Source organism: Vanessa tameamea, chromosome 3 (assembly GCF_037043105.1).
Source record: "Vanessa tameamea isolate UH-Manoa-2023 chromosome 3, ilVanTame1 primary haplotype, whole genome shotgun sequence".
NCBI classification, from domain to species: domain Eukaryota; kingdom Metazoa; phylum Arthropoda; class Insecta; order Lepidoptera; family Nymphalidae; genus Vanessa; species Vanessa tameamea.
In genome coordinates, this window is record NC_087311.1 from 13,724,390 (window position 1) to 13,840,467 (window position 116,078).

Here is a 116,078-nt window from a genome sequence, read left to right on the forward strand (position 1 = left end):
CCTCTTACTGTATCATCACGAGATCTCCATTGTTACGAACAGACAATACAATCGTTTCATATCAGATCATATGTTTTATATTTTTGTATATTGACACTAATATTAGTGGTAGTTGAAAGTCAATATATGAATCCTAACTAATGTAACTCTGTCTGTTACTTCTTCAAGCTTAAACCGCTGAACTGGTTTAGATTAAATTTGGTGTGGAGATAGTTCGAGTCCCGGGGAAGGATATAGGATAGTTGTCGTCGCGTAGTTAACTTAAATTTTTTTTTTTGCATTTTTAACCAATTAAGGTAATGTACTATAAAGTTTTATAAATTTCGCGCGGGTAAAGCCGCGAGTTTAGTTAGTTCATTATATAAATATATATATTTCCCAATCCCGAGTCCAATCTAAACCTTCCATACAAACACGCACAAAAAATGTAATTAAAAATAGTCCAGCAGCTTAGGAGAAGTTCAGTGACACACACACACATACACAAGAGATATACGTATATTAAGATCTATGAATAGATACAAATTAGAACAACACAATGTAGTAACAAATATAATACAAGCTTTTTTCCCAAATCTTCATTCGCTAAAAACGACGTTAACACACCGTCTCCCCCGTCGCTTGCCATTTTCATCTAAATGCACAATCTCATGGCACTATAACGTCCTTAGCACTTGCTGGGCTACTATCTAATAATGGCAGAAGGTTTTTATAACGCCAGAGTACAATAGAGCGCATCCATTAATCGGCTACGTAAAAGCTTCAGACATTTTGTTTCGTGGCAGAGATCAATTTAATCCACAGAGCGTCTCAAAAACTTGAGTTACAGTCGGGAAAGCTGCCGGTCGTAAAAGCTTACCAAATGCATTTCTGATACAGTTTATACACGTCGCCGATCCAAAATAAATAGAGTAACACCAATTGAATGAATATTATAATGTAATGCATCTATTTTTTTATAAAAAAAAGGTTTTGGTTAATGTTAGAATACTATATGAAATACAAAACAAGAAACGAATTGTTTGAATATCTTTATATTAAAATTTCTAAACTACTGAACGGATTTAATAATTATATCTACATTATCGTAAAGTAAGACTATGTAAGCTGCGGCCACTTACTTCGTGGTAGGGCACTGTGCAAGCCCGTCTGGGTTAGTGGGGTTAGGTTACCCCCTCGTCAGATGTCCTACCGTCAAACATCAGTCCTCAGTGTTGTCGTATTCCAGTTGAAGAGTGAGTGAGCCGGTGTAACTACAGACACAAGGGATATAACATCTTAGTGCATGGAATGGATAATATGTATTACAGCGCCATTGTCTATGGGCGGTGGTGACCACTTATCAGGTGTCTCATTTGTTCGCCCGCCTACCTATATCATAAAGAACAGATACTATCAAATACTTTCTTAAATACAACTATTAGTTTGTATCAATGCGATTGTATGTAAATATAATCGTATTCTAATAATAATGTAGTTCTATCTATTTATGTGTATCTAAGTGTGTATAAACGTCTCACTCTCCGAGTTGATCACTTTCGTGACAATTTCAACATTTGGCATCCGCTATCCGCAACGTATACGTTACTGTACTTCAGTTTCTAATGAATTCGTTAGTTATTCACGTACATAGTGTCGACAAATTGAAAGAGTTTAGTGTTAAAGCGTAATAATAATCGTATTTCTATTAAAGTGTATTGTGTGTCAAGAATAAAATCATCCAGGAGTATTTAAGGCCGTCGATAAGACAGGCGGTCGGTCGCTGTCAAGTTAAGGTTTAAGTTCGTATTGAGGGCTTTTTCTTTTGTAATTTATGTTTCGTGTTGAAGTGCCTAACTACGTGAACTTCGAAACGGTCTAGACGTGGCTATATTTTTTTATTTATACTTTAAAGCTGGACCTTAAACTTTCTAATAGTTCTTGTGTTCTTTTATTTTTTTTACTTTGCAAGTAAAATAATAATAGCTTAATTTGAAAGGATTGATTAAGTAAAAACATTTACTATTTACCTCCCTGGGGGTGATCTGTGTCTGTCAAGTATACATATTTTATTTATGAATGAATAAACACATGTTCAAATTTGCTTCCTCGTTTATTGTATTCCTCGAGTTTGTTTTTTATAACTTTTATTTAACTTTATTTTAAACTGTTTATTTAAGTGTTTTTTCTAGTTGTAATGAATATTTGCGTGTTCTCGGTGTACCAATAAATATTTTATTTTACTTAAGTTTGTGTATTTTAAAGTGCTGCGTATTTGCTTATTGTTATTACTTGTATTCATTTCATTACGTTTATATGTTCTGTTCAAATTTGGGTTGACCCGCAGAATTAATTTTGCCATCATGCCATCAGAGCCTCTCCATTATTATCTTCCTCTGATTGAAAAGCTTCTAGCAATGTGTGAAATATTTGTAATGTAATACTCGTAGCCCGTAAATGACTTCCAACTAGACAAAGGACTCTCCTAAACGAAAAACTTTGTTGCTCATCACACCACGCTTCTTCGTTGTGATACGGTGGATGTTTTATAATAATATATGACCTTACATCCGATACATAGGTATGTGTCGTGTTACTCACGATATTTTGCTTAAGGGCTAGAATTATTAAAGACACGTACAGGTATTGCCTGTAAGAGTTGGAACCCGCGATATTCGATTAAGATCCGCGTGTCCTATTTACTAGGTCGTCTAGCTTGTTTTGGGTTTAATGAAGTAGGAAAAAGTTAGGTATGGGTTATTATTACGCGCCTTATATCAATTATCAGGTGATGTGGTATGACTAGTTGTCGCCCGCGGCTTAGCTCGAATTTTAGGGGACGGTCGTCAGGTGTAAGGCATAAAGAGCCTATGTCCTCACTCGGAGTTCAAGGTTGCTTAATACCAAATTACATCAAATTCGATTTAGTGGCGGGGCCGTGGTAGAGCAATAGACAGACGGGCAGAAAGAGTTACTTTCGCGTTTATATTAGTAAAGATTAATAAAGTCGATTGTGTCTATAATTCGCAAAAGACAATTTTACCACAATTCTGTCTATCGATTTCAAGCGTTGCACGTAAAATATATTCGGAAGATAATTCAATATTTTAATACCACCGATCTGATGATGGAACCCCGATGTTTTTAGTGGAACTCTTCAATAGCTACCAGTAGTAGTAACAAGGGTTTTAGCTAACAGTGATACGAGGAGCTTTTATATAATTTTTTACCTATAATTACTTGTAACTCTGCACATGCAAATCATGAGGTTTTAATTAATAACCATAAGGTTTTAATTGGATTCTGCGTGCGCGAGATAAACAGTATTTTCATTAAAAATGTTTTTTGGTGCACGTTCACGTTATAGTATGTGGTTGTAGACGGTGCGTATTATACTTAAGTAGGTTATTATGATTGTGGTCATATGTTTGTATATAATGTCTAACTAACGCCTGTAAATGTCCCACCGTTGGTCAATGGTTGGTTCCAAAACGCTGATTGGTAGAAACACATGTAGGTATAGAATTTCAGTTCTCATGATGTTTTTATCCACCGCTGGTCACGAGATGAATTATAAACATTAATTGAGCACATGACAAACCCACAATTATTGTTAAGATTCTGATTCCGTATTCCGATCGCTGGGCACTGGACATATCGGTTAATAAAAGTCACCATACTTTGACTCACCTCTGATCATACTTATATATAGAAAGTGAGTTTTTTCGTTTATTTAGTGTTTTAAATAATATAAATAGTGTCAAGATGATTTACATACTCATAGTATTAAGATACACAACGTAGTTGTTAAATTACATTTGATAGTTATTGTTTAATTCAAAGTAGTCTAAGACATAACTTCTGTGTCCATTTACAATGGTAATTTCACTCTGTTGGCGAAATTAAACTCTGTTTGATTTACATTTAGATATTATAAATATTGTCTGAAGTGTACATCTCATGCTAAAACCTAAATCATATTCACGTTTTCACGTTTGCGATGAAGTCATGTGTTATATTTGTTGATGATTAAACTCTAGTATTTTACAAACGCGAACGGAAGTAGATATAACATAATTAATGTTTTACCGAAGCCGAAGTCGAAACCGAAGCCGACCAATGATCAATGAGCTCGTTCAATTTATTTTAACAAAGTAAATTTCATTTAAGAGCTTCGGAGCCGCCGTTCAATTTATACCCAGGGCTGGGCTCGCTTTCATGAGAAATACTCGGGACTGGTTCGATCGCAGCGCGCTCGAGTGTTTTTATTAAGTTCGCTTACTCAATTTTTTATTCCAACCAGAGTGTCTGCTCCAGTGATAACTGCTGCTAAATTAATTTATCATAATATGTACGTTCTGATAATTTACAATATATGTGTATGTATATTAACGATACTATAGTATAACATTACGTATATATTAGTCATCAACAAAACAGTTACTCTACTTCTCGCCTTATGTTATAAAAATAAAGGGGAATAGGACGAGCTAAAACTTACAGTGAAGCAATAAAAGCGAATACAATCAGACTGACAAACATACAAATGAACTATCCAACTTGTATATATGATGATAGGATTGTGTAGGATTGTCTCCCCTCGACATCTGTCAACGGAGGAAGCTACGACAGTCTTCAAATTCTTAACTATATTTAAAAGATAGAAATTCTTGCAGTGAAATAAATAAAAATATGTTTTTTTCCTATTAAACTTACTTCACAAATGTTGTACATTTAATTTATATATTTTCTAAATATAATTGATGTGTAATGTTGATGAAGAAAGTAAAATAAAAAAATACGCTCATAGTTTAGTTCACTGGTAGTTTTGTATTATGAATTATTTATATAATGCACATCTCTCTTAACATTCTTGAAAATATTAAACGCACGAAACAATCAGTGCTAGAAAACGTTTTATTTTTAAATAAATTATCATTAGTTTACGTACTCGATACTTAATATAATAACACGTTGTCAAGAGTCGGGTATGATCCAGTGGAAAACTTAGATCATATGGATAGCGAGTTCAAATCACGTTAATATTTACTGAGTTTACCTGTGTTAAGCAAATTATGAGGTTATATACATGTGTCCAATGAAATTCTGCAGCTTGGTGGAATAATCTCCGTGTCTCACTTTCGAGGAACTTTCGAGGAGGCCTTTTTCATATTTTACTTACTTCACAGCAAATATTATTACGTGTTTACTAATTGTATGTAACGTTACTTATTGCTTTATTCTTCTATAAGCACGTGAACAACCTGTGGGCGCTCCCATTTATTTATAAATAGAATCACATATTTATCGAAAATTCTGTCGGGACAGCTGTCGTTCTATTTCCGAAACGAGGGGATGTTTTTATTGCTGGCTTAAGACTTCGATATATTATGCGGCACCTAATAAATGTACGTAGTACTACAACACGGAACATATTCTCGAGTATATAAACACTTTTGAGTCAATTCGTTCTGTTTTTGTGTTTAGAATAAAGTGAAGATATTGTACATCGTATTACCTGTATGTATACACAGATCGTTCGAGTAAACCATGAATTGCTTAACAGCCCGAAGTGGAAGACGTAAAAAAATAGATGAAGCAAATGCCGCGTCCTATTACCCGCAACAACCACCTTACAATCCAGAGTTCGTCCTTGGAAACGTCGAAAATAAATCAAATTATGTCTCGACTTGGGGCGTCTGTTATTCTGTACAATACACTGTAACGTCTCGCGGAGACGAAGACAATAGTGGCGGACGGGGGCGCCGTTCGTTGTACGAGGGCGTCAACTGGATGCCGGTGAGTACGCAAGTGTGTCTACTTGTGTGCATTGCGGCGCACGCTCTCACTGCGCTTACGCATTTATCGTGCTGTCGTTTGTATAAATGTAGTTCTTGCCTGAAGCGTGATCGATTTTGAATGCTCGTAATCGTAGTTGTAATAAAAAATGTGCTTGTTCAAAGAAAAAATATACATGCTTGTTTTGTCTAATAACAGAAGGATCAAAGTGTAAGGGTGTTGAAACTGCATCAGACGCAAGTACCGAGATCTATTTCCGAGCACGAACGATGGCCGTATTCGTATAGGCGTAGCTCATTTTGTACGAAAACATGCGCGAGCTCGGCCGCGGGGGCTCACTCGTGGCGGCCACCATAGCCGCATTGCACAGCCGATCGGCCGTCGATGTGAAACTTCGTTCAATCACCTCTCGATCGACCATCGAAGAGGACTTAGACGTGTCTCGACCTTCGAGAGAATTGAAGACGGAGGAATTTTGTTTACGCCGGGTATCCGAAGTGAGCGAGCGTCCCTTGTCTACTGCATCGGAAACATCAGAACGTGACTCGGCCTCCGTTAATTCTAGCGAGGAGCCACCCCCACAAGAGAGTACGTAGCTGACGCTCTGTGAGCGAATCACTGACGTAGTATAATTATACTGGAACTTAGCCAAATTTTAAAATAGAGGCAAATCGGTGACTCGTACTTAGAGTTTGTCGCTCAGTGTCGTTTAAAAGGGGCCTCATGTCCGACCAGGAGTATCTAACCGAACCCTTTGATGAGGAACAGGAGCGTGCGGTGGTGGGCTACGTGCACCCCGCCGTGCGCTCCTACATGTACTCACCAATGGGTAGGCATCGCAAGTGCGTTGTTCATGAGGCTCTGTCTTTAAACAATTTCATACAACAATTCTTATTTCGTGACAGGCGGTGACTCGGATAGTCCTGATGAGACGACCGTAAAATGTTCTACTTGGACGGAACGCGCGGGAATCCCGGCGAGAGCAGAGTCTTCGGACTCCGATAGTTCTACCTCAGGAGATGATTCCGATGAACATGAATATGAAACCGGTGGTTGTGACGCTGATTACCGGACTCTGACACCGAACAGAGGATTTGATAACACGACACTTCGTGACAACGATTTTACATGGATGCCGAACGCTGATACAATGCATAATCCAGACGGGCCACCTTTAGCGGGCTCAAATGTTGTGGATTTTTCCGCGGCCAGCTTAGACCGGAGACGGAGAACGCCGGGTGATCGTAGTGACCGTGACAGGAAGACAAGGTCATCGATGACAGCTAAGCCCCCACAACATCCGACAAGTGTACGCGCCTCGCCGCGATCTCGCCGCTCTCCTCGAAATGAAGAAACTCCACCCGATTTTCAGCGGCGATGGAATTCATATGAACATTTTCGTTATCCTGAAGGGGGATGGTGGCCACCACCGATGTGCTGGTGCCACGGACCACCTGTTCCCCCGCCTTGCTGTATGCATGAGCGCACTTGGCCCTCACACCCATCTCTCTCAGTAACCTCGCGTTCGTACAAGGTATGCATAATTGCTATTTGGGCTGGACTCGGAGGGAAAGTGTCTACTTTATTTAATAGTGTACTGTTTAGTGATGTTCAGCTTTTACAATATAACCGTTTTAATACAATTACTGTTTTTAATATATTTTAAATAATTTTCTTCCTATGATTATATAATATATTGTGTATTACTAATACAAATTCTAATTTAAAGTGATCTTTGTGAAATTAATTTTAATTTGTTCTAATCATCGTGTTTGACTCACATGGTGACATTTTTTAATAATAGTAAAATAATAAAAATATTTTTTTAATATATATTTTTTTATCAAATGTTTTATTTAAAGTGCGCGTAACGTAGATAGTTTCTTTACAAACTATCATCGACTTAATAAAACGAGGCCAGTAAATATACATTGTGACGTGTTATCTTTTCAGAATGACGCCGAGGATCGCGTGCGTCGCCTCGAAGCAGATAAGGAGAGCTTACAGCTTCAAGTACAAGTATTATCTGAGCAAGTCGCCGCACAGACCGAGAAGATGGCAGACTTGGAACGATCTCTCCACGACACGAGACAACGACTGGACGATACCGAGCAACGACTACAGAAGGTCAGTATTGTGTCTCATAGTTCAAACACTAAATATAGGCATTTTAATGTGTATGTAACACTTATGAAGCCCTTACAATTCAATTCAAAAGTAAAACCTATTCGTGTCTACAACCTAGATGGCTTCGTGCTCGCCTGTGTATTGTATTGTTGTGTTCCGGTTTTAAGGGTTCCAGTTCCAGAGTAACTACATGCACAAGGGACATAACATCTTAGTTCCCAAAGTTGGTGGCGCATTGACAATGTAAGGAATGGTTAATATTTCTTATAGCGCCATTGTCTACGGGCGGTGGTGTCCACTTAACGTCAGGTGGTGCTCGTCTGCCTACCTATATCATTAAAAAAATAACCTCTACACTAAAAACAAATCTTGAAATTTTACTCTAGATTATTATTAGTAAACAAATGACTAACAGAAACAATCTCGCAAGTTCGAAGTGGACACCTTAAGCATTTGTGCTACACACAAGTATTACTGCTAAGCGTAGACAAAAATATAAATAGTAATTGTATGAAAACTGAATCTAATATTCTTTGAACATAATAAAAAAGGCTTGAGAAATATCATAAAAGTACGATTCGTTCTTTAATGTACGACTCCTTAGAATTCAGAACACATCGTACCAGCGGAGTCGTTATTGAATAAACATGATCGGTAGGGCCGCGTAATTTCTAGCAGTAGGTTTATTTACGTTTTCTCTTAGTTGTTAGTTTATAACGGGCTACAGCTCCCGAGATCCTCGGTTCAAATCCTCGTCGGACTTATTCAAGGGTATTTTTGCTTAAAGACAATATATATCATACAAATTGACTTAACGTAAGCTCTAAATATATTCCTCGTGAAAACCTTGTTTCAGTTCCTTTGACGTTTTAGTAACGTTTAAATTTAGTATATCTATAAATTGTATAAAACAAAGTCGCGTTCTGTTTCTGGTTGTAACCGTTGAGTGGTTTAGAAGAAGAAAGCGGATTTTGATACGGATTTCAACAATAGAAAGAGCGATGAAACGAGGAAGGTTCCTAAATATTTTGTACTAATTGGCTTAACTTTAGCGGTGTTTTATCAAAACTCTGTGCGTAAGCTTACATGCCTAACGAACCTTATTATAATGTATTAGAATTATAGACCTTAAAAATTCTACAGAAATGTCCGTGACAGCATTTAAGGTAGACTAATAATAACTATTTTGATCTTTTACAAATCAGTAAAAAACTATACTTTTTGCGAAGCCATTTTGTCCAATTCATTATTAATCCTCATTCAGATAACTAAAGTAGTTTCTTAAGGCCTTTAGTATAGATTAAAATTGTCTTATACAATACATTTAAATAGTATTTATTCAATCTTTAAAAGATATCATCGTTTACAAATGACGAAATAAATAGTTCGCTGTTCGTCGGACAATTCGTCGGCAATTAAAATTATCCAAATTTGAATCTACATGTAAGCCGTGGTCACAATTAATGCTTAAAAATATATTTGTACTAAATATTTTCTTGTCAATTTTCTCTCTCTTTCTTAATAAACGCTGCCTCATCTACCCTTTTGAATTCCATAAATGATAGACGTGATATTCTATGACGTCACGATGTGATTGATTTTCTATTATAAAACGGTTTGTTTAGAGAAAGTGACGCCTAATTAGCAACGTAATGAAACGTAAATGAGTTCTCAATTGAAATATGTACATTAACATACTTTAACACGTTTTATTCACATTTAGGAAGTTACGTAGGTATTACTTTTATAAACTTAACATTACTATAATCAAAGATCACTTTGCGAATCGATGAGTCTCGTGACGTAAGCATTGATAACGTCATATCGTAGGTGCTGAGAGTTCTTAAAGAATAGTATCTACTTGATGTAAGATTTGATATTTGTTGTTGAAAATGAAATTCTAATCAAAATATTTTAACAAATATGTATAATATTTACATGTAAATATTTATGGTGTACAGATCAATATTATCTGTAAATCATTTAAAAAATCATATGATATTTAGAAGTGTGTTACAGAGTTTTTTCATAATATCTGGTTTCCATCAAGAATTGGATTTATCATTACTGATATTCGGAACAGGCCACGTGTAACTGATGCGTAAAAATGTATAGTGAGTCATACCTCGTCTGGTTGATTAATAAAACGGTGGGCCTGTGTTAGATTTATACAATTTCATCATAGATTTAATAACTAGATAAAGCCGCGGCTTTACCTGCGCAAAATTTAACTAAATTTTATAGGACACATACCTTCATCCCCATTTTACCTCCTCGAAGATTGAAATAAAAAAAAATACATAAGCCTATGTCCTCCCCCGGAAGTCCAACTATCAACATACCAAATTTCATCGAAATCGGTTCAGGATTTAAGCATGAAGAGGCAACAGGGCTATTTTCGCATTTATAGTAGTGGAGATATGAAATCCAATTTTATTTAAAATATAATCACAAACTATAGAGGGAATTTTTATTTCCACAAAATAAATCGTAGATTCTAGTCGTTTTTCTGGAATTAAAAGCAAAATTATAAATATAGGTATACTGTACATCAATAAATATATATAACAATATGTATTTATAGAAACAGAAATATGGTTTATTTATCAAACTCTTTGGTTTCTGATCCCTGAAATATATAAAAGCCCGCGGGGCCAGTGACTTCTCAATCATTTAATCTTTCTAGAAACGAATATAATGCAATATACAATACTTTATTTGTGTATTTAAAAAGTATCGAATAAATTTAAAAGAGTAACCTTTTTAGTGCGAATACAGCATAGGTACTACTACGATACGGTCTTCGGCACGGAATGCGCGGCGATACGGACGAAAATCTTCTATATACATATTATACAATATCTGTGTACTCCGATGTACTTTTACATCGAATTTGTACGTTTTATTAATTACACATACATAGTTTTCAAAAATCATTTTCTAATTCAAGAAGTTAAATTTTCATTACGTCTATGACCTATTTCGTAACACGATTTACGCGCATAGAGACGCGAATGGATGAAAAAAAAACTAAAGCTCCGCCTTTGATACGTCTCGTGTGTAATATTTAAAAACGGACGTAAAAGCTCGCTTGCGAAATATTTTGTAGTATTAAATGTTTATAGTTTTAAATGTGTTTCTCGCGCTCGGAACGCGGACGGTCTGATAAAACAAATAGTTCTAATTATGTATTCCATTTACGTCTTACGTGTACGGCTCCTCGCCTTCTCTAACCAGACGTGGGATTTTATTTCAGATAAGAGTAAATGCAGCTATAAAATGTTTGATTGATAAAGTTTCTCTCTCGGGCCGACGCCTGTTTATGCTCCGTACTGCTTTGAGTCAAAACTTTTTATTCCTGCCCTCCTTACAACGCTTCATGCATGCTTCGTTTATAATAATTTTAACTGTATTTCGGTAATTCATATTTGAAATATACGTAAACTAGTTGTCGCTCGCGGCTTTGCTTTCAGATGCTAGGCATAAAGCGTATACTATGACCTTCCTTGGAGTTCAAGCTTGATTCATAACAAATTTTATCAAATTCGGTTCAGTGTTTTGGCCGTGTAAAAGCAACAGACAGACAGCTGCGTAACTTTCGCTTTTATAATATTAGTATAGATAAGCCGAGATAGCAGTAGCTAGCGGTGACTGGAACACGTGGATCTTAACTAAAGTTTGCGGGTTCAAACCAGAGTTTTCATGAGTACATGTTTATAATGCATCTAGTGCTTGGCTGTGATCGAAAACATGGTGAGGAACGTGTACATCCACTAACCCGAATTGGAGCAGCGTGGTGAAATATACTCGAAACATTCTTCATAAAAAAAAAAAATATTCTCCATAAGTAATAACCCATATATTTACTGGCTATTTAATATTTTATATATATAAATCAAACATGTTTCTAGATCTGAAGATGATGTATGTTCCAATTCTATTCTATAACAAGGTTTGAACAATAAAATGATAGAAGTGTCTCGTTGTGTCAGATCTCAATAGCCAGGCCAGTTATTCTTACTTTATTGGAGTAATCCGTTCATCTGTCGCAGTAGGATGTCCTTTACAATGGATACCTCAATTATTTTTATTTATATACCCAGTGGCTGACCTGTTTTATGTCTGATAACTTTTGCAGTGGAATAATAATACGTATATATCATTGTTAACTAATGTTACATTGGAAATTAATCATCGAGATAAAAGATTATATAGACGATAAAAAGCGGGCAGGTAGTATTCGGTTAACAGACAGGATAAACAATAATTCAATTGTGTTTAAATTGTCAGATAAGAGAGATTTTTTGGCGATTTTATGTCTATATTACGAATCGCCCAATTAATATGGGTATGTAATTGTAGTCCGCTAGGTGATGCTGCGATCGGGAAGTAAATAAAATTCTTATTTCACCTAGACGAAGTCGGGTCGGGTACTACGTTTCTAAATCTTAGTGATACTGTACGTGGGTGTCGCTGGAAAGAGTTTTGCATTTGCTTGTACATGATGTACAGAGGAATGTGGGTCAGGTGTAATTATACGCATTTCTGTGTAATGTGTTTACTTGCGTGTTTCATGTGTATATATATATATATATATATATGTTACGTATTGCATATATAATTAATAAACGACGTGTAATGAGATTTCAGGTAGAGTTATATAGCTAACTCGAACTCGAAACTAACCACAAAACACAATCGTTAGAGTCGAAAATGGCTTCGAGACGTTGACTGTTATAATAATAACTTTAAAAGGATATCGATCGAAATAGCATATCACCGTAAGACGGCTTTAAACGGTTCACGAGTGAGATACAAAGTTAGTTCTTACACGTTGAAAGGCAGATAGAGTGCGGAACGGCATTCATATAAATGAGTATAAAGTGACACTTTCAATTGTTATCATTTGTTTTAATCACCAACAAAGTACACATGTATTAGACATGAAATTGACATGTACAGAGCATGCTTGCACATTTGTGTGGTGTCTCATTTACTGGTGGAACGAGATTTAATTACAATTCAAGTGACAACAACACCTAAAAAGAGTAAATATGAAACTATATAAAAACCAGATTGGCATAAATGCTACATACATAAATGTACGTATGTAAAATTGCAAATTTAATTTGAATTAATTATATGTGACATGAGTGAAAAAAATATTATAGATCAATGAATAAAAATACGCTTCGTGTAAATCTGTATTCGCATTATATTTTGATTTCGCTTTTAATGCTGCACTGTAAGGTTTCGCGCGCTCCATCTGTGTTTTTTATAATCTGACTGTTACAGAATAGCATTATTAAATTATTTAAAGTAACATCCTGTAATTGTCACATTGCTGGGTTGTTGGAATGCTTAAAAATTCTTACGGCACTAATGGGTAGCGGTGACCACTTACCATCAGTTCGTTTGCCAGTCCGCCTAACGATTTAAAAAAATCCCAAAAAAATGGGCGAATTTGGAACTCGCGCGATACTTAGTACTAAAAGTCAAACGGTGTATGTTCTGTTAGACCATATTGGAAATCGTAACTTCGAAGAGAATCGATTTATGTAGACACGCTGCGTTGTTGCCTGCACTATTTAACTGTTAACATTGTATTTTTTGTTTCCATTGGCTGACATAGCTATCAAGAATTACACAATCTGTTGATAGCTTTCTGAATAATTTAAATAAGTTTCAATTACAGACATTGCCAACTATTTAGTTTTTAATTTGACTTCGTGGGCGAGTAGTGTGTACATCGGTTTTCATGGGTACGCCACTCTGAGGTCCCGAGTCCGATTCCCGGCCGAGTCGATGTAGAAAAAGTTCATTAGTTTTCTATGTTATTTTGGGTCTGGGAGTTTGTGGTACCGTCGTTACTTCTGATTTTCCATAACACAAGTGCTTTAGCTACTTACATTGGGATCAGAGTAATGTATGTGATGTCGTCCAATATTTATTATAATTATTATAATGAATCACATTACATTTTTTAATCAACTTACAAGGGACATAACATATTAGCTCCCAAGGTTGGTGGCGCATTGGCGATGTAGGGAATGGTTGATATTTATTGTCTATGCGCGATGGTGACCACTTACCAATGATTACCACTAAAAATATCTAATTTCAGTGATAGTTTTTTAATGATACACAAACATGACATACAACAAACATATCTAGCTTGCAAATAACATTTCTACTTTCGAGTCTGCATATTTTTTAATTCTTAAAAATATCTGTTTTTTTATTATTAAGATATGTCACAATTCAACTTCTCTGTGTTTATACCCAGACTGTGAATATGAATTCTTTATATAAATAAAATAATGTTTGAGGGTTTGAGATTATACAAATAGAGGCAGAAAGCTTTATATTTATATATAAAGGTACATAATTAATTGGTTCTGACTTTGACTAAAATAGTAATTCATTGCGAATGTTATTTCGGTTGCAGGAAATGCTGCAACGTTCGTCGCTAGAGACCCAGAAATTAGAACTGTTGTCGAAGTTAAGCGAAGTTCGGCTGCGGGCCGCCGAGCGAGGCCTCGTGGAGCGATCGCCCCCGCCGGAGACTACGCCTGTCGTGCGGCCAGCTCCACCCAGGGTAAGAAATATTTCAATGTTGTTTTCCATCGAATTATTATCAAGGTGTTCATAATATTAGATTTAAATACTAAGATTCTCACTCAATTGTTTACTCTCATCCAGTTAACTCGGTGTCGCCACAGCGTGTTTTATATTTATAACATTGTTAATAAAGAATTTTGTTTTGTTTTCCGCCGTCGTACGGGGTGCTAAGACTCCAAGTAATCCTGGTATACATACGGTCACTCAAAGGTCGTCATGGTTTAACTCATTTCTAATCTGCAAACAACGCTATAACTAAAATATCCGTAATTTAATAGTACAAGATTCTAATACTCTTTATGATACGTTATTGATAGAATAATACATACATTAAATGTTTTGCTTAGTAACCTAGTTGCTCTGTTAGTTCATTCGATTCAATCACATGTTCAGCGAGAAAGGATAACATCGTCGGGATACCTTTAAAGAGTGCTTCATTCTTATAAGGAATGAGGTCTAAAATTTAAGTTAAAAGAACGACTTTAGCCCAGTCGTGGGCTACTGATGAGCACTATACTATTTTGTTACTGTCTTAAATATACATTTAGTATTAAGGTCGTTAAGTATATAGCAATTATTATTTTTAGAGGTAAGTCACGGAGCAATATAAACACATTTAAAAAAATTAATTACTACATTGAAATCACTTTCACACGTTAGCCGTGCAGAATACACCTTCATCACATAAAACTTCTCCTTATCCCCATACACATAGCGATCAATTTCCCCCGAGAAGCGCTAACTTACGAAATAGGACGTCGCAAGGGACGGTAAAGACAAGCGGGACTCATTAGTCGCACTCTGCGGGGTTTAACGAATGCTTAGTGATCCATATAGACCGGTACAGACGGAACTACATATATCATTTACACGGATAATGCACAGCTTAGATAAGGCTAAATGATAACCGATACTGTTAAACTCCTTGTGTCTACCCTTAATACAACCTGGCAAAAATATATTTCATTATAGTAATTAGAACTATAATATCTTTATATACGACTGCATTCATGAAAAAATTACTATGTATTTCATTTAAAAAAAACTTTAAATGTGTATGTTTTTTTACATATAAAAAATATATTCATATAACATATACTTATCAAATATATTTTTATAGTTGTGTTCAACTTTGAAAGGTCAGTAACCCGGTGTAATTTCAGGCACAAGATATTTGTATGTATAAAATCTCAGGTTCGTGGCGCATTGGTTAAAATTTGGCAATAAAGTTTTAAACTAAAAATATCAAAACTAGTAAATTTCCTTATTGATTAAAAAAATAATAAAACAAAATAATTTTATTTGAATAACATTCGTTTCTTTTCTTTATAAAATTTGCGCGGGAACTAACTAATTATTAACAGCCAAGGCTTCACAGAGAGTTAGATTGTAATTATATTCAATTATTTTGTTTGTAGTTTGTACTACACTTGTTACAATATATAAACATATATATATATATGTGAATTAATTCACATACCTAATAATTAAATAAGTATATTAATATATTTTATGTAATAAATTCGTATAGGGGCCGAAATAAGAATAATGGTATATGAATTAATTTACAAATAATTGATATTTTTCAAATAATAAATTTGGCGTTATTTTATATTTTTACTGAACATCAGCAATCTTCGCTGGACTCCAAGCTTGTCGTCTTCTTGGAAGACGTGGCCCACACTGACACTTTTTTTTTTTAATTTAAAGTAATATATAAATAATCCATAATAAATAATATATGATACACCTGAGCACTATTCTTCTCACTCCTGGGCGAAGCCCCGCTTGGAAACTGGTATATGTCTGTCACCATAAAAAATTTAATATGTGATGTAAAAAATGGAGTATTTTATTACATGTATGAATCTGTGCCATCAACTTTTAACCGGTCGCTATGAACACATATACTGTTTTATACCCATAGCTTAAATCTAAGCGAATGACTCATAATGTTTCGTATGAAACACAGACGTCACATGAATCACGATGAATAAGAATAAATTTTCCTACAGCAAAAAAAAAACAAATATGGTGGAGGGAAGCGTTTCCCAAACTCTTTTTGTCCTGACCTGGTTATTTGTATGCCTACATTTCGTTACCCACTATAAGATTTTATCCTTTCGGTGTAAATGAGACGAAATAAAACACGCTGTCGATATTAAAGTACAAAATGTATTGTTTACACGTTATTAGTTTTAATGTCTGGCGAGCCACCATATGGGCCACCATATGGGCTCACTGGGCTGCGGCGTACACGGGCGCGACCTCGAATGTTGCAGACGCCGCCGGCGAACTACGGGCGGCAGATCGAGCGCAACACGCACGTGTACTCGTCGCTGCCGCGCTCGTCGGCGCTGAGCGCGGAGGCGCGCGTGGCGTTCGGTAAACACAACATGGTGGTGGCGCGCGGACGCGGACACTCGGTGCCGAACCTAGGTCTCTCCGACCCCGGACACGTACGCCTCATTCGTATCGCGATGAGGTCGCTTTTCGCTTTCCCGCCGCTAGTTCGTGTTCCGCTTTGTGTCTCCTACATCGCACTAGCTGCCTGTTTATTGTGTTGACTTTAGCGAAATTTACTCATTTTAAGTTTCAAACTTTGTAATTATGCTTTGACCTTCATTTTCGTAATATAGTCCCTCTGCTGGCGCTCACATTAATGTTAAATGTATGTACGAACGAATTAAAATCATTTTAGTCAAATCGATTTTAATCTGGGATTGCATTTAGTAATTATACCAATAAATCATCTCCTTGTTTACCCCAGAGTCACTAACCAGCATCATATATGTATATATCTGGGTACATACATTAAATGTATTATTATTAATACGTAATGGACTCATGTCATGAAACAAATGATGAGCGCGCGATGATCCGCGCTGAGCTAATGGAGTTCACTTTACCTAATATGTATAGACGCGCTTACGGTGTGAAGTGTTAATTCCATTGGGGTTAGAGCTTTTTTACAATGCCGCAACAATATTACACTTTACTAATAAAAATTAACATTTAAAACCTATTGCAGGATTTCATTAAATTTTATGCTAAAATAACGTCAGAAGGAATAGAAATAAACAAAAATTAGAATTACATAATATCCTATGCGCTGTTTTGTTATGCACTACAAAAATCTCTAGATTATTTATAATACAAAACTATTCCAATTAACTACGTATATGCTATATATATTTATATATTAGCTAAAGGGACTGGAAAGGCAAAAACATTGTTAATTCCCAGGGCTCCTTAATCTCGCGTGCTCTAGGGCCCCGGAGTGGGCTGAAACGGCCTCGAATAATTTAAGGTCCAAGTTGTCTTAATCTGTACTCTTATTGTCATTGGAATAGGAAAAAAGTAAAATAATGTAATTAATTGTGCGTCGCCTCAAATTTTGAACTGACTTTGCAAATGGGGAGGTTCGATTGTTTTCACTTTTTTTTTGACGGTTTTTAATATAATATTAATATTTATAATAATTATTGTCTATATATAATTTAACAAATAATTTTAATAGAATTCCGCTTGTATTGATTAGCTTTTCCAAAATTTTAAAATATAAATGTGTATATTTTTAGTTTTATGATTTATATTTAAAAATATTACGTGCGTCACTCCTGGCATGATACCGCTTAAGCACTTTAGCCTTTTATTAATATGTACCGTAGTTACTGTCAATAATCAAGGTCTGTCGCAAAGAAAATACCAGAATAAAAGTAATCAATAATATACTATGACGAGAGAATCTTCTAATTCTTAATTTAAAATACATTATTTCATGAAATAATATCTCACCACCGTGATGGTGGTATGCGATCGAGATGCTCGTCAACCTTACGCGATTCTGACAGATTAAGATAAAAAGATCACAGGCAGTCGCACTCATCGTCGATTTGCATCCGTCGGCAGCCGAGAAGGAGGACGCCGTCCCGCGCGGCAGCCCGTCGCCGTCCCTGCGCGAGGTGCGCAGCCGCCTGGGCAGCGCCAGCGTGCGCCTGGAGGGCGACGAGCTGGCGCGCTCGGCGCTGCGCGCGTCCGTGCCGCGCCCGCGCGCCGCCGCGCTGCCCTGGTGAGCGCTCGCGCCGGCCTATAAACGCACTAGGCCACTCGAAGCTCGATGGGAACATTTTTAAAAATATAAAATTATGTACATTTTATAGTCATCCTTCGAACATCCCATCGCGGAATTAAGTCAAAATCGCAAATCCCGCCGTACAAACACACGTTTCTCGTTTTACGTTTCCCAGGCAAACGACGGACGTGCGCGAGTGGGACTGCGACACGACGTGCGGCTGGCTGGAGAGCGCGGGGCTCGAGGCCTACGTGCCCGCGGCGCGCGCGTGGCTGGCGGGCGCCGCCCCCGGCGCGCTGCACGCCGCCGCGCCCGCCGCCCTCGAGCGCCACCTCGCGCTGCGCCACCCGCTGCACAAGAAGAAGATCCTGCTGGCGCTCGCCGACCTCGCCGTGAGTATTGGGTACTGCGGGGCGCGAGTGGAGCATCCCTGCACTCGCGGGAGTCCCCCGGTGACGTGGTGCGCGTCGGCAGGGCGGGCACGGCGACCCGCTGCTGGCGGCGGCGGGGCGGCTGGACGCGGCGTGGGCGCTGCGCTGGCTGGAGGACGTGGGCGTGTGCGGGCTGCGCGCCGCGGCCGCCGAGGCGGCGCTGGACGCGCGCGTGCTGCACCGCCTCACGCACGCCGAGCTGCACGCGCACCTGCGCGTGTCGCTGGCGCTGCACGCGCTGTCCGTGCGCCGCGGCATCCAGGTGCTGCGCGAGCACCGCTTCCACCCGGAGACCATGATCCGGCGCGCGGCGGAGGGCGCGGCGGGGCCGGCGGCGGCGCCCGAGGGGGAGGGCGACGGGGAGGGCGCGGGCGAGGCGCAGCTGGCGCGCTGGTCGTCGCACCGCGTCATGCAGTGGCTCAAGGAGATCGACCTGGCGGAGTACGCGCCCAACCTGCGCGGCGCGGGTGAGCCTCGTGCGTCCCCGGTGGGATGCCCCATTGGAGACGTTCGCTTAAACTTTCATCCCATATTTCATGCATGGAATCTTATGGGATGGATATTTAATATTTTAACTTCAAGAATGAGGAATTTCCATAAAAATTATCATCCCCAATTTCACCCTCTTAGGCGATTCATTTTCACATATCATCATTATCCTAAAGCCCAAAAATAAATTACCATATTTTTCGTCATCAATCATCAACCTCTACTTAAGCGATGATGAAAGTTTGCATATTCAAAAAAAGGAAACTTCATCCTGCTTCCATCCTTTTTAAATTTTATTAAGTAGATACATAGTACAAGTGTATATATTATTTCATTTTATAATTATCATCAGGCGTCCATGGTGGGTTAATGTTACTGGAGCCCCGATTTACGGCAGAGCTGCTGGCTGCGTTGCTCAACATCCCCGCGAACAAAACCTTGCTCCGACGACATCTTACACAAAGGTTAATTGTGACCGCATATTATTTAATTATTCTACCCTTTTTTCAACATATAATCTCGTCTGGTTGTGTGGAATTCCTACCCATTAAAACCACTGCGATGGCAGTCCTCGGCACGGATTGGAGAGGCTGCGGGATCGTGACTCGACGGAGCTCTCCTGAGGGGTCGACGGTGATTTCGCCTAGTTTACTTGACACATGTATGGGTGGAAGCAGTTGAGTCCAAGAGGGAGGTATTAGCAGTAGTATTAGCGCTGAAAAGTCACCATTTGTCGTATCACTACGATTTGAGAACATTCCCATTGCTGCCGCAGCTAGTACTTATATACTTGGCGTTGATGTTTCGAATCTCATTCATTTCCGCAGTCACTTGGAAGGAAAAGGCAAAATGGAATCTTTAAGGCTTGGTCTGTTCAGCAAGGCATGACGATACTTCAGGTCGGTCCATCTCCTAAAACTATACAAGACGCAAATTCGGCCTCACATGGAGTACTGCTCTCATCTCTGGGCGAGTGCTCCCCGGTACCAACTTCTTCTATTTGACCGTATTCAAAGCAGAGCGGTTCGATTTGTCGACAATTAAGCTCTTTCCACTTGATCCTTTAACTTTGCATATGTTGGATCACTCTGCATCTTCTACCGCATTTTTCACGGGGAATGTTCCGAGGAACTGTTTGGATTGATCCCGGCTGCTGAATGTCACCTTCGGACATCACGTCAAATTTGAAAGTTCATCTGCACCACCTAGATGTCCGAATATCCACAACAGCGCGATTTTTAAGATATTTTCTGCCTCGCTGAATTGCCATAATAATTAATAACTTGTTTCTAATTATTTTTCTATGGTGCGCTTACTATCGAGATGTAATCTTTGCATTTTCAGGTTTAACGACTTGCTCGGGCGAGATGTTATACAGCAAAAGCGGAACGCGGAACAGACACTGGGATATCAACCACTTACAGCTACTACCAAATATAAGGTACCGTTACCCCAAATCTTATTCACACCAATGAAAAATATTTTTAAGAGACCTCACCGATGGTCTCGGACTTGGACCTCGAATCAGTTAAAACGGGCCTGATTCACATTAAAAACTTTTTAGGACCCCATAAAATGAAGTAGTTATTTGTAAATGATAATCCTTATTTATTCATAGCTCTAATTCTCAGTAGACATTGAAAAACAGATAATCAGTATACGTATGAAAAAATCATAGTGCACTCACGTCATTTCTATTTAAAATTTCAAGTAACTATCAACCACTCATTGTAGGGATTTACCATTTGCTTGGTGGTAGGGCTTTGTGCAAGCCCGCCTGGGTAGGTACCACCCACTCATCATATATTCTATCGATGTAAGGAATGATTAATATTTCTTACAGTGCCATTGTCTATGGGCGATGGTGATCATTACCATAAAGTGGTCCATGTGCTCATCCGCCTACCTATTTTATACTTCAGATATATCGGATAGTAGGCTTGAAATATCTAGCCTAGTTTTGTTTAGTTCGAGGAATCATTGGAACGAAGGTCTCTTACGCGGCTTCTAAGAAATGGGGTGAGAATAGAATGATAGAGCCAAACTTAAACGACTACTCAATTAATAAAAAATACATTTAAAAGGTACCAAAGAAGAGCCAGTTCTCGTTAAAGCGAAAGAAGAGCAAAGACGACCTCGACCTCGGCGACCTCGTGTGCCCTCTGCACGACGACTGCTCAGGTGACCTTATGGCCTCGCCCGTAAGTCGCCCACTAACAATACTAATCGCTACACAGCAGCCTTGTGCAATTCATTGTTTAAACTGTATCTATAACGTCTCCCATGAAGAATATCGCCGCTGCGATCGTGCAGGTGGACTTCATTTGTTCACGCGTAACGTTAACAACCATTGGGTGTATGTCATTTGTTTTTATGAATCAGGAGTCACGTTTTATCTAACATTGAATGCACAAGCAGTAATGTCTATACTAATAGTGGAGATCCGTTTTTGTTGTATGCCTGACTCAAAAAACTACTAAACCCATGTACCAGAAGAGGAGGTGCGCTTAGGCCTCAGTGCATAACGTTATAATATCTGCGACCAACGACAATGGTTCATGAATTTACATCAACTCTACCCGGGCCAAGGAGTTATTCACTTTTTGACATATTATGGAACTAGTGATTGCGGCGACGTCACACTTCGATTTTATTGATTCGATTATTGGCATCGGTTGATATTTATCGATTTTTGTCCTTCAATAAATATTGTCATTTTTCAATATATTTTTTTTTTGGTTTGTTGGCGGTTTCTTTGCTATGTTTTTTTATTATTAAAGAAAAAAAAATACTACATTAATTTTAAATCCAATTTTATGACAATAACATCGTAAAAATAATAATCAACTCGTTTGTAGTATCAATTACTTAATAGAATATATTTAGTATTAAAACAACGTTATGTGCGTAATATTTCATTTATTAAAGTTAAAACATCGAAATTAAAAGGCGATCTGTTGGGAGACTAAGAAAAATTACTTATTTTAATTAAAATAAAGTACATAATATTTTTAACAAAACCTGTGAATATTTGTTATATTGTTCAATTTTCGATGCACAAAAACTACAATGAATACCTAAATATATTCATTAATATTTGAGTAGATCTAAAATATTATCCTATTGTGATTATTTTAGATTAATTTATTTGCAGCGAATACATTCGACGACGTCACTAGCCATAGAGTGTATTATGACATAAGTCTTTTTAATAAAAAAAAAAAAACATTTGCTGTATTACAGATGTCATAAATGGCAGTTTGAATTTTTTTTACACGCTTTTTAAAATTAACTTTTACATAATCTTCAACAGTTACGTTCTAAGGCTACTGTCAAAATTAAATAACTGGTTGGACAGAGTATATCTGTATTCGATCGCCACTCTTAACTCAAACTCGATCGAAGTGCTCCCACGATTTTACTCGTAATGCATAATTAAGGGTCGATGTAATGTATGTATGTTTATTTTTATCACTAGTGTAGGAACCACTTTATAGGGTCGCTGCCCACGGGGTAATAAAACGTTAACGCATAAGTAAACGCGTGTTCGAAGCGACGATTATCGAAACACACAATTTGTTCTCGGAGAGGCACAAAAATCCGTTTGAAAATTACAATATAGGTTTTAATAAAATGATTTAGTAAGATTTTATATTTTTTTATTTATCGCTATATTTATTTCGTTTTTGGTACTATTTCCGTCTCGTAAAGTACAGCGGTAGGCGCGTAGAGACACGCGGGAAAGATGGCGATTCATCACCCCCCGGGCAGCGAGTCCTCGGTCCTACTGTAGCGTGCTCACTTAACCGATCTAACCGGGATATGGTGTGGTCTACTAACTCAGTTTGTTGTGGTGGTTATTAACGACATCCCTGGGTATTGAACATTCCTGCCTTCCTACCGCGCTAACCCCCGCCTGCCCGACAGACGATGAAAGTAAAGTCAGCAACAGCGGGCGTCGCGTCGGCTGTCTGTCCCCCGCGTGACGCGGCGCGCGCCCACTAGTGGGCCACCAGGGCCGCGCCCACCACGCCGCGGCGCCGCGCACGGCAGCTCTGTACCTTGGACCCACTTGTGAGTTGTAGTCTGTTCGCTTCACTCCTATCGTTTTGATATTTTACTTGAACATGTTAAAGTATTTTTGTAATGTTTTCGATGTACGACAGAGGCGGGAGTGATCTCGGAACGCGAGCTTTTTGTGCGAAATCTTTGAATTCAACTTATCGATTATGTTTGAGTAATGTTTTATTTAATTTGGCGTCGCGGACACGACGGGCGCTGCGTTCGTAACGATGTAAACGTATATTATATTTGAGATTTGTATAAAAAGTAGTCGGTGAGCGCCGAGTTATTATTTTTGATTATGTACCAAAAATCATTGTTTCATCATGTGTTCTATTGGATTTTAGGTTTAAGGAGAAATTAATTTAAATTTATTTAATACGACAGTAATTAATGATTACGTTCTGACAAGGTACGTGTCCACCAAAACGGAGTTGGCAAATTTTGTGTCAAAATTTAACACCTAGATATCTCCATCGAGATTTACTTGGTAAATAAATATTTTTATTTCATTCGGCTTTGGCTCGGTTTCGAGGGGGGGAAACCTCAAAATATTTTTGATAGTTTTGTATGATTTCTTTTTAACAAACATCGCTTTAATTAATATTATAATACATTAAAAATAATTAATTATATTTATATAATAATAGTAAATATAATTTCTAACACACACAAAAATTGCCAACTTTTATAAGGCAGCTTAACGATAAATGTAAACTATCACAATATTATAATAATTCGCGATCCAGTTATAATTTCGGACATATTTATTAAGACATTCCAATGAATCTAGATATGAAAATTAAACAATAGTTTACTTTTAATTGTCAAAAGTGTATTCCAACCTCAGGGGAGTAAAGATAAATCAACGGCTTGTATTAAATCATTGGTCGAGGTTTTGAATAACCCGTGATACTCATTCGTGAAAAAATGGCGTTTTGAATGTCTGCGAAGTTATTATTGAAACTTTGAGAGTATAATCAAAGTGGATATAAGCAGTTAAGTGGCATAGTGTTCTATTAAAAGTAAAGATATATTCATCGAGGACTGTTTGAAGTGATATATGGGAGAGCTTTTAGCAAATCCAAGGCTTGTTTACCTTTAGTCCCCTTTCGATTGGAGTACGTTACACATTTCCTCACGGTTTTCATATTTTACTTCCGACTATTTTAAAACGACTGAGAAATGACAATACATACCTGGTATCATTTCTGCTGCTAATGTTTCGAAAGTAAATTATTATAATAAATTCTAAGGATTATATATTAAAGTCTGTTACTGTAGCTCAGTTTAGTATAGTTGAGGAAATACACGTTGAGTTTTCTAAGAGTTTTCATTGTTAGTGTTTAAATGTGTACCTATTTATATATCGCAGTGAATTAGTACATTGTAAAACATCATTTAATAATATTTCCGACTCAGCCCCACATCGCACAATATAGTGTTCAAAGTACAGCATTTACCGAGGGTTCCGTACAAAATGTTTGGACCATAACAATTGTGGAAGGACTTTTAGCTTTTATAATAAATAATCGTATTGAAGTAGAAAAGTTTTAAACTTTACGAAGGTCCAATATTTTATTTTTAAGCAATGTCGAAACTTCACGTTTGATACTTGGCGAGAAAATTGTAAAATGTTTAGTCTTATACCAAATTTTGGATACGATTTACTTAAGACTGTATTATGATCCGTGATCCTGTTCCTACCAAGCTGTGCCAAATCTTATATGAATGTTGTAATGCGCCTCCTCGGGGGCAGTCTGCGCCCTTTTAGAATTAAACCTCTTTCCGGTAGAGGAGCGTACTATCTTTGGTTTCAGTTATGTGTTACAAATATAATGCTCGAAGTATTATTCGATGTTCAATTCCAAAAGGGCGCGGCATATAATTTGACCTTTATAATGGACCCTTGTCTTCCATAGCTTTGTAATTGATAAGAGTGCTAAGTATTAAATGGCGGGAACGTGTCCCCGCCAAAAATCATATAAGCAGCTCGTTTATACAAAAATGTATTAAAATAATTTTTACAATAACTTAAATAAATATAAAATGTAAGAGTTAATAAATACTGAATGAATGAATACATTTGCTGTTTTTCACTCCGCATCTTCGAATAAAGGTTGTGATTTACCGAAATTTGAATCGGCTGTTTTAAGTACTTTTAATCCCTCTGAAAGCAAATACAAACCGATTTAATTACATTACAGGCACACACAACACATTACACTGTTTAAGACTTAAAGCGACCACTAAAAGATTGTAAAATATTATGTACATAAAATTTCTATGCGTATACAAGAGATTCGACCGAGCAAGAGTTGCAATACACTTGACTGCTGGCGTCCTTGGGCACGGACTAACTAGCATTCTTTGACAAAACGCATACACATGCTTGTATTAAGCACGTGTCTCTAGCAGCAGCATGCGAGTGGCTAGCAACTAGTATAATACATACAATTAATACCGAAATAATTCTTACATATGCCAAAAAAGTTTCCACTGTTGCAATTAAAACATGGAGTGAACTAAAAGACGCGTATAAATGATAAAAACGCGTAGAGCTAGTATCTTTTATATATTGGATTATTTCGTCGTAAAATATTTGCCATTTTTTTAACGCGAGCAACAGATATGTGTATCAGGACCTTACCTAAACAGTATCTTATATAAGATAAAGATCATACTGATTACCTTTTCCTCTGCCTTTACGCCTCAGTTCCGCGAGCCTCTCCACTTCAGTCTCTTCTTCAACGTGTTCCCTTTCTTTTCTATAAGATTCTTCTTGAGCTTGCTTTAACAATGATTCTTCTAAAAATGTTAGTTCTGTGAGCAAATAATTTTATGTTATAATATATGTAAATCATGTTTTAGTATATTTGACCGTTATCTCGGTAATTAAACTGAAGAAATTTTAATCTGTGGGACGATTGGGAAAATATTTACAAGTTTCAAAATATGAAATCTATACAGAATAAAAATTTAAGAAACCTTCTGTGTCTTAAATTGTTATTAGATTTACAAGGCTACCTTAAGTGAAACTAAAACAATTAAAAACTGCCTGTACATTTTTAACCGACTTCTAAAAATGGAGGTTATCAGTTCGACATGTATGAATGTAACATTGTTAGAATTGAGTTATGTTTGAGTATGAGAAAGCACGTGTACTTAATTTTGTGAGTATATGTATTTTTGTATATTTGTCCACGAATTTCTCGAAAATTAAAAGTTATATCTAGTTGATCATTATTAATTTAAGTTAGATACACTTCAACTTAGGGAACAATGTAAGTTTCATTAAAATCGGTCCAGTTTTTTCAGGGATATAAGTAAATTACGTAATTAGAAAATATAGAAGTCGGTTTAATTTTTTTATGAATTATAATTATGCATGTTTATTCGAAACACATTTTGAAAAATCTATATAATCAAATTTTAACATCCCTCTTTAAATGTCAGTTTCATATATAATTGACAAAACTTGTTCTATATATTTTAAATATTTAACATTAAAATATAATAAGCTACAATTATAGATATTGATTAATTTAAAAATAAATAAACATCAATTTCCTGGTGCTGAATTGCTTATGGTAGGATAGCTCATTGCTACTCAGCATTCAATGTAAAATTAATTCCTCACTGGTAAGTCTCGGGTCCATAGCTATCCAGGGTCCATGAAAAATCGTGTTGGCAGTGGGCCGCGACTTCGCCTCGGGCTCCATCAGCTGCGTCACCTGCTGCTTGCACTCCGTCGATAGCTGGCTCACCACGCTTGTGCGAAAGCGCCACTTACGCATTACCTTTAGCATTATAGAATTAAAACTTCGCGTTATCGTTGTTTGGAAATAATTATGAAGCCAGTTTGCTCATGGTTCCTTAGTCATAACCTTGGTTTGGAGGAGAGATCAAATTTTTTGTATAACCTTGAAATTGAAGACTTCTAATTCTTACAAAACGAAAGGAAACTTATATAATTGTATGATGAAAAATGTTTACCTGTTTTTCGTACAATTTCTTTACGGACGTCTCGTTAAACGGAAGTGCTTTATTAAGCATAGTGTACAAAATAATACCAATAGACCACATGTCGGCTAGTTTCGGTAAGTATGGAACGCCTTTTAACACTTCAGGAGCTGCGTAGGAAAGGGAACCGCAATATGTTTCGCTTAACAAGTCTCTGTCTCTCTGTCTGACATTACGCGCAAATCCAAAATCGGTTATTTTCACGTTGTAATTGGCCGTAATGAGAACATTTTCACATTTCAAGTCTCTGTGCGCTATGTTCATCGTGTGTATGTAGTTAATCCCGGACAAAATCTGCCGCATCCAGAGCCTGCTCTGGTTTTCCGGCACTGCACCATTCTGTGACAAGAAATCGAGCAAGTCACCGTTTTCGGCAAAACGAAGAAATATGAAGTATTTAGCGCGACGCTGGAAAATGTTAGATACGTGAACAATGTGCGGGTGATTTATACGAATCAGAATGTCTAGCTCTCGCGGTAAAAATTTTGTCAAGTAATCCCTTGGAGCTTGTGCTGTATCTATTACTTTGCAAGCCATCACGCTGTGACGAGTTTCGTCGACCATGTGCGTTGCTTTAAATACCTACAAAAGTTAAAAAAATAACTAGTTACTACATATAAAACTCGGGTCTGATTTTAATCAAATTCAACGCTTAACATACTTTGGCGTAAGATCCTTCTCCTATTATTTTTTCTAATATGAATCCTTTTTCCTGTAATATTAAAATATCTGACTCTGTTGTGCTCAGATCCAATTTCTCCGTGGCGGGACACATTTGTGTTTCTTGTTGTTGTTAAACATAGTTATTTAATTTTTACTTTCGTCGGCATGATGGTTTAAAAATGAAAATGTTTTCCATTGGGACGATGATCTGAAATTTGTTCAAGTAAAGCTACATTTTCGAAAAATATTGTTAATTTTACTAAAGTTTGTCGAATTGGTAATTTTATATTTGACATTGTCATGCCAGAATTTATCTTTCTAATTATAAACAAGTTCCTATATTTCCGATTAAACTTATTACAACTTGTGATCTTCGAATTGATAACAACAGACTCAGGTTTGCCTTTAAGAAAAATGGCAAACTTTAATTGAATCTAAATTTACTGCCTAATTTGATAAAAAAACTGTTTAGACGACTAATCGTTTTTGAATTCGAAGTTGATCAATTCGCGTGAACGCGGTTTAAGGCTATAAATAGCTAAACTAGCTACAATTTATTAGATAATTGTTTATATTGTTTTCCTATTTTTAATCATAAAAAATAAATTATCGATTATGTACAAATACATTAGAATTTGTTTTTCATCTTTTTTTTTTCAAAGACAATACCGCAGAGCTCTAACTCTTACCAAGTTGAAGAGGAACCAACAGATTCACAATTCGTCCTGACAATAGATGTCTCTGGAAGAGGATCCGTGAGATGTTCCTGGACTTCCAGTTTTTTTACTAAACTATTTTTTTCTTCTCGAGCTTTGTTATACGCCATTGTTTCTTGAGGTGACCATTCTAAAATATTTTATTTATGATACCTATATAATTTAAAAACACATCCTAATTTAACATATACTTGTGAAAGGCATTTAAAGGAGTTGAAGCGACGTGATTTGATCAATATTTAAAAACCTACAATTTATTTGATATTTGATAAGAGAGTTTACTGAGTTTACTAAATTCAAAGTACTAAACCACTCCAACCTAGTAACCTAGAGTCCATCGCAATCCATTCGCTGTTGAGGATGCTTTCAATTTTGATCCTATTTCGGTAATTAGGTTCCAACATCAGTGTAACAAGTCGCTTACAATTATCCGACAGAGTATCAATAAACCGTGATCGAAATCTCCAATTCTTGTTTATCTGAGCTTGATACAATTGCTTTATATGTTTATCCTCGAAAGGCATAGCTCTATTTAACATTACATAAATTACAATACCGAGTGACCAAATGTCCGTTGGCTTCGGATAATATGGAGAACCCTGCAGGATCTCGGGCGCCGTGTAAGACAAAGAACCACAAAATGTGTCACTATGAATATCCTTCAGTCTTTTATCAACACATATGCGAGCAAAACCAAAATCAGAAAGCTTGGCATTTTGGTTGGCAGTCAAGAGTACGTTCTCACATTTGATATCTCTATGTGCTATTTCTAGCTCGTGCATGTATTGTATGGCGAGGGCCAGCTGACGTGTCCATATTCTGGCCTGGTCTTCTTGAACTGCTCCTTTTTGCAATATATGTTCAAGTAAATCTCCGTGCTCCATGTACCTCATGAATATGAAATATTTAAATCTCCTTTGAAAAATACTGTGAGTGTGAACGAGATGTGGGTGGTTAAGCTTTATCAGCATTTCTATCTCTCTTGGAAGAAATTTCTTAACAAAATCTTTTGGAGCTGTATTAGTATCGATCACTTTACATGCCAATACCGTTAGTTTATCGTTTTTATTGGGATTTCTGTATTCTGCGAGGTAAACCTGTCGGTATTTTTTCCAAATATAAATTAGAGCTTACTCGACATTATATAATCAATAAAAGTTATTTACCTTAGCATATGATCCCTCATTCACCTTCTTTATCATTTTATAGCCGCGGGTAGCAAGTGTCAATTGTTCAGAGCCAGATAATTTTAAATCGTCCACTATGTTGAGCTACATTCAAGTGAATAATTTTAATATATTAATAAAAATAAAAACATTATTCAGCGTAGTAATAACATAAGGAAACCTTTATTTTTCCCTCCATTTATTCCGCTTTCTTTTGCCTTGCTGTTATGTTCGCAAGAGATTTTATCATTTCACTGGCCTAAAAATGCCGTATAAGGTATTATTCTCTAAATAAATTTGGTCTTGTATTATTAATTTATTAAGTTACTAAAGTTCGTTAGTACCCTATTTGTAGACTCCCTATGTTGTCGTTCCAAAATATCGCCCTGCCTTTTTGGTGGACTTTTATGGATATCTGTAAATCTTTGTCTTTCCTCTCTAGCTCTTTGAAGAGCAGCTGCTTCAACTGCGTTTAGAGCTAAAATTATACATTATTAAAAAAAATAACTTTTGCACTGAAATAACTATAGAATACTGATTCAGTTTCACATCACTTACAAGTAAGTCTACTGTCCATAGCAATCCAATCCGAGTTAAGAATTTGGTTCGCCGAATGTCTCAATCCCGGATCTGGTTCGAGCAAATGCTTCACTACCGCCTTACACTCCAAAGAGAGGACACTTGCAACACGTGATCTGAATCTATACTTTTTTCCCATCTGTTGCTCGTAAAGTTTTCGCATACGTGTGTCATCGAAGGGCATCGATTTATTTAGCATCACAAACAACACAACCCCTAAAGACCATAAATCTGTTGGCTTAGGCAAATACGGCTTGCCGCGTAGTATTTCTGGTGCCGCGTAGGACATCGAACCGCAATATGTCTCACTCAATATTGGTTGGTCTTCTTCGTCCACGCAAAACCTTGAAAACCCAAAATCAGATAGTTTCACATTAAAGTTGGCAGTTAATAAAACATTCTCACATTTGATGTCTCGGTGACTGACTTCTAATTCGTGGAGGTATTGTAAACCCAAAGCCAACTGCCGGAGCCAAACTCTCGATTGATTTTCCGAAACGCAACCGTTCTTTAAAATGTACCCAAGAAGATCGCCATTTTCGCTATATCGCATAAATATGTAATATTTTGTTTTTCTTTGAAATATGCTATGAATATGAATCAAATGCGGATGATTTAATCGAATAAGAACGTCGATTTCACGCGGCAAGAATTTAACAACGAAGTCCTTGGGAGCTTTCAATGTTTCAATAATTTTACACGCAAGAGTAATTTTACTATTTTCTTCTTTTCCTATATACTCAGTCAAATACACCTGTTGAAAATGAATTTATTATAAATGTTCTAGTTTACCCAGATGTATCGATTCTGGATCTAAAATGTTCGTTACCTAATTCTGTTACCTTAGCGTATGCTCCTTCGCCGACGAACTTAAGTAATTTGTATCCTTTAGCAGATAAAGTATTTTCTTCAGATACAGTAGTTTTCAAATCGTTCATTATAATTCCAACATTTATCTAAACATCGAACATTTTGCGACAAATATTCATAAACGATCTCTCGTTCAGCTGACAGATTCATAGAGAGATAAATAGAGGGCATTTTTAGATTGTTTTACATCACTGAAATTTGGCTTTATGAAATTCCCTCATTTCTGACATTATGCCACACTGACACTGTTATTTACTTCTATAGAAATATACTATTACAGAGTATAAAGAACAAGAGAACTACTTAGTCAGAACGAAGAGTTTGTCTTCATTTTGTCGACATCTTTATGAAGTTTGTATATGCGCGAGGGATAGATCACAGTTGCACCTTATATTCCCCGACTCTCAATCTTATTGACCCTTATCAACGAGAGTACAAACACATGATCAAAGGGAATAAAACACCTTCAAATTATAAGTTGCTTCGAAGAGTTCCTTAACAGAAAATCATTTTTTATTTATCAAGGAATTCAAACTTTTTAAGCAAGCCAGACACTCGTTAAGAATTCAGGATACACCATGTAATAAGGTATAAATGAAAAACATTTAAATGATAATTGATTTTATAAATAAAACAATAATCTGAATTTGATCTACTTTATTTATTCTTGAACTCTACATTCAAGTACAGCGTGTATTGTGCCTTTAGAGATATGCGTAGCGGCTAACTATAATCAGATATTCCAGACAAAAGATGATAGGTACAAACATATTCATTATATGTCACAATTCCACGTGCTTTCGATTCAAAAATTCTCCAGCGATGCAAACCCTTTGCATAAAAGACGGAGCCGCCGTCAACAGGATTCTGTATTTATTGATGTCAGGGTGTTCCGGATATCTCTTCTCGTTTCGAATTCTCTCCAACATCCGCTGCGGCTCGCACGTCGACTTGGCTCTATAATCATTGTTTATGTAATCTTGTAACACTTTCGGCAAGATTTTGATAACTTCCTTTGCTTTCGTGGTACTCGGTAGTTGCAATGTATCAGATTCAGTTTTCTGTGGTATAATTATATCATCGACTGCCACTTTTGAAACGGTTTGAGTAGAAGGCTCCTCGGTGATTGTTTCCTTGTTGCTATCATTTATAGTTGTATTATTATAGTAATTGCTGATATGATCCTTCAAAATATCGCCTAAGCTTTCATTTTTAGTCTTTTCTCTTTCAGTGCCATCAATGTTAACATATCCAGTCCTTGTCTCCGTTTTGATTGAAACTTGACTTTGTTCCGCTTTAGGAAAATCTCTAATTTCATTTGTCGTTGTTGTAGTCGTGTTCACCTTGAAGCTTGTTGTAGTTTCGGAGTCAGTTTCTTTTTCTGTGGTATTCGTGATATTCCTATTCATAGAAGCATCTATCATTGTCATAAATTGTATATTATCTTCCTCATCTAATATTTGAGAAATTCTGTGTACTTCACTAATGTTTATACTGCAAGAAAATAATAACAAGTATTCGATATATCTATATTAAATATATATCATAAACATTGGTATGAAACAAAATATTTATATATTTCACTTACCCTTGCCTGGCTTCATGGCAACAATACAGCATGAGGGGATCAATGGGGTGAGCCTCTGTGTTGAAAACATATCCACCCATGTCGACTATACATTCACCATTTGGTGTATTTATAACTGTCCCGTGGACACCTGGGTTGTGAATGAAGTTGTCCGGGTCAAACAATAGATAAAGATATTTGGTTGTTTCAGCGAGGAAGAATGATTCCATTCGATCTTCCTTACGGTGATCACGGACATCCTTAATCTGAAATATATTATATTGTTAGAAAATGAAATATTATTAAATTAATAGACAATTCCAAAACATTAAATATAATAACCGTAGCATATCCACAAGGTGTTCTCGCACTGTGCTGTATGCTCCTCAGTATATCTTCTCCCATTTGCAGCAATATTGGATCTCTTGTTTCTCTATACAAGTACATAATAGACTCTATCAATTCCGGGCGTAAGGGATAGCTCTCCCTCGAAGACGAGGCCTCACCAGTACCGAGATTGTAAACCTCTGGAGTAAACCCATATTGTTTCCATACACTGTGGTAATTATGTAGAATACGCATTGCTGTGTCGCTTTCACCTAAAATATGTAATAAGTTTGAAACTTAACTTAGCAGGTTAGTAAGTGTAGTACTTACTATTTTATACTTTAATAATTGAAAAGAAAAAAGTACCTATCAAGCTCAATAAACCAGGCCAGTACGATTCCAGGGACTGGAATACAGGAAGGGTCACATGTCCTTTCAGCATGGTGGCCCACACATACCAGTCATCCTTCTTCAAATATTTATCAATAACAGTCCGAGCTTCATTAAACATTGACATTAGTTCCGGCCTTTCCAATAGTATTGCACCTGAGAAATGAAGAACAAGATTGTACTAATGTATTTAGAATGACAGCAATTTAATAAGAAATTAAGAAACAAGTGTAACTAACAATTTGTGTTATATTGTTAGCAAAGTCAACATTGACATAATATAGTCTTGTATGAATAGGTGTTAAATTATTATAGCAAATACTAATAGTTTTGATTATTAAATAAGCAGTTCTTGTATATTCAATTATATTTCATGTATATCAGAGGCAGCTCTAACATATGGGCTCAAATTTTGTATGAACAAAGATTTTTGCTTTTTAGGTTTACCTAAAGTCATTTACATTTCTTCATAAAATTACAAAAAATACAAATAATATTATGTTAACATATCTTTGAATGATTATAACAAAATTGCCAAATGTACCTTTGACTAGATATTCAAAATAGGAGTCGACGCCACCTCCAATACCAGCGTCTTGAGCTGTCCATCTTCCTGTCATGACATCAATATGGTTTCCAACTAGACCTATAGGTGATCTATGATGGTATAAAGCTTTTAGTGCATTCAGTGCAACCTGTAAAAGTAGTCTCATTTTAAAACTGATCCATAAAATCATTGACAAGCAAATAAATGTCAAAATTATAAGACTTTCACCTCTTCATACAATGGGTCGCCAGTTAGCCTACTTAAAGTACCAAATTCTATGATGAATGTCCCCACACCAGCTGTGCAAGTAATACTCGTTTCTCCAGGTGGAACACCAGATCTTAGATTTATGGTACCATATGGCATCCCAGTGGTAGTGTCAAAAGCAGCAATAAGCCTGTGTGCAACATCTTCAGCTAACCGAAGTAGAGGTCCATTACATGGCCATCCAGGTTCTAATTTCATTCCAGACCTTAAAACGGGTAAAATGTTTAATTTTAAACTCCTAAATTACATTACAAACCACAATTGCAGTAATTGTATCAATATACTTACTTATTCGATAAGAGATGTGCACTAAGTAAGCCACCAATAATTCTAATATTGGTTTCAAACACTGAAACATTGATATCTGTATCAAAGTTTTGTTTCTCAAGCACAATGTCAACGACTCTGTTGAATTCCGTATAGTTTCCCATTATCACAAGCATATCTAAAGCATCTATAAGTGTAAGAGAGTAACTGCCCCAAGTATCCACTCCATCACAACTCAAAGGGCGTAGCTCGTCGTAGGGGTACGCATATCGCAGGTAGCTGTCGTATGCATGTTGAAACATTTCTCTTACTTCCTCTCTAAAATTGAAAAATAATATTTTAAAGTAAATTGCAGTGATAGTATACTATTATCAAGAAAAATCATATACCTTAGTTTTAAAACATCTTCTTTACTGTATTCCCTTATGGACAAGCAATTATCGCAATGCAGACCCAGAATTAAAAATGAAATCAATAGTGCTCGATACATTTTAGTTATCGATCGATAAAGTGGTGAAGAATAATAATAGAACATTAATTTTTCATTTTATACGAAGTCCTAGATTAGTACTTTAAAATTTTAAGACGATCTTATAAAACACTGAAGTGTTTCAAAGATATTGGACATTACATTATATTTTACTTGGCTGCATAATAGATAGGATCGATATTTATATTTACAGGGCAAAAACGTCATAGACCGATGAATGCACACTGAAAACTGCATTCAATAACTGCAGTAGAATAGAGGTGTGACCTGAAACCTACTTAATTCAAACTAGGTTTTTAGTCGATTAGAAACACTATAAATCTAGGAAAAAGTATCGAGAACCTATTTTCATTAAACTTGTGATTATTTGCATAATATGACTAAAGAATATGATCTGAACAAAAACATTTTCTAAAAAAATAAATTAATAAAATGTAATTTCACAGCCAAAGTTTACTTTCAGTGCTTAATTCAATCGATAATAAAGTACTTTCGCTAAATCGAGTTCAATTCAATAGATAGATACCAAAGACGACATCTCTACTCTCCGGTTGTTTTGACTCCTGACGTCTGACATTGACAGCTAATATTTATTTTGTGTAAAAGGAAGTGGTAAAAGTTTTTCGTCATTCAGCCAAGTTGAAAGTAAATTAACATCACTGAATTCCCAATCTATTTTATATTACACAATATTTTGGCAAAATTAAAATCAATTTAACAAATTTTATTAGTTACGCTAATTTTTACAATTATTATAAAAAATGTGAATAAATTGAGTACATATTACTATTATTAATATTCATAAATTTTATTAACAAAATAAATCTAGTACAATAATAATTCATTAAAGTAAATTTCGTATATTATCAATAAAACTAACAAATATAAAGTATATCAATAATTAATTTATATCTTTGATCTTTTGATCTTCATAAAACAATAAATACATAACACGTATCTATAATACTAGTAAAATAAAGTGAATATAAATAAATAATTTAATTAAATTGTATTTTTATCTCTTTTAATATAACGTTTACTCATAGACAAAAAAATCACTTCAATACCATTGGGTAAAATTTAAAATGGCATAGATAATAGACAAACGTAAACTGCAACAGCTGAAGCAACCAAAATGTCTGTTGTCCGTTGAGACTGGTTAGCGTTTTTGAGGGTGTTTTCAATTCATATCCAGTTAAATTTTAGCACTACTCACATAATTTTGATAAAATGTTATCTTCCTGATATATATCAAACGTATTTCGCTTTGGCAAAGCGTTCTCTGCGTTTTGATTCATCATAATTACAATTTGAGGATTGTCGTTAAAGTTTAAGGAAGAAACGGAGTAATGGCATCATTTAGAATTCATGAGGATCAAGAAAACACCGCGTTAGGCTTACGAAAAGATGCTGATGTATTTTCGGCTGCTTCTCAACGGCGTGCCCTTGGAGATCTAAGCCAGTTTGCTTGTAACCAAAATCGCAATACAAAGCATGTAAGTTGTTAATTTTTCTGCGCTATGTAGGATTAAAAGTTGTAGGGCTTTAAATTACTATTTTTCCAGGCCGGAATGACGAATGGACCTTGCAAAGTTCAAGATGAGAACCGAACAGTACGTCAGATTAAAAATGAAAAAAATATCGTACCTCCCGTAGCTCAGTTTCGCGCCTTTAGTGTGTATGAAGATAAACCGACAGAAGTCGAGGTGAAAAAAAGAGAACCAACGTTTAAGCCATTTGTTGCAAAGGAAATAAGGAAAGATAACTTTTTCATCAATGCTGCAGAGAATGTCAGAGCTCTTTGTGCTCAAGTGGAAAAAGCTAAGCAACAAGAACCGGCCAAAGCACCGCCACTCAGGTAATAATGAGCATAAACAATATTCAGCATTATGTCCATAACAATTTCAATAGACCTTAACCTAAACATATAAAAACATCTTCAATAAATATAACTAAAGTTATATCCGTAACAATTGTTCTTTGTTTATCAATTGGCCAAATTTGTATTATTTCGTGGATCTAGTCGCCCAAATAATCAGTAACTACAGCCACAAGGTACTTAACATCTATGTTTCCAATGGGTTTTGGCAAATTGCAACTGTAATGGGTGGTTGATATATATTATGGTACCAATGTCTATTGGCAGTGATCACTTACTATCTGATGGCCTAGTTAGTTGCCTTGACACACTAAGACAAAAAAAAAACATTGCAAATTATCAATATTCTTTTGATAAATTAAAAATATAATTGAAAATTATGTAGTCTTGTTGTAAAAGACTTTATTTATGTATCATCATATTTCATGTAATCAAGTCAAAGAAGTATTTAAGATAACAAACCTTTACACATTCCATGCAATTTGCTAATAGCTCTGCTATATTGTGCACAGATTTTTCACTCACCATTGTTTTCAAATTGCACAAATAATTTCAACTAATGAGAAAATATCAATTCAATGTTTAAGTTGTATATCTGTTTTTACTCCGCTTGTGGTTTGAATAGGTTATAGTAATATTTACTAGCCGAATGAGACATAATCATTCACTAAACACTATTCAAAGTGATTTCTTAGCAAGAGTAATTAATAGTCATTACATCATACCTATCTACATACAGAATTTATTTAAAAACACAATTTCAAAAACAAAACACCAATAAAATACCATTTGTCCAGTAAGCTTTAAATATGTAATTGTAAATTATTTATCAAGCTTTTATATGAAGTGTTAATATCGTTTGATCTTTTTAGACTTCCACTGCAAGAGAAAAAAGATAAAGATGTTATTGAATCACCTATGTCAGTTGTGGATACAAGCATTCTTTCTATGTCAATTTCAAAGAATGCAAGTGATATTCTTGAAGATAATGACGAAGAGGACACAACTACAGCTCAGACTGATCGTGAGATGTTCTTCCATGTTGTAGAATATCGGCAAGATATATATGACTATATGAAGGAGATTGAGGTGAGTGTCTTACATCAATGTTTACTTTTTAATCAAAATATAATTTATTCAAGTGGGCTTTTACAAGCACTTTTGAATTGTCATTGAACTGTATTAAGTAAAGCTAAAAAAAAAACCAACAGGAAACACCATAGTTACTCTTTTCCAATATTTGAAATATAAAGTTATGTTAGTTAAATATATATATATAATATCCTGCCTGAAAGTCAACAAGTATTAGCTCCATGCGTTTTTTGATCATCTATATAACCTTGAGTTGAAGAATATGCTTAATTTGTTGTTTAATGTATTTTTAAGAAATTATTTTAATTTATGAGTTGGCATAGGTATGAATTTAAAAAAACTGGATTTTTTAATTTTATTAGGGTCGATGTAATATTACATGGATTGATCACAAAAATAAAATTGTTTCGTTTATGTTCATAACAAAAATATATTACTTTGTTATTCATAACAAACATATAACAAATAAACTGAGTGGAAATGTGTTGAAACTATGGTCTCAACCACTCTCACAGAAAATAAAATAAAAACTGTTTGGGATTCTCAGGTGTAGCATGTATACAAATTTTATTTACATAGAAATACACAATTATGTTTGTTTTGTTTTATTATGTACAGTTATATAATATTCATGCATATTAATTAACCTATTTCTTATCCCAATTTTTTTTTCCCAAATCTATAACAAAGAGTACCCCACTATTTTTATCACATCAATTAAATTTCAAAATTGTTTATTTTTGTCTTTACCCCTCTTGTAGTTGAAATAGGCTGTACAAAGACTTTATACTGAGTACTAAGAATGAGTATAAAATATATATATTATGAATTATTTTAAAACAGGTTAAAAATAGAGCAAATCCCCGCTACATGCGTAAACAGCCAGACATAACACAGGTGATGCGCTCGATACTGATTGATTGGATAGTGGAAGTTTGTGATGAGTACGGACAACAGAGTGAGACTTTACACCTTGCCGTGTCATATATCGATCGCTTCTTATCATACATGAGTGTAGTCCGCACCAAACTGCAACTAGTTGGCACTGCTGCTACATACATTGCTGCGTAAGTTATGTGAAAAAGATGAAGTAGAATTTGCCTTGTTTAAATTATTATACAAATGTATTAATACCTAACAACTATAATTTAAATTTTAAATTTTTTATAATTTGTAGAAAAAGATTTTTAAGATAAAAATAAGTTTCATACATTGTTATTTTAAAGGTGAAATTTTATTAATAATTTATATTTATTTTTATTAGGAAATATGAAGAAGTGTATCCCCCAGAAGTATCAGAGTTTGTCTACATCACGGATGATACTTACACAAAGCGCGAGGTCCTTCGTATGGAACATCTCATTTTAAAAGTGCTGTCATTTGATCTCTCAACTCCTACATCTCTTGCATTCCTCTCACATTACTGCATTTCAAATGGAATCTCAAAGAAAATATTTCACTTAGCTGCTGTGAGTATTTTTTTTACTATGTATCTAATATTTTTAGGATGTATCATGTGTTAATTTATGTAGGTAAAATTAATTTGAATACAATACAATGTGCAAATAAAAAAAAGTGATAAGTTACCCTAACTTTTTATATAAAACATTGGTATCATTATTTAGAAATAAATTCAAATCTAACCTAAAAGTAAGAGGACATACAATTTATCTAAATAAAGTTTAAATCGTACTGTGTAATAAAGTATAATTTTATTCTTTAGTACATTGCTGAGCTGTCACTGCTGGAATCGGAACCGTACTTGCAGTTCAAACCGTCCGTCATAGCTGCCAGCGCGCTGGCCACCGCGCGCCACGCGCTGCTGTGCGAGCGCAGCGCCTGCCACGCCACCGCACACGCCTCCTGCGCCAACACCGGTACTGTCCGCCCGCTGTACACCCACGTCTAAGCTTTTAAGGTTTCAGGCTTATTCCATGAATGATTGAGGGTTGGGATGGTAAAATAAATATATATATGCAAAAAAGGGTTCCTAATAAATATAACGTCGCTACCCAGCATGAGATGACTTATAAATACATAAAAAGTAAGCATGCATTATCCGACTTTGTACTTTTATTTGAATTCAATCATCGAAATTGTTTTAAATGGATATTCATATTTTTTAACGTATTAGAATATAATATATAGTTTAAGCATGTAATTCTACCGTGTAAACATTCCACAGCGTGGCCGGCGGCACTAGTGCAGAGCTCGGGCTACGGATGGAGTGAGCTGGAGCCCTGCCTGCGCGAGCTGGCGCGCACACACTCACACGCGTCACGACAGCCCTATCAGGCCATTCCAGACAAATATAAGAACAACAAGTGAGTATCATACATTCATATATTTCATTATAATTTCTATTCCTTCCTTTCGTTTCGTTCCTTTGTTTTTAAATTGTCAACCATTTTTGGAGTGATAAGTGATAACTTACATTAATTAAAAAATAAAGTGTTCTGGTGATGGCAAAAATATCGCGATTCTTTAGTACACTTTAAGACACGAATATAGTTATCCTCACTAAAGAGTCGAGTTATTTTCAGCATTAATTAACAATGAATATATAAATAAACGATTTTTTTTCTTGTATTTTTCAAATAGTACTTAATTTTTAATCGTATTCCAGGTTCGACGGTGTATCAACAATAGAGCCCAAGCCGATGTTCGCGGTGTCGAAGTACCAGCAGCCCGCCGCCGCCACGCGGGCGCCGCCCGACGCCGCGCGCGCCAGCTAGTGCGCCCCAGTGCCCCCCAGGGGCGCCCCCCACCACTCGGACGCTTCGCCTGTTACGGATATACATCGCTCACAGTTTAACTCATACGGAAAATTATAATCTTTGTAAGAATTGAGTGGTAAAAATTAATTGATATTATGATGTCCCTAGTTCTTGTTTTTTTAGACTAATACTTACATGAGACTGCTGTGTCATCCAGGTAAAGAAATGTCGGTTATATTTTTTTTAAATCATGCAGTAAATTTTAGTATCCTGCAAGGAGCAACGATGAAGTTGCAAAAGTCTTCATTACCCACTTGAAGATAGTTTGTTGAAGAAAATGTATGAAAAGACAATGGTTGAAGACTAAGCATTTATTTTCATGTGATGTATTTAACGTATGTAACAGTAATATGTATCTAGTGATAGTGATCAGGGTTATAATATTAAAAAAATGTTTTTGCGTCGAAACTCTCGTCTAGCCATCTGTAATGAATGTCAAATAGTCATAGTTGCTAGTATAGAATGTCAAGTAAACATTTTTTCAACATTAACTAAAAAGAATGTTATTACAATCTTCATGTTGCATGTACTTTAAAGATTAATTTTTTTTTTGTTTATTAAATGACGTAAAAAAGTCAGTGTAATTTGTTGTTGTCCAACGAAATTCAAAGATTGGGGAATATATTATTAATATCACAAACGAAACTAAAATTAGCAAAATTTTTACATAGGAATTTATTTTCACCATTACTGTGTTCATTTCATTTACATCTACCGCTTTTGTCACACTGATTCTCACGACTGCGAAATGTTCAAACTTCGCTATTCCTAGAACGATAAGTAGATAGTAATGTGATTGTATTGTGGACCAATTTTTTTTATAAAAATTAAAGTAATTCTACTGTACGTTAGTTTTAAAATATCTTTGTCAACTTTCAATGATTTACAAATTATAATTTTTTATAATGTGATGGATGAACGGCGTTAAAAGATTTATTGTAATGTATTTGAATTGTAGACGACTTAGTGATTATTTAAATACCAATTCTTAGCACTTATTTTCATGTTTGTTAGTAAATTATTATTTTTGAGATATAAGGTATGTTTTTAATGTTGATAAGTAGTTTTATTGTAATTTAATATAATAAAATCCATATTTTGCTCGGATTTAGCTGATGGAGGTAAGTACCTATATTGGTAATATAAAATATTAAATTACTAAGTGTTTTATTTCAACCCAATTTTAAACCTCGGGTATCATTGAAAGAGTGATCGTTAAAAATATTCATTTCTGTGGCGTAGACAAAGCAAATCAACAAATATATGATAGCATTTAATTTATTCATACGAAATTAACTATCAAATCTTCCAAAAAGTATCATTAAATTATTACTTTTTGGGCAAAAAGGGCTGCATTTAGTTTAAGTTTCCACCCACAACTTATTGAACAATAATTGTAAATCTGAAAAGAGCGACTTACGAGTTTCTTGCCGTTTCTTCTTGCTAGAGGCTGCTTTCCGAAACTGGTAGTATAAATAGTCGGATATCAAAAATGCTTTTTTGTAAAGTTTACTTGAACAAAATACTTTTCATTGACATACATGCTACCTAAACAGTATAATTATTTACAATACAGATTTATTGATTATATAACATGGAGGAGCTAATACTGGTTTTATGGTCAAAACATAAAACTGCGATTTTGCAAAATAGAGATTTAATACAATACGACTTCGTGCGGCAAGACGTCTCACTGTCATGGTTCGAATTTAAAAGTATTGTAGAATAATAACCTGCCTACATTTTTCATTTTCTTTAGTTGATCCATCTCATCGCCGCATTGCAATATATCGATACTATAAGCCTTTGCCAATTATTAAATTTAATTCACATGTTAAGAAAACCACGAAAGAAACCAGAAACCATGGGTTCAAATGACAATCTATTGGCATTTTTAAATTTATAATTCAATAGTGATGACATAATGTCTATATTTGCGCCATTTTTTTGACGTTCTTGTAGTGAAGCCTGTATTGATTATATTGAACGTAAATTAAATATGTAGTAGGATAATTTGATACTTCATTCAAATTTTCGCGAAAACTGAATTAAACAGTTTACAGAATATTTAGAAACGATGGAATTAATTAATTATATTGTGGTAAAAGTTTACCCAATGTTCAATTCAAATTCGAACATAATGCTAATGTTCGAATTTTATAAATTAATTTAACCAATAATTTATTTAAAAAGAAAAACTAGTTTTTAGTGAATTATATATTTCGTGTTACAAAAATAAGTATTTCATTATGTCCCTTCTAAGTGATGTGCGAGGTTCTTCGATATATTTTGTACTTGTATTGCTTGCTTTACGGTAGTCATCGGTTAAGGAGAATGCTTCTCCTGCGTGTATACGTTCCCCAAGCCTTTTTTGGTCGAAACAGGGCCTGTAATGAAAAAAAGATGCATTATTTACATACGAATCAATTGCTTCTTGCGTAACATGATATTTGTAATAAAAAAACTTCCCTTTTAAAAGGAGCTTATGCTAATTGCGGTTTGTAGCAACCGTATATGAATTTACGGCGCATGCGCGTGCGTTTGGAATTCTAAACGGCACACAGCTGCTGATGCTATTCGCGGTTGACTAAATGTAACGAACTCAAGGAAATTAAAATTGCTTGCGTTGTTCTTACTTCTTACACGTTATGATGTCATATTTCTAAATGTAGATATACATATTATATTTACAATTATATACATGTTTTGATAAATATAAGAACCTAATCGAACTAATATTATGAAGAGGTAAGTTGTATTGTATACAAAAAAAAATCAGATTTCTAGTACACATGCTTTTCAGATTCACTAAGCACTTTTAAGTTATAAAAAGGCAAAAATAACTACAATTATTCTATAGTAAGTACATGTTTATTGTCATATAGGAATAATCCTTAGTAACATAATTAACATATTAATTTCAAAAGTTTTATGTTCATAATTATGACTTTTAAACTCTAAAATTTGAATCGGTAGTTTCAGAAATAAAGAAATTTAAATCAACACGAAAAAATATGCGGGTCGTGTTGTACGACACATTACCATATGGACGAATAGATCGGATGGTGGATGTTTATCTCAGTCAGGAAAAAAATCCTTATTTTATCCGCACGAAGAATTTGAAACAGACAGCTGGTACCTAGTAACCACATAACTTTAAATTGTTTAGAATAACAGACGAGTTTTGAAAAGACAAAATTTTGAAGTAAATATCAGAATTTTATTAACGTGCGTTAAATTATATCAAAAAGTGTACGTAAATATATTTGTGAAATGTTCTATTTACGAACGACTAGTTTATTAAACGCAGAGGCAATGTTTATAAACAGACGTGATATTGGCAAGTGTACGGGAACGTGCGCGAGCCGCCTATTTCAGACGTAGTTTCCAGGAAGTTTCCTATCTAAACTTCAGTCTCTGTTTTAATATGATTTAACCTTCAAGCGCTCGCCAATTCTATGATCCGTCTGGAGAGCGCAGCGAACAATTTAAATCTTATTTACAACGAGACGTCTTTATGGAGCCAGGGACACGCTGCATAAACATAATAAATCATTTGTCGTCCAGTCTGAGTGGTGCGACGAGATATTTAAAGCACGATAAGGGCCGGCTCTTGGCATCAGACGATCCTCTGTGATTGACTTTCAAGGGCCATTCATTCAATACTATTTATACGCGTGGATCGTAAATCCGACGCCTGACAGCAAATATTTGGAATTAAAATAATGTCGAGCGTATGCAGTGATAACACGTCAGTATAATATAATACATATGGGATATAGTTTTTCAGGTATTATTACTAGAAGTTATTTTGAAAACAACTGTCTTTGTTAAATTAGATAATAATGAGTTAAATAAAAACAAATATAACGCAGCGATCTACACGTGGAGGACACGCACGATATTAACGAGTATCTTTTGCTAGTCGTGCTTTAGCACCTACCCACTGATCTGTGCGATACAATAGGACGTGCGCGGAGAATTAATGAGTCATTATTTTTATGCACTGAATAGAATCGTAATATCAGATGCATCGACGCATTGGACCTCCGCGAATTAGTCTCGAGTCTATACGTTCTGATCACAATGCGGCCGTTAATAGTTTTGATATTGTTCAAATATCAAGCGTTACTTATATATTCTTAATATTATATTTTAAATAACATTTTGGTATGTACATATTTTGAAATTAAAAAAAGTAAGATTATTGATAAACTGTCGACCTTCCTTGCTTATTGTATTTTGATTTTTATTATTGTCATGTCAGAATTATGCTATAAATTTTGCTATGGGTGTTATAAAGTATTTATTTTAAATCGCCTAGAGTTCATTGATTTTGTCTTTTTAGTTTTATACGTTACCTTTGCCATTCAAACTTAAAATAAAACAAATTAAAAAAAAGCCCTCGCATTTTTATTCAGACATCGATAAATTGTTGTCAGGTATTTATATATGTAAATGATTCCATATTATTACATGGAAATTTTGGATACGATCGGTTAGTATTGATTAACAATTACCGACGATTCGCCAACGAGCGTTTCGCATGTTAAGAAGATGTCCATATCGCACTCATGAGCACTTCCGGAGCCCGGAAAGGAAAGGAAATTCGCAAGCAAGTTTGCAATTCTGTACACGACTACCATATTGGCCGAGTTCGTTCACGGTTCACGCTATTGTTGTTTTGTTGTTTAATGTTAATGTCATATTCTTATGTATTATATCTTGCGTATGGTTATTAGGTATATATTATATTTTTAAATGAGTTCTAAGAAAAATTTAAAGGAGATAAGAAAATAGTATGTTTCGAAAGATATATAAAATTAAATAAATAGATACTAAAAAGTTTTCCGATTTAAGCGTTTATTGATATACATAACTACGAATGTGTGTTTCCATGCTTTAAAATAATTTAAAATCATTCACTACAGCTGTTTGCTTTAGTAATGTAACATATACATAGCTATGTACTTAGTTAGACGAGAATAAAACAAACCAAATGTTTTACAATGTTCAAGAGTATTACCGCGCGCAATAGCCGCCGCCTGTTATCGTAAAGTGAGAAATAACGCTATGTACTTACATATTTTGTATGTACGTCAATGCTTCTGGCATTTATGATAGATCGGCAATAAACAGTTTAGATTGGATGGAGTCTATTATTGACTGCACAAACATCTCGAAGGGAAGCTTTGGGCCATTTCCTGGCAAGAGAAATGGGGCCGTTCGTGACGCACGTTTTACCTACTACATCCGTTCATATTTATAAAACGAACATTTTTTACGTTTACAAATAATTAAAGCTTTCCGGAACTCGGAGTAGACTTTCTATTTTTGTTCTAAGGTTAGCAGCTGTTTAGGTCCTTTAGATATTATCTTTTGATATGTATATATATGTGTACATATCGTTTGATTGTTGAATGTTTTACATAATTAAAGTTTGCTGATATACTGCTTTAGTATTTATACTGTAAGTAATCATGAGCTTTTGTCTAATCGTTAAATATATTGGAATTAAGATCTTCTGACAGTGGCTGTGTCCAAGCCTTTTAAACTGCACTGTTATTTAATAACTATAACATCTGAACTCATATTTATCATGCAAGTACTAAGTAAATTGCTTGTAAATAGTAACTACTGAGTTTATTGACGGTTCCTCTTAGTAGAATCTACATTTCGAACCGGTGTAGCATTTAATAGCATTAGTGTAACATTCGATACTGTTTTCATGAACCTATTTGAATGAATAGTATGATGATTTGATTTTTATAACCACACCATTTTACATTGAAAAGTATTTTGTGCGGTTTTTTTTTGGAAAGTTATCAGTATTGAATCAGAATAAGGCAAGAACAAGAATAAGCGTTTAATAGTAATTTCGTTACCATAATGGTTCGAGCTGCGTTTCTTTACACGATCACGATTTAACGTGACTAGACTTTGTTTTACTATCGTTCTACGAAATCAACTTGTTTCCATTACACCTAACAAAAATAAAAATAAGGTATGTTGTTCGATACTAAATAGTTTTTCGATATCAATTTAGTATTAAGGTAGAGTTTTATGCCACTGTATGCCACAATATTCTTTATTAAGTACCTTGAAATAAAAATATTTATTATATATTTATTTACATAGGAATTATTAAGATTAACGCCTTAAGTATAAAGTTACTGTACAAATCACGACCGCGTTGAATGGTAGCAAGAATTTAATCCCTATTAAATCGAATATCTAAAATTCCTATTCTCTGTCTCTGTTCTTCATTTAGTGTATTTAAATAATATAAACGTTTATATTGGTTAGCAAATAATTTCGATACATAAAAATTACGAGCAGCAGTCACGCGGACACTAATGTATGAAATGGTATTCGGGGTATCTATGGGACGCGTGAAATAACAGCTCAAACGTTCTGAAAAATATTTATGCTTTATGATACAATATTAAAAATAGCTAAGTGTAAAAAATTACATTCCAAATTATACATTAGGTGCAGTATTCATTTATAATATCCTTCAGGTATTATTTATCCCAATGGGATACAAAAAAACCGCTTCAGTGATAACAAAGTTAAAAAATAAGTGAATGTCCGATTTGAATCTTAGGTAAGGACTAAAATTATGTAGAGTTGACCGATTGCTAAGGTAATTTATGGTTACTGTGCAGAAATAAATTAAATAATGATATTATCGTTATTATAAACGCACATTTGTTAATAAATAGTATGACGGATCTGAGATAGTCTGAAACTATTTTCAAAATAATGTTTAATGTCCTATTGTGCAATTTAGTACGCGTGCCAGAGGTAATGTGTCATAGGTAAACGTTTAATTTTGAAACGTTACGTATGAAAACGTTGCACAAAATCTCGGATTCTCTTGTAACATTTTCACTATGGCATTATTTTACGTGTAGCTTCTAATATATATTAATTTGACTTTTATTGATAAAATTTTCGTTCATTCCGATGATTTTGGGTACTAAATTACATTAAAAAGTATTACTAATTATATGTATGTAAATACTTTTTATGGACTATCCTTAGACAAGACATATGTTATGTAATTTTATTAAGTTACACAAGATATGTTTTGTTAAGTGATATTTCTAATGTATTTCAATTATTTCAACTTTCAGGGAGAGCACTGATTATCCTTAACACAGGTTATTTAATTAGCCTAGCTAGGATAGCCAGTACTTGATCTGTGTTTCGTTTGATGACTATGTTATTATGCATTCAGACTTTTTGTCCTAGTTCAATCATGTAATTGTTTATAAAGATGATATTTTGTGGAATAAATATTATTATTATTATTAAGTAGACAAATTCGCACGCCGTACATATCAATAGAATATAATTATAATATGCTCTTCCTGTATTTTTGTAACAAAATATTATTATATAGGCATATACAGAAATCAAATGAATTTGGATTAAAAAAAAATGTTATTCGTAACCTTTCGCACCCCTTAGTTATTGCCATCAATATAAATGAAATATTATAAAGAAGTGTTTTTTTTTTATTTGTTATTTCCAAAACTAGTAATCCAATTATAAAATTAAACTCACTAGTATAATGCTACATTATTCCTGATTGCTATATGGTATGAATTATATTTATATCACATCGTTTCTTTAAAACAATTCACCCGAGCGAAACCTGGTCTCACTAGTGACTTATAAATACAATCAAATAACATGGAAACGTGAAGATACGCCGAAATCTATCACCGATACTTCTCAGAGACCGACTTATTCTTTATCCCACGACGCGAGCACCTGCTGAATATTAAATCGAGTTCAATGCTCACGTGCATCGCGTTTTGTTTAGTCTGTTTCATATGAGATTATAAATATGCGAGTATTCAGCGCAACTCAAATGTGCTTTTCGTGAAAAACAGGTTATAAAAACACCTGCCTGATGTTAGTCGTCGCCTCCTCTGTTTATCTATTTCACATATCGTTGACTCATTATTTGAAAACTCGCTACTTTCATCTGAAATTTAACGTATCGAAAGATCTAAGTCACTGATTTCTAACGACAACTCCTATTAAATATATTTTCCTAAATTCGTTCTATGTTTTTTGTAACATAATTACGGCGATTTCTTGGTATTCTTAAAGGTATATGAATATAACAGTCTTCACTAACGCGCTCGATGTTGGAACGTCGGTGTCAACAAACCAATAAATTCTATATTAATGTTTATTTATCGTTAATTGTCAAAAATTGGTATGAGCAGGAAGTGAGAGGCTTCCCGGCGGCGAGTGAAAACCTCGGGGGCGGAAGCGGTGCGGTGCGAGAGACAAGCTTGCATTACAAATACTACTAAATGAACGCACCACGCACGTGCGTATTGATCGACACGCATATCTGCAGTGATCGAGAATTGAGAACTTATATTTTACTTTATTTATATTTCATTATTTACAAGAATTGAATTGGATAGTTGGAAATATACACCGTAAATTATGACTTATCTGGGATTAAATAGAAAGCAAATAATTAGTCTTCTTGTTTTGATCAAGATTTTTTGACAATCAATGTTTTTGTATTCAATACCAATAAAAATCACAACTATAAGATAAGTACTAAGTAACTATAACAATAAGTAATATAATAATATCATATTACTTTAATAAAACTTTTATTTAATTTAGACGCCTCGATGAACTCATAAAAGTCTTTAGTCATTCTGCGCGAGGTGCGAACAAAAGTTTTAAATTGATGAGATACTGTTGGAATGATTCGTTCCATCAACTGGCAGATTAAGCCGTTCTCTTATATTATATTTTTATTTGTGGCTCATCTGGACTAATATTAAAAATGTACAAGGAACTCTGTTTGTCTGTCACTCTTTCACGGCCAAACCGTTGAAACGAATTTTATCAAATTTTGTATGAAGCAAGCTTAAATTCCAAGAAAGGTCAATCACTAAAACGTGAGCGAAGTCGCGGACACAACTTATATTGGTCACATTAAATATCTTTGTCAAATAATAGAATCATAATAGGACTGATTTAAGTTGATCGTTCAGAAATTTGTTGCGTGTGGCTGCTTAGATGATCTTATCTGTACATAGTATTTATTACAAAGCCGCTTCCCACCATCTGTACGCTTTGATTTTTTAACCTACGCAATAGATTGTAATGCGGTTTCCATCAATAAACAGAGTGATCCAAGAGTTTTTACTTTAGAATATTTTTTTTCTTTTTATATCTTTTCATCAATGTTATTTTATTTATATCCGTGACAAACCGGGACGGGTAATTAACTAACACTTTAAAATGGGGACCCAATAATTAATATAAACTCTTATAGCCGAGGAATACATTTTTTGATCGGTAAAAAATTTTGGCGCGAAATAAAGTAACTCTCAAGACGGCTTCGTGTGCAAAAGCTACTGAGATATAAAATCGTGCGAATCAAACTAGCATGGCAAATAATTGCAATGTTGCAATTATGTAGGGTAAGCAACTACATTTTATAAATGTTATCAATATATAATTTTAATCTTGGACATATTTAGTTAAATCATACATAAATAAAAATATAAAAAATGTCCAATTTCAGCCATGAAAATATTTAAGGTGTTTTTGATTTTTTTATCGAATCTTTAATCGTGGTCTTCAAGAATAAAAACACGATGGACCTAATAATGAATAAGAACATAAAATGTTCACAAAATCAAATTCAATGTGACCCCAGCAAATCAAAGCAACGCCGAGCGAGTGCACCCACGCGACTTTATTTTAGAACATTTAACTGGATCCAATAACTGGCATAACGCCAGAGAGCGTCGCACGACTGGCCCGAGGCGGCCGAGGCGGCCGAGACGCCTGCGACGCGACGGCCCGCTGCCCGCTAACGAGTTACGACTATGACGCCGTAAACATTCCCTTTAGGGATTCCTTTTTGAAATCATCTTTTGGTTCTTTTTTTAACACATCGGTAACGAGCGTCATATGTTTGAGGCGTAGACGTATATTTTTAGCAATACAGAAAACTAGACTGACTACCTACTGATATGAAAGACGCGGGCTGTCCGCTACGGGCAACAAATAGACAGACAGAGTTACTTTCTAATATTAGTATAGTATAGTGGCACACCTCGTCCGCTAAGGGCGCATGCTCTATTGCAAACGAAAACCTTATTCAGGACACTACGGGATATTAAGTCCTTGATGAGAATTTCAAGATCGAAATTTAATATGTCGGTATATATTATATGAAATTTTAGTCACTTACCAAGCAAAGCATCTTTGCCGACGTGTATATTGCAATAAATGTGATGTTCATTGGGCATCGGATCTGCTGGACCATCTGCGCCGGCCTCCATCAGTCTCAGCTTGGCTGATAAATCTTGTACGTCTGTAAAATTATTACAAATAAATATCATGGTAAAAATTATAGCAATAAATTACCTGTGGTATAAAAAGAACAGACTGACAAATGACCACAGATTGGCATTGGAAATAGTCGAAGTCCATTATAAAATAAAATTACACTACATTTTTGTCTCGTGAAAAAACGGACCGGATGTAGACCGTGATAGATTTCGTTATTCGTCGTCCGTTTTTATGGAACCTCTGTTAAAATTTGATATGTCTAGTCTCCTTACTGATCGATGGTTTGAAATGAATTCTAAATCTTTTAAACTGTACCATTTGTTATTTAATTAGTTCACATTCGTATCACGTTCGATGGATTTGAATATAACGATGCAAGACTAATAAAACTGTAATAAAATAATTCTTCTTGGGCGATGAGTGAAAGTTTTGTACCTAATATATAAAACTATGAATAGGTTAACCTCTGTCAATATGTCTATATGTATCGGCTGTACTTATTTACAAAACTGAACTAATACTATGAATGCGAGAAAAATTCTGTCCGTCTGTCTGAAAGTTACGATTTCACGGCTTGGTATGAAGCAAGCTGGAACCCGAAAGGATGACATGGGGTACTTTTTTTACATCTAAAACCTTCGACCGCCCCCCCTAATTCATAGCGAATCCACGGACGGAAACGAGTTATGAAATAAATCGCATAATAATAATTGATATAAATATATATATATATATATATATTATGATTTCTTATTTCATACTATAGAATGTGTGTTTAAAAGATATAATTTAAGGCCGTTTTTTACAAATCGTCACATCTAATAAAGTTCAAAGCGCTATCAATAAAAATAAAAGAGTTGGAATATACGAGCTAATAGTTTCCTGTGCGTAAAAAAAACGGAACGGTAGATCGCAGCGAAGCCAAAACCGAATCACTTCAGCTACCGTCTGTGTTCTGGTTTTGGTATAAGCGAATGCAAACAAAAAACACCGTTAGCTATTGTTTCGGTGGCGGTCGGCAACGCAGGTCAGAATTAGTAGCGCACATGTTTAAACAAACACGCATTGTTTACGCGGGAACACCGCCTGCGCTGTTCACCTTCAACGAGCTGCGTTAAATGTACATTTACGATATTATAGATGAAGCACACTCATGTTCTGTGTAGGCTAGTCTATACAACTCAATTCTCATGGCTCATGGCGCCACTGGTGGGCGGAATGAGCCATAATTCACTATTCCGCCCGAAGCGTTTGTGGTTTATTTTCCATTAAATGTTATAATAAAAACTTTGGCTCATAAAATACACGTGTAAACACATCAACACCTCGTTGTATAGATGGGCAGATCTTGCAATCAGAATATACCTGTATATATTGATTATTGAAGCATATTTCAGTAATTTATTTGTGAATTTCTTTCAACGTGTGCACGATCTGTGAGGCCGAAAATGATTTCTTGCGATATATAGCCGACATGATTGATCGCATGGAGAGGTCTCGTCCAAACTCCCGGACCAGGGACTGCCCCCAGGGTGTCCCGGTCCGCGCCACAGTGTTTACAAACTGTCGTCACTTCACACTGTCCGATCTTACACGACATTACCCGTAAGTCGGAAAGTGAATCGTCGCTTTCGTCTCATCAAGGCTTCGAAGGCCGACAGGACAGCTCGAAACTCGAAAGACGCGTTTACGCGTACATCTCTAGTACTCTCTAGAGTCCGTCCAGTTTATTTAGACATTTAATTATACTTTAAAATTAGGACAGTGTCTAGTCTCATTTTAAGTGGCCGCCTTAATTATATCTTATTATTTAGTAAATAATTGCTTTTAGATGCTATTTAAACACATTTACATACAGGTTTTCAATTTCAGTTTCGTAATCATTATCATTATTTAAAAAAATCCTTAACCAACTGATTAGTCATGTTTTTAGGTATGTATGTCAGTCTTGTTTTGTTCTCCACATGAGACATTGGCAGAATATTTTGGGCCCTTAAGTACAAATATGTACTGTATGTCAAATTAAAAGTTAAAAAAAAAATTGTTTATAATAATGATTTGTACGCCAATCGTATGAAATTGCAAAAATTATAAACAAAATCATCTTCAATTGTTTGTGTAGTATTACTATTATTATACATTCCTAAACGATTCTCAATTACAAATTTATTATTTTATTAATTATTTCACCAATTGACCAATAAAATACCTAGACCATTTGGTGGTTATTGCCATGTTTCTTCTAGAAAATATTTTAATCATTGACATGTCCTTTAATTATTCGGTATAGATTATATACTCGCGTTATTCCTGAAATGAATATACAAATCTCGCACCATGTTTTTCGTGTACAAAAATGAAGTGGGAGACTATCCTTTTTTTTCGCTGAAAAAACGCATTACGCGTTTCCCCCACATGATGTGGAGCTCGCCGACATCTCGGGATCGCTTACGAAGTGGGAGATGTACATTATTATTATTATACATATCAAATCAAATTAAATCAATTTTATTCAAGTAAACTTCACAACGAAGCGTTTTTGAATCGTCGATATTAAAACTACCACCGTTTCGGAAAGCAGCCTCCAGCGAGAAGAAACGGCAAGAAACTACATACATAAATGTAATGCACACATTTATTCAAATAAAAATATTATATAATTGACAATAACAGAGAAGGAAAATAACATTTTTTAATACCAAATATGTATGACGGTTAGCCCACATCAACTAAGGGAGTAACTGTAATTAATAATTATATTTCCTTTATATTATTGTTATTTAAATCTGAATAAAATGAATGAAAATATTTTAAAACTATAGCTAGAGCTAGAATTAATTGTTGTACTTTATTTAAAATTGATTGGTTCGCGATCGTTATTTTCTTGTTGTAATAAGAGCACTATCGGTAGGGCCAGGTAAGTACGCAACATCTAAAAAGGGCGAACCTAAAAATGTAAATACTATGGGATTAAAATTGGTATTTCATATTAGGGATATTGTATTTAGAATATGAGTAAAATATTATAAAACCAAGGCGAGGGCAACAAGCACAGGTTAGGACGTATAGGTATAAATATTATATAAATTTATTAAGTATATATTGACGAACAAATAAGTAACTATTGCGCACATTACGTTAAAACAAAACCATCTCGACAATTATTATTATCAAGTATATTAAATAAGGAAATACATATACCTAAGTTATGTATCCGTCCAAATAGATGTTAAGCTAAGGTCGAAGATGTTAATCGGTTAATCTGTTGATATTCAATGAACGTCGTCTGTTTCGTTAGACTCGCCTACTTAGATAAAACTATAGGGTATGCTTGTCCTCAGTTATACACGGAGGCCGCACGGCCATCAACGTCCAGAATAAATAAAATGTTGTTGTAACTAATATTTGTAACTTGTTTATATGTAACGTAATTTTATACGCTTATTTTGGATTGATGATTTGTATAATTATGTATTTATACCATAGCATGATATGACTTTGATGGATGGTATTATATAGAATTGTTTTATAGTTTACATTTTAATGATAAGCTATTTACTTATATATTTAAAATAGTAATTAAATTAAATGTAAGAAACTTTGTCATGGTAAGATTTTTTTAGGTTGTACTTCCGAAAAGCGCATACCGCCGATCGGTAATAACGTATTTTGACCTCCTTATCAAGAACAACGAAGACGTCATTTTGAATATGAAAGAACAAGGAGAAACTCTTCTTCAGTGTGCATTTCTAGCCCATTTAGACTATTTTAGCTTTCCCCAGATAGATAATGTGTATGTGTACAATTGTAATCATCATCTAGATCATAATGAAGTGATTGTTGTAAATTTCGCCATTGTTAAAGGAGTGGGAGAAGAATTTTTGCACGAAGTGCTTACATTATAGCGTTGCGTCCCCATTACACTTAGGATCGTCGTCAAAGAGTTGCTGGGCGCTATAAGCATTACAATTATCCGCAAATGGCCGAAGAACGCTAAAGTCGAGTACACTCCTTTGATTTGTATCACCGAAGACTCTTAATACTAAGTGGAAATTTATACGTAAAACTTTGTAGAAGGCGCAATTATGTATACCGAATGACACAAGTTCTCTTTTTTTTTTTCAAATACAAAATACCGTTTGCGCCATTTTTCGTTGATGATATTCGTAATTAGGAGGTGAAAATACGTTATTATACCAAACTTCAGATTCATCGGCTGTATGCGCTTTTCAGAAGTTCATCTGTTCTCTCTTTCAGGGCCAAACCACAGCATCAAATTTGATAATATTTGGTATAATGCAAACTTGAACCTCAAGGAGGTTCTAGTAAATTTTTATATCTTAAACCTGACGACTAAACCCAAAAACGCGTGCGACAACTAGTTTAATATAAATTGTTAGCAAAATCATTAAACAATAATAAAAATTAAATGATATTTTTAAGAATAGTTATTATATTTAGTATTTATGAATTATCATCATCTCTTTTGTGTGTACTTAATATATATTTATACACATATATTTATATGAAGACTAAGATTAGAAGACGTATCTTCCAGATAACATCATTGACTCGGAATGTGACCTTGAAGGGGTGTTATTCGTCTTCATAGAATTCTGGATACCTTAGTCGATCTGGATGGTATTCGGCAAGTCTGTTCATAATCACATCGTCATAAGAATTCGTACACGTAACGGATTTAGGAAGACCTAGTTTTAGAAATAAATTATGACAGTGAATAATCGCTTTATTTAGTCAATGAAAATATATTCAGTACTGAAAGGTACATCCTTCCATATAAGAGAGATTATATTTATATTTGTACACACTGTAAATATTATAATTGTATAGTATTTTTCAATAAATTCAAGTTTTAAATTCCATTTTAATTCATTTTTATTAATAAACGGACAGGTTTCTTACTTCACAATGGGTACCGTGATCTTGAATTAAAAAAAAAATCTAGAAATGGCAGTGCTGATAGTTGTAGTTGGCGCAGAGGCAAAAGGAATATAATTAGAATGATCAAGTATCCAATCCTAATCTGTATGAAGGATAACTTGTATCAATTTTTCTTTTATCTATAGATAGGCGGACTAGCAAACCTGCCACCTGAGTGTAAATGGTCAGCACCGCCCATAGACATTTGACTAAGTATTGCTGCTTAGCAGTAATATATATGACAAGTGGGTGATACCTACCCAGACGCGCTTGCACAAACCCCTACCACAAACCGATTTTCGTAAAGATTTACAAAATTTCGACTTCTGTAAAGATAACTGTATCTACATTTATATAGGTATATAGGCTTAGGATGCTGTTCCATTCAATTTCAGAAATGTTATTATAATATTTATATCGCGTAATGAAAATAATGACAGTAGTATTTAGTATGTAGATATTTAGTTATATAATGTATTTCAGCGAAGACAAGTCTGTCAAAAATATACTCGTACTGGCATTCTACGAGTTATTTTTGTCACTGAATACTTCTTAACTCTTTTGTTCATATTAAATACGCGTCTATTAAGACGATGGACGATTATTTAAATCATAACCTAACAATTATAGTATATTAAGTAAGATAAAAATATAAAGGCAAATCCCTATTTCCCTTAGTCACGCCATAACTTGTGAGTTAGTGTACCGATTTCATTCATTTTATTTAGTTTTTTAATACTATGTAGAAGAATATTACGGAAAGACAAATTAAAAAAAAAGCGCAACAAAATTAGAAATTTTCAATATCGTATTGGCATTTTATACGGGTTTTCTGATAGGGAGTGTGAGTTAAATATATTTTTACGCGCCATCGCCAGAAAGGAAAGTAACAAACATAGGTAAGATTTTTTTTTTATAGTGTCGGTAGGTGGACGTGCATATGGGCCACCTGATAGTAAGTGGTCACCAGAGACCATAGACAATGGCGCTGTAAGAAATATTCCTAACATCACCAACGCGCCACCAACCTTGGGAACTAAGATGTTATGTCCCTTGTGCCTGTAGTTACATTGGCTCACTCACCCTTCAAACCGGAACACAACAATACTGAGTACTGCTGTTTGGCGGTAGAATATCTGACGAGTGGGTGGTACCTACCCAGACGGGCTTGCATGTATCAAAAAACACTGCGGTGAACACTATGTTTTTGATAATTTATTGTTAATATTATTCCAGTTTAAATTGAATATTCCTAGCTAAACCAGTCTGTCAATGTAAGTTTGTCGGGTCAGCTAGTAGTACGATAAGTAATTCATTAATGTTACCAAATAAGTTTCTGTTTACCTGTCTTAAGGGTCTGTTTCAACACTCGCCATTGCTTCGCGTGGTATAGTGACAGAGTTACAACTACCACAAAAAACACTATACACCCACTGACGGCAAGAGTTAGGGTCGATGTCTGGATATCCCACTCTAGATCATCACTCACTTCACCGCTGTAGTCTGAGTCCTCGTAATATTCATAATCACTGGACGTTTCACTCGCGTCATTGTCTTTCTCCGTGTTGAAGGGCCAGATGCGGACCTCGTAAAGAGGTTGGCAAATGGTATCCCGGTGAAGCTCGCATGGATATTTAACGGCGAGGCGGCGCGGGTCGCAGCGTGTGCAGGGGATGCAGGCGCCGCGCTGCCGGTGCCACCAAGTGCGCCCCCGCTCGCACGCTCCGTCACTCGATACGGTCCCGAGCGCGAGGGTAGCGATCACCAAACACAACTTCGCTATCTCTCCTCGCATTACCTGAACAGATAAACAGACATTTTTTTGTGAAATTCGATCGTCAGACATATAAAGCCTCGCCTTAACATCAAATCAAATAAAATAGAAAACGAACATAAAATCATTTGTTGATAATAAAATGTTCGATTTCTATAAATATGTATCTATAAATGCATATTTAAGAGAACTACATAATACATACATAAAAAACTATCCTTTTGTTATCTGTAATTAGAGTAACCATCGTAGAAATAAATATTATTTTTACATTTATTCGTTCTCATTATACCTATTTAATAATTTCAATTAGATGGTATACCACAGAATACCAATTCAAAATTCAAGAGAATAATAATTGTCGGTACAAGAGTGTAAAATTCATGATGTTTTCAAATTTATTTGAAATATTTATGCGTAGGTATTGTTTGTGACAAGAGTTAAAGTTTTCAGTTTGAAATTTTGATGACTGCGCATAATAAATATAATTGATGACAGTTTTATTATTTTGAAACACACTTTCATGTATTCTCTCCTTGTAAGTTGCAACTAACAACTTTCTAAAACCCTTGTAACCTTAATTTTAAACGTAACGTCCAATGCATATAAATGGACCTAAATCTTTACGTATTATCGATACACTTCTATATTGGTCAACTATTATTTTGTCGAAGTAAACCATATAACTTTTAACGTTATATTAAAATAATAAACTTGAATAGAATCTCTAGTATTCGGAATTGCTTTTGGTACTTTATTCTTAATATTAAAATGCTTATATATTCATGTTTAAAAAAATATATATTGAAACCTATTTATTCCTCCTATAATATATTAACAAATTGGAACAGTTCCTATTAAAAATTACTTTACACAGTAGTATATTAATATTACTTTAAAAGTATATGATAGTTTTACCTTAGTACTTAGATTCATGTAGCTCTCCTAGGTTTCCATAAAGGTCATCCCTCATCTCCTCGTATAATACAATACTTTCACTAGCACATCACATCTTTCTTCTAAAAGTAACATTTACAAAATAAATTATAACGTTAATGAAAACATGAAAAGACGCTTATTGTATTTTCGTATACATATTTCATAAAGTTTTGTTTATATCGATGTTTATAATGTATTTTTAACGCGCGTTATGAATACGTGTAACGTTAGCGACGCGCTCCTCCTACTGGCTAGTAGAAGTAGTTGTAACTAAACCCGTAAATCGACTGAATCCGACACCCGTCCGAGTCCGAGTTAGTGCCGGAGTCGCGACGCTCGACCTGAGAATCTCTCGAGCCTCGACTCGTCTAGCCGTAGCCATAAGTGATTAATTATTTTTTGTGAATTGTGACGGTCCTCCTACATTGTCTAGGTCTATTTATTTTAATGATACCTATGTAGTACTATTTTTAAGAGGCTTTGTATATTCATATTTCGTTAAACTTCATTATGTGACGTTCTTATATAATACATACGTATTATTGTAATTTTAAGTGACAAACCACAATTCAATAAAAATTTCAACGCACAAAGATTTTTTTCCTCTATTCAGAAATCCGTGTTTGTAATTTGTATGAGGTAATGTTGTCATTAATACAAGTCAATGAGTAAAAAAAATGTGTTGTGTTCTTTTAGTTCCAACGATGAACACAAAATTACGTATCATTAATACTTATATTACAAAAACACATAATAATTTATGGAAAGCTTTTTACTGATCCATTTTCTAGTAGCTGTTTACAAAACAAAAGCTTGACGTATAAATGTAGCAGGTTGTATTAAAACAAAGCTAGTTTTTCGTTTTTGCTTGCTTATTATTTGAATATAAATTTTTATGATTTAATTATTATTTTACTATATTTATATTATCAAATAATACGTAACTGTCTTCCTGTAGTTTTACTTTTTGGATTACAAAGAAATTTAAAGTACAAATACAAGTGATGTAACTTTTGTTATTCATTCGATAAAAAAAAATTAAATTTAATGAGACATTAACAAAGTTAAATAATAAAAAATAGATATTCTACCGCCAAATAACAGTACACTGTATTGTTGTGTTTCGGTTAGAAGGGTGAGTGAGCCAGTGTAATCACAGGCACAAGGGACATAACATCTTAGTTCCCAAGGTTGGTGGCGCATAGGTGATGTAAGAAATGGTTAATATTTCTTACAGCGCCTTTGTCTATGGGCGGTGGTGACCACTTACCATCAGGTGGCCCATAAGCTCGTCCGCCAACCAATGCCATAAAAAAAAAACATCCCAACTGTTTTTTAAATTCTAAGGTTGTCAATGACTTAATTTTTTAAATTTGATTCTAATTAATTTATTCTTTTATTAGTTGTGTAACGATGGAATTTAATTTTATCTGCTTAAGTTAGTTAAACTAGGCCCTTAGCTTTTTATTTAATTAATTTTGATGCTGACAACTGGTAAAAAATATACAAAAAATTCATTGTACATTGAGGTTTTTCATAATAACGATTAAAGTTTGAAGTTAATTGTAACTTATCCGACAAAGTTTATAGATGACCTCTACGATATATGTACACATGGGTAGAGGTTACATTATTATCTATGATCTTTGCTTCTTTTATTGTAGCAACATTTTTTTGTAACAAATTTAAATTGTCATGTAAAACTAAGATTTTGAATAGTCAGATTTAAGAACTAAGACTTAATGTCACGTCAATCGTCATTTATAATAATTCAAAGTTGGATAATTTTATTTACTAAAAGTACATAAGACCTGAATTAAACAATTATATTTAAGTTGTGTTGTAAAATCAGTGTAATTTATAGTTTTTTAAGGATTTTTTTGGGATCATCTAGGCCACAATTATGAGTATACTTAATCGCAGAAATGATTCTCGTGCGCCACTGGTTCAAGGTGATGAAGTACAAGATCCTTCAGTTTCATCCACATCCAATATCAAACCCAGAATACGGTCTATCAGAACAGATTGCATTGGTTTATATTTTCCTATCCCAAGTACCTATTTCCTGTCTTATACCTAATTTCCTTTATTCTAAACCTTTAGTTGTTTTTTCTTTGTCAAGTGTAAATTTAAATTATTTCATATTTACTTTACAGATATACAATCGACTGATAACTCGAAAAATAAGGGATTATCAACATCAAGGGCTCTTATTTTAGTTGTTATAATATTTGTCTTATCACTAACAGCTTTAGGTCTTTTATATTCCCAATTTCCCAAATTAGAAGAGTGAGTATTTGATATTAAATTATATCCAAAATATTTCCACAATATGAACTTAATATAAATAAAAATATATTTTTGGTAATTTTTAATTCTAGACATGAAAAACAACATATAAAGTTACCTTGGGATCTAGAAGATGCAAAACAGCTAGGTCTTGTATTAGACAGGTACAAGGAGAAGTATTTTTATGAAGTATTACTTGGAGTATTTTTAGTTTATATATTGTATCCTTTAAAAGAAGCTTATTTGAAACTTACTAACATAAGAGGTGGCAAAGCATTCACTGAATTGCTTTATAAAAAAACATTTTCAGTATCATGAGAGAAATGAAATATTTGTACGGATTTGTTAAATTTGTTAGCAGTTAAAAAATCAAAATTAAATGATGTATTTATACAGTATGTTTTGCTGTTCATCTTGAAATAATAATAATTAATTTACTTGAAGTAATAATAATATAGGGAAGCAATAATGTTCCTTGACTTGGTTATATCAGTTTGCAAACATTTGCAATTCCGGGTTCAATATTCCTGAGTATACTCTCAGGATTTTTATTTCCTTTTTATTTAGCTTTACTTTTAGTTTGTTGCTGTTCAGCACTTGGAGCAAGTTTATGTTTCTTTCTATCAAATCTTTTGGGGAAAAAATTAGTTAGAAAATTCTTCCCAGAAAGAGCGGCACAATGGTCAAAGGCTGTGACAAAACACAAAAATAACTTGCTCAACTATATTATATTTTTGAGGGTGACTCCATTTTTACCAAATTGGTTTATTAATATGTCAGCACCAGTTATTGGTGTGCCTCTTATGCCATTCGCTTTGGGGACGTTCATTGGTAAGTGATACAAGGAAGTAATTTTTGTCTAATTGTATTCTAGGAGAATCCGACATTTTTAATATTTTGTTGTAGGAGTGGCTCCTCCATCATTCGTAGCAATACAAGCTGGACAAACACTACATACATTGACGTCTACGAGTGAAGCTTGGTCCTGGACGTCGATCACTATTCTCAGCATTTTTGCATTAATCTCTCTAGTACCTGTGTTACTTAAACAGAAGCTAAGAGAAAAGTTTGAATGAATTCATTTATATTTAGCTAATTTGTAATAGAAAATTTTATATAAGGTAAAATAAAAGGTGTTTTAGTGTAACATTCCAAGTTTTGTGTTTATTTTAAAAATAATTAACAATATGAGCCAACATGTGCAATAAACGTTTCATTGCCTCGTGTCAGTTGGACTGATGGTCTCCAATACCACCAGTTGTACCACACTGAAAAGAAGAATTGTACAATGAATTATTCTAATTTATTACGTATGAAGTACTTCTTTATGTTAAGAATAGCATAAATGATGTTTTAATTCAAATTAATTAAATGAATGATAAGTTGATACCTATATATCCATTTATATAAATAAATTTTATCCTCATAAACAAAATCTTAAAAAATATTCCAGCATGGTATACTCTATACATGTAAATTAATAATATATACTATATTACCATTTTCTTATAAATTAATTACACCTTTTTGCTCTATATTGATTAAATAAATATTTAGTGCATACTTACATAGATATGATTTCTTTAATTCCATTTTGAAGGATTTACACTGATGTTTGCATTCTTCTGCTGGTTGTAAATTAATAATTCTTGTACCACTTAGAACGAGTAGAAAAGCAAAGTTACATTCTGTATCTGGTATGTGAAATGTTTCATGTTTAGAATCTATTATGATAAATCTCTCAGTGCTTTGACCAAACTTTGGAACAATTTTTGGCCTTTCAATGATCTGGCGTAGTATCCTTGCAACATTGAAGTTATTGAATTTCCTAAACAGAGAAAATAGTTGAAGCATATTAAATAAGGAAAAATAAAATAAAATAAAATTTGCCCCTTACCAAATATAAAGATTTTCTTTTAATATATCTGAGTCAAAAATGTCTTCAGGTGTTTCATAATACTTATTATTTGTAAGAACTTTTGAACTTTCCTTATTAAATATATCTTTATTTTTTAAATATAAGGTTTTCAATTTATTCACATCAATCTGTGGCTGATCAGTCTGAAATAACTCTATAGTTAATATCCTTTTTTTTCACATGCTATGAAAATATTTTTTATAAAAAAGCATAGTTTATAATTTATTGTACCTTATAAATAAAAGGGGCAGTCTGCTGTTTATGGATTGGTTGTGGATTGAAAAATTCACCTATGTTGTTTACTGTACTACAAGGCCAGCAATCCATGTCCACAACAGTGAAAAATGGATTCTGTATCAAACATGTTTCTTGGTATAAATCTGAAATTAACATCATCAATTAGCATACAAATTTCTATAGAAAATCTAATGATAACACATTTTGATAACAATAATTTTCAAATTCAATATACCTTTTATTATTTACAAGTGTGCATAAAATTTATCTAAAAAAATACTTTCGAATGAACTTACCAGTTACTGCAGGAAATAATGACAGGAATGGAATAGAAATTTTTCTTAATAACCTTAGTCCTGGGTAAATATATTCTTGTATGTTGCATATTATGTAACTATATATAGACTTGAAGTTGTATGTGGCAAATAATATTATTATAACAAAAATTATAAGAAATATGTACTTTTTAAAAAAAATTTGGCGTCGGTTTAATTGTAAGTTTTCATCTAAATCATTTAGACTATCAAAATACATTTTTCGAAATTCATCATCATTTATGCCTATATCAGCACTCTCCTTTTTAAGTCTCTTTATAGATTCAGAATATTCTTGCAATAATTCTTTATTTGTCATTTTGATACAATTTAAAAATATATAATAGAATTTATGTTATAATTTTCTTTCTTAGCACATTCTTCGGTGTAATAATTTTGCAATTCGTAGGTAATATTAACATTTTATTACTTATTATTCATCACACTAGAATTGTAAACATTTGTTATTATGCATTTATGATAACATTCAATACACGTTGGGAATTGGGATTGACTTATGTATTTTTTAATTTTTTGTCATGTCAATTGTCAATGTCATTAATATTATCTCGACACTCGACATTTCGTTTCATTTTACGATATTATCGTTTTAAAAATTAAATACGATTAAGTTAATTGGAATATTAAAACTTATCTATTTAATTTACTTCTTAATTATATAGGATATCCTTGAATATAATAAAACCTTTTTATCGTTACTAATGTTTTTTACTTATCATTATTTTTAAAAATAAGCTTTTGTGGAATACATATTCTTACAAGAACTACCTCTTCCTCAGCCTGGATCGAGCGGAATCACATAAATACGGCAGAGCACTTAGTAACGGGTTTAATGTGCTGTTGTCTGTCGGTCGATTAGATTCAAATCTGTTCGTATCGGTCGTGGTATTTACTGTTCTCATATATTCATTAACTCTCTATGTATTCCAATATTCTTGTGTAGTTGATTAAAGTTATATACTGACGGTAATTGTGATCGATTATAAATAAATAAAGAACTAGAAGAACTAGAAGTATAGGTTAGCCACTCGTGTTATTTTTGTTTATTTAATACATCTTAGGGTTTGTTAGAATATATAAATTTTTAGGAATTTAAATATAGGGTTTACTCTTTACACACACCCCACCAGCAATCTTACATCAATCAATCTTTAATGTATCCATAATGTTGAAAAGTATTCAAATGCGATGAAAATATAACACTCTTGATTAGTTAAACAAATGATGAATTTTGAAAGAGGAATTCCATGTTTTTAAAATAAAATTAGAAATCTTAGCCAAACAAAAAATATTATGATTTGAAATAGCCCGTAATGTAGAAAGGCATAGATAGGTAAATACTATGGCCCTGTCCTCTGCGAGTAGTCGAGTAAACCTAACTAGTCCAACTTCTACTGAAGGTGCATTCATTACATATTAAAAACAAAATCGCTTACCGCTGTCTGTCCCTGTGTATGCTTAAGTTTCAATCTTATTTACACCTTTAAAGACGTATCACTTTGTATGTTACCCAAGTGAGATATTAATTTTAAGTGCTTAGTGACAAGTTGATGGTGTAACTTTTCCAATAAATAAATAAATAAGTCTTTAAAATTACACAACGGATCTTGATGCGGTTTTTTTAATAGATACATTAATTCAAGAGGAAGGTTTTATACGTATAATACATGCACAATATAGTAGAGAAACACTGATAATTTTAGAGGTTTCTAAAATGATGTCGTAAATAAACACATTTTTTTTGCGCTTAAGTGCTGGCTGAACCCTACGAGATAGAACAAAATAATGTACTACAGTATTGTACACCTTAAAAAAGGTCTTCAAAAAAAGTCTAAGATATGTTTATCTCTTAGGGATAACCCGCAATAACCATTTTTTATTCTTTACTTTTTACGAGAAATAATGGCTTATTTTCGAAGAGATTTTAATTTCAATACATCATTAATCCTTATCCAATTAAGGACCTTAAATACATTGTGCATTTAATATAGATCAATATAGTCCTTTAGACATAGCGGTTTGTATTGTCTAATGTCTGAAAAACTGAACGTTGTAAGACATTCTGTAGTATATTTAGTATCAGCATTGCACCCGTGCGAAGCCGGGGCGGGTTGCTAGTATAGTATAATTTCGCAAGCCAGCCATACATAATAGAGCCAGGAGGTTCATAGTAAGACTCTTCTAATGAAGTCTTAAGCCCTCAGAAATATGCTCCTTATATTAAACTGTCAATTGCGTGTCTTTTAATTTTTTATACATTGGCAGCTGAACTTGCCGCTTTACCAGCATCAAATTTATAAAAAATCGTCACCGTCATTTTACTCACTCGAGGGGAGAAATAAATAAAGAGTCTTTCAAACTATCTCCATACCAAATATAATCTAAATTGGTTCAGGGGTTCAAGCGTGAAGAGGTAACAGACAAGAGTTACTTAATTATTTATTATATTAGTGTAGAAGCTGCGGTTCTATTTTAGTAACTTATTTTAGTAGTAAGAAAAACGGTAAAAATTATTATTTTTTAGAATCTTTAAGCTATAATTATTTATTTTTAATTTACATAGTGAAATTAAGACAGTGCTAAAACAGAACCGACGCCAACGTGTCAACATATGTACATATATACAAATAAAATAATTTTTCAAAATATATATTTTATAACTTTAATCTGGCGCGAAAGTTAATTCTTATACGGAGATTTTAAGAATTAATATAGATCAAAGAGTTAAAAAACTTTAAGCATCAGTTATAACATAGATACACAATTATGGCTGTTTATGTGTTACTGAATCAAAAGTTGGCTGTAATTTTGGAAGAGAGTTACCATATACATACTCGTGCTACTAGTATCTGTATAAGAAACCCTACTAAGTCCCAATTACTTCTATTATTAGTCTAAATTTACTAAATCTAAGAATATGTCTAATAGATTACTAATGTTTTCATTACGAAATGTTCAAAACGATCGAAACTATAAATACACACTTAAAGCAATCAACGGATTCGTTCCGCGTGACGTAGGTAATTATATTATATATAATACAATAAAGATTAATTAGTGCAGCGTTAAAATAAGATTTGTGAAGATAAACGTATTATTCATAATTTTTTAATTTTATAATTTATTATTTATATATTCCCAGTTCTGTAATGAATTCTCTAGGCTAATAGCACTTAAAATAACCACGAAATAATAACTCGATAAGATAAGACAAAGTAGCCGTGTTCGGGTCCGCCGATAGATAACACTGTCAATGCAAGTATAGAGCCGTCAATACGACGTCATGCTCGTTCAAAGACGTATAGATTGATATTTTTCTAAGATAAAATCTTTTGTTATGAAAATGATATGCCTATAGTGAAGTGTCTTTACGTGACAGTGCTTAAAATGTTTGTAAAATGTTAAAAGGATACTAAATGGAGCTTAATGAGCGAGCTACTGGCGCGAGTTGGCGCTGGCCACTTCTTGTAGCGGTTACGGTTTTAAACGTATGTATTGTTCTATACACTAGATAGATTCATTTAAATCGGACAGTTGTCTTCAATGGGCGTTAAATTCGAGGAAGTCAACTGTCGTCTAAGCCATTGGCATACGGATGCAGCAGAGAATCTCCATCCAGTAACTTGTACGCAGGAATTAAATACATACATTGGAATATTTGTAAAGATATACAAAGTTTTTAAAGGATACAAATTGAGAAATGATTATAATGAATCGTTCTCTAATTAAATATTAAATCAATTGGTAAATACATTGTCTTATGAGAGTAATTAGCGTTATACAAACTAATAATTATTACTATAAAAAATAATCAACTTTATTCAGCGTCAGTACTAGTACCTATATAGTATTATATGATAAAGATTAATGACAAAGAAGTTCTGCATGTATAAGATTGTAGGAATATGCTAATGTGTATTTATAATATACATTGGTATACATAATGTATATTATATTATTACGTGGGTAATTAAATCATATTCAAATTACGTTTAATAAATACTTTTTCGTATCATTTTCTTTTGACACTGTATGTCTTAGATTTAAAAAAAGTTAATGTTTCATATGCTCGTTATTGCTTCACCTAAGCAGATTATTTTAAAATCATAATCGTTTTCCTTTCTCTATCTGAGAGAGAGACAGGTATAGACAGTATTAATTAATGTAGACAATACTAATTTATATTATAAATTTCCAACATTGATATTACAAATAAAAACAATCGCTATTCGTAGGAGCGAAAAAAAGGATTGCTTAATCTTTCCATAACGTGAGTCATGATTATACAATTTAAATAAATATTTTTTCTTTTTTTTTATTGATATAATATTTGAATACCTAGCTATACACATATTTCCACATATTATCCGATATATGATAATATGAATATTCATACATTGCATATCTCTAGGTAATGTTTGTTTTAATAACTTTATACTTTGTGTCTGTGTTTAATAAGCAATCATTAGATTTGCTTTCAGCTTATCAGAGCGACCGTGGTGTCATAACGTTAGGGTTAGCTGTCGGGACAAATGTTGTAAACAAGCTGATATACAAGTGACAGAAACACGTGTTCTCATATATTAGAATAAATAGTTAGTGTTAAACACAATCAGTTAAAGCAGTACCCATAGCCGTTGAAATAAGTTTACCTAGACACGAATAGTTATATTAATAGTTTATGAATAGTATTCGTTGTATATTCCATTGAATGTTTTCCTTATATTCAGGGTCGGATTTAGTAATTAATACTTAATATAAATCTAAGATTTTAAATTAACATGGTTATGTTTATTACTAACAGTATTTAAAACGGGATATTATCCATGTTTTTTATTTTTATTTGCTGGACCTCTCGAGACAGTCTCGTGAACAAGACATTCGTAGATACATAATGTCGAAATATCGAGCTCCACCAAATAATAATAAAAAACATGGTAAACATCCCGTTTTAAATACTGTTCGTAAGAGTAAATCTATTATTGCTTACAGACAAAATGTTCAAATTAATTTATAAAATAATAATTAGGGCCTCCACCCCTATGTTGCGCCAGAGCTTCCAATCCTTTGTAGCCCCAGGGCCTCAAGACAATAATATATCGCTTATAATTAAAACAGTTAAAATCAGTCTATAAGGGACTCAATTTAATAATGTCCTATTTATAATGATGACTTGACTTATCTGTTTGCTATTAAAAATAAATTATGTTGATGACATATTGTTTTTTTTAAATTAGATGATATACTTATGACGTAAATGATATATTACGATATATACAGTGTTCTGATTGAAAGACTATCTTCTCTGGGCTACAGCTACTAACTATTAAGGAGCAAGTAGGTAAATAAAATAAAATATTGTCGATGAAATATTATTTTTAGAACTAATGATATACATACTTATGACGTAAATTATATATGACGTTGTGAACAATGCTCTGATTGAAGGAGTATCTACATTGGTTTTCAACTAAGAAGCAAGTAAATACAATAAATTTACTATTAAATAGTAAATCTAAAAAAAATAACCGCGGTGAGTTTATTTAGCCGGGTCTTCGTTTATGATGGTAAAGCATTTGCCATTTGTCTACGAGTGACTGGTGTAGTCTTTTTAAAAAATATTATCTGTGACTTTGATTGATTGAATACGCAATTATTTTCAACTTTCCTAAGTACGTAGAATATTACGAATGATAATTGTCAGTAGTTAATATTATAGTATTATTATTTATGTAAAGAATCACGTGCTTAAATTGATAAATATATAAATTTCTCACGTATCTGTATCTTACTACGTGGGAACGTAAAAAGATATGATTTTTATTATCACAATAAATAAAAAAGATACCAAGCATACATTATATAACTGCGGAGAGTTATACATTTTTTGAATATCTTCTAAAAAATATTTATATATATAAAAAAAAACCGGTTAAAAATCGGGTAACTGTCACGGATGGGAGGAAATGTAAGAACAATTAAAATCCGTACATATATAAGAATATATATATTTTTATTAATTGTAATTTCTCAACAAAAATGCTGTTCGTTTCTCCCAATATCATGTTGTTTATAATTTTATATAAAATGAAATTATTCAAATGTGTTTGTATTTTATTGTCAGGAAGTAAAGCAGCTTATCATTTAAAGACGTCAACGTTATAACAATTTTGCCTTCAAATATTATTGCTTATTAATAAATATAAACGAAAAAACATAAGAATGAAAGAAATTTAATATGAAAGTCTTTGTACCTAAGTAATTACCTACAATTTTTTTACTTAAAAATAGCGTATTAATGTAACTGAGTTTATTTTATACCTATAATAGCTTTATTCTCTTTTCAGAAATCGTATCCTCCTTTTTATTATCCTCTTTAGAGAATTGTGCTGTAGTATTTGATTATCTTGTACCTCATTTTTAAAGTCATCTTCCAACTAATCTTGGACTCAGGTACTAACGTGATACATTTTATTTATTTTTAAATCACAACTAATTGTAGCGATTATTTTCTTTCAACGTGAAATATATTTATTCTTATTTGTTTATGGTATACTTAAATTAAATTATAGTATTATCACAATCAAGTTATTGTCTTGTTTAAAGTACTAATTACACTAAATAGTGTTTTATCATAAATACTATTAGCGATCCAACCCTGCTTCGCACGGGCATTTATCAATAAAGAAAACGATATGATATAAACATATTTTATACCCCATGGAACTCAGGAGTAATAAAGCTTTCTAACATTGAACAAAGTTTTACACTTGAATACAAACAAACGAATATTATCTCTTTTCAATAATAAGTATATATATATATATAACCAGGTATGTGGTATTAGTACATACTAATTATTATAACAGAGTCCTCCGGTATAGACCTGATCAAACACAATGAGACTTAGACATAAACAATTTATCTACTTATTACGATTTTTTTATGTCCATTAAATTATTATGAACTATTTATATTTCCCTAACATTGAATTCCTATGTATTACACGTATACAACAATAACTCATAGATATTTACTATATGAAATTTTTTATATTCTTTCAGATCTGCTTGCCAAGTTTGGTGCTTTCTTATGGTGTTTTTTGGATACATTTGGCGAATTACGAAGTTCCTTTATGGCTTGGTCTTGCTGCTCCATCAATCTTCATACTAATTTATGGATTAACACGTAAGATATAACGCATCATATGTTTGTATATAATATTAAAAGGCAGGCGGCTATGTCAGTGAGCCATAATGAGCGAACCCGAGAGGCGAAAATAAAACATTCAATTACTTAAACTATTTATTTAGTAAGAAAAAAAGACGTGAATAAATGACATTTATTCTATTAACTAATAAGCCTGGTCGAAGTATACTACTGCTCGAAGCGTGAACCAGAAGTGAAGTCTCCTTCGTACCTACTCGGTACTCGGTCTTGATGTTGCAACTCATACGATTTCCACGTTATATGTTACGAAGAATTATTGAATTCACTTTAGTGGTCTTTGTGTTATATCCCAAGAAAGCTCGAGTAAGGTGTTACGAGAATTCTTGAATGTGGAATGTCGATGGGAAATATATTGCGAAAACTATAGATCGCTGAGTTATCAATACTCTAGTCCAGAGAATTTATAACAAGTGTACACCGTCCCTAGAACATGACAAAGTAAGGTTCCTTATGTAGTATTTGTACCATCAGGAACAAAGGTGTTATCCCTCATACCTATGATTATAATGGTACACTCGCTCAAAGCTCTGTTGCTTCAAATAAATTATTAATAGCATTATCTAAATTAAAATTCGATTATACATCCGGAGAGATATAAATGACGTAGGTGTTGTAATCACAATAATTGCATATAGATAGGTATTTTACATTTAACATAATAACGGGTATTTTTTTGTTATTCCAGAATGCTGGTTCAGAGAGGCAGCGGACTCATGGGGCGGGTCAATAGGGTACCGGGTTATGGCTTCAATTGGACTTGGGCTCGTGATGCTTGGGTTAATAATTTGTGCCTTCATTCCTTATCATATACAACCGTTCGTGTATGGTATATTCGGTGGTAAGTAAATCATTTTAAAATGCTATTGATTGTCAATTATTTCTTATTAATTATTATTTGATTTTAGGTGTAGGTTCATCGCTAATATCGGCGCAAGTAGATGCAGTTCTCTTCGAAACATATGATTCACGCCTGGGATTCATAAGAGGGTTATGTTATACAGGCCAGGCTGTTGGCCAATCCACTTTTCCACATATTTTATACGTGCTCATAGAAAAATACGGCTACCACTTCTCGTACATAGTATTGGCAGGTATCATGTTGCAAACATTGCCAGCAATAATGTTACTCAAAATAGACGAGACTAGAAAATCTAGCTACTTATCTAGGTACAAGGAATTGTCGCAAACGTTTATGGTTTTTAAAAACGATTCTATGGACAATTTCTATGGTACTGAACTAAAACTTCACGATTTAAGTAAAAAATGTTGGAATAATCCCTCGAATGATAATCTACACAGACTAGACGAATCGGATTACGATGATGGCAGTATAATTGAAACGATAACGCCCCCTCCTAGTCCGGAAGAAAAGAGAAGGAACATATTTGGAGTTGAAATTTTACCAGAAATACCAGAGGAAAGTGAAGAGAGCGAAGATGAGCAAAGTGTGACAAGCATAAATAATAATAACAAGAAACGCCTCAGTGTCGCTATAAAAAGGTTAAGCACGTTGGGCGACAATCTTGATGGATGTATTATAAATCAATTAAGGAAAGATTCTCAGTGCAATAGCGATGTAAATGACAAAGATTATTCAGAAGTCGAAGTTACCTATGAAACTATAGCCCCCGTTACTGATATTCACACAGAGAAAATTTTGAACTCATTTAGCTTTCGATGTCAATCCGCTTATGTCAATATGAGGAGGAAATTATGGATGCCATCATATAGAATTTATAGGATAAGACGAAGGCTTTTGTACCTGATGTACAATATTAATGACACATTTGTGAAACCGTTAACGAGGTCCCTCTCTTGCTTAAAATTTTACCCTGCTTTATTATTAAGTTTCACTAAATTGACTCTAACAGGAATTGGCATTGTGTTATTGCCAATGATTGGCTTGCAGTTGCGACCTAGAATAGCGGTGTTGGAAAATAACTTTTTAATGTCATTACATGGTTTCACTTGGGTGTGTTTCCTTATGTGCACGCCATGGCTGGCACAAACTCCGAAGAGAAACTTTAAGTACGTTGCAGTCTGTGGTCTCATCATAACAACTTGTGCGTGCTTTGGTATGTACTTATTTTTTAATATTTTTTTTAAATACAAGCATTATCAATGGGCGGCGTTGGACCATTTTCTAGTTATACTTATCTGTTACAAATAAAATAGAGTACCTACATTAATATAAATATAGGTTAATCAAACATTAGTTATTAAAAAGACACTATATTTTATAGCATTCGTTTACTTTTAAATCATATTGTCGGTATTCTAGTTACTCATTTAGTGTTTGTTTAGTATGACTCTCCTTGATAGATTACTTATCTTATATTGTTTTTTTTAGTGTTGGCAGAAGCCAGAAACCATGACTCGTTCGCTATCGGCTGCGTAGCGGCCGGCTTCGGATACGGAGCTGTGACTTCATGCTGGGAAACAGCCGCTCAAGACTTCGTCGGAGCACGCAAATGGCCGAAAATTCACAGCACATTAGAAACCCTATCAGCGATCCTCCAGGCTTTGTTGGTTTTGGGATTGTTAGTTGTACTGCGGCAAGAAAGTGGTCTCCAATTTTCAATGTTAATTTTAGGTGTAATACTGGCTGTTTGTACATTTATTTGGTCTATAATCGCAATTGTGTCAATTTATAAGAGCAAAGTTCGATCATTTAGTTTTAAAAGAAAACGTGGTTTAACTTAAGTGATAACTAATTATTTCAAATATTTTTACTTAATATTGAATCTATTTAGTCAATGTTACCGTTGATCTAGTTAGTCCATGTATAAATTTAGGTATAACCTGATTTTCCTTTGGAAAATTATACAATTAAATAGAATTAATTAGTAAACGCGTACCATGATACTGTACATATAATGTAAGTACCTACTTGGTTAATATATAGACAATTATGAATGACATTATTTATTAATATTATTTATAATTAATTAACTTAAAAATATATTTTTACATTCGAATTTGTGTCTCATTCCTTCCAATGTTATTTGATAAATAGATAAGTTATTATGTACTCTTTTGTAAGTGACTTTAAAATGGAAAATGCACCCTGCATTGGGTGCACAGAGGCTCGACGCGTTTGGGTGCACCTCGTCGATTACGGCTTAGTCTTGAATCATTGGTGATGCGCTTCAGAAGCTCTCTTGTAAACCTTTTCAGAAGGGGACGGGATATTACCAAAACATTGTTTGCATCCGGGCACTTTATATGCTTTTTTTATGAAATAGATTGACCTATGAGCAAATGTTAACCTTATGGTAAGTAGTCACTACCGCCCATACACAATGTAACAAATATTAACCATTCTTACATCGCCAATACGCCACTAGTTCACACTCCCACTAGCTCGCTTTAATTGGAACACAACAATCCTGAGTACTGCCATTTGTCTGTAGAATATTTGACAGATGGGCTTGCACAGAACCCAACCACCAAGTAAGACGGTACTGTGAAATAGTTTAAAAAATTCCATACAGGGTAGAGCTTTTTGCCCAGCCTTTCTCTCCTTAGTGGAACACATACATTTATAATAAGAAGCATTACAATTTGGCGGCAGAATAACAGACGAGAGTTTTGGGATATATAACTGCGTTGACAATTTAAACTAGCAGTCCCTCCGTCCTATATCGTATATCGTGTCGACTAGTGTTTTCCCATTTTAAATTTGGAGGAAACATATGACTTACCTGTTCAAAACATTATTTACCTACTGTGATTTTCTTTTTTTTTTTGTTGATCGTACTAAATCTCGTCAACACACAAAAAAAACAAACGATTAACAAACTGAATATAAAGGTCACAATTCAACTTAATGGTTTTGTCTTTTCTTATTTTTTCTTTATTTAATATATGTAAGCGGACGAGTGAATTGGCCACCTGTTGGTATGTGGTCACCACCGCTCGTAAACATTGACGCTGTAAGAAATATTAACCATTCGTAACATAGCCAATGCTGGTGGCGCATTTTGACTTTGGGAGCTAAGATATGATGCCTGTTGTGTCTGTAGTTATACTGGCTCACTCATCCTTCTAACCGGTACACAACAATACTACTTAAGTATTTCTGTTCGGTGGTCCAACGAGTGGGTTGTACCTACCCAGGCGGGCTTGCACGAATCCCTATCACCAAGTAGGTATGTGTATAATATAATGTTGATTTTAAATTTATTAATAGATACTTATAAAATTAATCTCATTTTGATAATTTATATCAAATCTACATCTACTAAAATATGTAAATTCCTGGTGAGTGTCTTTAATTCGAGACTAAGCGTAATTTTTTCTAATAAATTTAAATTCTACATCCCGTTTAACGGTTACGATACATTCCCGAGTCTATTCACAGCGTGAAAGTAATTAGCGTTATACGTGTTCAAACTTTTTTTTTAAATATCGTTCTGCCTCTTTTGTACGCGTACCAATATGTCTATTATCTAAAAGACGAAAATTACTTTATATCGTTTTTCAAAGTCACACAAAGGTAAGAATTAGCGAGAGGTATATTCAATAAAGTAAAACTAATTTAGTTTAACCGAGAGATTGTGTAAAACATAATTGCCGTAGACTCATTTCTGTAGAGAAGTTGTTTGTTTGTCTAATCTGATTAAGTACTATGTCACTAAATATTTATTTACGGTGATGTAAGTAATTGAGTTATTGAGGTAAAATCCACACGGGCGTAAATATTTGTTCATTTCGAAATAAGCTTAGATTCGTTTTTACAATCTTGATAATGAAAAGGAAATTTTAAGATAATGTATTTGTTTGAAAAGACAAAATGTTCCTACCACGATATTTTTTAAAACGCAGTAATATTATTTTTTACAAAAATGATATATCCTTAAACAATATTAGTTAAAATTTTATGTGATAGTTTAATTGTTTCGATTCTTATGTTAAATATGTATTATAGGTATAATAATATTTGGTTAGTGATAGGTATCAATGGGTTAAGGGATGGATAATCTTACTTAGTGCCAATGTCTCTGGGTGATGGTGACTGTTTACCGATAAGGCATATCTATCTATTTAAAATAAAATATTTTAACTTGATCTTAACGTTCGCAGAACTGGGGAATAATAATATTACAGGAAATAAAGTGTCAACAATATTTACTCGGTGTCGTCTTAATCAACATGTTCTATACATGTTTGTGTAAAGTGAGGTGTCTTGTGTTAACAAATCTCGTGCGACTATTGAAATTATCTGCGACAAAATCTTGCTTTTATTCTCTGGAAAACAACGCGATGCAGGACATGTGTTTTATTTTGCGGTATATTAAAGCAATAAAATAAGAAATGCTGCTATGGCTTTCAACATACGAGCAAACTGTATTTTTTTTCCTGGACTTCTGGTAATAAAAACTTTTAAATAATCAACTGAACTATACATTTTGTATAATTACTTATTTTAAAGTTTATATCAAAATATTGTTTCAGGTTCTCACGATTTTGACTTTACCACTGATATCAACAGAGAATATTGATTGCAAAGGGAAATCGTTTCATTGTGTGAATTCAACACATTTTAAGATATGCGTTGATCTAGGTGGAGGCGTGACAAGGACAGTCGACGAGTTTCTGATACCGTGTCCAAGAAGTACTGTGTGCAACGATATCAATAAATTTGAGTGTGAATATCAAGTGACGACCACTCTTTCTCCTATACAGCAGAGTGATGAAGCGAATGTACTGGCAGAATTAAGCACAACATTAGCTACTGATGTTACTACATCTACCCCTGAAAACAATACAAATAATTCAAGTGGGTCTACGATTGACATAAGTTATGAATTTATAAACAACGATACTTCTTATTTTATTCCGTCAACAACATTGGATGACTCAATAAATCAAGTGAATTCAAGTAGTGCAAATAACTTTAAATTTGATAAAATAAGTGATCTACGCGATGAATATCAACTAACGATCACTCTTCCACCTACAAAGCAGACTGACGTTGCTACACTTGCTGTTAAAAATGATACGAGTAATTCAAGCGTGACTACATTTGAAAAAAGTTTTGAATTTACCAACAACAACACTTCTAATTTTATTAATTCAACAACATCGGATGACACATTAAATCAAGTGTATTCCAGCAGTGTAAATAATTTTAAATATAATAAAACGAGTGATTTGCGTGATGAATATCAAGTAACGACCGCTCTCCCTTCTATACAGCAGAGTGATGTAGTCAACGAACTGTCAGATTTGGACACAACATCAGTTTGGGATAATGTTGATGTTACTACATTTGCCCTTGAAAACGATACGTATAGTTTAAGTGCGACTACGATATCCACAAATAAGGAATTTATCGACAACGATACTTCTAATATAATTGCAAATAACTTTAAATATAATGAAACAAGCGATTTACGTGATCAATATCAAATACCGAGCACTCTCCCTTCTACACAACAGAGTGATGTAACTAACGAATTGCCGAAAATGGGTACAACATCAGTTTGGGGAAAATCTGATGTTACTTCATTTGCCCCTGAAAACGATATATATAATTCAAGTGCAACTACGATTGCTACAAGTTACGAATTTATCAACAACGATACTTCTAATTTTATTGCATCAACGACATCGGATGACACATTAAATCAAGTGTATTTCAAAAGTGCAAGTTATGAATATCAAGTAACAACCACTCTACCGTCTACACAACAGCGTAATGTAACCAACGAACTTTCAGAATTAGACACAACATTAACTTGGGATAATGCTGATATTACTACATTTGCCCCTGAAAACTATACATATAATTCAAGTGCGACTACGATTGCCACAAGTAACCAACTTATCAACGACGTCACTTTTAATTTTATTCCATCAACATCATCGAATGACACATTAAATCAAGTAAATTCGAGCAGTGCAAATAACATTAGTTATAATAAAATAAGTGATAGTGCTACTGTGACGAATACTGATGACGAATCAAATGTGAATGCAAAGATAACGTTGAATGATACTATACTAAATGCTACATTAAATAAAAGTATAACGTTGATAAGTGATGAGTTATCTTTATCTAAAACTATTCAGGGTGCAACAGAATTAAATATAGACGCCCTTGTACTAAATAACAGCAGTTTATATGGCAATAACAATGAGCATGGTTACACAAACAAAGAAAGACGGTTATCACTCTCTTCTAGTGAAATTGTTAGAAATCCAATTTCATATTTCACTGAAACCACAAGTTTCTTAAGTCATTCCAATACCTCAACGACACCAATGATTGTTTCAAGCAATATAAATATTCCAAATGATGTAAGTATTTCTTTACCAAATTCATTAAAACCTACCATTACAGCTAATTTATATACATTAGATCCAATAAATGGATGGATAAAAGATGGAGACATTTTGACAACTTCTATCACAACAGTCGCTAGTGATCTTTCAACTAACCTGGTGCTAAACGTCACAGGAAATGTAAGTAGTAGTGATTATATTAAAAATGATATTACTGTACCTGTAATTAGACAAATATATTCTGACACAGAAAATACTTTACGTAAACCATCGACAGATAATGTTTTTAATGGTAGGAATGGTTTTACAATAAATATAGATGAACAAAATAAAACAGAAACTTCATTTACATTAGTTTCGTCATATGTTGATTTGTCTTCAACCAAGTCTGTAGAAAGTAGTACTGTGCCTAACAAGTTTGTTGATTTAAATTCGCTCACTAGGAATAACAACGATTGGCAAAATTCTGAAAATATCGTAACAAGCTCAATATATGCTACCGATTCGGTAAGTCAATTTCCAAATCAAATACCAGATGATCAATTAATTGAAATGGAAAATAAATATGATGTCATAAATCATCTGGTTACACCTCATGGTGACATATTATCAGAAATATTAGATACTGAAGTAATCGCTAATAATGAATCGCTGACAAAACAAATGATGGAATTTAATACAACTTCAGAGATTAAAATTTTAAGTTTAACGGAAGCAAATTTAAAAGCATCTCATCTTAAAGTTCTAAATAATGACAGTATTTTTTCTACGCTTAATGACATATCTCTGATGAGTAATTTAAGGGATATGTCTTTTACAAACTTACCTGAAATTAATGTAACCAATGATACTATGTATAAAGAAACAATTGTAGACCTAACTACGATAAGTTACGATAAGCTACCTGTAAATTCCAAAAATACTAATGCAGAAAATATTAGTAGTGTAGGTTTTAATAATAATAACACAACCTTAGTTATTAAAGATACATCTGCAGATACTACTTTAAAATCAGACTTGTATAACACAACTCTTACAGTATCAGATACAGCTTTTACGTTTGCAACAAATCCACCCCTGATCAACACTACGTCATTAAATATTAATTTTAATTCCACCCCCACGATAAATACTCAATATACTCCAACTCCTGAAAGTTTTCAACCAATAATAGGTGCTGATCGTAAAATATATATTACGAATATCACAACCATGGAAATACCATCTTCGTCTGACTTCAATCTTGATATGAGTAACAGAATATTTACTAACTACCCCAATAGGAGTGCAAGCGTTGAAAAATTTCATAAAGATAACAGAGATACCATAAGTTCTAACCTTACAGTCTTCAGCAAGAATGAAAACACAACCGTTTTATCAATAGATACTACAACTATAAATCCAAATCAAGAAATAGAGACGTACGAAAAACAGAAATTGAATGATTTTTATTCTAATAGAAACAATATATCGGAAAATATAGCAAATGGAGAAAAAACTGGTATATTAATAAGTTCACCAAACATTACTTATGGCCAATTAAACATACGTTCTCCAGCTTTAACTATTTCAACAGACACAATATTAAACAATTTAAGTAATTCATACGTGAATAAAAATGAAATCGTTGTGGAAGATATAATAAATAATAATGATATTTTTAATAACAATAATCTGGTTCAATATAGTGTTAATCAAACAATGGTAGAAAAAAAATTAAATACCACGCAGAAAAAAGAGGTGAACGAAATTTTCAATTTACCTTTAAGTGATATAAACATTACTGTAAATAATGAATTGATTAATGGTGAGGATGTGATTGGAGCAAATTTACCAATACAAAAACATAAACTCATAACATTAAAAACATACGAAAATAAAACTGCTGATGTGAATACAGAGATTAGCGAACTTATTAGTACAACTGAAACTGTAATGATCGCTGTTAGTTCCAATTTAAGCTTAACCAAGTATAAAGAGCCGACGAAAACATATGATTCTGTAATTTCTTATGTTGTTGGAACAACTAATCCATACATTTACCAAGAACATTTAACCATAGCTGAACCGAATGATCAGCAAAATGCTACAAATTCTAAATTATTTGTAGACATTGAATATGTCGACAGTGGCTTACTATCCACACCTCATAATGCATCTGAAAATAATATACAAGATTTAAAAGTAAGCAAAAATGAAACAGAAGTTATTTCAGATGCTATTATTAAATCTTCACCATTTCTAACGAAAAATAGTAGTTCAACTTTTGAAAATAGTTTGAATGTCGATACTACTGTAAATCTTGCCCCATATCTTAAAAATATTGCACAAGCAACTTCTAGTGTGGAAATGCTCAACAAAAACGATAATAATTCATCAAGTACAATAGGCAATATAAACAAACATCACAAAAATGTAACAATGACAACGAACAACATCGAAGTTATAAATAACGATATTATTGGAATGCTAAATAACGTTACATTGACACAAAATATTGATAAAATAAAAAGTGAATTAACAGGTGCTAATGCGTTAAGTAATACTAAAACTCTGCCTACACTTGAAAATAAACCTGCTTTTAACTTTGAGCTAACTCAAAATCTAAAACAATTAAACAATGAAAGTGAATTGAAACATAATGAAAACGAAAATAATGTTAATATTGTAGCACTCTTAGGTAAAACAAACAACAGTACTAGTCCTTTCACAGAAAATGGAATGAAAATAAATAAAACGTTAAAGTTATTACAAGCAGATTTAAATTTAACTTTATCATCAAAAGATAATGTACAATTACCCAACATTTTTAAAACTACACAAATACCAACGAGTACGGTGAAAAGTTTGATTCATAGCGGTAACCAGGCGCGGACACCACTACTAGAACAATTCACATGCGAAGGTCGTCATCGTGGCAAATATTCTGATAAAAGTAATTGCAATAAATTTTATATTTGTATAGGAAAGCTTCAACCGATTATTGGAATGTGTCCAGAAAATACTGTTTTTAGTGAAATAAGAAAACAATGTACGAATAATCTTTCAAACTGTATAAGAAACAACCAATTTAAATGTTTATCTTCAGGGAGGTTTGTTGACGTTTTATCAGAAAACTTTTATTATATTTGCGTTAAGAAATTAGATGGTTACGTTAGATTTAAATTACAATGCCAGAAAGGTTATCATTTAAATAAAGAAAATATACAATGTTCTGTAGATACATCCTCGATTGAAAATAGTTCCAACACCACCAGTGACAAAAGTACCAAGGAAATAAAATCGGACGATAATTCGTACTCAGAAAATTATGAAATACGATTTGAATGTGAAAAAGAAGGAAAGTTTGAATATGCAGATGATTGCAGAAAATATTTCCTTTGCAGAAAAACTTCCGAGTCGAAGTTCCGTCGTAAAATTAAAAAGTGCAGTTCAGACGAAGTTTTCAATAAAGAAAAAAGGAAATGTGTAGATGCGGAAAGCTACGAGTGTTAAAATTTAATAATCAAGTAGACAAAACAAATTAAATAATAACATATCAATAAAAAAACACTAATCGTTTATCTAAATTGTTGAAAAATAAGAAAACACCTTTTGTTTGTATACATTTATTTCAGTCTTATGCATTTATATATAGTATAAACATACATTTATACTCTATTGTTGCTGATCGACCAGTTACTTCCGTGGCATCCGATATGCCGCACCTGTTCTTTGAATGAATTGATCTTCGACATCCTTTTCTAGGGTCATACAAAAATGATTAGAAAATACAGTGCATCGAATAGAATTTTCGCCACTTACCGGTTTTGAAGGGCAAAAGTATGTGGATCGAACAGGACTAGTATCTTGAGTTAACGTGAATTTGTAGTTTTTGCAATCTATAGGTCTATGACCTGCAGCATTCGAGCTCTGGAAACTATTGTCGCGATATGTATTCGCCTTTGTATTATATTCACCATATAATTGGGGTTTGGTCTTCGTTGTGTTGACTAGTGGGCATTTGTATTTTTCCGGAGAGGTACACGCGCGAGTATAACCATTAAATATAGTATTTCCTGAACATTTAAATTTGATACCCTGAAAGCGATTTTTGTTAGGAATGCACAGAATGTAGCCTTTGCAATTAGGGACAGTTGGATCAGCTAATCTTTCACTGCGATGGCATCGAACGTTCTTGGTAATAGAAGAATCAATATAGTTTATAACATTCTCGCACAGATCACTAGACTCCTCATTGCAAATGGTGTTAGCCGGGCAGAGAAAAGTGGGTCCTAGTAATTTATCACCATCGCATAATCTTACTTTTGATATTCCGTCGCAAACAAAACCATAAGGGCCACATTCCACGTTCTCACGACTGAAAAACCCAAATACAGCTCTGCTCTTCAGTAGGATCTGAAAAGATAAATGCATACAATGTATATTTAATCCATAACACGACACATTTGGTTTATTTATGCTTTCTCGAATTATATTTATTTAGATAAAAAAGTTACAAGGCGTGAGCCATGCCCCAAGTCACGTGTTAATTTGTCGATGTCGTATCGAACACGCAGAACAAACAAACAATCTCACTTTCACATTTATTTCGTAAGATTTACAGAATAATTTTATTTAAACTACTTATAATATATTGTAATTTATTATAAAATCAACTCGTAATTTACCTTTTTACTAACGAAACAACAAACTTGGTATAAAAACGAGTACATTATTTAAAATTTAAATTACTTACAATAAATAACAGGAAATTTTTAAACATTTTCACGGCGCTGTGTGTATAGCTTGAGTCGTTTAAAGTATCGTCTCAGTCAAGATGACTGCAAGACTAGTGAAGAGTGACTAACGGAGACAGGCTTTCTTTTCAAACTTTTCATGTCACGGTCCATTATGACTTTTAGCACCTCCGTGTGCGGATTTTGTGTCAATAGCACACCGTGTCACGGTTAGTTGAGCCTTACGCGCGTTTTCGTGTTTACTATGTTTACTGTACAACTATTTTTTTCCGTTTATGCGTATCTCGTATGAATAATTCAGGAAGTAGAACTAGTTCAAATATTTGTTGAAAAATTGTATGAATAACAAAGTTGCGTTGATCTTGTAAATTTTTCTATGATTAAAATGAATCATGTTTGAAATTATGTTGTATTGATAGATACACAAAAAGTTAGAATTAATTTATTAACACATACTTAGTTGATTATAATATTATTGTATAGTTTTCATTTAATATTGGGTATAAAGAAGAGATGAAAATAAAATACTATTTATAATATCTAAATGCGTTTTATTGTAATACTAAATTATATTCTATATTTATAATAATAATGTTTAATCATCATCCGAAGACTCGCTGTCACTGTCAGAGCTCGTCGACGATCCCGAATCTCGTAATGGTGTTCCGGTCTTGGCTCTGATGAACAATCATATGAAATTAATTAATTACACGCACAAATAAAGCTATTTAGATCATATTATTAGAGATGAATATTTAAATTAAACAGATATTGTTAATCCTGCCTAATGGGTTCTTTTCCATCCCAATAGATAGGATTTTCTTTTAAATTAAATATATAATTATATTTATTTATTTAAAAATATAAAACAAATAACGCAAAGTGGACTCTTACGTGTGGTACGCCTGCGCGATTTCTAACGCTGCGGGTTGCAATGATGTCGTCAGAGATGGTTTATTCTCTTCTAGAAGTTTCCCTACCTCCTCTGTAGTTCGGTTCAGTATCACACTCAGAGTTTCAATACTCGCTGGAATTGCTTCCTCGAATCCGCACTCGGCTAGGTATGAAACTGTCGCCTGGAATGAGATCAAATACGATTACAAGATATAGCTAGCTGGAAAAGTCCAGTCAGTTCAAAGTTTCGTCGTTTGGAAGTAGACTGACATTAAAATCTTCACAAAGTTTCATCAACAAGTATATAATAGGTTAAACGATTTCTCACTCTTACACTAAATTGCGTAGTAATTTTCCATTGAATAGTCAAAGCGGAAGGGGGTCGGGGGTGTAGGAGGGCGGAGGGAGGGCGGGCTCACCGCGGCGAGCGCGTGGTGCGCGTGGCGGGCGGCGCGCGGGGCGAGCGCGGCCAGCGCGGCGCGCGCGGCGGGCGCGGGCTCGGCGGCGTCGGCGCGCAGGCGGCGCAGCGCGGCGGCGGCGGCGGCCCAGCCCGCGTCGCAGCGCGCGTCGGCGCACAGCTCCAGCACGTCGGACAGCGCGCGCGCCGACAGCCTGCGCGGCGCGGGTCCGTCGGGGTGACGATGGATGGGGCAAAAGGAACAGATTGTGGGATCTTTCGAATCGAAGATCATACAATCGAACCTCCTGTATTCATTATCTTAGTGCTCCCTCCAAACTATTGGAGCGTGTGAGTTCCACGGTAAAGAAATACGATTCGTTCTTTGCATGTACACCCGTTACACAAAAAAAAAAAAACATGGTCAAGATTCGTGGTCACAAAGCTTGAAAGCCTGTCACAGGATGTCAATTTCTCTATTTTTTTTTAATGCCAATATTTTTTTAAAATTATTTGTAAATATTTTTTTTTGTATTTTTCTGATAACCCCCATCAATCGCCGGCTTGACGTTGATTTCTTGGACATCCTGTATACTAGCCCATCCAGAAAGGAATACAACTATGCCCCTAGGTCCTTCAAAAACATCATTGATAAGACGAGAGAGACTAGGTTCACGTCCCTTCAGGAACAATTGCGTTCTGGTCGCTCGCTAAGACTATTACTGCACAGGCCTCTCTCTGGCCCATACCTCGAAGGGGGAAGATCTTTTAGGCTATCTCTCTTCGCATAGGAAAGTCGCCATCAACAACGATGCCGGAGGTTAAATTCCGGCAAAGTGCAGTTCGTAAAGCACTTCGTTTCTTGGATATCCAAAAGTCGAGTAGACCCAACGGCATCCCCTTTGATTGAGCTACTGACATGTTCTCCTGAGTTGGCACCAGTTTTAACACGACATTTCTGTCCTACGCATAATGTGTCGTCCTGAACTCTGGAAGACTGCTTTGGATCAACCGAAAAATAATTCAATTTCTTGGTCCTTCCCTAGCATTCCTTGAATAGTTTGGTACACCAGGTTTACAATTTTATTATTAATTATTTTCCTTTTCATTTTATTGAATTTAACGTTGACTATTTTGTTACGATTAAAGTTAAAACAGATGCTAGAGACCTCTATTGTCATAGATTTTTTGGAACATGTTTCAACCTACAAATACATTGAGAAAGATAAAGAAAAATCCGCTGAATTTCTTTCACCAATTTTTTTCAGGTCTGAGATTAGAGATGCTAGAACTTTGACAGTCATTAAAAAATTGTCATACTTCTATACTGAATGAAGACATTTTAATTTGTAAGGTATTATTACTGCACGTACAATTCAAGAATCTAGTTAACGTGTAAATGTAACAAATTCGTTAGGAATGGGGGAAAAGTGAGTATAGTAGTATTTTACACAAAATTTTGGGCCCGGCAGCACAGGCGTATTGCAAAACAGTATAACCATAGTTATGTACCCACAGGTCGACCGAAGAGAACTCACTTCTGCGTGGGAGATCTGCGATCCTCCCTCTCCTCGCGCTCCTCGGCCAGCTCACCGTACTTCAGGATGTCCGCTGCGACGGTCTGCATTTGTTCTTTCACCTCGTCGTCTAAGAGGACAGACAAGAAAGCGTGTACTCGCCGGCTCCCTGCGCGCGGGTCGGCCGAGGCCGGCGCTCACCCTGCTCGCGGCCGCAGCAGCTCAGCGCGCGCAGCAGGCGCTCCACGAGGCGCGCGCGGCCCGCGTGCCCGAACACGAGCAGCTCCCGCCACGCCGCCGCCAGCCGCGCGCCCGCGCCCTGCAGCTCCAGCGCCTTCAGGATCTGCGGGGACATCTCCCTCAATCGTGTGACAAGCAAATGAACTGTAATAGCTTTGCCAACGGTAACGACGGGTGACGGCTGGCGAAATACGGCAGTGCTTTACAAAAGATTCTAAGTAACAATCGAAACGGACACAAATATTATGAATTGATTAGCGTCCCCATACCTCCTCCATTACCGACGGCTCCGGAACGTATATATTCGGTATCAACATATCCAGCAGCTGTGTCGTTCTTTCGAACGGCGCGAATCTAAAATTAAATCACTAGTTCATTTTTCAAACTAAGAAAAATATATACCTATTGTTAATTCATCCTCCTGCCCTTATCCCAATTTTACTCGGGGTCGGCGCAGCATGTCTTCTTCTTCCATACGTCTCTGTCGGACGTCATCTCACAAGTAACATTCTTTCTCACCATATCGTCTTTCACACAATCCATCCATCGTTTCTTGGGTCGTCCCCTGCCTCTATATTCATCCACATCCATTCTCAAAACCTTTCTCACAAATGGTCCTCATTCCTCCGCATGACATGCCAATACCATACCAAGACGGCCGGTTTCCAGATAGCTTCTCGGTTACCGGTGCCACTTTCAAACTTCCTCTTATGTACATACGTATGTATGTAAACCTATTGTTAATTATTTAATAAATTAACTATTTAAATCTTAATGTTACGCGTCGGAACACCAGCAGACAACCGACACTCTCAAAACGCGCTCATCGGTCAAATCAAATAGTTCGCCCTTCCATGGCTTCCTGTTACACACTTCCGTCCCTTTTCACAAACTAACTCCCAAATTGTAGGTAAGCGAGTGGAAGGATGTTACGCATCAATAAATAAACAAAAATTTAATGTTAAATCGTAATTTTAAAACAAAAAGAAATTGATATCTTAAAGGCAAATTATGCAACAGCAGTGTACAAAAACAGAATATCTGAATATTTTTTTATAGTATGATCTAGTATTTGAACCCATGACTTCAGCACCGGTGACCCAATACCTAACTGTCACTAGCCCAGCGTGGAAGACGGTTAAATATTAGCAATAATATCTCACCTGCAGGCAACAGTCACAAAGTGCCTGTAATATATACTCTCCTTGTAAGCGTCTCCTACCAGTTTGTAATTATCATTCTTCATTAACAATGCGTGTAATCTTTCTGCTAAGTTTATATCCTGTAAATAATATTATAATAATTAAATAAGGAAAGTAAAGAATAGTCTTTAGCATATCCATCTATATTCTGTTATTGCTGAAAAAGAGTAAATACTACAATTATATCTAATTTTAATTGATAGACTACATTTGGAAGATTTTTATCTTCATTTTTAATGCTAAATAATAAAATCACTTCATGATTCAGAGGAGCTTATAAGCACCTTTACTAAAGAATATTTTTGTTTCAGTGGCACAATCAGGTGAATCATCTGGTCATCATCATCAATCAGTCATTTGGTGACTAAAAGACAACCCATCAGCAATAATATCTCCACGGCTGTTGAGAATCAGGCCAATTATGATAATGGGAGATATACTTAAGGTTGCTGTAAGCCTAAAGTGTACCTGCAAGTGGTTGCTGCAAACTCCCATAGCGGTTATAAAGAAGTTGGTATCCATGGCTTCTGTGGGTTCCAATGATTCTCTCTTTTCTAGATCTGCTATTATATTTGTTAATATGTCAATTTTTGGTCCCTCTGTGAAGAATACACAATGATGTTTAATTTATTCATAACTTCATAACATCCTGTATATTAAATACAGGTGTTATCGAAAACAGTTGATGCATCTTAATTGAAGATTGTGAGTTCAAACCCATGCAAGCACCACTGTCATTTCATGTGTTTAATTTGTTTATAATTGATCTCGTGTGGGATGTAAGGAGACATTTTAGAGACCTATATTTGCATGTATCGTGCAACTACACAGACAACGTATGTAGAGAAGCAGTAGTGTTATCATAAAATGTATAAAAGTTGATAGTAGAAATATACTCACGGTCCTTGCAAAACAGGCATAGCAAGTAGTAGTAGGCGGATAGACTGGGCTCGATGCCGAGCTGGCGGAATTCGGCCACGGTTTGCAGCGCCACGCCCTGCAGCGTCTTGCCGCCCCCCCACGCCGACAGGGACTTAAGGCACGCTGTTAGTGTCTCTGTATTTGGTGACAATCCCTATAAAAAAGAGTTAGTAATAGAGTAACATTATATCATTTGAAAGATTTCAACATTATGAATGAACCTACATATATAGAAAATCATTTTGCTATCTGAAACTGCAGAACCTACTTAAAAATTATCTTAATTAACACAAAACAAGGAACTACCTGGAACCAAGGAACTAACAAAATAAGGAATTACCTGTTCATCCATTTCAACCAACAAACCCTTCAAAGCTTCAATACGTAAAGATACACCTTCCTTTAGGAAACCGATACAACCCAACAGTGAATTATATACACTAGTGGACAGAGGAATTCCTTTCTCTTTTGCTTCTTGCGTCAAGGCATAAGCTCGTTCAGCCTAAAAATATTTTAATTTTCATTATCATAAAATCATTCATTATTAAACAGTGATTAAACTAATTAGTCCAGTTACTATAAGACATTGTAAGGTTTTAAAGATTGGTTACCGTCATGTGTACATCAAAATTGTTATAATTTTTATGAATAGTTTTTTTCATAAAACTTATCATTTGTATACTCAATGGTGTGATACTGAGATGGTAATAAATTTAAGATACAAAAAAAACAAAGGATAAAACATAACATGTTGATTAAATAAAATTGATTATATAAAATTTAAAATTGTATTCCTTATTGTCTATTATATAACTTCAGTACTTAATCACAGAGAAAGAATGTTTTCAAATATTTATTTTTACCTGAAAATATTTTGCCATTCCTTGTATAATAGCACAATACGCTTCAGGTGTTTTTGGTTCCATAGATGTGAAAATTTTGTCAGCTAGACCACCCAATCTGTGCAGAAAAAACTTAGATTTTACCATAAATTAAGAGACAATGTTAAGTTGGTTTGTAATAACAATAGTTATATGCTTCTGCCCTTAGACAATTAACTTTTAGTTTGCAACATCTGTTTTATAATACTACAAGATCATCTGACACTTCTATTTCTTAAATATTGCCGAGGGGCTTAATTCTAATACCATGATGTGCTTAACACAAATATTTCCATGAGTTGACTCCCACCCACACCCACGAGTTTAGGTTTAACCCACATAGCCTGTAATTTATAATTAATTTTGTAATACTAAGATTTTTATACTTGGGATGTCTTACTTCCAGGTAGTAGCATGTCTTTCCCTTGTGGCTGCAGCAAACCATCTCTCTTCAACCCATTCCATTGCAACAGGTTCCTTCTCATTGTAAAAGCAAAGAAGTTGTAGAAAAGATAGTTTTAATTCACTACTTAAACCTGATTCTCCACCAAGGAGTTCAAATACTTTAATTGCATCTTCTAGAAGTGCATTATCTATTGTGTACTTTAAGTCAATTTCTGTGACCTGAAAGGTTCAAAATTAAGTATATTTATACATAGTGTAATATAGTATGGCTTCCTCGTCTTATTCCAAATGAAATAATTAAGCTAGTCCCTACATCATACTAATTATTATAAATAATATATAATATATTTATTATAATTTATATATTTATTATTATTATTATGGAAAAATAATATCAAGTAAAAATTTTAATTCACATTTTATAAATTTATAAAAATAACACTTAAGGAATAAAAAATGATTCTAAGAAAAATGTGGTTTTTATTTTGTGGCTATGATAGCATATTATATCATGTTACTTTTATGTGCTATGTGCTAGTAATAAATATATACTTACAATGCTTTCATCATTATAAAATGGTTTAGGAGCATATGCTGGAATTTGTGGGTCAGCATTAAAGTATGGGGTTTTCATTTTCATCGGTGGATCCCATTCTCTTGTAGTAAAAAGATTTGCATGCTCATCCCTGATCCAAGCAGCTGCTTTTCTGCCTGCCTCCGCTGATAAGGCATATGCTCGTTTACGGAAATTTGACAGTGGGATGAGAAATGGATCATCATGATATCTAAAAAGTAATTCAATATTATGTTTATACGACGTTATACAAAACAAATATATTAAGTCGTATATATATAGGTTACTTGTAATGGGCTGCGGTAGGGTCATTTCCGACGGTTGCCGCTAGAGCTTGCAAGATATCAGTCGAACCTCTGGGTATACGAGGTGGCGGAGAAATTCCATCACTAGATATACTGGTTTGAGGAAGTTTTTGACCTTCTATAGAAGCAACAGAGCGACATACACAAGCGAGCCTGGACCATTGCCTATGAATGAAAAATAAAAAATGCATTATAGAAAAATATTTAGTAAAATATATTTTATTGAGCACCATCGTCACCTTGGTATAATAATGTTCGAATACATTTAAATGAAATTTTTTAGCTATATTTATGTTACTTTTCAGTGATATTTTTTTAGGTCCTGGAAATTGCAAACTTTAATATAACCTAAACTTCGATGTCAGTCCGACAGCTGAAATGTCATTGTCACTGTGACTGTTAGTGTCAAACAGGTTTGTCAAGTAGTTGTCAAAATTTGAAAATATCGATAAACTGAAACTAATCGAAACCGATAGCGATTATTTCTTAATTTTAATTTGAAATTGATATTTAATGGTTTTTGTTGTGAATTTGTGATATGATATTCAATTTACATTATAAATTATAATTAATATGTGTATAACTCAAAATAAAATAAAAATATATTCTAACAAGGTTCGAAGCTTATTCCGTCACGTTCAGAGTAGATTGGTGTATACACGAGTGCAGATTAATATTCAACACATGAAGGTTTCCTCACTATGTTTTTTTACCGTCGAGGATTATTAATTTAAAAAAGCATCTGCAATGAATTATAAAGACAAATAAAGTCATTAAGAATATAAAAATACTAGTACTTGCCTGGGTAATAAATAAAATTACTTATTTTACTCGTTTTTAATAATCAAATAACATATACTGATTAAGGAATTAAAGTTATATAAATTTAATCGTTTACTTTTATATTTTTTATTTTTATTTATACTGATTTTATATATGTCCTGATAAAATAAAATTAAACACAAATTAATCTCATACAATATCGTCGATGTATACCTAGAACATAGGTTAAGACTCCACCAATATAATCCACTGAGCCATCTAAATCTCTTAATTAAGAAAAGAACATTTTTAAGAACAAGCCGTTATATATTAATGTTCGTTTCTGTGTTGTTGAACGTTGAGGAGTTCTGCCTTTTGGATTGAATCCTGGTCTACGTCAATCACATAATGCTTATGATAAAAATGCATTGTAATTGGTACTGAACTAACATGTAATATGTCAATCAGTAGGATAATTGGAAGTGGTTCTGATCCAGCTCGTAAGATTTGACCTAAATAAACAAACATTGCAAGTTAAGTAAAAGTTTAAAAAAAAAACATATTTTAAAATAATGATGTGTTGTAAATGAATACTTAATCATCTATTTAATCAAGATACGGTCAAGGATGTCCTGGGTTTTGTTTTATATTGTCTTATCATTGAGTTAGATAAAATTTTGTAAATGTGCCAATTAAAGTATTGATAAGAAAACTTTTTATGCATAGTTAAAGATTAGTAAGTAAAATCTGACTTGTAAACTTGTAAAAATCATTATTGTAAACTCTGCTGTATAAAAAAATATAAACTTTAAATAAAATTACTCCGTCATTACATATCGTATCATTTATTTAAAAATACCTAAATATAGATTTAGAAAGAAAATAAATATACTTCTTTATTAAAAATATATTTTTATTTTGTTTGTACTAATGTTAATACTTAAATTATTAGTTATCAAACAAACAACACAAATGTATAATATATTCCCCTTTTTTATATTCTCATGTAATGAAAGCTAGACAAACGAAAAATATGTTTTCTTTGTGTGTCAATCACGTAATATCTACTAAACGTATCGGTTTGGGAGTATGACCAATCCACGTGAAATCGTCAAAAGTTGTTTATAGGCTTTTATCTTTTTTTAATTACGCTGGTTAATCCCCCTTTTTACAGGTTTATTTAATGTCCAGCTATTAAATTATAAGATAGCAAAAACATAACAGTTAGTGGCATATATATATGTATATAGTAGATAATCATAATTTACGTGTTTCCACTGACACCAACCTTGTCTATCTTTGTATAAGAAAAACAAATATTATGGTACATCTTAAAACAAGTGAACGACAATAAATCAAATCAAATTCAAAAATGCGAATGAAAATCTGTCTGACAATGAGCCTAACCATTGAACTAAATTTGATAAAATTTGGTATGGAGCAAACTTGAGCCCCAAGGAAGGACTTAGGCTACTTTTAATACCTAACACCTGAGTACCAACCCCTAAAAGGCGAGCGAAGCTGCGGGCGACAACAAGTATACTAAGATAATAATCGAGTAGGCTCTTGAAAGCACTTTTAAATCGTCATTTTACAGGATGAAATAAAATAACCCTAAGCAGTAGTTAATATTACGCTAATTTCTTAAAAAAAGATTAAAAAAATTAATTAAAAAAATTTTTGAAATGACTTTGACATTCAAAATATAATTTCGAAATAACTGTTATTACTCTAAATGATTTAACGTCTACACATTTCTCACGTTGAGGTAAAATAATGTCGCGTTAATTCAAGTATGCTCGTGCGAAACCTTGATCTTATTTTATGTGGGTCTTTCAAATTTAGTATTACAAAAGTAACGACTTAATCACAGGAAACCGTTGGGAATAATAACAATATTTTCGTCACACATTTATTATAATGTTAAAAGCAATACACAGGGTCATAGTTGCATACAAAGAACGTTTGAAAATATACACAGAATTATTCAATGGAAAGTTTACAGATATATTTGGTGAATTATTAACGGACACTTGGAGAACCTTCGGTGATTCAGTTGCAATATCGCACTTTAACAACGTTTGATTCACGCAAACATTTTCTGTAGCACTGAAAATTTGATCATTCGGGCAGCGAATAAGTCTTGCTGTAGTGATATTGTTTAGATCTTTTACACAACTTATGTAAGACGAGCAATCTTCACTTGAAGGATTGGCGTAATCGCCTTCCAGAGTGCAATTATGATGGGGCAGGCATTGATAACTAGTTACGTTTGTGCATTGGCTTTCTAAATGGCTGTAAATAGAATGTTCTGGACAGAGGACGTTGTATTTCATTGAATTTGCGCCTGTACTTAAGCACATTGTGAATCCTCGACAGTCTGAATTAGAATTGTCGGGGAATCTGCCTCTAGTAGTGCATTCAGTGGCAGAGCATGTATCGTAGTAAAGCATCTGTAACAAAATAAATGATATCCAAAATGAAATTAATCGCACAAAACAGGAGAATGGTGTTTTCATATTTTTTTAGTATTTTCCATAATAATAATAATAAAAAAATACTAAAATATTATTCAGGTTAGTATGACTTCTTAATCGCTTTAGATAAATAAAACTAAGGAATCTTGTAAAAATAAAAGATACACAAATTCGATACTCACTACAAGTAGAATTAAAATCCGTATAAACATTTTATAATCTGTTCGTTTCTGAAAATCTAAAAACACGGTTTTAATATTTGTCAAATCAGACACGAGATATAAACGGAAACTGAGAATTACTGTCGCGACGTAAGCATTATTTTAATAATAGTGTTGTACTTTTGTTTCGATTATATATTTAGAAACTCATTTATTAGTAATGAATATATTTACAAAATATATATATATATCTCAATGCCTTCTAATCGTTCCGGTGTAATTAAGATACAGACATAAAACATTCGTATTTATTTAGAAATACACGAATTTGTTTCGTAACATGGGTATATTATGGATATAATATTATCTGCATATTTTTCTTATATTAAAGTACAGTTTAATATCAGACGAAATAAGTGGATTTAAAAAATTCTAACGAAAGTCTTATATTTCTTAAATTATTTTAGTAATATACGCACTTAATAAAATATTTAACAGTTTCCAGCTTGGAATTATTATTATTCAACGCATTGCGTCAACAGAAATATTAAATATATTTAGAAGCGGTGCCCTAAAATTAAACCTCGTCATTTTACTCCTATTACTGCAAAAAGGACTTCATTAAATTAACATATGTATCGTGTATATGATATTTACATGTATTAAAGAACATCACTACGCGGTCGTAAGATAAGCGATACTATTGTTTAAATAGTAAAGGCTCATGTTTTATCTCAGTAGGCATCTACATGCATTCAAATATATCTACACGAAGTGACTGGTTTACTTAGAAAATAAAAATGTATCAGCTGTAACGTACTGTGTACTTCTATATTTTATATTTTTTTAATAAAACCTGACTAGTTCGATTTATATTCTATGCCATCGATTGCAGTTAATGGTAATCGATTACTAATCGTATAATTATTATCTGTCTATAAAATGTGAAGCGTTTTAAAGCTTTAGGCAAACTTATGTTACATTAAAGTAGAGTTTTAGACATCTATACATAAACGCGACATCAGAGTCGCCGAGGCTGTACTCTCTCTGATCGAGCGCGGAGCAGGGCTCTCTCTGATCGAGCGCGGGCGCTGGATCACAGTAAATAGGATTAAAAGAATAACTTATATATTATTTATTATGGGTTATGTATATATTATTTAAAGAGGAAAAAAAAAAAGGTCAGTGTGGGTCACGTCTTCCAAAAAGACGACAAGCTTGAAGTCCAGCGAAGATCTGCTGATGTTCAGTAAAAACATAAAATATAAAACGCCAAAATGTATAAAAGTAGAATGTAAAAAAACTTTTTTTAGTGTTGTAAATACGCTCGGGTCGGTGCTATAACGCTCGAGTCAACGGTTGAGCAGTTTAAAAGTGCTCGAGTTGACGCTCGAGCAGCTTCGTGAGCCCCGAGTCGGGACTCGAGCCGTTTACACAAAGCTCGAGCGCTGCCTTGAGCGTTTAGATAAAAAAAGCTCAATTTTAGCGCGGAAGTCGACGCTCGACTCGCGCTCGAGCGCCAGTATTTACAAAGTATACGAAGAACAAATTAGTTTATTTGTAACTAATGGTGGTAATCACTTCCCATTCGGTGAGCCTCCTGCTCGTTTGCCCCCTATAACATAAAAAAAACTATTTCTTAATATTTCTGGGGTTATCTTTATGTATATATTTATAACATACACATATAGCATTATTTGTAAAAACCTTATTTATTGATAAAAATTAAAAATAAAACCAATGATTTAACAAATTTTACGTAATTATTAAACAAAACAAAAAAAGGTGATATTCTTTATATTTAGATATTTCTTTATCAACTCAATCAGCGGCCGCCCAGCCCGTTTAGTATGAACTTGAAATGAAATTTGAATGAAATGAAATATTCTTTTTTAACCATGAGGAAAGACATATACAGGCCTGAATATTTTTATTGCTCAATCTGTTTCTTTGTTTTATAAATTATAGCAAAAACAATTATACGTCGATGAAAATGATTTCTGTTTCGTGTCGTGTCGTGAGTTCAAGTACATAGGCATATTACACGTCACAATAACTTAAGAATGCCCTTTCGTAAAATAATTTTGATTTTACCCTCCCTAAAAATAATAACGCTTCGACGCTCAAGCGCGCGACTCGAGCGCGAGGCTCCGAGTCATCAACGCTCACGAGTCTTAAACGCTCAACAGCGTCGACTCAGCGCTCGATGCTCGACGCTCGACGCTCAGTGCTAATTTTTAGAACACTAAAAAAAAGGCACGGGCAAACTGTTGAGCCCGTGGGTGTTGTAAATTAATTTTAAAAAAGTAGTTTTAATGTAAAATCTCGTTTTGTAACAGGAAAAGTTTATGAATCATTATAATTAAGAATTCGTACTGCAAACATGTTTAATATCTAGATTAGTAAGATGTTCCATATTAATCACGACATCACTGTCATGATATGTATTTTTAAAAATAATAGGATCTATTGAAATAAGTAATTTAAAAAAAATCCTCAATAATTCTAATTGAATATGTAAATTTTATTAGTATTATTATTTAATGTTACGATTTTGACTGCCTCGTTGGTCTAGCGGCTTGATATAACACAGATCTCAATATTTTGGGTTCAAGCTCTACCCTTGTCGGTCGTGTCGGATTTGACGTCTCATTGGATTATGAGTGTGTTAGATTTTTTTATATAGAGAGTCAATACATTATGTCAGGATATTTTAAGAATATTTCTATTTCTTTATTATTTTATTATATCCTACCTTAAATGCTAGCAGCACCTTGCTGCTCCAAGAAGGGTAAAGTGTAAAGTAAAAAGTCGAAGTGTTCTGTAAAAATAACTTAAATTAAAATATTATTATTACAGAATTGATTAAAACATACAATACATAGTGTAAGCCTTGTTTGTAATTGTCTAATTATTTATTTATTTCTTACTTAATCTGACAAGTGCGAGGGAATAGAGAGTGCATCTGAGTTTTCACGCACAATTGTATACTGTAATGTCTTGCGTAGTTGGCTGGACTTTCTTGAGATTGACACCTTATTGCTATCGAATTGAAACTGAATCGTTTCCTTTACGCTGTTTTCTTATTCTACTACACAACGATCCAGTTGGGGTTAGATCGAAATTGGATCGTAACAGGATCGGGAACGTATCGTAAACTTTATAAATTAGTAGATTTAGCTAGTATTCGTTGGGCTTTGTCATAGGCTCATTCTATAGTTGTTTTACAGAAACATAAATAATATGGGTATATTCTGGCTTGAAGGCTCAGCGAGTATAAGTTACAGACGCGAGGGCATGACGTGTTAGATTTGATGATTTAAAGAACCGAGGCGTTTTAAATGAAGAATAAACCGGAATAAATAATAAATAGAGAATTTATGGAACATATTTGAAATTTATTGTAATTAATATCTAAACATATACATATCATAAAATAGTACTTAGTTCTTATCACGTAATAAAATTATTATACACTATCTGTGTTTGTAATCGATATTTGTGAATTACGTGAATATTGTTTGAAACAATCAGAAAACACTTTTTTTGGGGTAACTGTGCGTAGTATTATTTTTGAATAATATTTTTCTTTTCGATCATATAATAAATTAATATAAAACGAATAGAACTGCGTTTATATGTAAATATTAGTCGTATGTTAGAAATGATTTAACGTGTCTACATTTAATTGAATTCCAAATATGACTCCAAGTGCACTAAAACTAATTTTTAAATCAAGTAATCTATATTATAAATGACTTTTTATGTGGAAATTATAACTTTAACGAAATCCTTTTATGTATTCGCATATTATTTTTCTAAATTTATCTAATTGAACATTTATAAAATATACTGAAGCTGTATGTCTGTATGTCTAAACCCAAAATATATGATAATTGTCGTCTTTGTTTTTATTAATAAAAATATGCGTGCGTTTGTTTTAGTCATCGGACTAAACAGTAACTCTTAGTCGAAGTAGGTATATCTAAATATTATTGTAATACATAAATATATTGATGAATAAAAGTGTATACACTATATCTTAGAAATATTTTTATATTTATTATACAACAATATATAATTATTCTTAATGTATAATCATTTAAATAAATATTATTTTATAATAAGGAGTGAGATGTTTAAGAACGTTTATGCATTAAAACTACAAATATTGAAATGCTTAAATTTAAAATTGAATAGTATATATCAATTTTTTTGGGTATAGTCTTACGATTTAAATCTTCACAGTCATCTGTCAACTTTCACAGGTAAGCTAAATTCCTCGGTTTGTGTAAGGAAAGTTAGACAATTTAAATATCGAACCTGCCGGAATCGATTTCATTTATTTTATAAGTATCGGTACATACGGCACCGTTCTTTGCTAAATTAGAGCGACTATGAGATATTCTATTTATCTCAGTAAATTTATTATTTTTCTCTCCACCTTACCATATTAATTGTTAAAAAAAGTTACACAAAATCAAATTAATAAAAAAAAACACACTGCGAACTTTTCACGCCAAAAGATTTACAATACATTTTAGGATAAGTGCACAGCCAGATTGTTGATCTGATACTAAAAAAATTCGGATCTGTCATTAAAAATAATCTCATAAGTATTACTACGATCATGAATATTAAAAATTTTATTATTGCTAGACGTCGCATGGGAATTAACTATTTACATAAAAGTAAAAGAGTAACTACGATATTTCTTCCCGATTCTTGACGTTGGAACTTATATTTCGAATCAGTGGTAACGATCGAAAATTTTATAGTATTTCAAATATAAATACAATGTATAACACTTCATGTTTGTATACTCACGAATTTATTATAATCTACTTCGCGGAGTCCGCGTCAGTCACCCTACTAGCACACGGGTATAACATCTTAGTTCCCAAGTTTGGTTTACAAAATACATAATTTTCCTGTACTGCCGGCACATATTTTGGCATTTTAGTTTTAGTAGAGATACAAAAATACAGATGGCAATAATTGATAAGGGAAATGACAAATCCTTTCCACAGAAATTATATAGTACCCACTCAAATTGAAGTGTCGTTGAAAGTTCTTTAGTTAATCCTATGCGCTAATTGTAGATATAAACTATATCAAGTATAAAAGACGTACGATTTCCTAGATTTATTGAGATAGCTAAAATGGACGGTAAACTCTACATCGCCATATTTCTTGTAAGTATATTGATAAAAAAAAAATAGTTTTTCTGATCGAATCCAATATTATTGAGTTATATTTTTGTTTATGTAGGTTATCTGCCTGGCGTGGGATGTACATGCACAAGTGAACTGCACGTCAACTGGCGCAGGTCGTTTTGCGGATACAAATGACGCAACTTGTAAGAACTACACTCTCTGCGTCGCGGTGAACCTCACCACTGGACAGTATTTGTCCTACAACTACGTCTGCCCAACCACATCGCTGTTCAACCCCGCAGCGTCGCAGTGCACAACTAATTACGTTTGCAACGCCACCACCACCACCACCAACACAACCACATCAACAATATGCACGGCGGAAGGCTTTACGCAGGATCCCACTTCAACAAACTGTTCAAGTTACATACAGTGTCTGTTAGATAATGGAACTTTTGTAGAATTTCCTATAACATGTCCCGATGGTTCATTTTATAACCCGAATTCTACTTTATGTGAAACAAGCTATGTTTGTGGATTTACTTGTACGGCCGCTGGCCGATTTGCAGATCCCTCGGTCACGACTTGTAGGAACTATTACCTTTGTGTATTAGCAACCAACGGGACGTACGCGGAGTACTTGTACACTTGTCCGTCAACGTCGGTGTTCAATCCTAATACGCGTGTTTGTACAACAACTTATACGTGTCCAACATGATTGATAAATTGATGAATGGAATTGTTTTAATTTGTCAATATTTATATCTATAAAAATATAATGTTATTTTTTCTTTCGGAAATAAAATATTGAGCATGATTATATTTTTATTATCCCTATCAAGAGACTTTCTCTCAAATATCATTTTTGTTTTAGGGTAATTTTTCCATATTTTATTTGAGTTTTATTATTTAAATAAAATACACACTTATATTATGTTTTACGTATGCACTGAAATTCAAACAATGGTGGAGGCCATTTTTCGGAAATGAATCTTAATAGTAAGAAAACTCACTACCCTCTGCGTCCTGACATTACTCTCAGTAATAAAGTAATGTTAAAAATATATATATTGTATTGTATCGTTGTATCAAGAAACAATAATGGCGTAAATTATTTATAATAATATTTTATTAAAATATTTAATATGTATAGCAATTAATTAGGTTATTTTATAAAAATATATATATCATATTTTGTGATTACTTTCGCCAGAAACGGAATGGGTAAACATGTATATTACATATAGGAACTATCAGTCTATTGAAAACATTTATTGTATGAGTCCGCGAGTTATTGGTTAAGAAAATGCTTATAAAAAAATACGTTACGAAGGAAATCCTTCTACTCCCTTACTCTCAATAAATTCACTACAATTTGTCCGTAAGTTATTATATTAAAAATATATTGTTTATCAAAAGTGATTAGAAAATTAGTTAACTACAATTTACGATATTCAAAATAAGTTTAATTATTTAAGTATTCTTTAAACTTCACTGTTTTATTTTGAATTAAAAACTCTTTTGAATTAAAATCCTCCTCGCCGTCGTTCTCATTGCCTTCTTTTACCGAAGTTTATTTTAAGAGAAGTATGATTGTATGCATGTATATACTTCCTATTAATTTATCTGAATTTGGATATTTTTTATAAGTTTTATTTTACTGGCAGATAATTATATATAAAAAAAAATCTCCATAGAAGACAGAAACAGAAAACAGAAACCAAAAAAGCAATGCGAAAATTATAATAAAACAATTTTAAGGAATTATACCTTAACAAATAATATACTTAATAAAACAATTAATATTTAAATATGGCTGTAATGTAATGTACTTAATGTACATTATATATATGTAAAGAAAAAATGTATTATTCTTTAATTTGAATTCCGCGCATCAACCGTCATCGAACGCGCAGTGACATGACAACTAAATTATAAAAAATATAATTATGAAAAATATTATAAATCTCGTAATTGTATAAAGTAAAGTATAAAGTATCTTGTGATTTAGGAACAGACATTGTTAATAAATAAACATTAAATGTCGTTTCTCTTTTTACAGGTATGTAAATATTATTTTTGTAAAAATTCGTAGGTAAATACAAAATTTTATTTTATTCTTTCTTATTGTAAAATTATCCAAATAAATCTCTTTTTACAGAGAAACTCAATTGTGTTTCATTAACTGTGTCGGCCTAATAAAAAGAATACAAGAAAAAATCTTATAAAACGACATTTATTGTAAAAAAATGGAGTCGTTGAAGTTTACATTTGAAATTAAACCATCAATAGACGAAAAGTCAAACTATATCGCCATAACCGCAATTGCCACAAAAGATGGAAAAGTTTTCGTTATGCCTGAAGAATATCAAGCAGTATCACTTCACAAACATATTCAAACCTCGAAAACCTTCTTTACCGTGAAAAATACATTAAAGAAAAGATATCAAACTAGAAGTGTTTGGATAAAAACAACACAGGATATACTACAAACATATTTTGATGAGGATGGAAACATGATGTTTCAGGATCAATTTTTAGAGGAAACTACCCAAGAACAGATGACTATTGGTAGTAAAAGGTGTTCAGAAGATCCCATAGTGAAAATTTTGGAAACATTTGTTAAAAGTCAACAAGACAAAGAAAAACAAAGTACTAAAAATTTAGCTGACAAGTTTGTGATTGGAAAATTTGATGGTAAAAGTTCGAATGCACACCAGTGGATGGAAGTATTTGAAAAAGAATGTACAAGGTTTAGTATCGTAAAAGAAGAAGAAATAATTGAAATCTTCAGATTATTTCTTGAAAAATCATGCACTGATTGGTATTCTTCCATGATGATGAAACTTAGCTTACAATCCGAGTGGTCAAAATGGAAATCATGTTTTTTGGAAACATATGCTAATAGAGGTTGGACTGCTAGTAAGTATGCTTTATCTTACAAGTACCAATCAGGATCTTTACTAGAATATGCAGTAAAGAAAGAAAAACTTTTACTAGAGGTAAGAAAAACAATAGATGAAGGGACTCTTATTGATATCATTGCTGCCGGTTTACCAGATTTTATAACAGACAAAATCAACAAAGACCAAATCGTAGAAACAAAAAATTTGTTTAGTGAACTTGGAAAATTAGAACATTTAGTTTCAAGAAGAAAATTTATCAAGAAGAAAGAAGATACTAAGCCAGAGAAAAAAAAATGTAGCATTTGTGAAAAATTAAATAAAGGCGTACGCTATCATTCAGAAGATTCTTGCTGGTTTAAAACAAATTCAAATACTGAAAGAGATAAAAAGCAAGTAAAGCTCGTTAATAATTCAGAATTGGAATGTGAATTGCAGTGTGAAGATCCAAAAAACTAATAGTACCGCCATTGATCAAAGTGAAATTAGTACTGAATAAAAATGTTGAAGTGTCTGGAATCTATGACTCTGGGTCTAACGTTTCGTTAATAAATTCTAAATTGTTAAAAATAAAAAATAAGGAAACCAGTCATTGCAACAATACTAATTTAAAAACGATTAATGGCGTTAAAAAGGCAAATGGTGTAATAACACTTGATATAGCCATCTTTGATGTGGAAAAAAAAATGAATGTTTTCGTAATAGACAAGGAAAATTTCGATTATGATTTTTTAGTGGGTCTTGATTGTATAAAAGAATTTTACCTAGTTCAAAACGAAAACTTAAAAATTACGCAGAAATTACCTATAAAAAGAAGTGAAATAGTTTCCAAGGTAACAGACAAAATAGATATAGTCTCTAAAGAGATTAAATATGATAATTTAATAAACTTCAATGAAGACATACTTGAAGAAAAGTTCAAAATTTGCATAAATCATTTAGACTTTCAAAAACAGGCCATGATTGATAAATTAATTTCGAAATATAAGTCTGTGTTTGCAAAGGACAAATATGACATAGGACAGGTAACAGGTTATGAAGCACACATTGATCTACTTATAGAAAAATATTGCTCCAAAAGACCATATCGTTGCACAATAGAAGATAAGAAGGAGATTGAAGATCAAATTGCAAAATTATTGGAAAGAAATATAATAGAAGAATCATATAGCCCATTCGCAGCACCAGTCACATTAGCTTATAAAAGAGATGAAAACAAAAGATCAAGATTGTGCATCGACTTTCGAGACTTAAATAAAATTGTTGTGCCTCAATCACAACCATTCCCTCTTATTGACGACCTAATACTGAAGACGAGAGATTGCAAGTTTTTCTCAACGCTGGACCTAAACTCAGCGTTTTGGTCAATTCCTTTACGTATCACAGATAGACACAAAACTGCGTTTGTGACGCAGGAGGGACACTATCAATGGACCTGTTTGCCATTTGGTTTGAAAACCTCCCCAGCTATATTTCAGAGAATAATGTGTAATATAATACGGAAACACAAGCTTGGATATTTCGCAGTATGTTTCATAGATGATATTTTAGTTTTCTCAGAAACTTTCTCGGATCATATCAGATATTTGGAAAAACTCTTTGAAGCAATAAAATGCGAAGGCTTAAAACTAAAATTCTCTAAATGCACATTTGCAGCTGATACAGTTAAATACTTGGGTCACATAATACAAAATAATTCAGTCAGACCACTGAAAGATAACTTAATATCAATAAAAAACTTCCCGACTCCTAAAACTCAAAAGAATGTGAGGCAATTTTTGGGAAAAATAAATTTTTATCATAAATATGTGCCAAATATAGCCATTAAATTGGAACCATTGCATAACCTTTTGAGAAAAGGACAAACCTTTGACTGGACTGATGCATGTCAGGAGTCATTTAATGAAATGAAACAAATATTATGTTCTCAACCGATATTAACAATCTTTGACCCAAACCTACCTATTCATATATACACAGATGCTAGTATATTAGGAGTAGGAGCAGTACTAAAACAACCACAAAATAACAATGAAGAAAAACCAGTAGCGTACTTTTCGAAAAAATTGACTGAAGTACAGAAAAGGAAGAAAGCCATCTATCTGGAATGTCTGGCAATTAAGGAATGTGTAAAGTATTGGCAACATCTATTGATAGGTCGGAAATTCACTGTATTTTCTGATCACAAACCATTGGAAAATATGAACATAAGATCTAGAACAGACGAAGAATTAGGAGATCTAACATACTACTTATCACAATATGATTTCGAAATTAAATATTCGCCAGGAAGATACAACATTGAAGCTGATTGTCTAAGCAGAAACCCGGTACTTGGGCCAAATGAAAACTCAGAGGAACAGTTAAAAGTAGTTAATATAATAACACTAGAAGATATTCTAAAAGACCAGGTTAATAATGAATATATACAATGCAGAAAAAACAAGTTAATGAAAAAACAAAATGTTTACTACAAAAAAGTAAGGAAGAAAGAAAAAATTATTATATCAGAGGAATTTAGCATAGATTTCATGAAAAGTGTACATACAGATCTGGGGCATATAGGAATTAAACAAATGCAGAGAATGATTAGCTCAGTGTATACAGCAGAAAATATGACTAAAAACATAAAAAAAATCTGTGAAAGTTGTACAGTATGCTTAAAGAATAAATCAAGAGGACAAATTAAATATGGGTTGATGTCCCACTTGGGTCCCGCCACAAAACCTTTTCAGATATGCTCTATTGATACCATTGGAGGTTTCGGAGGTTCCAGATCAACAAAGAAATATTTACATCTTTTATTAGATCATTTCACCAGGTACGCGTATATTCTAACATCAAGTACTCAAAATGCTAATGACTTCATTAAATTAATAAGAAACTGTACAGAAAGTGATGGTATTGAATTAATACTATCAGACCAATACCCAGGTATCAATTCTAAGGAATTTAAAAGATTTTTGGATGAAAAAAATATTCCCATAATTTTTACAGCAGTGAATTCTCCTTTTTCAAATGGCTTAAATGAGAGATTAAACCAGACATTGGTTAATAAAATCCGGTGCAAGATAAACGAACATGACACTAAAATGGCATGGACGACTATAGCCCACAACTGTGTGCAAAAATACAATGAAACGGAGCATACTATTACTGGATATGCTCCTAAATACCTACTTTATGGTACAGATGTTACGATTTTGCCAAATGAGCTGAAACAGAAGAAGACTGACCATGATTTAATCCAGGCTAGGGAAAAAGCTTTAGAAAATACAATCAAATCACATAATTATAACAAGAAAATTTACGATAAAAATAGAAAACATATAGAGTTCAAAGTCGGTGATATTGTTTTTATAGAAAATGGAAATAAACTGAATCGAAAGAAGCTTGATGAATTGAAACTTGGACCGTACAAAATTTTACAAAAAATTTCAAACTCAATTTACAAAATAAATATTGAACATAAGAGATCAGAGTCCACTTTTTTCCACATTTCAAAGCTAACACCAGCTCCTATCTACGATAAAGACCGTGCATGAAAAAACATCTTCATTTGACTTTCTTTACGGAGGGGGGAGATGTAAAGAAAAAATGTATTATTCTTTAATTTGAATTCCGCGCATCAACCGTCATCGAACGCGCAGTGACATGACAACTAAATTATAAAAAATATAATTATGAAAAATATTATAAATCTCGTAATTGTATAAAGTAAAGTATAAAGTATCTTGTGATTTAGGAACAGACATTGTTAATAAATAAACATTAAATGTCGTTTCTCTTTTTACAGGTATGTAAATATTATTTTTGTAAAAATTCGTAGGTAAATACAAAATTTTATTTTATTCTTTCTTATTGTAAAATTATCCAAATAAATCTCTTTTTACAGAGAAACTCAATTGTGTTTCATTAACTGTGTCGGCCTAATAAAAAGAATACAAGAAAAAATCTTATATATATATGTATATATATCAATGAACCGAATTTGATCAAATTCGGTATGAAGCAAAAAGGTTAGTTCTCCAAATCCGCAGGCATAATGGGAAATTGAGAGAATTCACTTTTTTGTTTTATATATAATATATATTATATACTAGCCTTTAAATAAATATCTGCTTTACTTTATACTTTACTAGTTGTCACCCGCGGCTTCGCTCGCGTTTTAGGGGTCGGTTGTCACGTGTGACGCACAAAAGTAGCCCGTATCCTTGCATGCAGTTCAAGTTTGTTTCATACCGAATTTCATCAAATTCGGTTCATTTATTTGGTAGTAAAAGAACGAGAGACAGACAGGCAGACAGTTACTTTCACATTTATAATATTAGTATAGATATAGACAACACCACAAAGAGAAAATGAATAAATACAACATGGATACAGCCTAAATAAAAGAGGCGTACAATTTTGGCGACCTTATCGCTACACAGCGATCTCTTCCAGACAAGGCATAGAACCTATCTAGATGAGCTTGACAGAGCTCTACCATCAAGTTTATTCGGCACAAGCATTCGTTCAGGCCCATCTCATTCCAGGATGCGTTAGGTGCGTCTTGCAGAAGATGGTTAAGTCTTGGGCACCACAAAAGGCACCCTTGGCACCCTCCAAGTGTGTAATCTTAATTCTGCCTGTTTAAAAAAACTAAATAAAGATATACAGTAATAATAACTATGCTGAAATTATGCTGAAAAAAATATTCTTTTGATTATTGAGATTGCAGAGTTGCACCCGAGCGCTTGTTGTTCTTAAGATGTGGCTGAACTCGTCGCAGGCTGCAGTACTTACTGACGGCAATAACAACTATACTTTATGGCAGGAAAAGACTCAAGTGTTTTAGTAAAGTAACTATAAAAATAGATTAGTATGGCATCAATTTATTGTGAGCATATAGTATCATTAGGGGTAATCCTCATAAGTGCTTAATTAGTTTATCAAGTGTTTTGGTATAAAAGACACTGTGACGAAAGATGTGGACAACATATTCCAAGTGTAGTCACGATGATGCGAAACATTTTCACTGGACTATTAGTTGTAAGTTTTAATAGATTTTTTTTTAGTATTTATATTTAAAGAAATCATACTTAATTTTATTATTAATTAAAAATTTAAACATATCTTTATTTGTATCGTATGCATTCTTAAGCAATTATATCCGTTCAGTTGTCCATTGATCAGTTGATCGGAGAAAGATCTCCGATCATGTCGTAGTGATGGGCATCCGACTAAGAGAGTTCAGGAGGCAAGAGTTAATTTGTATTTGTAAATTCTCTGGCAGTCAATTCTTGAGCTTTTTTCTGCATCTTATCACTCTCATATCGTGATAGATTGCCACCCCATCGGGCAATGAGAGGGTATACTGTGGACTCCCTGTGCAATTCCTAGCCTTTCGAAACATGTCTTGTCTATGTAATTGACGTCTTTGCCGACATTCGATAAGGATAACCTTATCATTTTACATAATAAAAAAAAATATATTTATTAAGTTAATTTAAAAATAATTATCAAATTTAAAAAAATGTAAATACTGGTATTTATTTTCTAGTTTCTAGCCGTGTCATGTTTGTTGCGGGAGGCCACTGCTGTAGCAAATTGTGCAGAAAACGGAGCGGGCAGGTTTCCAGACCCAGATGATACAACTTGCCAAGATTACACGCTTTGCGTATTGATTAATAATGCTTACACCCCATATTCCTATACTTGCCCTCAAGCATCGCTATTTGATCCCGTTAAAGGGATATGTACCAACAATTATTTGTGTAATTCAAATCCTTAAAGAAAAGATAAGTAGATAGAGGATAAAATTTTAACTTTATGTATTAAAAATATTATTTATATTTTTGTGTTTTTTTTTTCTCATTATGTTTTATTTAATTTGTCCCGAACACAACAACGAATGATATTATTCCTTTACTTAGTTGGAAAAAAGAAAAAAAAAACATACATCTACGAGAATGTTCATACAGCTCAAAACTAACATATCAATTAGGAACTTATACTTTCTGAAGTAAACTGAACTAGGAATTATATAAATTAAAAAAAAAAAAAACTATTCAATTAAATTATAAGAAACACGAAATAAAATTAATTCATAACAAAAATGAATATTACTGTATATCATTCATAATACAGTGACAAATTAAAATAACAGTACCATAGGACATATAATAAACTTAGTTGATTGTTTAAAAACTTTTATTAAAAATAAATAAATAAAAAGAAGAACCTACAAATATTTTTACATTCTAAGAATCGCTCGACTCGCTAACAATAATTCTTGAACGGAGTCGACTGTTCTAACTGAATATTTTACTTTAGCAAAGAAACTGATGTCATTTGATTCACATTATCATTAAAGTTTAATTACTGATAGCGTACGTAAATAAAACCTTGGGAGAGAAAAATGACGACGACATTTCAATCATAAAAAATATATATTCCTTAGTGTGTATTCAGTTCTATTCTCTGCATTGTGTACCTTTTTTGTCAACAATATCACATACAAGTCACGAATGAGTTGATGCGTCTTCTAGGTTATTCCCTTGGGTTTGCATTAATCGTTAGTTTATACGAACGCAAATCTTGATTTATCTGTCTATATTTACGTTTATTCATATTTGAAAATTTCAAACCCTTTTCGATAGATTGTCTTCCAATTTGATTTGTATTTCGATAAAAGTCATTTTTCTCTCTAAGCACGTCTTTATTTGATTCAAGAATTAATTTTGATGCTAATTTCCTAGCGATATTTAGGTTATGTTTCAATTGACATATTTTTGCATTTTTATTTACCGCGAGAACGTCGATCATGGTTGTCGTTTTGGATGGGTATATGTTATTGGTTGATTTCATTGTAGCGAAATAATTTCGAAAATAATGTTCACGTACTTTTTTTATGTAAGTTGCTGCTGGGCTTGTTTTTACTTTCTTTGTGTCACTGACGGTCACTGTGGTTGGAGCGGTAGTATATTCTACCCGGGTTGATCTCTTGTCGTTCATTGCTACCTCTTTGCTACCACTAGCTCTCAGTTTAAACGTTGGCTTATCTTGTTCATAATCAGGGAAACTGGTTACGATATATGAGGATTCGTTGATACGATTAACTTGATACGTTTTCACGGAACACGTAAACGTTACGAGGCCAGTCAGTATCCACTGCGTAAATAAAATATATTTCGTATTGGGAACAACCATTAAATAAAATATTAGACGTTTTTAAATAAGACAATGACATATTTTGACATTCGGTAGACATAAGTGTATCTACGGTATAGGTTCTTTCCGCTTTAGTTATAATATTAACGGAGAGGGTTAATATTAATTTAACATCCATATTTCCCATTTGATATAAAGTATAATTTTACATTCGAAAGAAAAAATCGCTTTTCAATATTTATAACGACCAGATCCTTCTCTCGTGTTCAACGAATATAAGTTGATAAAAAATACACATGAAAATAAAATACAAATTCTGTAAAAGCCTCGCATAAGAATCTGAAAGAAGAAATTGATTGGAATTTGTTTCATTTCACGTTTTTCGTGTGAACGCTGATGCATTTCTTTGTGCGCGTACAAGTTAATCAAAAGGCGTTGTTCTTAAACATATAACCTAAATCTAGGTTTAAATATATATTTCAAATAAGTACATACCTACGTGTTCTATAATATTAACAATAATGAGTTTTACGCAACACTTATGAATGTTATTCTTTAGTCTCATGTAAGAAAACTCCTTTGTTTAGTTTATTTATTTATTAAAAAATCACACTTACATGAACGTTGTTTCTTCTATTTATAAATTATATTTGTCTTTGTCGTCAGATGAATAAATTAAAAAAAAAACCATCATATTTATTTTCCTCCAAATTAATGTTTTTTTAAAAGCCCGCCAATACTACCAATCCTTTTTCCTTTTTTTTGATTTGACCAATGAACGCGCACTGTGCTAGAGATAGCCATCGGATAGTAGTAAACCCTTTTCCGAATGGATATAATTTTAATGTTGCTTATTACCAAGCTGAGATGTCAGGTGTTACTCGTCTTTAAGCGACTATTGTAAGGCTAATTTTTTTATTAATTTCTATCTTATTTTTTTGCTTTTGATTTGATGTTGTAACCGTTTGTTTTGATCATTATTTGCGATTTATTTAATATTGTGGCGCATAAATTGTCCCCTTGGCGTCACAAGGATGCTAAAACATTTATATATTTGTTACAATATATAATATAAATTCTGTTTATAAAATTGAGAGCATAATATATTTATAACAATACAAGTACATAATTTTAACCCATGAAAAAATAATTCAACTTAAATGTCATTATTGCTTACATTTACAAATAAAGTTGAAACCCACTTTGAAACCCGGTGTAAGCACGTCTGAATTAATGTGCTTAATTTGTGATTATAATTTATCTTATGGACGGCGATGAAGGAAAACATTGTGAGGAAATCTGCACGTGGCCGATGAACGTCTGCCATGTCCATCAATCAACCAAGAGCGTAGAAAATAGAGCCCCAACAGTAAAAGATTTTCCAAGAAGTGTTGACGTTAGGCAGGCGACCTAGCATTATAGTACAGCCTAGATTGCTCCAATATAACCTACAGGCTGAGTTTCTTTTGCCTGTACGCTCCAAGCCAGGGTATTCACTTTTCTGAACCGATGGTAATTTTATTTCGACATTCAATAAATAAAAGAGTTTTTTGTTATATTACGCGAATATTGTTTCACAAAATGTTCAATTCAGTATTCTAAATGTTAGCTTCATTATTAGGAATGTCTAGTCTACAGGGAAATAGTGATTTACTGCAACAAATATGAGAGTCTGGCTGGCTTTGCGCTCCCTGAAGGTTTTACTTAGTACATATGTAGGTTTAAATGGTTCCGTTTATTAAAATATATACAATTCGATAGCTAGTAGCTTCAAAATTTGGTAATATTCGTAATTTCGACTATTTCGACTATTACTTAAGCTTGATTATGTTAGGAAATACACACTACTGTATTAATAAAGGAAGACAGCATTATATACCTATTATAAATTCATAAATCCCATACGATCTCATACAATGAATGTGATTTAAAGATCACTAGGAAGAAATTTCTTTAAGCTATAAACTGAAATAACAATAAACCAATTTACAGTTATTAGAGACACACTATAAGACAATTTAATTTGTGTTTCTGGTTCAATATATTATTGGAGCAACTCCGGAACACATTAATATTTCTTACGACATCAGTCACGCATAACGTCCGACGACATGAATGACTGTTTCCTAGCGAAGAGTGAATGAAACCATATAATAATATCACCTCGCTCCCCCGGAATCAAGGTCAAATTTGTCTAGCAAATCATTTAAATACGCCGTTATACAATTATATTAGATATTACATATTTTGTTCACATAAATGTGGGCTTTATTTTATTTACCATAAGTGCTGTTTTAATTTAATCTTTTAATTATATACAATTTGTCAGGGAAGAGTCTGAGAATGCTCCCGATTGTAGCATTGTTTTCAATGCCACTGCTATACACGATTCTTAATAGTTACTTCCGGAAATTCACAGAGAAATTCATAGAGTGGATATGTATTGTGTATTTTTTTAATAAAACTTCTAGAGGCATTTAACATTTTATTTTGTCTAAATATACATATGTTTAATAACAGTAATATATATAGTATAATAGTTTATTTTATATCTTATTTTTACAATACAAAAAAAAAAACGCATTTAATCGAATAACAATTAGTAAATTTTTAAGTTACATTGATTGTACCTTTCTATTTTATATATGAATATGTTTACTTAAGTCATGTGTATTAAAATATTATTCCAAGTTAGTGCATTGATGTCTACTCAATGATTTTCTTTCGTCTGTTTAATTTGCTATCGTGTGATATACGCTTTCACTTGCGTGTCTCTACTACCCCGGTGATCGGTTCCCATAGCTTTGGTTGGTTTTAATACGTTGTTGATTATTGTTATCTATGGACTGAAAACTTTTACAGATGGTTTATTTAAAGTAAGGTTTATGTGAAGTTTATATTTACATATATAAACTTGCATTCGATCGAGTTTCAATTTTATAGAGTACGGATATTTTGAAATAAATTAACTTCACCGACGTGATTTTGTAATTTGTCGAGAAATCCTCGATAAATAGATATAGTTTTATGGATAGGGTAATTTAGAGACACTGATTATTTTGAGTAACATCAGAACGTTTTTTAAACTCGTAATTGCGGTAGATTTTGTCAAGTAAAGGATATATTTAAATCTTCGCGATGAAGATGACATGAGATATGGGATATTTCTAAATTACAAATTAGACTCTCCAGACAAAAACTGAAGTTACTGAACTTGCAAGCCTGATGCTGGTCTCATGTGTCAAAAGCTCCACGGACTAGTCCCGAGACGCAGTAAAAATACCTTCGGGCACCAGTAAAATCTGAAGAATGTCCGATACATTCCAATGTCTAAAATTCGACTGGATACGGAATACGGAAGACTTTTCCGCACCTTGGAAGCGGACTATACAGAGCAGTAAACTGAGCTTGGTTAAACGATGACGCTACATTTAGCGCCTGAGATGTTGAAAGGTGTCACTCGCATAAACATGATGGGATACATAGTCGCGTAACCGAAGAGTAATTACGAGTAACGAACGCACGAATTAACATCTCTAAACGTTTAAATGTTACTTGTTTCATAGTTCAATTACTTTTATAGTTCCTTGTTATATGTTATATGATATACTTTAGGAGCAAGTTGATGATGACTGTTTATAAATAAGTTATTCAAAGGTAGGATTCATTCTATAGACATACAGATATAATAATAGTAGATATGTTTATAAGAATAGTACTGTTTTATAAGTAACGTAGAGGAAACGTTAGTAACGTACCGTAGGTTTATCGTATTTAATAGACTATGAATTGTTATTACTTGGGTCGGTCTACTCTAATATTAATGTAATTTAGAGCAAAATATTATTACATAATAAGTTTTATAATCAATATGTTCAGAGTTTTCAACCGTTTAAAATAATTTATAAAAAATATTTAGATTTTCGGATTTCAAGGATGCACGAAAACACCAAGAGTGAGGAAAAAATAGTTTTTTTTATTTGCTCGACCCGAAATGTGATCACAGGACCTCAGGGATGTGAAGCCTTACAAGCTAATGGCTAGACTAACGAGGTAGTTTCATTACAGCTATCGACTCTTACCGACATCGTTGAGATAAGCTTTCTAGGCCATGACAAAGCACTTCGACGGTTTTGCGTATATTCGCAATACTTTCGACGGCCGGTCACATTCCGAGCACACAGCCTTGTTACGGCTCATGCTAATGGAATAATAACAAAGCAGACACGTGCACGTTTTCCAAATAAACTGCATTTTCCTTTTTCGGTTGACTGTCAGGCGATTTTGCAATTGATTAAATAACATTCATTGGAATTGTTAATTTCGCTTCTTGGATGATCGTCTCCGGTTTTCTCATGTAACTATTTCACAATGACAATGGATGTAAAATATACAGCTGTCTATTTGTGTGTGTGTGTGTACGTGTGTTAGTAAAAAATAGGCTTATATAGTTGCGTTTCTATATCGTTTTTTATTTGAAGGCAAGTCATTTCAACTTTTTCCACTCGATGGTATTTCCTACTCCATAGACATCGGCATTGCTAGAAATAAAACCGACCCTTACACCATGAATTCACCGCCAACAATGAAAACTAAAATGTTATGTCCTTTGTGCGCATCACTGGCTGAAGAGTAGAATTAATGTTTGGCGGTAGAGTAAATAAAGGGCTTAGGACTTGGCACAGCGTCCTGCTGTGTGCATATATCATATCTATATAAAAAATGTAACTGTTAAAATTTCGTAGTCGTTTTATTTCTGCATTTTCTCTAATTAAGAGTAAGCAATAAATATTAATAAATATAGCACACATACGTATGAAAGTATACATGTACGATTACGCTGTGTGTGTGCTTCGTTCCTTATGTAGGTTCCAAAGCCTGCCAAAATGCAGATGTAATATAATTTCGTAACAAGAAATAACATAATTTTATTTGACAAATATATAGCCAAGAGTAAAAGTTTCGATAAAGGACGTGGTTGGAATGATATGAGTTTGCGAAAGCAGTCTGTTTAGTAAATGCGTTGTGCTTCGAAATTTTACAATTTCACTGAATAACTGATCGACATCTTGAATACTAACTTGGATTGCGTTTAGTGCAGTTTGTATGTAGGTCGGTAATAAAATTTAGTTAATTTCTTGTTTGTATTCACGCATGATACGCGAACAACAACATAGATAAATGAAAATAACAGTTATTTAAAACGATAACTTTGTTATATCACTTTAAATAAATTTGGGTTTTTTATATAACGGATGACATTCTATCGCAAAGCTGCAAAACATGCTAAGATTTGTTGTGTTCCAGGTATAAGGGAGATGGCGTAGAGACTTCTCTCTATTTTTAGGAAAAAGTAGGTAAAATTTGAATACCCAAGACGTGTCAGATTTTGCTCGGGTTTGAACCCGCAATCGTCGATTAAGATTCCCGTAACCACTGGGCTATCTCGGCTTTATGATACAAATTGTTCGTATATAGTTTACAGGAATTTTTATCACCGCTAGTCACTACTAAGATGTATCAATCTTAAATATTTCTTAAATTACAAATCAGTAACGAAGATATTCAACAAAAAAAAATGTTAGAATTGATCTACTTGAGGATTTGAATTAAACAAGAAATCTTAAAGAAAATTCTTAGTTATACTGTTAGTAAGATTCCTTAAACCTTTTTCATATACCGGTATAATAACAAACATCTTTTAATAGTAAAAGAATAATTACAATATGAATTCATACAAAACAAACAACTAAACCTATTTCTGACAGTTCAAGTGATTGTGATCGATGAATATAACATCGTGACTCTCGATAGATGAGTATATTTGGAATGAATGGAAAAAATCATTCAATACACAATTTAGAGAGGCGCTTTAGAGTAAAAAAAAATTAAAAGTCACTGTTAAAATCAATATTTATACAGGAAAAAAAAAATTCAATACCTAACTATTTGTATTTGTAATCGTATTTTATATAGTTTCACGTGATACCTAAATATAAAAAACGGCATATATTAATGGAACTAAAAAGCAACTTCTAACAATTTTTTTTTATTTGTCTATTTGATAATATAAGCAACACGCAAAATTTATGATGCCTTCCTATTTGTTATCGGAACACGTGCTCATTAGTCGTTATAAATTATTTTCTAACATTTCCCGTAATTAATCAATTAAACTTTTTATAAATTTCAATATGTCAATTTCTTTTATTGTTAAAATATTTAACAGAATATGGTTTAAGTATACCTTTTCTTGTGGCAGAATAGTTTGTGCAAGTGTTTATGAAAAAATCAAAGGATATTTATATTTCGAAAACCGTCACAATAATAAACACGTAATGATCACAAACCATGACTTTTACAGTCACAAGTAGTTTACTTATGCTTGAAGGAACAACGATAGGTGCCCTGGACCTTTTAAGGAGAATTTTAAAAGCAACAAAAAATCCTTTTGACCCGTCCGATAAATTCTTTCCATTCCTAGTCAATTACATCACTATTGTATGCAAGTGGATCGAATATTTATAATACAAAATGTTAATATACAGTCGAAATATATTTAGATTTTTAGAATTCCAGCATATTTCCATATTTTTTGGGCACTGCACTAGCCGCAAAAGTTTTGTAAACAGATAAAACAATTAATGAAATCTACATATAAATATATATCTGTAATTATTATTTTCTATCTTAATTAATATTTTATATGTAACAAGTTGTATCGTCCGTCAAAACTTTTTTTTTTACCTCGAGTTAATTTGTGTCATGAGTTCAAATAAAATATATTAGTTTTTATTGGATTTCGTATTACTGACATCATGTACTTGGATGTTGTTGCTTTTTCGTCTAAATACATTTCTAGTAACACCTAACTTTCATT

At 33.4% G+C, this 116,078-nt stretch overlaps 12 protein-coding genes across 15 annotated transcripts; 6 read left to right on the forward strand and 6 right to left on the reverse strand.

Moving 5' to 3' along the window:
• Positions 1-5,775: 5,775 nt before the first annotated feature.
• Positions 5,776-25,668, forward strand: LOC113397286 (liprin-beta-1). 4 transcript variants are annotated; one of them, XM_026635574.2, is made up of 12 exons: positions 5,776-6,366; positions 6,684-7,312; positions 7,732-7,905; positions 14,354-14,503; positions 16,809-16,965; positions 18,439-18,598; positions 18,777-18,993; positions 19,076-19,499; positions 19,874-19,985; positions 20,866-20,962; positions 21,606-21,722; positions 23,449-25,668. In XM_026635574.2, the coding sequence occupies exons 1-12, from the start codon at positions 6,090-6,092 to the stop codon at positions 23,524-23,526; spliced, it is 2,592 nt and encodes an 863-aa protein (XP_026491359.2). In that variant the 5' UTR covers positions 5,776-6,089; the 3' UTR covers positions 23,527-25,668. The 4 variants fall into 4 exon arrangements, with proteins under 4 accessions (XP_026491359.2, XP_026491360.2, XP_026491357.2 ...); XM_026635575.2 differs by having other exon boundaries at positions 21,606-21,702; XM_026635572.2 differs by having other exon boundaries at positions 16,809-16,911.
• On the reverse strand, positions 25,577-28,508 carry LOC113397295 (testis-specific serine/threonine-protein kinase 3-like). Its single transcript, XM_026635588.2, has 5 exons — positions 28,268-28,508; positions 27,580-28,188; positions 27,224-27,383; positions 26,275-26,406; positions 25,577-25,753 (listed from the first exon to the last, which is right to left on the reverse strand). The coding sequence occupies exons 1-5, from the start codon at positions 28,379-28,381 to the stop codon at positions 25,680-25,682; spliced, it is 1,089 nt and encodes a 362-aa protein (XP_026491373.1). The 5' UTR covers positions 28,382-28,508; the 3' UTR covers positions 25,577-25,679.
• Positions 28,509-28,954: 446 nt separating this feature from the next.
• On the reverse strand, positions 28,955-31,812 carry LOC113397519 (uncharacterized). Its single transcript, XM_064218344.1, has 6 exons — positions 31,573-31,812; positions 30,710-31,484; positions 30,496-30,629; positions 30,152-30,256; positions 29,305-30,082; positions 28,955-29,115 (listed from the first exon to the last, which is right to left on the reverse strand). The coding sequence occupies exons 1-6, from the start codon at positions 31,666-31,668 to the stop codon at positions 28,955-28,957; spliced, it is 2,049 nt and encodes a 682-aa protein (XP_064074414.1). The 5' UTR covers positions 31,669-31,812.
• A 430-nt stretch (positions 31,813-32,242) lies between these two features.
• On the reverse strand, positions 32,243-35,825 carry LOC113397171 (ER degradation-enhancing alpha-mannosidase-like protein 2). Its single transcript, XM_026635399.2, has 8 exons — positions 35,355-35,825; positions 34,987-35,283; positions 34,660-34,903; positions 34,429-34,579; positions 33,861-34,040; positions 33,510-33,766; positions 33,189-33,433; positions 32,243-33,094 (listed from the first exon to the last, which is right to left on the reverse strand). Exons 1-8 carry the CDS (start codon positions 35,498-35,500, stop codon positions 32,383-32,385), a joined length of 2,232 nt encoding a protein of 743 aa, XP_026491184.2. The 5' UTR covers positions 35,501-35,825; the 3' UTR covers positions 32,243-32,382.
• A 737-nt stretch (positions 35,826-36,562) lies between these two features.
• Positions 36,563-42,361, forward strand: LOC113397245 (cyclin-A2-like). The gene is made up of 8 exons (XM_026635517.2): positions 36,563-36,951; positions 37,021-37,313; positions 38,207-38,423; positions 39,270-39,493; positions 39,691-39,895; positions 40,150-40,303; positions 40,612-40,750; positions 41,053-42,361. Exons 1-8 carry the CDS (start codon positions 36,805-36,807, stop codon positions 41,159-41,161), a joined length of 1,488 nt encoding a protein of 495 aa, XP_026491302.2. The 5' UTR covers positions 36,563-36,804; the 3' UTR covers positions 41,162-42,361.
• A 1,043-nt stretch (positions 42,362-43,404) lies between these two features.
• On the reverse strand, positions 43,405-59,552 carry LOC113397428 (tumor necrosis factor receptor superfamily member wengen). The gene is made up of 4 exons (XM_026635755.2): positions 59,190-59,552; positions 57,842-58,295; positions 51,456-51,578; positions 43,405-43,590 (listed from the first exon to the last, which is right to left on the reverse strand). Exons 1-4 carry the CDS (start codon positions 59,205-59,207, stop codon positions 43,529-43,531), a joined length of 657 nt encoding a protein of 218 aa, XP_026491540.2. The 5' UTR covers positions 59,208-59,552; the 3' UTR covers positions 43,405-43,528.
• A 1,333-nt stretch (positions 59,553-60,885) lies between these two features.
• Positions 60,886-62,654, forward strand: LOC113397425 (transmembrane protein 41 homolog). Its single transcript, XM_026635753.2, has 5 exons — positions 60,886-61,162; positions 61,367-61,499; positions 61,592-61,720; positions 61,993-62,330; positions 62,406-62,654. The coding sequence occupies exons 1-5, from the start codon at positions 61,114-61,116 to the stop codon at positions 62,573-62,575; spliced, it is 819 nt and encodes a 272-aa protein (XP_026491538.2). The 5' UTR covers positions 60,886-61,113; the 3' UTR covers positions 62,576-62,654.
• Positions 62,655-62,666: 12 nt separating this feature from the next.
• Positions 62,667-64,367, reverse strand: LOC113397424 (uncharacterized). Its single transcript, XM_026635752.2, has 5 exons — positions 63,951-64,367; positions 63,649-63,797; positions 63,397-63,560; positions 63,068-63,327; positions 62,667-62,767 (listed from the first exon to the last, which is right to left on the reverse strand). The coding sequence occupies exons 1-5, from the start codon at positions 64,285-64,287 to the stop codon at positions 62,679-62,681; spliced, it is 999 nt and encodes a 332-aa protein (XP_026491537.2). The 5' UTR covers positions 64,288-64,367; the 3' UTR covers positions 62,667-62,678.
• A 2,792-nt stretch (positions 64,368-67,159) lies between these two features.
• Positions 67,160-74,126, forward strand: LOC113397423 (uncharacterized). Its single transcript, XM_026635751.2, has 5 exons — positions 67,160-67,477; positions 71,054-71,177; positions 71,905-72,057; positions 72,125-73,294; positions 73,570-74,126. Exons 1-5 carry the CDS (start codon positions 67,406-67,408, stop codon positions 73,920-73,922), a joined length of 1,872 nt encoding a protein of 623 aa, XP_026491536.1. The 5' UTR covers positions 67,160-67,405; the 3' UTR covers positions 73,923-74,126.
• A 2,283-nt stretch (positions 74,127-76,409) lies between these two features.
• Positions 76,410-82,907, forward strand: LOC113397517 (homeobox-like protein HDP1). Its single transcript, XM_064217224.1, has 2 exons — positions 76,410-76,591; positions 76,677-82,907. The coding sequence occupies exons 1-2, from the start codon at positions 76,544-76,546 to the stop codon at positions 82,002-82,004; spliced, it is 5,376 nt and encodes a 1,791-aa protein (XP_064073294.1). The 5' UTR covers positions 76,410-76,543; the 3' UTR covers positions 82,005-82,907.
• An 871-nt stretch (positions 82,908-83,778) lies between these two features.
• Positions 83,779-90,978, reverse strand: LOC113397431 (small ribosomal subunit protein mS39). The gene is made up of 15 exons (XM_064217227.1): positions 90,824-90,978; positions 90,567-90,749; positions 90,262-90,490; positions 89,701-89,924; positions 89,283-89,379; positions 88,760-88,921; positions 88,399-88,573; positions 87,967-88,097; positions 87,460-87,578; positions 86,566-86,650; positions 86,258-86,399; positions 86,078-86,186; positions 84,562-84,754; positions 84,143-84,324; positions 83,779-83,925 (listed from the first exon to the last, which is right to left on the reverse strand). The coding sequence occupies exons 1-15, from the start codon at positions 90,847-90,849 to the stop codon at positions 83,844-83,846; spliced, it is 2,139 nt and encodes a 712-aa protein (XP_064073297.1). The 5' UTR covers positions 90,850-90,978; the 3' UTR covers positions 83,779-83,843.
• A 7,974-nt stretch (positions 90,979-98,952) lies between these two features.
• LOC113397429 (uncharacterized) lies at positions 98,953-99,957 on the forward strand. The gene is made up of 2 exons (XM_026635756.2): positions 98,953-99,179; positions 99,256-99,957. The coding sequence occupies exons 1-2, from the start codon at positions 99,147-99,149 to the stop codon at positions 99,856-99,858; spliced, it is 636 nt and encodes a 211-aa protein (XP_026491541.2). The 5' UTR covers positions 98,953-99,146; the 3' UTR covers positions 99,859-99,957.
• Positions 99,958-116,078: the final 16,121 nt, after the last annotated feature.

What these genes read in the sequence shown, in the direction of transcription:
- LOC113397519 (XM_064218344.1), bottom strand. Translation starts at nt 31,668, where the DNA reads ATGAACGATTTGAAAACTACTGTATCTGAAGAAAATACTTTATCTGCT. An exon ending in GCGAAGGAGCATACGCTAAG is followed by an intron (nt 31,485 to 31,572) that starts GTAACAGAATTA and finishes CATTTTCAACAG; the next exon opens with GTGTATTTGACTGAGTATAT. An exon ending in TATGGACAGTAGACTTACTT is followed by an intron (nt 30,630 to 30,709) that starts GTAAGTGATGTG and finishes GTATAATTTTAG; the next exon opens with CTCTAAACGCAGTTGAAGCA.
- LOC113397517 (XM_064217224.1), top strand. Translation starts at nt 76,544, where the DNA reads ATGGCTTTCAACATACGAGCAAACTGTATTTTTTTTCCTGGACTTCTG. An exon ending in TTTTTTTTCCTGGACTTCTG is followed by an intron (nt 76,592 to 76,676) that starts GTAATAAAAACT and finishes ATATTGTTTCAG; the next exon opens with GTTCTCACGATTTTGACTTT.
- LOC113397423 (XM_026635751.2), top strand. Translation starts at nt 67,406, where the DNA reads ATGGAGCTTAATGAGCGAGCTACTGGCGCGAGTTGGCGCTGGCCACTT. An exon ending in TAGCGGTTACGGTTTTAAAC is followed by an intron (nt 67,478 to 71,053) that starts GTATGTATTGTT and finishes ATATTCTTTCAG; the next exon opens with ATCTGCTTGCCAAGTTTGGT. An exon ending in ACTAATTTATGGATTAACAC is followed by an intron (nt 71,178 to 71,904) that starts GTAAGATATAAC and finishes TTGTTATTCCAG; the next exon opens with AATGCTGGTTCAGAGAGGCA.
- LOC113397295 (XM_026635588.2), bottom strand. Translation starts at nt 28,381, where the DNA reads ATGTGTCCCGCCACGGAGAAATTGGATCTGAGCACAACAGAGTCAGAT. An exon ending in AGAAATTGTACGAAAAACAG is followed by an intron (nt 27,384 to 27,579) that starts GTAAACATTTTT and finishes ATAATGCTAAAG; the next exon opens with GTAATGCGTAAGTGGCGCTT. An exon ending in TATGGACCCGAGACTTACCA is followed by an intron (nt 26,407 to 27,223) that starts GTGAGGAATTAA and finishes ATTTGCTCACAG; the next exon opens with AACTAACATTTTTAGAAGAA.
- LOC113397424 (XM_026635752.2), bottom strand. Translation starts at nt 64,287, where the DNA reads ATGACAAATAAAGAATTATTGCAAGAATATTCTGAATCTATAAAGAGA. An exon ending in AAAGAAAATCTTTATATTTG is followed by an intron (nt 63,328 to 63,396) that starts GTAAGGGGCAAA and finishes TTCTCTGTTTAG; the next exon opens with GAAATTCAATAACTTCAATG. An exon ending in ATTAAAGAAATCATATCTAT is followed by an intron (nt 62,768 to 63,067) that starts GTAAGTATGCAC and finishes TCTTCTTTTCAG; the next exon opens with TGTGGTACAACTGGTGGTAT.
- LOC113397425 (XM_026635753.2), top strand. Translation starts at nt 61,114, where the DNA reads ATGAGTATACTTAATCGCAGAAATGATTCTCGTGCGCCACTGGTTCAA. An exon ending in TCGTGCGCCACTGGTTCAAG is followed by an intron (nt 61,163 to 61,366) that starts GTGATGAAGTAC and finishes TTTACTTTACAG; the next exon opens with ATATACAATCGACTGATAAC. An exon ending in CAATTTCCCAAATTAGAAGA is followed by an intron (nt 61,500 to 61,591) that starts GTGAGTATTTGA and finishes TTTTAATTCTAG; the next exon opens with ACATGAAAAACAACATATAA.
- LOC113397428 (XM_026635755.2), bottom strand. An exon ending in GAAACAGACCCTTAAGACAG is followed by an intron (nt 51,579 to 57,841) that starts GTAAACAGAAAC and finishes ATAATTTTACAG; the next exon opens with ACGTACAAGATTTATCAGCC. An exon ending in CGGCAAAGATGCTTTGCTTG is followed by an intron (nt 43,591 to 51,455) that starts GTAAGTGACTAA and finishes TTTTCATTACAG; the next exon opens with GCCCTGTTTCGACCAAAAAA.
- LOC113397286 (XM_026635574.2), top strand. Translation starts at nt 6,090, where the DNA reads ATGCGCGAGCTCGGCCGCGGGGGCTCACTCGTGGCGGCCACCATAGCC. An exon ending in CCGAGCAACGACTACAGAAG is followed by an intron (nt 7,906 to 14,353) that starts GTCAGTATTGTG and finishes TTTCGGTTGCAG; the next exon opens with GAAATGCTGCAACGTTCGTC. An exon ending in ACACTCGGTGCCGAACCTAG is followed by an intron (nt 16,966 to 18,438) that starts GTCTCTCCGACC and finishes ATCCGTCGGCAG; the next exon opens with CCGAGAAGGAGGACGCCGTC.
- LOC113397429 (XM_026635756.2), top strand. Translation starts at nt 99,147, where the DNA reads ATGGACGGTAAACTCTACATCGCCATATTTCTT. An exon ending in TCTACATCGCCATATTTCTT is followed by an intron (nt 99,180 to 99,255) that starts GTAAGTATATTG and finishes TTGTTTATGTAG; the next exon opens with GTTATCTGCCTGGCGTGGGA.
- LOC113397431 (XM_064217227.1), bottom strand. Translation starts at nt 90,849, where the DNA reads ATGTATTCGAACATTATTATACCAAG. An exon ending in TGGTTGAAATGGATGAACAG is followed by an intron (nt 88,574 to 88,759) that starts GTAATTCCTTAT and finishes TCTTTTTTATAG; the next exon opens with GGATTGTCACCAAATACAGA. An exon ending in TTTGTGACTGTTGCCTGCAG is followed by an intron (nt 86,651 to 87,459) that starts GTGAGATATTAT and finishes ATTTAATTTTAG; the next exon opens with ATTCGCGCCGTTCGAAAGAA.
- LOC113397245 (XM_026635517.2), top strand. Translation starts at nt 36,805, where the DNA reads ATGGCATCATTTAGAATTCATGAGGATCAAGAAAACACCGCGTTAGGC. An exon ending in GCCAAAGCACCGCCACTCAG is followed by an intron (nt 37,314 to 38,206) that starts GTAATAATGAGC and finishes TGATCTTTTTAG; the next exon opens with ACTTCCACTGCAAGAGAAAA. An exon ending in GCTGCTACATACATTGCTGC is followed by an intron (nt 39,494 to 39,690) that starts GTAAGTTATGTG and finishes TATTTTTATTAG; the next exon opens with GAAATATGAAGAAGTGTATC.
- LOC113397171 (XM_026635399.2), bottom strand. Translation starts at nt 35,500, where the DNA reads ATGTTCTATTATTATTCTTCACCACTTTATCGATCGATAACTAAAATG. An exon ending in GCGACCCATTGTATGAAGAG is followed by an intron (nt 34,580 to 34,659) that starts GTGAAAGTCTTA and finishes CTACTTTTACAG; the next exon opens with GTTGCACTGAATGCACTAAA. An exon ending in TTTTGAATATCTAGTCAAAG is followed by an intron (nt 34,041 to 34,428) that starts GTACATTTGGCA and finishes TTCATTTCTCAG; the next exon opens with GTGCAATACTATTGGAAAGG.